The sequence below is a fragment of the Aythya ferina genome (genome assembly GCF_964211825.1).
Source record: "Aythya ferina genome assembly, chromosome: 1".
Taxonomy (NCBI): Eukaryota; Metazoa; Chordata; class Aves; order Anseriformes; family Anatidae; genus Aythya; species Aythya ferina.
This window is the reverse complement of record NC_140296.1, coordinates 72,097,822-72,240,049: the sequence shown is the minus strand read 5'-3', so window position 1 is coordinate 72,240,049 and position 142,228 is coordinate 72,097,822. Positions and strand designations below refer to the sequence as shown.

At 38.0% G+C, this 142,228-nt stretch overlaps 2 long non-coding RNA genes across 3 annotated transcripts; both read right to left on the bottom strand.

Annotated features, from left to right (window-relative positions):
- Positions 1-20,543: 20,543 nt before the first annotated feature.
- On the bottom strand, positions 20,544-52,093 carry LOC311431146. Of its 2 annotated transcripts, none has more exons than XR_014689273.1 (3): positions 51,983-52,093; positions 50,780-50,877; positions 20,544-21,510 (listed from the first exon to the last, which is right to left on the bottom strand). It is a non-coding gene; the product is annotated as an uncharacterized lncRNA (long non-coding RNA). The 2 variants fall into 2 exon arrangements; XR_014689274.1 differs by lacking the exon at positions 20,544-21,510 and adding an exon at positions 49,226-49,660.
- Positions 52,094-70,334: 18,241 nt separating this feature from the next.
- Positions 70,335-74,947, bottom strand: LOC311430301. Its single transcript, XR_014688681.1, has 3 exons — positions 74,839-74,947; positions 71,207-71,330; positions 70,335-70,497 (listed from the first exon to the last, which is right to left on the bottom strand). It is a non-coding gene; the product is annotated as an uncharacterized lncRNA (long non-coding RNA).
- Positions 74,948-142,228: the final 67,281 nt, after the last annotated feature.

Here is a 142,228-nt window from a genome sequence, read left to right as displayed (position 1 = left end):
TCCACCTCTATTCTCACAGCAGATCTTATCAGGGAGCTCTTCTTGAGCAGTGAGCTAAAACTCTGACACAAGTAGCTTGGCAAAGAATGCTTTATTACCTGCCTCTTCAACTTGTCTAAAGAACCAACACTTGTGGGTGAGAGACCTCTGGGCAAGAGCCCTTTCATACCCTTGACACATGCCCCTGGGCTTCACTATGTTTACATGTGCCCTCCCCTACCTGTCCCCAAGCCACAGTCACCACAGCCTGCTGTTCACTTTGCCTTGGGTAGGAAGGATTCACAGCTACTTTGGCCAGAATGTGCCTGCAACTGGTGTTGAGGCAAAGGTGTAACTGCAGATGAGGAGTGCACTCTTTCAGTGATGCCTAGAAATGCTTCTGATAGATTTGACAACTATAGTTGTGTGATAAAGTATTGATGACAAGCAGTGGAAATGCTGGCTTACTCAAGTCTCTGATGGGAACATATGGTTGCAATTAAGTGTTTTCAGAAAGTTTCCTTAGGGTGGAATGGAATTCTGGTAAGAGATGGTGATAAATGGCTTGGGTACTTGAGGTAAGGAAACAGAAGCTGCAAGGCCTCATTCTGCCTTTCTGGGGCAGAACCTGAAACTTCTGCCTAGTAGCCAAGTACCTGGTCTGATCTGATTGCTGCATACTCACTAAAGAGTTTTGCTGTTATATAGCCTGGAAGAAGGCAAGGTTTTCTCCACCTTTAAAACCTGATAAACTCTCTAAGTGAATCTGTACCAACTGATGGCAATATATGTAGGACAGCAGAATCACTCTCTCTGTCCAAGTCTTCTAGCACTTGAACTAGTACTATAATGTACTCTTTCAAGTAATTACTCTTGTAATTGTCATTAATTTATCTTGGATTTCTTTTTAAGGCAATTAAGGCAGAACATTAGAGATATATCTTTCTGTGTCAGTTTGTCTTTTTTTTTTTTTTTTTTTTTTTTTTTTTTTTTAATGCTATGAAAAGTTATTTTGCCTTTGCTCTTTTCTAATTTCTCAGAAAAGACTGTTTTAATCACAGTTTTCACTGTTCTATATAATGCATTGTGCAGAGTAGCTTTTATATGGACTCTTTGCTGAGTGGCCACTGCAGTTCTTCTCAATACCTTCCCCATTACTTATGCTCAGTAAGCCCCAGCAAACCAAAAGGCAGAGGATTATACTAATAGCTAACTCCTAAGCAGCATCTTCCCCACTGGAGGGTCATGTACTGTGTCCAAGTTTAAACACTCTGCTGCAAACATTCATGACAAAGCGGAAGCAAGATCTGGCAGCAGGTGAAGGTGGCTAGGAAACACTGCCTGTTGTTAAACAGGTAAAATATCTAACTCTGAAATCAGCATTGATTTACTGTGCTAATTTCAGTGGATAGGATTTAGTGACATACCTGTGGTCCCTTGCCCACTTCACTTCTCTGATTTATCTGCAAAATTGATTATGCTGAGCTTAACCATTATCAAAGGAAAACAGAGCACAACAGGTTGCAAAATGCCAGCCTCAAGAAGCTGTGTGTAGTGGCATTTTTCTGCATGGCAATATCAACACATATGTTTAAAATGTTTTGTATTACAGCTCGGACATCAAGCTACATCTTATTTTCTGTATTCCAGGATGTCAACCTAGAATAGCCAGAATAGGTGATTTTATCAGAAACTGAAATGGGAGTTGGAAACTCTAGATAACATTTGAGGAAGTTCCAAAATGCATTGATGTTGATAGGTGCCTATCCTTTCATTTAACTGCACAGGCCCTTTGCCTGTTGAACAAGGACTTCTGAGGTCACAGAGAAATGCAGTCCTACTTTATAACTGTATTTTACTTGGTCCAGTATCAGTGTTTTCAGTCCTGCTCCATCAGAGCCCTTTGATGTTCAATGCCATGTTGAAGTAAATATTCTATAGCTATGCCTTGAGCAATTGTGTCTAATGGGCTTTCTGTTGGCTTTTCAAAAACATTATACATATGTAAGGTTTAAGAAGATTCACAGGCAAGAAAGTCAGTATGCACATCCATCCCCTACCAGGCTCAGCATGAGTGCATGAGACAACTTCAAAGCTTCCAAACACAACATTCAAAAGGCTCAAGAAAGCTTTTGCCTGAAAATAAACTTCTGATCAAGTGCATTCCCTGAATCTTCTGAACTAGGGTGATACCTACAAGAAAGCAAAATCAGCACAATAACCCTTGGTCGGTTTTCTCTGGATTTTTTTTTTTTCCTGTGATTTCACATGTCTTGGTGCTTCTTTGCACTTGAAAGCCAAGTCACATTCAAACAAATTATGAATTCAAAGCACAGTTACTACTTCTGAATCACACCATAAGGTAGATGCTGTTTTTCCAGAATAACTGAATTGCTCCTGCTCAGTTGGAAGCTGGACTGAGCCCAGACAGAGTAAGGTACTCTGGAAATATTAGTGCTTTTGTAAGTATAGCCACAGCTGCCATTCTTTGTAAAGGAACAGCCTGGATTGTGCACAGTCAGGCAGAGGAAAAAATGCCGTTTGTTTCAGAAACCAACAAAACAGTGACAGCTTTCTCTTCACCTTTTAGACTTTTTGTTTGTTTGTTTGTTTGTTTTTTCTTAAACAGCCCGTTGGTGTCAGGTCCCATGAGATGATTCTACACAGTAGGCCACAACTGCATGTCTGGGACACAGGGAGATCTGGTGTTCAGGTCCTTCCTGTGAGAACTGCTGGACATCAGACCCTCATGCACCCTCAAAAGTGTTGGGTCTGGAAGCACAGCTTCCATCCAGCTGTAACAACTTAGCCAGGACCTCCAATTGTTTTTTCCCTCTGGGATCCTGAATCCACAGCTGCATGATAGATTGGTTTGTCTGCTGAAGGTCTGAACAGTGTGCTCCCTTGCCCGCTGGGTTGGAGAAATGGCCTTGATATCTCTGGGCAGAGTAAGATCTGGAAAAGTTAGTCAAGGTGAGCTGTGATGCTAATGGCAACCAAAATTACTTACAGTACTGACAGTTTTTAGCATTTTGGCCTTTATTTATTTATTTATTTATTTATTTTTCATGTGCTTTATGTGAAGTTAGGTACGTATTTATCTAAACATAGAGTACAAGAGAATTTATGACAGAAAACTAATAGACTCACCTCTAGAGTAGGCATCAAAGTTTGGTGATGATTATCAACACCAAGAAAATTCTAACATATAAAGAGAAGTATTAACTGTTTTATTATTATTATTATTATTATTATTTTTCCATTAGGCAATCCTGGAGATATTATAACATTTTTTGAAACTCACAAAGTGACACAGGTTGGTTCTATGAAGGCTGTATGGAGGTTGGCAGGATCCTACCAGCATTACTGCATTATACCTTCCAAAATAACCTGTCAAAAAAGAAAAGTGGGAAATATTAGCTTTCACCCATTATATTTCTGTCAAAAACATAATTTCTTGATTTCTTTCAAATTTATTCTGTTATGACATGTGGTGCTTGATCAAACCAGAGCTTTTATGATTTTCAGCCTTCTAGGCTTCATGTTTAGATCTTGTAATAAATTGCAGACTGTACAAACTGGGAAAAGTCTTTTATCCTGTACATAACAGGGAACAAGGTTTTGCATGGAAATTATATAAAAATATAGTTCTGAATGAGTTCTTCCTTTTAACATGTTTTCTGCAAGTTGATTCTGATTTCTTTTAGTTTGGTAACTAAAGCTAAAATCACGGAGTTGAAAAGTCCAGCTGAACAGTGTTTGTAAATTTATAGGTATGAAAATATTCTGCAGTCAAGAGGAGCACATTTGTAACTGGTGGCTGAGCATTTCAATTTACACTTCTGTGCTTTCCTCAAACTATTTCTACTATTTCTACTGAGTAACCAAACCATCACAGTGATATTGATCTCTAACTTCAAAACAAAACAAAACAAAAACTAACAAACAGGAAGACAGTCCTTATATACTTCTTATCTTTTCCTTTGATTTTTATGTTTCCATTCTTAACCCATATCTAGTTTAACATTCTACATTCTCCTAATGTTGCTGAGTTTAAACGCTGACTTACCAGAGCCTTTTGTTTCAGTTCATAAGACATTTTCTCAAAAAATAAACAAGTGCTCATGAAAGATACTGATGTGTCAGAACAACATCACTTCCACTTGTGGAAGCATGCTGATTGTGATGAGCTTTGAGTGGAGCAGAGGCAGTCTGATGGGCAGGCTTTGTTGTATTTGAATTTGCTGCTCTGCATTTGGGGAGGCCAAACTTCCCCCATGACACCAGTGAAACCTTGTCTACAGGTCTCAGCTTGTAGGCTGCAGCTGGAGCTTGACACTGAATTAGGAAAACTGAATATCTTTAAAACAAAAGTCTAAGCCCATTTGCAAAGCTCTTATTTTATGCAGGTGTCAATAATCCAGCCCATTCAGCCAGAAACATGTCTAGGCTCTGAGTTAGCTTGGGTTCCATGACCAATGACTTTGCATTCTCTCTAGAAAATTTTTATTTCAAGCTGTTCTTTACATTCCATATTCTTTACAATCCTGCATTCTGATGAAAGGCACAGAACTGTAACTTTTCTTTCTAATTTGTATTTCTTTTCCTATTTTTTTCTGCCTTAAGATAGAAAAAAGAGTTGAGTAAATGTTAATTGATACTATGCTTCTGTGTGATTAAAAATATATATTTATAAAGACAAAAAGATTTATATGCTTTTAAAAATTTTAAAAGCATAAAGAAAGAAGAATAAAGTAGAACATGATTCTAATGGATCAAAAAACTATGAATTAAATGAAAACAGATCTTACTAAGATTTTTAAAATCTATTGATCATTTTATTTCTATTGTTTTACTATACGTGGAGCAACATAAACAAAAAAAAAAAGGGACAGTGGTAATATTCAAAGCAACATATTTTCTTTCCATAAAGTGATACTAAGCTACCTTTTTTCTTTCATCTTTATTCCAGGGTTCCTCTTACTTCTCATAAACGTGTATTCAATTGGTCTTAATATGATCCTGACATTTTTTTCCCTTCCAAATGTCTCTTGAGTGAGTTGCATGTGCCAAAGTGAAAAATACACATACACATACACACACACAAAAAAGTTATCAATTTTTAACTTGATGAATTTATTGAATATTTTATTTATTAATAAACATTTTGTTGGCCCTGGTTTTAGTCCAAAAATTCCTGTTGCTATGCCTTAAATGAAACACAGTATTTATTTTTTCCAGACTGTTTGTTTTGGAGAAACAAGTATTGTTTGGCCTCCAGAGGTCTGAGTAACATTGCTTTGACTAGGAATAAAATACTGGCATTATATAGTTTCTTTTGTAGCTGTCTGCTGTGAAAAACAAAACACAACTAACTCACAGCTCCAGTGCAAGCCACGTGTGGTTTAGTGAGTACTATGCAGATCTCTCCAGAGCCTGCAAATTCATTCCCAATCCTTTCTAAGCTTCTGGGCCTCTCCCTGTTTTACTAATAAAAGTATTTTGCAAGGCCACATTATTAGGACGACAGACAACAGCATGGATCATATCCATATTTTGAACCAGACGGGTCAAAATGTTCACTCAAATACTTTCCTGCAGTCAAACATAATCTGTTGATTGCAAAAGTTGAGACACCCCACTGCATTGTTCTCTCCTCCACAGCCAGGGCCACAGAGCAAAGTGCCATCAGCTAGCGAAAAATAAAAGCTGTCCACAGAAACAACCAAGCGTCAGGTTCACTCAGTATCATCTGATAACCCCATGGAACAGGTGATCAATATTCATCAGCATCACAGTTCCCCCGCTAGTGACGGTTAATGGGCTGATAATGCCATCCTCCTTGTAGCCAAATCCCATCAGGGACCAGACAGCTGGAGCTAAAGGAGAAAACTTATCAGATCTGGCAGGAGACAGTTTAGGAGGCTAAAATTAACCTTGGACCGTTCACAGAAAGAACTAATTGTTTGTGACTGCTAGATTCCTGCCAGTGGCAAAGGTTTATTGCTGCACAGATCTTAACCTGATACTCGTTTTTCTGCAGCAGGAAATAAAAACAAACTGAAGGAGAAAAAAAAAATCCTGGGGTTATTTTTAACTGCCCCCCTCCAAAAAAAAAAAAAAGAATATACATTAGAGTAAAGAAAATTAAAGCTATAGTTAAAGCTTTATGCATTTGTACTAATAATGTGTCAAGTTACTTCAGGACTCCAGAACATATTCTGAATTCATGATCTTGACAGAGCCTTCAGTCAGAAAAAAAAAAAAGGTCTGTCAGAAAACCCCAAGTCTGCTGAATTACTCTTACTTTACTAAAACCTCCAATAACATCATTTCTTCCCCTTCCTGTGCCAGCAGTACACAAGCTGAAAGCTGGCTCTGGCTGAAGAGTCATTAGCTCATGACTCATGAAAAGGGAAGCAAATAAACAAGAGGCTTAATCAAAGGTGGTGGCAAAATCTATGTCATGATGTGAGTACATTCAAGAGAGGGAAGGTATAATGCTTGGCAATATGCTCCAGTTATGGATATCTCGACTTTCAGGCATATTTGTGTTCAGCATAACAGTACTACAGAGCAAACTCTAGTACAAGATGGTGAACCTGGAAACATGGAAGAGGACTCCAGCTGGGAGAACTGGAGAAAAATTTTGCTTCAGAGAAGAAGAAAAATATTAGTGAGAGCAGAAGATAAATTGACAAGTGAAAAAATGGAACATTTAATTCAACTAAGAGAAAGGAATGGACAGACAAGTAGCCCTTGGCAGCTGCTACAAATAAAAATAAAACTAGTACCAGAAGAGGCTCCCTGTATGACCCTCATAAAGTGAGAATTCCAACATAGGAGCTGGTTCAGAAAATACACAAAACTGATAAATGGGCTTGAAACTAATAGGATCTCAAAAATAGCAGGGAGGACCTTACTTGGTGTTCTTGGCATCAGGACAAACATATATGTTTAACTTACACTGAAGAGGATCAAGGTTTCTATACCTTCTAGGTGTCTAGGATGCACAAAGAGAAGGTTTAAGTTATGTTCGTGGAATTCATTCTATCCCATTCTTAAGGTAGAAAAGTAAAAGCAAAAAGCATAGCAAGAAAAAATGAAAACAAGCAGCAGGAACTGGTTATGATAAGAAAGATTTGAATTCCAGTTACAGGTACACAATCAGGTAAAAACAGTTTTTCTTGAAGGATTGAAACCATACAGGTGTCTGGGATGCTAAGGCAAAACATGGATGGCTTAAAAGTGAGAAATGGAAGAGGAGAGAGGTAAAGTGATCTGGAGACACTTCTGAATCAATGTAGTGTTAAAATGTAGCTGAATTAGGCTTGTGTGAATGATGATCCAGTAGAAGATTAAAGGATGTGAGATGGTCCAGGGGAAAGAATGTTAAAAAAATTATCTTGAGACAATTTGAGGAGTCAGCGATAAACCCTGAGGGTAAAATGTATATATGGATAGAGGATCTCCATAATATGACTGAAGAGATCAATAAATACTGTAAATTATTTCTCCCTTAATGAGAGATTTTAATTCCTAAATATAGATCACCTGAGGCTGAGAAATGTGAGAACTGCCAAAAGTCAAGCTCAGTTACAAGTCACAAAGATGTTCATGAAAGTAGAAAAAGTTCTTCATCCATAAAGACCATGGAAGATGAAGGAAATAAGTGTAATTTTTCTGAACCTAGGAGAACAGATAAGAATATTTTAAGAAAGCAAGTAAACTGCTAAGTGTATTTTCCTGCCTTGTCCAGGGAACATGTCTGATACCTGATTTCTTTTGTGTTTCTCCCACAAGATCTTTGTTAGACGGAAAAAGAATAACCTGATGAGAAAATCACCTATCTTTTGGGGCTAAGTTAAACCACTTCCAAGAATGGTATTGTGTGTCCATCAGAAGTCTGGGCAGGTACACAACAAGGCATCTTTGCAAACAGGTGGCTAAGTTTATATATGAATGGCAGGGGCTGTGTTAAGCAGGTTGACTTCCATTCCTCCTGTGTTTCGCACATGTAATGCACATTTAAAAATAAGTGGAAGAGCAAAACATAAGGATAGTGACTCTTGGGATAATTATGCATTTGAGTCTTTCTCTGCCAGCACAAACTTCTCAACTAAAAGTAATTTGATTGGAATAATTTCTCCTAGGGCCCCAGCAGCTCCAGCAAGATTGCCTGGCAGAGAAAGGTAACCCTACATTTATTTTCCTTGGCATTCCTCTAAGGATCAAATACTTTGGCCCTTTTCAGGGGCCAAATTTACTATTACTTCTTTCCAACCTAAAGTACAAAGACCATAGTAGAAATGTTGCTGTAATAACAGTAATTCCCTGCTCAGAAAAAATAAAATAAAATAAATATTGTTATTATTTTTTAATATTATTCAGTGATAATCAAGGAAACTTAAATAGTGATATTATGGAAACTCCTCAAGCTAACCCTTTAACAGTAGTGTACAAAATGGATGGATAACAAAAATAAGGTGCAGAAATAATTCTAATGTATTCATAAATTGGAAGGTGAGATAGTGTAAATATTACCATACATTCAGGACACAGGTAAGAAACATATTCTTCATAGATAATAATAAACACAAGGAATTATTTATCTAAACAGAAGACAGAGACCAAGCCATACAGAAAGGCCTTCCTGCCTTTTTGATTTTGCTGAGGCGATCGGCTCCGGGGCAGACGTGTTCTGCAGCGGAGCAGGGGACTGAGGCGGGCAAAGCTTTTTGTCCGGCATCGAGGCCACTCGGGGGAGCCGCCGGGACCCGGCAGTCCTCGCGAGGGAGGCTGATGAGGCGCGGGCGGAGCCAGCAGCGCCCCCTCCCAGGCTGTTTAAAAGTTGCCCCTAGGGAGCGCGAGCGACCAGGAGCGCGGCGACCAGGACGGGCAAACAGGGTGTGGCACGTCGAAGGGTGTGGCGCGGCAGTTTGCGCGGCAGTTCGCGCGGGCAGGGCGAGCGGGGGGCCCATCGTCGCTCTGTTGCAGCTGCCTCTCCCTTCGGTGCTTGTAACCTGCTTGCGTAGAACCTGACCATGGTATCAACCAGGCAGAAAACTGTGGCCTCCGCATCTCGTGCAGCATCTCCAGCCACGGTCACCAGTGTGGCTACTCAGACGGAGGGCTCGGGGAAACACGCAGCCGTCCAGGTCCTGGGCTGCAGAGTGTGCCCCAGCCTTCTGTCGGTCTCCGACAGCAGTGGTGGGTATGCCTGTGGGAGGTGTGCCCAGGTTGAAGAACTGCTCAGCCAGGTAGCGGAGCTCCGGGAGGAGGTGAACAGGCTCAGGAGCATCAGGGAATCAGAGATGGAAATTGACTGGTGGAGGTGCGCTCTACCCTCTCTGAGGCAGGCTCACGAGCCTGCCACAGCACAGGTGTCTCCTGTTATGCAGAAGACGGAGGTTCCCTCCTCCTGCCAGGCAGCAGGAGGAGACCTAGATCAAGGGGGGGAATGGAGGCAGGTGCCTATTCGGGGTGGTAGGCGAGCCCTCTCTCTGCCCACCTCACCTTCTCATCTACCCTTAAATAATCGATATGAAGGACTAGAACAAGACAATCTGAATGACAAAGTAGATAAAAACCCGTCCTAGTTGGAGGGGGCGTCTAAGACAAGGCGACCTACACATCGCATTGCCACATCATCCTTCAAAAAAGAAAGAAGGGCTATTGTTATGGGGGGCTTCCATCTGAAAGGGACAGAGGGACCGATATGCCGACCAGACCCAACCCGCAGAGAAGTCTGTTGCCTCCCTGGGGCTCGGGTGAGAGACTTTGCCAAGAAAGTCAAGCGCCTGGTACGGCCCACTGACTACTACCCGCTACTGGTCTTTCAGGCTGGTAGCGATGAAGTAGCAACGAGAAGTCCGAAGGCGATCAAAAGAGACTTTAGGGATTTGGGGCGACTACTTAGAGGATCAGGGGCGCAGGTTGTGTTTGCCTCTGTCCTTCCGATAGGGGGGATCGAAGCTGAAAGGCGTGCTGTTCACATAAACTCGTGGCTTTGAGACTGATGTGACCGGCAGAACTTTGGGTTCTTTGATCACGGGAAGGTCTATGCTACACCGGGCCTGATGGCACCGGATGGGATGCGCCTCTCTCGGAGAGGGGTAAGGATCTTTGGTCAGGAGTTGGCAGGGCTGATAGATAGGGCTTTAAACTAGAGTCGAAGGGGGAAGGGGCTAAAACCAGGCACGCGGGTGAAGACCTAAGGGATGGTACGCTAGAATCAGAGGGGCTGTGTGCCAGTGAGGTCCTTCGGTCAGATCAACAAGGTGCTGAGTGTAAGGAGACGCACCTGAAGTGCTTCTACACGAACGCACGCAGTATGAGGAATAAAATGGATGAGCTAGAAGTCCTGGCCCAGTCCCGCAACTACGACATCATCGGCATAAGCAAAACCTGGTGGGATGAGTCCTGTGACTGGGGTGTTGCGATAGATGGTTACAGGCTCTTCAGGAGGGACAGGCAGGGTAGGCGAGGTGGTGGGGTGGCGATGTATGTGAAGCAGGGGCTGGACTGTGTGGAACGTCAGGTCGGCAATGGCAAAGTTGAGAGCCTCTGGGTAAGGATCAAGGGACGAACGAATAAAGGGGATGTCGTTGTGGGAGTCTATTACAGACCGCCTGGCCAGGACGATAGCGCCGATAAATTATTCTTTACAGAACTAAGAGAGGCCTCGAGATTAACTCCCCTTGTCCTTATGGGGGACTTCAACTTGCCAGACGTTAACTGGGAGTGCCACACGGCTGGCACGAGCAAGTCCAGGAGGTTCATGAAGCACCTAGATGATAACTTCTTGGTGCAGGTGCTAACGGAGCCAACTAGGAAAGGTGCCCTCCTAGACCTGTTGCTAGAAAACAGAGAGGGTCTGGTGGGAGATGTGGTGATTGGTGGCCGCCTTGGTCATAGCGACCATGAAGTGGTTGAGTTCAAAATTTACAGTGACAGAAGGAAAAGTGCCACCAAAACCTCATCCCTAGATATGGGGAAAGCGGACTTCAGGCTGCTCAGGGAACTAGTCAGCAAGGTCCCCTGGTAAACTGCTCTTGAAGGCCTCGATGTCCACCAGTGCTGGTCATTCTTTAAGCGATGCCTCCTAGAAGCACAAGATCAGGCAATTCCTAAATATCGCAAGTCAGGCAGGCGGGGCAGGAGGCCGGCGTGGCTGACCAGGAACATTCTAATGGAGATTAGGCGGAAACAGAGAGTGTTTCGCTACTGGAAGGAGGGCCAGGTGTCATGGAAAGAATACAGGGATGCTGTTCGTGTTTGTAGGGAGAAAGTTCGTGTGGCCAAAGCACACCTAGAGTTGAAGCTGGCTGTGTCTGTGAGAGAAAATAAAAAGGTTTTTTTTAGATATGTGAATGGAAAAAGGAGAACTAAAGAATACATAGGGCCGCTCCTTGATAGGGAAGGTCTCCTCACAGATAATGACACAGGCAAAGCAGAGACGCTTAACGCCTTCTTTGCCTCTGTCTTCAATGCCGATGATGGGCTTCGGGACCCAGGGTGCCCTGAGCTGGAGGACCGGGACGGTGGGGATGACAAACTCCCAACCGACCCTGAACGTGTGCAGGATTTGCTACTCCACCTGGATCCCTACAAGTCCATGGGTCCGGATGGGATTCATCCCCGGGTGCTGAAAGAGCTGGCGGATGTCATCGCAGAACCTCTCTCAATTATTTTTCAACGATCCTGGGAATTTGGAGAGGTCCCGGTAGACTGGAAGCTGGCAAATGTTGTGCCGATTTTCAAGAAGGGTCAGAAAGAAGACCCTAGCAATTACAGGCCTGTCAGTCTCACGTCAGTGCCTGGTAAAATCATGGAGAAGATGGTTCTTGAACTTATTGAGGCACACCTGGGGGACAAAGCAGTCATTGGTCCCAGCCAGTATGGGTTTGTGAAGGGTAGGTCCTGCCTAACTAACCTGATTTCCTTTTATGATAAGATCACCCGTATGGTGGACCAAGGGAAACCAGCTGATGTGATTTTTTTGGGCTTCAGTAAGGCTTTTGACACGGTTTCCCATAGGATCCTACTGGACAAAATGTCCACCATACAGCTAAATAAAAACATCATACGATGGGTGAGCAATTGGCTAACGGGCAGGGCCCAAAGGGTTATGGTAAATGGGGCTGCGTCAGGCTGGCGGGCGGTCACCAATGGGGTCCCTCAAGGCTCCATTTTAGGGCTGGTACTTTTCAATATTTTTATAAACGATCTGGATGTAGGAATAGAAGGTATTTTGAGCAAGTTTGCTGATGACACCAAACTTGGAGGAGTTGTGGACTCGAATGAGGGTGGAAAGGCCTTGCAGAGGGATCTGGATAGGTTGGAGAGCTGGGCGATCACCAACCGCATGAAGTTCAATAAGAGCAAGTGCCGGGTCCTGCACCTGGGACGGGGAAACCCTGGCTGCACGTACAGACTGGGCGATGAGACGCTGGAGAGCAGCCTAGAAGAGAGGGATCTGGGGGTCGTGGTAGACAGCAAGTTGAATATGAGCCAGCAGTGTGCCCTGGCAGCCAGGAGGGCCAACCGTGTCCTGGGGTGCATCAAGCACGGCATCGCTAGTAGGTCAAGGGAGGTGATTGTCCCGCTCTACTCTGCGCTGGTGCGGCCTCACCTCGAGTACTGTGTGCAGTTCTGGGCACCACAGTATAAAAAGGACATGAAACTGTTGGAAAGTGTCCAGAGGAGGGCTACGAAGACGGTGAAAGGCCTGGAGGGGAAGACGTACGAAGAACGGCTGAGGTCACTGGGCCTGTTCAGCCTGGAGAAGAGGAGGCTGAGGGGAGACCTCATCACAGTCTACAACTTCCTCGTAAGGGGGTGTCGAGAGGCAGGAGACCTTTTCTCCATTAACACCAGTGACAGGACCCGCGGGAACGGGGTTAAGCTGAGGCAGGGGAAATTTAGGCTTGACATCAGGAGGGGGTTCTTCACAGAGAGGGTGGTTGCACACTGGAACAGGCTCCCCAGGGAAGTGGTCACTGCACCGAGCCTGTCTGAATTTAAGAAGAGATTGGACTGTGCACTTAGTCACATGGTCTGAACTTTTGGGTAGACCTGTGCGGTGTCAAGAGTTGGACTTGATGATCCTTAAGGGTCCCTTCCAACTCAGGATATTCTATGATTCTATGATTCTATGATTCCTCAGCATTGGCTTGGGACTGAGAATCATAGAAACAAAATGGTTCAAACAAAGCCATAAAAGAACCTTGGTTCCTTGGCTATATTTTTTATGCTCATGTGCTTGTAGCAAACCAAAGAAAATAAACTTTTTGTAAATTCTGGTAAGCAACAAGATATTTAGATGCTATACACTTGGACATGAAATGTCTATTCTAATAAATTTCTTCCTTTCTTCCTTTTTCACTTTCTCTCTTTCTCTCCTTTCCCTCTTTCTTTCCTTCTTTCCTTTCTTCTTTCCTTCTTTTCTTCTTTCCTTTTTTTCCTTCTTTCTTGTGGGAATATGATGGGAATATAAAGAAGTGTTTCATTTTTTAAGAATATTTTATACTTACAACTACAGATATGACCATGACCATCTTTATGTTGCTACTCAAATAATGAGAAAAGATATGTATATTATATATATAATATATATTCATATTGACCTCATACAATTTTGCCAGTATAGTTATCAAACCAAAACAATGTGGGTATGTAAAATATTTAACACAGAACACTTTTAATTAAAACAAAAAATAGTTCTATGGCAGGTACATAACTGAGCATCCTAATTGCTGGACTATATGAGAGTATATGTTAAGGCTTTTTCATTCTCTTCTGCTGAAGCTTTTTTGTTTTTCATGAAACATTTAATTGCAATGGGAATATGAACAGAAACACCAGTCTCTCACTTTGCAGGCAAATATTGTAACACGTTAGAAGACATTTAAATTCTTTCCTTGGCCAAAAATATCTGCTATTTCTTCCTCCATTTCACCTCCAATTTTATCTAATTAGCATTGAAATTCTTTTGGATCTATTTTGGAACCTGCTTTAGCAGGGGGGTTGGACCCATTGATCTTTCGAGGTCCCTTCCAACCCCTACAATTCTGTGATTATGTGATTTTCTGAAATAAATAAATAAACATCTTTCAAGATTTCATTTTTTGAATAATTAAACTGTTTGGAAAATCTGACTAGAGTTTTAAAATAGTTTAGAATCAAACAAAACAGTACTTTTATGTCAAATTTTAAAATTACTTAATTCTGCTTGTGACAACTCACTTTTGCTACTTATATTATCTGAAGTACTGCATCGAAAAATGTAACAGCTGTTCCTGAAGATGAACAGAACTAAAATAACCCTGAGTTCATTTTTGAAGTGCTCCTCCTACAAGTCTATATAGTTAAATAGTCAAAACAGACTATTTAGCTATATAACAGTGTTGGAGGGGTGTGGGGGGGAACCTGCAAAGCAGTGAACAGATGGTTTTCAAAGTATGTAATACATGATGCATTGAAATGATTTTCTCCATTTTTACTGTCTGCTAATTTTTGCTGGTTATACTACACCTTTGCCAAACGACAAGACTAATAGCAAGCAACTTAAGACATTCAAAGGCCAAAGTGCTAAGAACAGGTTGCCTTCATTTTCTTTATCATTCATTATTCAAGTGGCTGCTTGTAATATTTAAATGGTTCAGTCAAGTCATAGCATTCACTGCAGAAACTCATTAGTGCTCATTATTCTGTGACCTCTACCCTACCATGCAGGGCAAGGTACCAAGGAGGATGGGTTAAGTGACAGAGACAGCAAAAAATAGGAGCAAACTAATGCTCAAAGAAAAATGCTCCTTTCTTTCTATCAACATAGGTCTTCTGCTACTAGAATCATCTAAGGCTCTTCCCAAGAGATAAATACTTAAATAATTTGGAAACTTTCTCTGTTTTTGGAGTCCACAACTGGAAAAAAAGTAAGGTCTGCAGTAGCAGTGTCTCGATGAGTGCTTCTATCAATAATTGTCCATCACAGAGTTCTGTGATGTTCATCTTGTCATATTTGTTCACATTTCCAGTCTTTCTGAGCTCTAAGAAGACAAATAAAAAAAAAATAGTAAAATAAAATAAAATAAAATAAAATAAAATAATAATAATAATAATTAAAAACAAAACAAAAAAAAAAAAAACAAACACCTGAACGGAATGCCTTGGTGGCATTTTTTTTTTTTCCTTTTATTCAGTACACACTTCTCCTGTGAGTGAATATAAAGTTTCTGAGCAAGTATTGACAATTCAGACTTCACTGCACCAGACAAATTTTTTACATGATTTTAAGCACTCACTGAACTTTTGGTTTTCTGCCCGACTCCCCCTGCCTTCTGAGTACGCGTGGACTGGCAGAGTAGGGGCTGTCTCAGGCATGCTGCTGATGGTTACAGCTAGGTACAGAGATAATCACAGTTACTGTATGGCACCTGGCACCTTTCCTTTAGCCTCTAATTACAGTTTGGCACTTAAACTTGCAAATATTGATTGGTGAAACGTTTTATGATAATCATGTGGAAATGTTTAGCTGCTCACTCCTTAATGATGTTACTGGAAACATTTTGTAGCTCATTTGGCCATCCTTTCATCTTGGCACTTAGAGGCTTCACCTTCATACAAACAAGCACATGTTCCACAAAGGACTTCATGCCCAGGTTGAAAGCCGCCAGCCTTTTATACAGGTGCCCACTGTTCTGCATGTAGATTAGTTTTGTTCTGGCAAATGAAATAATTTAAGCATGTAAAAAGATAATTGTGTGCTTAAACATGTAGGTGTCGATAACAAGGCTCATATGCTGGGGAAAAGAAAGGGAAGGGAGGGGAAGGCAAGGCAAGGCAAGGCAAAGCAAAGGGGTTTTGAATACACAGAGGAGGAAACAATAATACAACATAAAAAAAAAAAAGTAAATGCGTTATAATTTTGTAGTACTTCACTTTGCCTTAGAATCACACACAACTTTCTTTAAAAAAAAAAAAAAAAAATATTATTTTTATCACCTGGGATAATTGTATACAAAAGCTTACATCGTACTGGAGAGATTAACATACTTCAGTAAAAAGTCTCTGTTACCTCTAGAATAGTCTCATTCACATTGACTTTGAATCCTTCCGAGGTGTTTAGAAGCTCACAACAACATATTGCAGAATTAACAATATTTCTTTGATATTTATACTCTGATAACCACAAGAAAGCACAATAATAAGAAAGAATCTATTGTGCTGGGAGCCCTAGCAACAGCCTCCAAATCTGAAAAAGGTTAATCCTCTGTTTCATCATATCCTGATGCCTTGCTGATAGTCTCCACTGAAAGTGTTCATGTACAGCCTTCTGCCATTTCAAAAAGACAAAATGTATCTGGCTTTGAGGGTGAGAAATTTTTCCTTGATTAAAATGGCAAAAATAAAAAATAAAGTAAAATTGGCTCAGGAAAAGTGAAAAGAATTCTACAGTGCAGAACTTTCATGTGTATGTGTAAAATAGAATTGGCTAGAATAATGCAAAGAACAATAAATATACCCAGCTACTGAGGATAGCTGGGATTAAAGAAAGGTTTGAAGTTGTTCGCATTAAATGATCTAAGCAAAGACTAGTGATCAGTGGATTTTAATGATATGTTAAAGAAGTAGTTGAACTCTCAGATAGACGCTTTATTCCAGTACCTTTATAATATGTTCTCATTTTCCCTCCTCTATTTTATATTACCCATAAAAAGATGATTTGCTGTTGTTGTTGTGCATTAAGCTAATGGGTGTCAGGAAACCATTTCTTGTGCTGCATGTTATTCAGATGTGAAATATGAGGGTTTTTTTTTTGCAGTTTTGTTTTAGTATTAAGCACTTACAGAAGACTTCTTGAATGCTGAGATCCAGGTTCACAGCTTGTAATGACTGTAAAAAGGTGAATTCACTGAAGCTATGGAAAGTGAATTCACAGAAGCTATGGAAGCTGCACAGATCTCCACCACCCTCTCTCTCTTTCAGGGGTATTCACATCCCTTTTTCAGGCATCTAATCCGCCCTTTCCTCTTAACTACAGAAAACAATTTTAGGGAAATTCAGGCCATCAAATTACAATGCTTGCTTTGAATGAAGCCTCTTCTCATTGACTTGGGAGGGAATTTGAACCTAACACTGGATATTTGCAGTAAAATGTTTGTTGTCAGTGTATACTTTAAATCAGTGAATCATGCTTCAATCTGAAAAGTTTTAAGAACAATATGTAAGAGATGCATTTTATATTATTGACTTTGCATCCTACCAACAGTGCAGAGAGGAGTCAGTAGTCAACATCCACCTTTCTAGCACGTGAGCTGCAAAACCTCAGCCACAGAGACCTCTGGCTTCTGCTCCAAATGGGATTTTTGCCAAGGGAGCCCGACAACCTAAGCTTTTTTGCATCCTCATCCTTCAGTTCATTGCTGAATGACAAAACAAGCAGCTCAAAGAATTCACCTTGCCAAACAAAGAACATGCACATTTAACTTGCCATTGTGGAAAAGACATGAAGTTTTCCCATCATCTGTGTCTGTGCAAGTAGTAAACAACAGGCTCTGGCATCTAGTATCCCTGCCCTGACTTCGGTGGCCTGGAAACAAGCAGAGAAATGGCAAATCATGCCAATGTAGACTGCAGGTTCACACCTGCTCTAATATTTTCACAACAATTTCAGCAATGAGAACTAGGGAAGCTGCACAAATATATTTCTAAGGTATGTTTTGATTGCTCTTTAAGCTTTAGAAATTGTAAACATCTCTCATTAAATGATCCGTATGTGTTGAGGGATTTCTTGAAACAGCAAAAATCCCATGGCTTGGTGTAGCTGAGCAAACCAAGCTACCAGGGCAACTATGAGAAGTTCCCATGACAGTGTTCCCACATCGCCCAATTGAGGAATTCAGGTAAATATTGTTACCAGTAGCTGGCCTCAAGGACTAGGTCTATGTGACTGCTAATCACAAGGGGGTTGTTTTCTTGCAGGTGGGGTTGTTTTCTTGTAGTTGTTTGTCTGAGTGCTTTTGACCAATAATCTGGTGTGAGACACTGTCCGCCCCTGTTAAGTTCACTATAAAAGTTAGGCTATTCGGGCAATAAAATGGAGCATGATCTGACTCTACTGGTGTCTGTCGTGCTTTTCGCCGTGCTTCCTGCAACACATATGCAGTAAATATTTAGCATTGTGCAAACACAGATAGCTTTTTGTGTGTCCAGTGAAACTGCCTGTTGCCGTTTAGATGAATATTCAGATACTTTTCTGTAGAGCATGAAGCAAAACTAAAAATCTTGATGTTGTGTTTTAACCAGCAGACAGCTAACCACCACACAGCTGTTCTCTCATTTCTGCACTAACCACAGTGGGATGGGGAGAGAATTTTGGGGAAAAAAAAGGTAACAACTTATAGGCTGAGATAAAATACTGTTTAAGAGGACAGAAAACAAATGGAAAACGATGATGATAATGATGATGACAGAATATACAATGCAAGTGATGCACAACACAATTGTTCACTACCCACTGACCAATGCCCCAGCCAGACCCTGAGAATATAGTAGTCCCCCTGGGTAAGTCCCCAAGTTTTATTGTTAATCATGATGCCAAATGGTATGGGATATCTCTTTGGCTCATTTGGGCCAGCTGTCCTGGCTGTGTCTCTTCACAACTTCTGGTGGACCCCATCCTGCAGCTGGCAAGGCAGCATGAGGAGGTGAAATGTCCTTGGCTTTGTTTTATACGATGACCACCACTAACTAAAACATGGGTGTGTTATCAGCATTATTCTCATCCTAAATCCAAAACACAGAATCATACCAGCTGCTAGGAAGAAAATTAAGTCTATCCCAGCCAAAACTAGGATACTTTATCATAATTGAGTCTTTTTTTTTTTCTTTCTTTTTTTTTTGCATCCTCATCTCCATGAGTCTCCATGAGCTGCAATTAATCACCTAAATTCTGGTATAGACATAACCTTAAAAGTAAGAAGGCTGTCTGTATCTATTCAGTAATTAGTCTCTTTACAAACGAAGCTCAGTTTCTAGCTGCTGCACTTGTGATGTGCCTGAAAACTGGAATGGGAGAAAGAAAATGAAATGCAATTTTCCATTATTAAACATATACTTACCACGCTGCTTTCCTGTCAGTGGACAAGAAAGTCAGGTCTTGGTAAACAGCAAGTAGCATGGGAGCTTACCTAATCCATATAAGTGGAGCAATCAAACAATAAACTGATTTACTCTGTACACTGCAGTCTGAATTTAGACTTGGTTTGTGTGCATATGAAGGGGTGACAGAGGCTGAAAACCTAAAGAAAGCAGGATGAGAGCTTTAGCCTGTTCATTGATAAAGTTCTTGTTCTGCATCTTCAGGTTTTCATCCATTGCTGTCCATACTGAAACATGTATACTGTTGACTAAATTTTGAGGTTCAAGATTTTTATGCTGAATATTTAAATATGTCTTTAGTAGATTAACAGACTAAAGATGCAACATTCAAATATTCCACTTAAAAATTAATAATAGAGCCCTGGGGAGCCTTGTAGATGGTAATCAGATGGAGGTTACAGATCAAGGCTTCTTATATCATTAAATAAAAAAATAAAATAAAAAATAAAAAAAATGTTTTTTAAGTTCCAAAAACAAGTAAAAATATATTTTAAACTAAATATTTACTACATATTTTATGTATTGTACCATTCACTTTCAGAAGAAATTTTTTACCTATGTCTCTTCCAAATTTTTACAGGTTTTAGTAATCCAAAATCTAACATATCGCCACACTGAAAAACAAAATCTTATGTGATGCAATTGATAGCACATTCTTTCTCCTCCTAGGATTTCTAATCACTATATACAATGTGATTTAGGTGTGTGATTTTAGGTAACACAATTTAGGTTTATACATGTTTACTGGGTCTGGCAGGAATGGAGTTAACTTTCTTCTTGGCAGGCTGTATGGGCCTGTATTTTGGAACTGTGACCAAAATAATGTTGATAACACACTATACTTGGAAGGGGGCACAGCCAGGACAGCTGAATCCAGCTGACCAAGGGGATATCCCATGCCAAATAACATCATGCTCAATAGTAACAACATCCTGGGAGTGAGGGGAAGAGGTAGTTTTTGCAAGGCACTACTGCTCAGAGACTTGATGGTCATTTGTATGCTGCTAGAAGGTGGTGAGTGGTTGTCTTTGCATCACTTTCTTTTTCTCTTTTTGTATCTTATTAGACTGTTCTTATCTCACCCTGTAAGTTTTTTTCACTGTTGTACTTCAGATCTTCTCCTCCATCCCTCTGGGGAGGTATGAGTGAACAGCTGATGAGTGCTTTGTTGCCGGCCAGGGTCAACATGCTACAACATGTCTGTTCCTTGCTTTGGAGGAGTAAAAAAAATGGGAGACAAAAGCCTAAATTTAAATCCAGCATTTTGACTGTTAACAGTATCCTGCTTGTTGTGGTATTATATGTCAGCATAATTGCCAAGAGTAAATAACAAGCACATTTAAAAATAAAGGGTTTCTAGTTTTCTTCTAAATCAAAATGGTAAAACTGTACAGTCATAGTGGAACACCAGATTAAAATAGTGAATTTTTATTACAGTTTTTAAAACAATAACCAACACTACCTTATATTAATAGGTCATTTTATAAGAGAATTCATTATATGAAGACCATGTGTACACATCAACTTTACCCACAGCTTCCATTTATATTCCATATAGTGTCACCAAAATAATGAACCCCATACACTCCAACATACTCCTTTGGTGCCTTTTACTCCCTTGGCATTTTTCAGGTTGGGCATCTTCTCAGAGGGATCTCCTTCCTTAAATTGGACAAAGTTGACTATCATATGTCAGTGAACCCAAAACCTTCTGCCAGAGACAGTGAGCAAGGACAGCTGCAAGTCCTTTTTTTCAGAGTACATCTCTTCAGGTTATTCCAAGCATTGGCAACATTATTGCAAGCATGAAGAACAGTCAACAAATACACCACCAATAAATACACCAACCAGTCTCCACATATCTTGCTGTTTTCTAGATTTTCTTATTTCAACTTAAACTTCTCCTCCCACAGCTTTCATGAGAAAAGGGCAAACCTCAGAACAGTCTGATAAATACTCATGTATTTGTAGAGTCATTCTCCTCTGAATGAGGACTCCCCAGTGCCTGGAGGTCTAAAAATATAAAAATATATTCACCTCCCCACAGAGTTATACAACACCAAACAAATTCACAGCACGAAAAATGCAATCTAAATCAAAGACTTTTCACACTTTCTAAAATTTTTGAATCAGTTGATTTGAAGTATAATGAAAAAATTGAGAATAATTATTTTTATTTTATCCAAACCAGTTGACCATCCCTAATTTATACAACAGTTGATGAAGCTGATGGGGAAAGGACAGCTGGGTTGATTACTTTGCTTCATTCATAATGCAGTTTTCTTCCCCTCCTGACATGTGAAACATCTCAGTGATTTTATGTCCTCCCTCCCTTACTCTAAAAGTACGAATGAAAATATCTTCCTCCTGGATGAAGAGACAGTTAATTTTAAATTAAACATCTGTGTCCAGGCACAATGCACATATATCTCTGTTGCATAGCAAACAACTTGTAACTGGAATTACTAAAATTTGTGTTTTTGACCTCCAAACAGTTAACCAACATTTGTCTTAGCTGACTAGTGTGAGACCAATACCTCTAGTGATAAGACAAAAGAGTTTAGCAGTTTGAGTCCTCTTCTCAGTACACAAAGGTGGAAATGCTGACCACTGTATAAATGAGCTGGGAGCTTTGTTGGAGGTCACAGCAGATGGGGAGCTTGGAAAATGTGGGGTAAATAAGTGTAGGCTTTACTTTCACAGTGGACAGAGTATTTAATGTCCTGGATCAGTAATTACAGACAAAGTTTTAAAAAATGAGAGCTAAAATGCTATTTAGTAACTCAAGCAGAATAGGAATTTGAGTATGGAATCCAAACCATGGTAATAAAAACAAAACAAAACAAAACAAAACAAAAAAACTAAAGCATGGTGGGATCCACTGCACAATGTGTAGGTATGTAACAGGGACTGAAATCTTGGGCCCAGGAGAATACAACCTCCTGAAGTGCTGCAGTTCTCTTGGAGTAGCGGAGAAAGAAGTACCTCTGAAGGTTTCATGCAGGTATCAAAGGACTGGAAGAGGCTGCATCACCAGACTGCATGCTGGGAACAAGTTAGATATCTGAGTTGGACAGACAGGTTCCTAACCCTTTTTTTTTTTTTTCTTCCTGCTACTCTGTAGAAATCATTCCTGCAATTATTTTCTTTAAGTTGCTCAAGAGGCCAGTGGATGAAGTATGTCATCCACCCTTCTTCATGCCACATGCAAGTTAAGTTTACCTTTAATTCACCTGTGTTTAGTGTAGAGTTTTACAATGACTGGGAATTGAACAGTACTTATCCATGAAGAACAGCAAATCACAAGAACAATGAATCACTGTTTATGTAAACCACACAATCTAGCTCTGTGCTAAGAATAATTCAATCTGCCTATAAAAAGGATTGTCCACAAATAGCTTGTGCCCTCTAAAATGTTTTTACTTGGCTAGAGTTCTCCAAGGACTTGTTCTTTCCTTTTGACTCTTGAAAGCTCAATTATGAGAGAAAAGTCAAAAGTACTAGCATTTTTCCAAATTATGAGAAAAGCTTTGTTGTGCTTTGTGTGTTGGTTTATTTGTTTTTAGTTATTCATTTACATCCTTTTTTCAAAGAATTTTCCAAAACACCTTATTTCTCTGAAAGGAGTTACAGGAACATGTTAATGCATATGGTTATTCTCTTACCTCATTTCTATGTTTTGAAGGTATCACTTTCATTCTGTTGCAAATACATGAGTGGTACTTGCTTTTACTTTTAAAAGCTGTTTTTTCATTAATTGTCAGATGAGTTAATAAAGAGATAGACCGAAGAACATTATGTTTGTGTAAAGTTTTTCAAGTAAAGTTTTAAAGCTACTGTTGTATTTTATGAATATTTTAAATCAATACTTTTGTATATGACAAGTGCTTTATTTGCCTCCAAAGACCTCCCTTCTTCTGTTCCTTACTCTTGCCTTTCTTCCACTCTTCTTACCTTTCTTCCTTGGCCAGAATATACATTTAAATAACATTTGTGTGTGTGCAATATAGTTAAATCTTACCATCAAAAAATGTTGCAGAATCACAGAATTATGAGATGGCTGATGCTGGGAGACACCTCTAACAACCATCTAGTCCCACTTCCTGATCAGAACAGGGTCAGCTAGAGAGGATTGTTCAGGTCTGTGTCCATTTGGGTTTTGAATATCCTCAGGGACTCCACAACCTCTCTGGACAATCCTCTCTACCCCCCTTCTTTCCTTCCTTCCTTAATGCTCAAATTGAATTTTCTGTGTTTCAGTTTTTGCCCATTGCCTCTTGTGTTGTCATTGAGCACTGCTGAGAAGAGCCTGGTTCTGTCTTCATTTCTCCTCTCAAGGAGTATTTTATATATCTGGATAGGGTTCCCCTGAGCCTTCTCGTCTCCAAGATGAAGAGTTCCCGCTTTCTCAGTCTCCCCTTGTATCAGAGATGCTCCAATCCCTTAACTATCTTTGTGGCCCTTCACTGGATTACCACCAGTATGTCCATGTTTCTCCTGGGAAGCCCAGCAGTGGGCCCAACAGTAGAGGGGTGTCTCACCAGGTCCAAGCAGAGCAGAAGGATCACCTCCCTCAACCTTCTGCCAATGTTCTGCCTAATGCATGCCCAGGAAGTTTTTGGCCTTTGCTGCAAGGGTGCATTGCTGGCTAATGGCCAACTTAACCAACAAGACCTTCAAGGACTTTTCTGTCAAGCTGCTTTCCAGCTTGTGTCCCCCCAGGTTTGTGCCAGTACATGAGTGTATTCCTCTCCAGTTGGAGGGCTTGGCTTTTCACTTTGTTGAACTTAACAAGATTTCAGCTGACCCATTTCTCAAGCCTCTCAAGGCTGCTGTCAACATGAACGCAGGTCTATAGCTTGCTTTTCAGGTCACTTTAATATGTAAAGAAGCAAGTCCATGAACTCAGATTAAGAAAAAAATATCTAACCATATCCATTACAAAGACCAAAACTAAATTCATGTTTGAATTAGAGAATCTCTTTTGTAGAAATATTCAAACATAATTATCATTCTCCAGTTCTAAGGTGGAAGCAAACAAAAATCTTTCTTCCTAGGCTATAACCCTTGACATCTGTGTGCAAACTCCGATCTCATTTTTTGCTAAGAAAGTATCTACCTTTGACTTACAGTTAGCTGAATTTCATCTTTTAGAATGGAGAACTGTGTATTCTCAGACTGAAATTCCCCATACAGAAATTATAGTCTATGGTCAATTTTATTTCCCTTTAAGTCTCATAAAAAATTGGTGAGTTCCCTGTAGATGTCATAATAAGGTGCACTTCAGTCATTTCATGATTCTCAGGTGTCTTTGAGTTGTCTTCATACTCTCTCTTGAGCTGTTGAAAGCAGAACATAATACCATATTCTGACAGTAGTTCCACTGGTACTGAAATGCAGCAGTAAAATAGGTAGGCTTTGATTGCCTAAGTGTAGGTGTCTAGGTGAAAATGTAGATGTAGATGAAAAGTTAGATGCACTAATGTATTTTGCCTAGTTTCCAGCTGTCACTCCAGAAGGGTCTTCATCCCTTATAGGTCCTTTGCAATATCCACAGACCTGCTTGGATGTTTTGGGTACTAAAAAGCATTTCATACGGCACTACACACCCATTCAGGCAGCTGTGTTTCACCCACAGTGTCCCTACATACAGTTCATCAGTTAACATATCCATCCACTCTGTCATGTTAATCTCTTGATCATAATATTGCATAAGAAATTATATTCATCTAAATATATATATATATATATATTTCCCTCCAGAATCATTTCTTCCTAGGCTAGCAGCTGTTATCCTGATTGTCCTACTGTCTTATTCTTTTTCTTGGCTTTGGTTTTGCACTTCAGTTGGTGCTGAAATTTCCAGTTTACCAACCAAATTAGAATACCCCCAAACCATATTCTCATTACGGTTCCAATTCTCTCAGTCTTTGAATATCAAAGCTGTATAATAATACAAGACAATTGTTTTTGTGTTGTCTTCCAAGACCTAGAAAAATCTCATTAAAAAAGTCCCTTGAAAGTGATTTACCCTTTATGATTATAGGTAGAAACATACCAATCAACCTTCTAATGAAAGACATGTTTCTTTCATATCATTCAGTCTCCTAAATGATTTAGTGCAGTATATCATTCCAGATGCCTCGCAGAAATCTAAATATATCAACACCTTGTGTGATCTCAGTCTATTTTATTTTCTGTTCTGTAGTTAGAAGAATTATAGAGCTCCCTGTTTACTGTACGTTTTGTCCTTTGGCTTTGATTTTGAATGTACTTAAAGAAAGGTACATCAACATTAAGATTGTCAGACTGATGCAGTCATACAAATGCAAGAGATTTATTTAAATGAAAGGAAAAGTGGATTTTATCCTTGCTGACGCTAATGGACCAGTACATTTTCATGAATCATAAAAGAACAAAGTGTCCTTGTCTATATAAACATTTAGCTAAAGTCTAGGATGGCACCCTGAGGGTTACTTGAGGACAAGGAGAAAATGGTGACTGAAGGAGAATGAGCAACCAAAGACAGCTCTAGCTGCAGATCCAATTGTTTACTGTCTCAGAGCAGGAAGTGTTAGGACATTTCAGAAACTGTATAAAAATCCACAAAAGATAACTGTGTTTGAGACCAAGCTTCTCCTAGTTTCTGCTAGGAGAAGGTGAGGAATCACAGAATCACAGAATTTCTAGGTTGGAAGAGACCTCAAGATCATCAAGTCCAACCTCTGACCTAACGCTAACAGTCCCCACTAAACCATATCCCTAAGCTCTACATCTAAACGTCTTTTAAAGACTTCCAGGGATGGTGACTCCACCACTTCCCTGGGCAGCCTGTTCCAATGCCTCACAACCCTTTCAGTAAAGAAGTTCTTCCTAACATCTAACCTAAAACTCCCCTGGCGCAACTTTAGCCCATTCCCCCTCGTCCTGTCACCAGGCACGTGGGAGAACAAGCCAACCCCCACCTCACTACAGCCTCCTTTAAGGTACCTGTAGAGAGCGATAAGGTCGCCCCTGAGCCTCCTTTTCTCCAGGCTGAACAAGCCCAGCTCCCTCAGCCGCTCCTCATAGGACTTGTTCTCCAGGCCCCTCACCAGCTTCGTCGCCCTTCTCTGGACCCGCTCAAGCACCTCCATGTCCTTCTTGTAGCGAGGGGCCTAAAACTGAACACAGTACTCGAGGTGCGGCCTCACCAGAGCCTAGTACAGGGGGACGATCACCTCCCTAGCCCTGCTGGTCACACTGTTTCTGATACAAGCCAGGATGCTGTTGGCCTTCTTGGCCACCTGAGCACACTGCTGGCTCATATTCAGCCGACTATCCACCATCACTCCCAGGTCCTTCTCTGCCTGGCAGCTCTCCAACCATTCCTCTCCCAGCCTGTAGCTCTGCTTGAGGTTATTGCGCCCCAGGTGCAGGACCTGGCACTTGGCCTTGTTGAACTTCATGCAGTTGACCTCAGCCCATCGGTGCAGCCTATCCAGATCCTCCTGCAGAGCCTTCCTACCCTCGAGCAGATCGACACACGCACCTAAGTTGGTGTCATCTGCGAAGTTACTGAGGGTGCACTCGATGCCCTCGTCCAGATCATCGGTGAAGATATTAAAGAGGACCGGCCCCAGCACCGAGCCCTGGGGGACGCCACTTGTGACTGGCCTCCAACTGGACTTGACTCCATTTACCACGACTCTTTGGGCCCGGCCATCCAGCCAGTTTCTAACCCAATGAAGCGTGCGCCAGTCCAAGCCAAGAGCAGCCAGTTTCTTGAGGAGAATGCTGTGGGAGACGGTGTCAAAAGCCTTGCTGAAGTCAAGGTAGACCACATCCACAGCCTTTCCCTCGTCCACCCAGCATGTCACTTTGTCATAGAAGGAGATCAGGTTCGTCAAGCAGGATCTGCCTTTCATAAACCCATGCTGACTGGGCCTGATTGCCTGCTTGCCCTGCAAGTGCCACGTGATGACTCTCAAGACAATCTGCTCCATGAGCTTCCCTGGCACTGAGGTCAAACTGACAGGCCTGTAGTTTCCCGGGTCTGCCCTCCGGCCCTTCTTGTAGATGGGCGTCACGTTTGCTAGCCGCCAGTCAACTGGGACCTCCCCCGATCACCAGGACTGCTGATAAATGATGGACAGTGGCTTGGCCAGCTCTTCTGCCAGTTCACTCAGTACCCTTGGGTGGATCCCATCTGGCCCCATCGACTTGTGCACATCCAAGTGCCGTAGCAGGTCACCAATCAGTTCTTCATGGATAGTGAGGGCCACATCCTGCTCCCCATCCCCTTCCACCAGCTCAGGGTACTGAGTATCCAGAGAACAACTGGTATTGCCGCTAAAGACTGAGGCAAAGAAGGCATTGAGCACCTCCGCCTTTTCCTCATCTCTTGTAACTAAGTTTCCCCCCGCATCCAGTAAAGGATGGAGATTCTCCTTAGTCCTCCTTTTTGTGAAGGAGTATCTGTTTCTGCTAAGCAGGGATGACTTCTGATTCCTGCAGGCTCAGTAGAAGGCACAGAATATTTCTGGACTGAGAGACTATTTGCCTGCCTGCTCCTGGTGTGCTCTCTGCAGAATGGTGGGGACACAGCAGTGGAAGGGAATTTGGGCATACTGTCAAGTGGGACTTTGTGCTCCACTCATGTAGGAGATGGTTTATCACTATCTTATTCAAATCCCTCCCAGCTATTTCATTTCTACAAAATATTTAACATTAAATTCTCATATTCATTTTAATATTGTTAGGTCATCATCAATACTCCTCAGAGGTGTCATTCCCTTGCAGGTTAGTGCAGGAATTCGTGAACTGCAAGAAAACAAACAAGCCAAAACCCAAACAAAACAACAACAACAAATGTTAAACCACAAACCATTATAAGCAGAAACAATATTTGTTTTATATACAACCAGAATATGCATTGCAGGTCACATTTTCAGAAATGTAAGGTGCTATATCCTTGCCTAACCAAAAAAGACTATCTAGATGCACCAAAGCAGGCACCTAAAACTGAAGAGTAACAAAGATTATTGTGCTGGAGCTATAAGCAAGTTTATGTGATAAATTTTATGTTTAAAATTTGATGGTAAATTAAAATTTAAAGGTAATTTTACATACAAATATATACCCATCCTTGTACACATATTCATTCAAATGTATCTGTTTCCACATAAAATGTTCCATATGGAACATTTTATTGCATATCTTCCATTTATTTGTTATTCAGAAATTAAACGACACTGTGATTTTACCCTGTTTTCTGGGTACACTATCATCTGGCAGGAGCAGTGAAAGGATCCCTTACAGGATCCCATAAGAAAACAAGCTACAGTTCTGCTAGGTGAGGGAAGCATGAAGAGGACAGATCCTACAACAGCATCCAGCTGTGTTTTTCCTCCTCAATGTTAAAATTGTGGTGGTTCTTATTGCCAATCTATTACTTTAAAAATGTTTCCAGAATAACTTATTCAGCTAAGTAGGTGTTTTTCCTTAGTCCTACTGTACAATCAGCCTGCATGAGTAACCGTCTAAGAATGTTTACAGGACATTTAATCAGCAGGAGATAGTTACATTTACGGAGGTAATAGGAAATCCCCTGTGGCTTTGTACCTAATTTAGTCATCTTTAAAGCTTAGCATATTTACTGTTGCAGCTGGGGACTGGTACTGTCAAAAGATACTCAGCATAGAAAGAAAATCCAGCACCTCATCTGTCTAAAGTGATTCTCCAGGTTTCAGGAAGGTCTGACTATTCTGCTAGATCAGGGAATTAGGGTCCTTGTGCTCAGAATATTTTAAATATAAATTCATCCACAAAGAAAAAAAGATTCCAGAAATCTTGAAGAAAATTTTTCTTTATGGATGGGGTGTAATGACAAAAGTGGGCTTTTATACCTAAGTATTCAAAAGGAAACCCACATTCTCAATACACAGGAAAATAATTTTCCCCCAAACTTAAGAAACAAGCATCACATTTGAAAAAAAAAATAAATTAAAAGTTCCCTTTGCTATATTTTTCAAATCAGAGCTGTCACAGTCAGTTGCCACACATCAGTACCATGTACTCTCACTCTTCTATCTCATATGCTGAAATTCCATCTTTATAGAGGTAGTGTGTACTTGAAAGCATTAATCAATTTGAAAATTTTGAAAAATTTGAAAAATTTTATATTCTCTGGGACTTGCCAGAATATTTTGCCTATTTACTTTCTTATAACTCACGCTGGAATTAGTTCTTTTTGGGGAAAATTAGAGTTAAAATGTTCTCAAATGTTGATTAAAATGTGAGATATCCTATCACGGTTTGTGAGGAATTAATAAAGATGCTGCAGCAATATGTAGTGCCACAGGAACTGATGCGAAGCAGCAAAGCACAGTCTGAACTGTATCATTCCTGACATTTAAGCAGATTTTGTATTATTGTTCTTTTAATTTTTACTAAGCCCAGATGTTTTATACTGAACATTTCCCTGGATGCTCTGCGGCAGCAAGGTAGCTTTCATTGCTAATTTTGCTTGCAGGCAGATTCCATCTCCAATGGTACACCACATTTTGTATGACAGAATGAAGAAGAGACCAGATTGTCTGGCAAAACTAAGAAATGGAGAAAATTTGGATTATAGTACCTATTCTATCAACTTCAAAAAAAGAAAACCACCACCACCAAACAAAAACAAAACAAAACAAAAAAAACAAACAAACAAAAAAAACAACAACAACAAAAAAAAAAAAACAACAACAACAAAACAGCAAAGTACCTAAGTAAATGCTCCAGGACTGCTGGTGTCAGAGAACTTTGACTTCTGAGAAACTTAATGGTAAGTATTCCTTTAAGTCTGTGCTGGATAAAACTACCTGTGTGTATCAGTAATGGCAAAGGAAGAAAAAAAGGAGCAGATGAAGAAACAACATAGTGAAGCGTTTCATGAATTAAAACTCAAATTGCAGGATTATTTAAGTTTAAAAAGGCCATGTAATATTTTCCATACATATCTGAGAAAATAAATATTCATGACTTAGAATTATGAAATGGATGACCAGGAAAAATAAAAGATGATCTTCATTACACAGGGATATGGGGTTCAGCTCCTGAACGTATCTTAACCTAATTTCATCACACACACACACATGCAAAAACAGAAGCTCTGAAAAGTCAGCCAACAAAGCCGCTGATCAGAAAACCAGCTCCGACATATGGCATCTCCATTTCCAGAAAGGACTAGAAAGTTATCCATTGTAAATTAACTCCCTCACAGATGTCTCAAAAGGAACAGTTTTAATGATCATGATGGTTAAAAATAATTAATCCTTTTTACAAGCTCCTGGCTTCTGGATCTAAACTTCCTTTCATATGCCTTGGCCCCGAGGCTGGCTTCTAACCAAGGTCTGGCCAAAATTCAGAGCATCTTAACAGCTGGTCTACATGATGCCATTGCAGAGGGCGGAATTGTTTCACATAACTTTATACATCTGCAATGTGCAGAACATTCACATAGATTAGTTAAATTCTATTTGTTCCAAGACTTCAGTGATTTACCCACCCCACGCAGACTGCTATGCTGTATGTTACATTTTGTGGTTATAGTGCTGTACTACAGGCATCTGCATCACAATGGCTGCTATGGTGGGCACGAACTGATGTTCCCCTCCACGTGCCTGGTCTCTGAGCAGCACTGGCAGCACCACACTGCCCTGATTATCCAGCTCCTGCTGCAGCCTGGGCAGCAGATGCTCAAGGCTGTCTGCAACCCCCCCTGTAAGCCTAGCTCTAGAAGGGCTGCCGTGAGCTGAGCCATGGCAGCAGCTGCAGCAGAGTCAAGGTTGCTTCTTACTTACACAGGGGAAGCAATTAGGGATGAGGTTGTTAGTTCTCCTTTAAAGAGGTGAATGGTGTTTCTTACAAAGCATATACAATCCTATTTACTTGGATGCACAGGAAGAGTGCAGCAGAGCGTAGAGAAGAAACACTAAAAGTCACCCTCCAGACAGCTTTTCATTATGTAATGCTGCAGTGCTTGTGCAGCAAGGGTGGCTGAGTGATCCTAGAGACAAAAATCAGCTGTGAAGAACAAAACACCAACACAATCTTCTGAGGGTTGGCTTTCAGTGCTCCCGCTGTTTGTATTTCTTCTCTTATAAATAATCTATGATTAATCAGCGTTTGATGGGACTTATTGCTAGAGGTGAACATAAGGCCACAGAGGCAGGGAAGGAGTTAATTGCCCTGCTGCTACTGTGCTTGGCTGCCAGTTTCCTAGCCCAGGGTTTTCTTGCATAGATTTAACTGATGTGATAAGACACACCTGTCAAACCTTTGAAAGGTGACTGGTGGCTTTGTGTACCTCTCTGGAAAGGCAGCAATTTAGAGTGATGAGCCCTGAGAAAAGGAGTTCTTTCAAGGTCTCCAACTGTGCATGCAGAAGGAGTGAGGTACCCCCTTTGAATCACTTTGAAAATAAACATAATTAATATTAGAGCTGTGATTTAATCAGTGAATGGCTGATTTCTAGGCACTGTGTAGGTTTGCTTACCTCTGAGCTGCTGTTTTCCTCTTTCCAGGATGTTCCTCTGTAAAATGAGTGTTCTCTGACTTACTTACCTTGGCTTGTACTATATTATCCTGCCTGAGTGCACAGAGAACCACGCTGTGTAAACTCCCAGGGTATAAAATAGCACCAGAAATGAGATTCCAGTGAGTGCAAATATTTTACATGTAGTGGCTGTAGCTATGGCTAAAAACAAGTGAAATTATTGCCCTGCCTGGAATAATTAAGTTTGGGAAAGTTGACTTTTCCTAGGGTTAATATAGGGGTGAAGGACAAGATCTGGATGTGATCCTAAAGCAGATAAAAAACAATATTTTGTATATAAAATGTAGCACTATTATTAAATGTATATTAATTTGCAAAGAATGGAGCACTGCATGTAGTGTTTTACCTTATGCTAGTATCTGCTTGCCATTAGGTATGGTTCATGTCTTCTCTGGGACAAAAGAATAAAAGGCACCAGAGTGCCTTCGTACCCATCCAGATGTGCCCACCAAGAGACAGACAACCTATGGTACTATCTCAGAGATAACAATGACAGTCAACAAATGGTCAGAAAGTTTATAACAATTAGCAGTCAGGAGAGCAGAGAATATGTAAATGGTGTGACTGGAGCTTCAACTAAAGACTGAGGTCTCCAGATGCTCTACCAGAGGAACGATTGTTTAGTGCAGGGAGTGACTGAATCCTGGGGGGTTTGAGCCAGCCAAGTGAGTGATGCTGCAGGCATGGATGTGTGTACATTTTTTTTTTTTTTTTTCTCACTTAAAGGCAAAGGGACATTTAAAAATGAACACTTTGTTTTTAAAGTTTTTCAGACCTGGCTTGCTTCCTGGCTGTACAAGATTTCAGGCTGCTCTGTAGCTGTTGAAGCAGTTGCTGAGACCCAGAATCCTTCTTTAGGAGGAGTCTAGGTTGAACAACAAACAGGCATGGCCTGGGAAATAGCCAGAGGTGACCGTGCTCCACAGACATGGTGACAAACTGAAACATTTTGTTTTCACTTCTCAAAATAAAGTGTCTTTTATCAGTCCCCAGATAACTGAAAAAGTTACAGGGAGTTTCTAGAAGCTTTATTTCTATTCTAGAGAGGGGAAAAAAAAAAAAAACAAAAAAAAAACACCTTGAATTAATGGGAACAAACCTATTTCACCCCATCCTTCATCACTGAAGTATCGTTCTGCATGAGCACCTTGGGTGACCACCTTTCACTTCTCTAAAGAGAGGCATGTAATACAGGCCTTGAGGAGGCTTGCAGACCAGGAAAGATATGATCTGTTAATCACTGTTGCCTAGTTCCATTCTTGTGCCATGTTTGATCCAAACAGTGAGTTGTCAGAAGGGTAAGAATCAATTTTAAGCACTAAAATACATCAAACTCTGTAGTCCACTAAATTGTTCCAATACAGATGAACTTTTTTTTTTTTTTTCTTTTTTTTAAGCAGCTGTCAAGTGCTCAGCAAGGAAGATAAATCTAGTTTTCTGTGTGTTTTGATCAGTACATCTGCAAGACTAACATCTGCTATTACATTTTTATACTTGAATGGTATTTTGCAGTCAGGTCACAGGAATATTTTAAAATAGAAAATAATTCAAAATACATGATAATCAAGGGAAATGTAATATATGTAAAATTTACACTTTTTTCATATTTTGTTTATATTTTGAAAAATGAGAAGGGGGAAGAAATCTTATGTTTGCATTACAAACTTCTTTACCTGCACATAATGGCAGGCATTCCTCCTCCTCCCTCCCCCCCGCCTCCCCCCGCCAGGTTTTCACATAACTCTTAATTTTTTTTTTGTTAAGAAAATCTTTACCAAGTAGGGACATTTAGGAGCAGTTTGGAACAAATTGCAACAGCAGTAAAAAGAAATCTGAAAAGAAATGTTTTCTGAGTAAAACTACTCAGGGTACAGGAAAGAGGGAAAGACACAAAGTCACAGTTGTGCTCTGCCATTTGAGACCACATTCAGTTCAGACTGTTTGCAATGTGCATGGTTGAACACAGAAGCACGAGGAATTGCACCTCAACCTTACTGAGCAAACGTTAGGCACCAAGTCAAGGCACCAAGTCAAAGTTAGTTTCTAGGCTCCCTCTACAGTCGATGGAGAAAAATAGTACTTCTGGTGGGCATGTTCCTCTGCTTTTCTTGGTCATGTACTTTACAGGTTTCCAGGTGACTGGATATGAACTTGTGAACAATGAAGCTGGGGCACAATAACCCCAAGCAGAGCTACAGGCTGGGAGAGGAATGGTTGGAGAGCTGCCAGGCAGAGAAGGACCTGGGAGTGATGGTGGATAGTCGGCTGAATATGAGCCAGCAGTGTGCTCAGGTGGCCAAGAAGGCCAACAGCATCCTGGCTTGTATCAGAAACAGTGTGACCAGCAGGGCTAGGGAGGTGATCGTCCCCCTGTACTAGGCTCTGGTGAGGCCGCACCTCGAGTACTGTGTTCAGTTTTAGGCCCCTCGCTACAAGAAGGACATGGAGGTGCTTGAGCGGGTCCAGAGAAGGGCGACGAAGCTGGTGAGGGGCCTGGAGAACAAGTCCTATGAGGAGCGGCTGAGGGAGCTGGGCTTGTTCAGCCTGGAGAAAAGGAGGCTCAGGGGCGACCTTATCGCTCTCTACAGGTACCTTAAAGGAGGCTGTAGTGAGGTGGGGGTTGGCTTGTTCTCCCACGTGCCTGGTGACAGGACGAGGGGGAATGGGCTAAAGTTGCGCCAGGGGAGTTTTAGGTTAGATGTTAGGAAGAACTTCTTTACTGAAAGGGTTGTGAGGCATTGGAACAGGCTGCCCAGGGAAGTGGTGGAGTCACCATCCCTGGAAGTCTTCAAAAGACGTTTAGATGTAGAGCTTAGGGATATGGTTTAGTGGGGACTGTTAGCATTAGGTCAGAGGTTGGACTCAATGATCTTGAGGTCTCTTCCAACCTAGAAATTCTGTGATTCTGTGAAGTGAATGGTTTGTGTATTTGAGCACTTTAATAAATGTAGGAGCATGAAAATGACCATCCTTGCTTATGCTTTGTCCATTTAGGAATTATTAATGTTTGTTGACTAGGGAAAAAAAAAATAGACATTTCCACAGCCACCTAAAAATATTATTTCCTATGATAAAATGAGACCTTTGGCTGTTTTCAGCAACATATGTTTTTTTTTGTTTGTCGTTTATTTGTTTTTTTCTTGTTTGTTTGTTTTCAAGTAGGGAAACTTTTTTTTTTCCTTACATATTAATTCTAGGATATAAAAAAGATTCATATATAGCTTTTGAATTACTTCATTTTAAAAACACTACATGAAACTAAGTTCCTGGTCATTCCCAACATCAACAGGAGGTCTGTCATTTAAGAACTTGTCCTCAACAATTGTCACTAGCATGGGACATCTTGCATCCTTTATGGTGCTATATTCTCCACTGCAGTAACTGTCATATATCAAGATTATATCAGGCTTCTGTAAATTTTATTTATCATAACCCTCTGTAGATTTATCAAGTCTGATTTGAATCTAGGCTGTGACCTTAGATTTGTTGAATGATGAGGGGTTTTTTTTGTTTGTTTGTTTTTGTTTAAAGGGACACCATTAAAATCATTCTTTCAACTTGTTAAGGAGTATATTGTAGAAGGAGATCTTCAAGGAGATCTGTATTATACAATGAACAAGAACATGTTGTTCGAGTGACAAATACAAAAGATGAATGACAGGATAACCTTTGTGATAAAGACTTCGTGTGAATTTAAATAAGAACTAAAAAAAAGAGTCAGACAAAAGGCAGTGAGATAAATTTTCTCATGTCAAAATGTGCAAAATTACTTCTCCTTTGGTCATATAAACTAATAGGGATATTGCAAATGTTGGTTACTGCAGAAAGAGGGAGGGAGAGGGGCTCTTCCACACAGTGTTAAAGTCAAGGTGCAAACAGCTGTAAGTAAATCTTGAGATATATTAAGTGCTCTAGGTGCTCAGCTCTGACAGCAGACTGATAAAGGCTAACATAAAATGGGCCATATTAACAGTGATGGACAGTCTCAAAATCCATATTAGTCGTGTATTTGCTTAGTAACAGTTATAGTGTGGCAGATTTTTTTTGTATGATAACTTGGCATAGAACTAGTACTCTTGTAGTACACTTTTCCTAGCACTACATACTGAACAGAAGTTAATAAGTAATTGTGAAACAGAGCCTCATTTTCAGAGTGCACTGACTAATGCCTCATTGCATTGTCCCACCACAACTACTGTGATTTAATTAAAAATATCATGCTACAGTGACTTTTGAAAACCTGCAGGTTTAAGCCACTCTGGTTTGTTCCATATGCTTGTCCTTAAATTAAATGAACAATAAAACCCCTCCGTTATCAGGCTGGAAGTACTGATATATTTCTGTACTCAGCTTTGAAAAAGCAATTTTTCATAGCATTATGAACACTGGATCGCCACTTTATTGTTGGTGCCAAAATTTCTGACAGAGCAAAGACAGGAGTTGAGCTCATACGTCAAGAACACTGCGGTTTATTGGTAGATCCTCCAACTGTAAAATATCCAAGAAAGCAGTAACTCCTTTTCTTCTCCTGTTTAAGTTTTTGCTTGAAATCCTTATGGAAAAATGCATTGTATTAATCAGTAAGGACAAAGGGTTAAATGACACAGTAGCATAAAAATGTTGGAGGATCATTTAGGAATATGGAAAACACACTGATTTGTAAATGTCTGCATGAAAACTCTATGATGCCTGGTAGAAGGAGGTTTGATTTTTAGTCAATACCTTCAGCAGCCATCCTCAGCTTTTACAGTGCTATGCACACAAGTTCTAAAGGACTGATAAAATGGGTGGCAATTTCTACAGCTTCCATACACATCCAGACAAACAGGCTTGCTCTTCTCCTTCTGTCCCATGCACAATACTGCAAGGTTGTTTTGCCCTGGAATTGCAGAAAAATCTGTTGGGGGACCACAATGGACTCTGAATCAAAACCAAGCATGTCTCCACAGCCATCCAGGATGAGCTCAGAACCCAAAGCTACTTTAATAATTAAGCACATTATTTTACAAGAAGATGACTGCTGTCAGTGCTGTTTATAACAGCTCTTTTAGGGACTCGTACAGGTGTAACACAGCACAGATGATCTTTGTATAGTTATAAACCTCAAACGAGTAGAGTGTTTAAGCTTATAATAGAAATGCTACGGAGGGATCACCAGAACAATAGATAATACATAACTGTCTCATTCCTTAAAGGTAATAGGAATGGCTTAGATTCTTTGTTCTGTTGCTGGAAGTTTTGTCCATTCTCTTTTCCCCCTTTCCTCTCACATTGTAAAGGTGAGAAAGTCTTTTGTCCCCAAGGTGGCCCTCTCTACTCCATCAAGATGTCTTTACTCAGCCAGTTGAATAAATAATGCTGTCTCCTGCCTGGCTGTGATGAATATCACAGCATTTGCAATCAGAGTGCAAATTGTACTGAGCACAGTGCAGTTTTCTAATAAAATTCAGTACACATAAGCTTTACTTGTATAGATTTCTCCAGATCATTTTACCTACTCTTTGTCTCCTTGACCAACTGGAGAAGAATATGGTGAAAGCTATTCTGAAATAGCTCCTCTGAAGGACCAATACCTTCAGATTGTCCTCTGAACCCCAACACTCTATTCCCATTGATCAGCTGGCATGGCTCAGGTGGATAATAGGCCCACTAATTTGCTTGTGCCCCAGGTTAAGTAGAACATCACCATGCAGGACCAGTACTTCCATGGGATCAGCATGTTCCCTCAGGTCAGAGTTACTCAGTCTGGAGATGGCAGTGAACACTCATGGGGCTCACCCATGGCTACTCAGGTTGTGCCAGCACCACTGCTTGTGGAGCTGGGATGTGAGACCATGTCAGTGAACTGGTCTACATGCATGTACTTCTAGTCAACCCAGATGCTATCAAGTTGGTCCTCAGAGAGTCCCCAGAAAGAAGTGAGGTGAGTACAGCTCAGGGGTTGCCCAAAGAGATGAACAGGTAACTGAAAGGAATGAGGGTAAGAGCTTCTTGAATTAGTCGTGCTGATGAGGCATACCATGAAACCATGTCTGCATGGTGAGCAGGCTGACCTTGGTGGCAGCTTTTCTGGATACTGCACCTTCAGCTCTACCTCAGAAAAGGTTATTTTGCTCTTTGCAAATGCCCATTGCTGTACTGCCCGTGGGCTTATGGAAACACCTAATTTGCATGTATGCAGACATCAGCTGAATGCAAATATATGTGGATAACTTTCTAAATTCCATTCCTACCATCACTCTGGAATGTTGTTAGCTTTCTAAAAAATTATTTCATTTAGATTGTCTACCTGCTTTTAACATAACTATTTTCAGTATAAATCTATGGTAAGGTCACCAGGTGCCCCAGTTCCATGAGCATCCCATTTTCACAATACTAGTCACAGAGGTGGTAAGGTGCCCTACTTTTAAAAACCTTTAGAGAGCCTTCTGCTGCCTTGGGTTCATACTTATTAAACCATTGTGAAAGAGAAACAGACAATTGTCACAGGAAGGAGGGGGATTTTAAAGTGATAGAAAAAATAAAATACTAATTTTTGTTTCATGTTGAAAGTGCATTAAATTCTCCCTGATCATCTACTGTTACTGTTACATTAACTGTTACTGTTATCAGATTTTATTACACCTGATTTATTTATTCTTCCTAATACCACCGTAAAATTGAAACCAGCTTACCAATCAAATGCAAATTTGTTCTGCATCCAAAAATCCTTTGGTATTATTTTCTTTTTCAGATTAGAAGTTAATTTATATCACACTTTTGTGCTAAGCTAAAGTATTGTTTGTTCTTCCCTAATTTTATATAAAAGGAGAGTGAAATCAGAAGTAGCTAGTGATTGCTGCTTAGGCAAATTATTGAGGAGGTCAGCCTTTATTTTCCTTAGCTAGCCCTGGGCCTGACTGCCAAAAGTTCTACCTCCAGGTGTGGGCTTCAGTATACGTTCCTGTCCACAACCCATGTAGGCATGCTGAGGCAGTTGTGCTTCTCTGCAGCAATGAAGATAGAGTTTCTCTGACCTTTTTTTCAGTAAAAGATGCTTGGCTGTGGAAAAAGCTTCTGACAGAAGTCCAGCTATTTCAGAGTACAACTCCTTTTCAGACCTTATGAAATCAAATCTGTCTAAGAAATTGAACCAACCGAGAATAATAAAATAACAACAACAATAATAATAACAACAACAATACTAATTCTAATATTAATAGAAGGGCCCCCTCCCCCCCTCCTGTGCATCTCTAGGGGTGATGCAAAGCACATGCTACTGCTTTGAGGATGTTACTAACATCTCTCTCTAAATTACTAGAAGTCCTAGTGCCAGTTCCAATTAATTTAAAGTTCTGAGCAACTGATGCTATAGGAAAGTTTTAGGTAGAGGCACAGAGAGCTATCAGGCTCTTTTCCCACAAGGTTCTCTTAACATATGTCTACTCCTTTCATATGAATTCTGGAAAGAGACTGGCCACATGAACATATGCTGATGGCTAGTAATACTTGTAGAAGATGCTGCACCCTCATTAAAACCCTTCTTCTTAACTGTTTACATAGTTACAAGTCATCATATGTTTATGCAAGCTCATAAAAATTCAAACTGAATGGATGTCAAGAAGAAAACAAGAATTAAGAATACAAAGAGATGAAAAATATTTACTAGTTTTGGAAAGAGCAACAAGCTCTACTTATGGTCAGATTTAAATACTTCCTTAGGTGGGCAACATGCTTCTGTTCAAATGTCTTCATCAGAGCTATGAAGCAAAACATTTGAGCCAAGTAAGGAAAGTAACATCTGGCATTCAAAAACTCACGTATCCTTGGAATTATATACAACAACATACTTCTTGCACTCTTGCCCTCTTGCCCTTTTATTTGCATATTTTTAATATTTTCCCTGACAGTCAAGTACAATAATTGTTAGTTTTCTGGATACCTCATTGAATTCTTTAAATCAGGCCTCTAAAAATGGTGTGCTTTCACTGACCTCACTTATGCTGATGTAACAGAGCAAAATTTCATCCCCTTCTACTGAAGTTGTGCTTTTTTGTTACTATTGATCAATTCTAAACCCAACAGAGAAAGTAAAATTGACTGAACTATGCCATTCTTTTTTATTTTATTTTAAAGTAGGCTGATGATTATGGGGGTCTCTGTTTAAAATTCCTTATACAATATAAATCCATGTTTAAATAAAACTACATTGTTGTAGTATGTTTCTTTTATGTATCTTATTTCTTAATTTCAGTTCTTGACTGGTCCCACATGTCTCTTCTTCAGGGCCAAACACTTTGAATACTTTTTGAGGGGAAATTGATTAGAGCCTCACGCTGGGAAAAAATAATGATACCTGTGCATATCCAGGAGTCCTGCAAGCAGAGTGTAAGGTCTATAAACGTGTTTCTTTAGATGAAAAAGACAAAAAAACAGATCACTCAGTGCCTCTTGCTCTAAAAGAGAACAATGGCATTCTGCTAGTACCCATTATAGTGCTCTCAGCACAGGCTGTTTCATTAAAACCTTTCATCCTCCTAAAGGGGGTGTGGAAACTGAACCTCAGAGATAAAAAGCCCACAATAACTGCACACAATTTAGCTCCTAAATGGAGCCTAAGATGATTAAAATAATAAGCATCACACTGTGCTCACAACACTTCAACGAATGTAACTAGGGTATAAAACATTAAACATGTCTCCAATGCAAAACATTTCACATTAGAACCGCAGCAGCAAGTCTGGGAGAGCATTACACTGTGGGCTAGGCTGCTCTCAGTCCAAGTGTGCCGGTAAAGATGGGGCAGATTTCCTGACATGGCCAATGACCAGCCAAAAACAGGGTCCAAGCCTTCCTCCATTGAAACCTGTCTGGAGAAAAGCTGATCCTCTCATTGGAAAGCTGCCAGTGTTATCCATGATGCTTAGAACAAGTCCAACACCCAAAATTTTTGATGATGTCACTCAGTAAGTCCTTGCTTAAATACGGAGATGGCCACAACCTCAGGCTGCTCTGGGGCAACTGCTGTCCCTTGGGCTGCAGGGACAGTGGTCTTGTGACGCCAGGTCAGCAGGCAGCAGTAGCCAAAAAGTACGCCTAAGGTTGGGAAATATTAGGAAAAACAACCACTTCATAATGGTACCATGTAAATCTACGGGGTGATTGCATCTTGAACACTTCATAGAGATCTTACGTTTCCATCTCAGAGGAGGTAAAGCAGATGAAGACCTCATTAAGGCAAAGACAATGACCAAAAGAATGGAGCGATTTTAAATGAGACTAAATGGACTAAGGACTCACTGGGAAAAGAGGTAATTGAGGGGGACATGACACAGATAATATGCTGACTGATCTGAGCTTCAACTAGGAATGAATTGTCATGTTTCATGGAAGATCCAAGGGATATCTAATGAGACTAGCAAGTGGCAGCTTTAAACAAACAGGAGGAGACTGTTGTTTAGACATTGCATGTGTAACCCATGAATCTTACAACTGATGCTGTCAATTTATAATTTTGCATGAAGTCAAGAAGCAGTTAGACCAATTAAGGGGGAAAAATGCATTAGTGACTACCAAAGACAATGTCCTTTCTCAGGAAGTCTCTGGGTCACAAGTTGCCAAAGACTGGAAGAGGATTTTTGAGGAAGTATTACTCAGTATGCTAATATTGCTTATTTTTATACTGCATTTATGTAGCCATCCCTCCTGGGCACTGCTGGAGTGCAATTTTGGATACACTTTTCTTAGCCAAATTGTTCTTACAGTTTGATGTTGAATTCATTACAAATGAAAGTGGGAAGACTTAAAAATGAAGTCCATAGTTTAAAATATGGAGAAGATACACCAGGAGATTTTGTTGTTTAAATTATATCCCACTGTGGCACTTTGTGAAACTGATCTTTCACAGTTTCAATCATCCTGGGGGCAGCAAAAACATAGAATTTTTCTTGCAGTCAGTAAGTGCTGTAAATAATTTTCCCTGGATGACTGGCTCCCTGAACATCCACTATTGCCTTTGACGATTCACTGGTCTCTTTGGGAATAGAAATCATTTCTGACGTACTTAGGTTTGCATGATAACAAGGGCTCCCATGGCTTTCTATCGTATGCCATTTTCAACTTCTCTGGCAAACTGAAAATCTGTTGATTAATAGCGAAAACATCCATAATATATGGTATGTACTGTACTATATAACAAGAAATACTTGGTGTATAAAGTCAGCATGAATAATACTATTTCATCAGATGAATCTGGTCTCTCTGGTTACAGAAAAATACCATGTGTCGTGCAGAAAATGCAAATGTGTCCAATGTCGTCAGGTTGTATTAGTGTGATATAATAACGACAGGCACACAGCCTACACAGCAGACAGGAACAAAGAATGAAGGAGTCAGAAAATTCTCTGTAATGACAACCAATCTTTAGCTATCATCTGTTGTCATTTTGAGAATAGAGATATAAATTTTAAAGGTCTGGGTGTTACTTTAACTTAAGCAGAAATCTATTTTCTGTTATAGAATTTCTTCTTTTGATTTATGCCATAGATTCAGGCCTCTGAGCCATTCAAAACAGCTGAATGTACTTCTTTACATTGCACTTCCAACTGTGGAAATACATTGCCTGTAACTACATAAGAATTGGGTAGATTTTTTAAAATTCTATTGCTTTCTGTAACAGCAATATGACAGCTTGATAGTATCTGAAACAGTCTGAGTTACTGCATTTCTGAACTGAAATCATCTATACCCAGCCACAATAAAATCATCTTATAGTCAACAAGTTTTATGACAAGGTCTGTCTATTGAAGAAGCAAAATGCAGTTGGCTGTAATTACCATTGAACACTACATTAAATAGATTGGAATGAATTTTCTGATTCCTATTGTTCCACTGTCAGGATCATCTAAGATCATCTTGATGTGAAAAATTGCTATTAAAAAAAAAAAAAGGCAAAAAATCTATCTTTCTCATTTTTTTATCTTTGTTTTGTGTCACTGAAGTATGATATAGACCAAACAATTTCTACACTGTGCCCATTCTGCAAGGTGAACTGTTTTACATATGAAAACTGATGGAGAAAATTGAACTAAGACAACTCAATCAGCATAAACTTAGATTTCTTTTCTTGGAAAAAATATGTCAATTTCTAGAGAAGACGAAAGTTATTCAGGAAGCAAATGATAGTGAGAAAAAATAAAAAAAAAAAAAAGAAAAAAAAAAGTGGGGGAGGGGGTTGTTTTTTGTTTTCCCAGAGATTAATTCTATATTTTCATTTGTGATTTTTTTTTTCTTTTCTTGACTGCTGTTATGAATAAAATTTTCTGGAAGCAAGAAATAGCTAATTAATTTGTGTCCAGGTTCAAAAAATAATAATAATAACATGAGCAAGTAAATAGCGCTTACAGCTTCTTGATGAATTGCAAAATATATTTTTCTTTTACTAATCCTACATCAGAAAGACACCCTCTCATCTTTGAAGACACAAGAGAGTCAGTATTTTTTTGTTTATTTTTTTTAAGTATACTGATATCAGAAACAAGAAGAAAAAGTGAGGAAGGGATGTTATGATACCATTTTTATAGCCAGATTTTTCAGATTAGAAATATTTGAGGAGATCCATAAAACTACTGACTTCTTCAATCAATATAAGCAGTTAAAGAGAATAATTTTCCCTCTGTAAAAATATAGTGGAGAACAACTATAAAGAAAAAAAAAAGGCCTGAAGTTCTCCTGAAGCGTAAACAACATAGCCGTCTTCAAAAATTAAATCAACGTTTGCTTCGGTGAATTGGAACTCATTGTTAATCTCAGTGGGATCTGGACTGCAAACATGAATCTAACATCATACTTCTTGAAGACAAGGATGCTTAGCATACTTGGTAACTTTTTCTGGCATGCACCTCTTTGTCTGTTTTTTATTTGTCTTCCTCTTGATGGCTGTTACTATTCTTTCTTGTGATTCTTCAGTATGTCCAGTGGTCTCTACTTGTCAACTGCTAGCAAATTATAATGTTTCATGTTTTAATGAAGTAAAATGCTTAGAAAAAGATAAATCAACAAAGAAAGGAAAAAAAGAGAAAAAAAAAAAGAGCATGTTGAGTGTGGATGGGCTAACATCTTCTCTGTAAATGAAGGTGCTCTGGAGCGGATTGTAGAGCCTTTGGGGCTCAGAAGATGAGTGTTTCCCTACTGAATGAGGGAACCATACACCAAGGGGACAATGAACAGCATTCAGCAAATCATTGTCCACTAGAGAGCAGAAACATAGGCTGTGTGGGAAAAATGTACAGCCCATGTCCCCACCTGCTAAGAAAGAATCAGTGGTGTCAGACAATGGAGCCTGGAGAAGACAAAGCTCAGAGAGGATCTCATCAGTGTCTATAAATGCCCAAAGGGAGGATGCAAAGAAGACAGAGCCAGTCTCTTTTCAGTGGCAGCCAGTGCCACGACAAGAGGCAATGGGCACAAGCAGGACCACAGGAGGCTCCCTCTGAGCCTCAGGAGCACTTCTGTGCTGTGTGGGTGAGGAGCCCTGGCACAGGCTGCCCAGAGAGGCTGTGGGGTCTCCTCCTTGGGGATCTCCAAAAGCCGCCTGGAAATGGGCCTGGGCAGCCTGCGCGGGGTGGCCCTGCTGGAGCAGGAAGGTTTGGACCAGATGACCTCCAGAGGCCCCTACCAAGCTCAGCCACTCTGTGATTCTGTTAATTAAAACATGTTAGACAATGTAACTCTTCCCAGGCATCATTATTTGAAGAAAATTACACTAAATGAGGAAATAAATTACACAGGCATGAGGAAATAAAAATTAAAGAAAGGTCTCGCTTAGAATCATATTTATCTAGAGAAAGAAAAGCAGCTTTCAAGTCTGTATAAAATATCCATAAAATCTCTATATATGTGTATATATATGTGTATACAGATGTGTATGCATAGAAAAGTGAAACAATCTATTTGCTTTTCCTTTAAAATATCCAGATTAATATAAGTGCATTGACAAAGTATCAGTAAAGCTATGTCAACAACAGCCTGTCTGCTGAGAACCACCTGTTGAAGTTTTGCAGCCTGTGATGGGAAGAGGCATTAGTAGCACTGTCTGATACCAGCTTCCCTCCCTTGGCTGAAAATGACACTGGTACTTATTAAGCAAGTTCTGTGCAGTGATCATCACAGGGATGTAATGAGGAATTTATGTTTATCATTGCACGGCCCTCTGAAGACAGTCGGGCTGAATTCCTCCTCTCTTATAAAGGAGCTCAAACTCATCATCTGGCCATCTCAGTGGCAAAATCACATGGAATACTGCAGGTACACTACACTTAAAGGTTTTCTCTCATTACATGGATTTTAGTGGACAATTTGAGTTACAACCCAATAGAGATTTTCCAGACTTGGTATTTGTTTTGGTTTCTTGTATGTAAAGTGAGTAGGCAGCTGTCTCAATTCTGTTATACCAGAAGGCTTTATGATTACAATATCTGCCTTATTTGATGAGGATAACTGGAGCGACCCTCTTACTAGCTATCAAACATTTGTCTGTTTGCCCGGTGGGTACTGCACAAAACTAATTGTTTCTTATCTACCCACCTGTCTACCTGCTTATCATATTTCCAAAACCCATGTCATTTCCATGGAGAATGGTTTTCAACATTCAACGGAAAAATATGAGAATTGAAAGAAAATGCATGGAAGGTTGTCATCCTGATGTACTCCAGTGTTCTGTCTTGTGAGGAGAATGCTATAGTCAATGAAAGCACATGGACAACAATAGTATAATTATTGCCTGTTCATTTTAGACACTATTTTCCATCAAATGCTAATTATTGATTCCAGCAACAAAGCAATAGACTTTATGTGATAGGATATATTTTTAACACCGCATGTGGGAGATGGAAATATAAAGACTAGTCTGGTAATAGAGTAAATAAAAATATATTCTGTATATAGAACATACATATATTAATTTATATATTATTTTATTATATGACTAATAGTATATATTCTGTGTATAGAGTATATAAAAATATATCCTAGCTTTCCTTTGTGACTTTATGCTATGGATCAGTGGGAACAGAAAGAACTAGTTGCTATTCTCTTATTTATTTATTTATTTATTTATTTATTTATTTGGTCCTGCTTTTGTTACTATAGTAGCAAAACAATTGCAACCATTGGACAAGTAACTACATTTTAAATATTACAATGCACTTAATAAAGACAATGACGTGGAAGCAATTTCTGGACAAGACGTTTAAATCATGTTAATACCAGGAATTTAAGAATTTTCCATCTTGCTCCCTTTGACAGTTCAGATATGAATTAGATGATGAATTAAAAAGATGCACTGTGAGCCATTGTCCTCATTAAATGTAGTAGAACATAATGCTTAGGACCTAAATGGGCTGATATTTATAGAAAACAGGGAATCCTTTGCCTAACAAAGCCCTTAGCAACAAGATGCAATAAATACAGGGGATGAAGGTTGCCTAAAGGAAACATAACCCAATCCAGTCAGATGCCATAGTCCCCTGCAGATGACTGAGTGGCACAATGAAAGCAGACTCTCAAAAGTGGTTATCAGGGATTCTTTTATCAAAGAGAATTTTCCTCCCATATGTCAACCTTCATGGGTAGAGGATCATGAAAGCAGAGGAGAGAGTATGTTTGGGTCTTGCTGCATTCTAGCCTATATACCTGTACAGATCAGACATCTTCTGCTAATTTATGCCAGAGGATGTTCTAGTATCTAAGGTCAACTTCAAGGGAAGATGAAAGATATTAAAGCTTTTCTTCTCTGAATCTCACAGGCCAGGTGAAGTCAGTCCTTGAGTAGGTTCTTTGAGATGGTGTTAACATGAAATTCTTTTCTCTGTGTCAGTATTAAAGTTATGTTGCAAAGGCTGTATGCTACTTTTTTCTGCCTGAGCTCAGCTGATCTATAAACTACACAAAATAATCAATCTGGGCTTGTGAAGGATCAATAATGCTTCTGTATTCATCATGCTGTTTTGAATTTATCTATGATTAAGGTTAAACTCATTGAGCTGCTCATTGGCATCTGGGGAAAAACAGATCCATTTGAGTACTGTTCATATGTATCTTAGCCTGAGTGAATAAGACATGGGAAATATGTTTGTATTTTTCTGTAGGTACACAGTACTTTAATAGTAATAATATATTTCTGTGCTAAGAATTAACATGTATGCAATGACTTAATTTAGAGCTATAATCCCAGTTAGTGTTTTGAGAGAAAGCTCTTCTGGACATATTGTCACAGTCCTGTTTTCTGCCTTGTGTTTGAGTAGGTTGCTTCCTCTCCTTCCCCCACACCAGGAAATCACCATTTTTGAAGAGAACAGATATCAGAACATATTTTATCGATAGCACTTGGAGTCTGACTCATTACAACCTTAAGTCCTCCATTAGCATGTTGAAGAAGGCTTGGGGTAGGACCCAATGAGAGCTTTCTGATACCCGAGAGGAGCCTTTGGAGATGACAGTCAGGTTCCTCATTGCAGTGCATGGTGGGAGGATAAGAGAAAACAGGCAGAGACTGAAACAAGAGAGGTTCAGACAGGGCATAAAGGGAGACCATGTTTGAACTGGAAACTGAGGTGCTTTGCTGCCTGAATTATGCTACAGGGCTACAGGGAGAGAGGGCAGGGTCACCTCCTTGCTGGAATGCAAACATGGGTGATGGCCTTATACAGGAAAGACAGGGGGACTCTCTGTGCTAGGGTGGGATTGCTTCTGCACAGCTCTGCCTGAGTGCTCTAGGGACTGAGCTGGATTGGATGTCACTGTCCAGAGCTACGGAGTTTATATAGAGATCCATCAGAGGACAGGCAGGTGGGTAATATTACCTGAAAAACTTTCTCTGAATGAGCTGGGTGGGAAAAATCACATGCATAGAAGAAAAAAGAAAAAGGAAAACAAAAAAAAAAAAAAAAGGAAGGAGTAAAAAAGCCCTATATTGAATATATTGAAAACAATGTTTTCCTAATGTGTTGCCTCCATAGCTCCACTTTGCAAAGGAAAATTCTCATTGTGTACACCAACTTTCTGTTCCTTGGGTTTCAAAAAGCAAAGATTAAAAAAAATAATAAATCACTGTTCTTCAGTTCTCTACTTCTGGTAACATTCTTCCATGTACATTGGTTGGCACCCTCTTACTGTGAACGAGTGGAAACATTTCCCCTGATTTCAGCTGCCAGACCAGTACCTTTGAGATCTTACGACCTGGAAGACCAGGACAAAAGTGGACAATAAGGCACATTAGCCACATCCATAGCTCAGGCCACAGAGGGTTTGATACCTTAGGGCAGCGTCCTCAGGTTTTACAGTGGAAGCTACTAATCAGAAAACAGAAAACATCTCTAGAAAGGAAGTTGTATTGGTAGTCTGTTTTCCTTCACCAAATTAAACATACATCTAGAGCAGCTCTGCTTTTTTGCCCAAAACAGGTTTTCATAAAAAGTATGTTATCAATTTCAAATAATATTTTAAATTTTATCTTGCATTGGAAAATATAAAAATTACTTTTTCTAAATTCAATTAAAATTCTATTAAATTATTTTTATTTTGCTACTTCTGATTTCACAGAAGCACTACACAGTGTCAAGGTGTATGAAGTGGTACAAATAAATAGTGGGGCACTAATATATAAGAGTAAATACTACTTTGACTTATGAAGAAAAATAAAATATGCAAAGATTTATAAAGTAGCTGCTACCTGCATTTTAAGATTGCTTTACAATCACTCACAAAGTAATCATGGTTACTTTGACAATTTCTGGCACAAAACTCAGCATTTAAAATGAAAAGAAACAATGCTTACAAATATGTTTCTTACAGGAGCGTTTGAAGTGTCTGAATGGGGAAATAAAAATAAATTTCCAGCACAGCAGAAATCTTGAGGGTCTGTCATTACCGGTCTTGAAAGAATGGCTTAAAAAACCACTATGCCCTCTATGTAAATGGCAGTGACACTGTTGGCATTAATACTACTTCTTTATCCCAGACTAGTGTAGTGGAAGAGAGACCAATAAGCCTTGACAAGAGTATTGACATTGTTTGTAATAAATGCAGAAAATTTGAGGGGAATAGAAGTTCCGTGCTGAGCTTTAATAGCAAAAGTCCGCTTTATCCATAACCTTTTTTTGTTCAGTTAGTAATTAGCAGTTTATTATGCTGAGAATGAATTGCTTCTTTCTGACTTCTAACTAGTCTAATTAATCCCTGTCATTAATGTAAAGACTCTGCATGAAAGGGACGCTTCATACCTGATCAAACAATTATTTTGGAAGGTGCTGATCCTCTTACTACTATTCAGGATATGTTTTGGTTGATTGGAGATGTGGCAATGGCACAGCATATTAACAAAGTAATGGAGATGAATGGCTCTGAAGTTTAAAATGATATTTCTGCTCTGCTGCTTCAATAAAAACTAAGCAAAAAAATGTCTTGCAGAGATGACAGGAAATATTTGTCAAATTAGCAAGTAGTTCTCATTGCTTCCAATTGAACTATCAAGTTTTTAATGAAAAAAGTCGTTTGAAATTTCACAGTACATCAGTAAACATTGCAACACATTTTATCACTGTATACACAGTATCACTCATAATTGCACAACTTCAACTCTTATGTTGTGCTCATTTTCCAGAAAAAAAAAAAAAAGAAAAAAAGAAAAACTAACATATCCTTTCATTTTGCGCATATACCTCTGAACTGATAAAGCTAGATTGTTCATGGAGAGATTTCCTATATATGAAGATTGGCTTGTTGTCTGGAAAGAAGACTACTTAAGTAGTCAAGTGTTTCTCCACGTAAGTGAGGATGCCAGAGTCAGACCTCCAGGACTGCTGAGGTGAGATTTGAATTGGCAGGAACTGATGCTGAATGTGCTCTGAGGCATGTGTAGGAGTTGAACTTAGTAAGGTACAATAATGCACGGGGTGCCTGAAATGGAAAGATTTGATATTTGATGAAATTACATGAAAATAGACTTGTCACAAGAGGGTAACACTGGCCACAGTTTGTGTAGGGGAAAGGATTAACACTGCATACAGTCTTTCTGCACAAGCAGCAAGGGTGACCATGTGCCAGACCCTCCATACATCATGGGGATGTCTCCAGACATCTTCTTGGGTGCATGTTATCAAGAAAGGCAGGAAGCTGGCAGAAAAGAGGCAGGATCATCACCTGAACAGAGAGGTGGCCTAAGGGCAACTGGCCTGAAATAGCTGTTGCATATGTAGTTGGTCCCCAAAGCATGTCTTCAAGTCCCATGGCTCCCAGCTTTCCCATATGCAAGGTTGTGCCAGCTGGAAAAGTCTAGCCTTTTGGGACAAATTATGGTATTTGAGGCATTACATACTATTTCACAAGATTTTCATTTCTCTTCCAAGTTAATAAAAAAACTCACACAAGCAAATAGAGTGATGTATAGATTCAGACACTGTGCTTATCTTTGATAGGGTGAAACAGCTGAATGCCCAAGCACATTATCAACAACCAAAGCAAAAATCTCAAGGATGCAGTCTTTATGCTTCAGGCACTAATCTATTACCAGTCAAGAGGAACTGGGAAAGGACTAACCCTGTGAGCAAATAAAATACCTCTTCTGTAGACCTTTTTATTAAACCTTTATATTAAACATCTGTTACCGGTCACCGTCATATCTGGTAGTATTAGATAGAAAAGACATGAAGACCCTGAAAGGCTACATGTTTATGTTTTCCAGTGAAATAAAAACAAATACTTTGCAAGAAACATAATGAGAAAAAAAAAAAAAAAAAAGATCTCGACTTTGCTTTTGACAACTGATAAGCAATTATAATTCACTAAAGTAATAGCAGTGATCAGAGTTGTTATCTTTTTTTTTAGGCTGTCTGATCCCATTGTCTGCCCATATCAAGGGCAGTACATTTCCCAGCCAGTGATATCTTGTCAGCTGTGCATATGTGTTATTTCCAGGTTCTGAATCCAGTCTAGAATAATCCTCTGAAATGCAGGAAAGGATCAGAATAAGTATTGCTTAGAGAGAGCAAATGAAATATTCAAAAGCTAAGCACTTACCAAAAATAAAAATGACAAATCTGTGTCCTGTTTGAAGCAGCCCGTGACAGGGTGAGCTGGGAGAACACAGAAGCAGAGACTGCAACCTGCTCTGCATCCTGGAAGCACAGAACAAGTGAAATGTGCTGCTGAAACATCGAAGCAGCTAGTAATCTAGGACAGCCACTTATTATATGAGAAGTTCAAATTTGTATCAGCGCCAAACAACTCCCTGTTATCTTGTGAACACAGTTAGTCGGGGATTAGTTGCTCTGTGGTGGTTAGACATGCCTTTGACGGTATTTCTATCCTGAACATGGAAAATCTTAAACTTTCCACAGTTAGAATCACAGAATGGCCTGGGTTGAAAAGGACCTTAAAGATCATCTAGTTTCAACCCCCGTGCTTTGGGCAGGGTTGCCAACCACTAGAGCTGGCTGCCCAGAGCCGCATCCAGCCTGGCCTTGAATGCCTCCAGAGATGGGGCATCCACAGCTTCTCTGGGCAGTCTGTTCCAGTGCTTCACCACCCTCTGAGTGAAAAACTTTCTCCTAATATCTACCTTAAATCTCACCTGTCTTAGGCTAAAACCATCCCCCTTTGTCCTATCACTACCAACACATGTAAACAAGTGTTCCTCCTTCCATACGCTCCCTTCAAGTACTGGAAGGCTGCAATGAGGTCTCCCTGGCGATTTTCCCTTCCCTTCCCTTCCCTTCCCTTCCCTTCCCTTCCCTTCCCTTCCCTTCCCTTCCCTTCCCTTCCCTTCCCTTCCCTTCCCTTCCCTTCCCTTCCCTTCCCTTCCCTTCCCTTCCCTTCCCTTCCCTTCCCTTCCCTTCCCTTCCCCTCTTCTTCCCTCTCCTCCCCTGCTCCTTTCCCTCTTTTCTTTTATTTTCTTTTGCTCCAGCATGTGTCCCCCACGGGTGGGTGGCAGCTCCCCCCAGGCCCCTTGCTCCTGTGTGGGCTCCTCTCCACGGGCTGCAGCTCCGGCCCGGGGCCTGCTCCTGCGGGGGCTCTGCATGGGCCGCAGCCTCCTCCAGGCCACATCCACCTGCTCCACCGGGGGTTCCTCCACCCATGGGGGGGCTGCCGCGTGGAGATCTGCTCCATGTGGGACCCATGGGCTGCAGGGGGACAGCCTGCTCCACCAGGGGCCTCTCCACAGGCTGCAGGGGAACTGCTGCTGTCTGCCTGGAGCACCTCCTGCCCTACTGCTGCACTGACCTTGGGGGCTGCAGGGCCGCTTCTCTCACATGTTCTCTCTCCCCTCTCCCAGCTGCTGTTGCCCAGCAGGTGTTTTTTTTCCCCCTTTCTTAAATATGCTCTCCCAGAGGCCCACCCAGTGTCGCCCCCTGGCTCAGCTCTGGCCAGCAGCAGGTCCCTAGTGGAGCTGGCTGGAGCTGGCTCTGATCTGACATGGGGCATCTGCTGGGCTCTGCTCATTGAGGCCACCCTTGAATCACAGAATCACAGAATTTCTAGGTTGGAAAAGACCTCAAGATCATTGAGTCCAACCTCTGACCTAACGCTAACAGTCCCCACTAACCATATCCCTAAGCTCTACATCTAAACGTCTTTTAAAGACTTCCAGGGATGGTGACTCCACCACTTCCCTGGGCAGCCTGTTCCAATGTCTAACAACCCTTTGAAGCCCCCCCTACTACCAAAACCTTGCCACGTAAACCTGATACAGCAATGCATAGCGATCAGTGTGAATCGTGGTAGCAATACTAGCTACGCCTTGAAAGGCAGGTTTGTGTGAACAAAGGGGTTTATATTAATTTAAATAATTTGTAGTGCTATTCCAATTGTTCTAGCACTCAAGTGTTGTATTTTATTTTATTTCGTTTTTTTTTCTTGTTCTGTGCTTTTCATTATCTGTGGATGAGGTCAGATCCTATGTGTGAGCTGTAGCTTACTGACTTTCATCATTAATGAAATGCAGTTTTCAGGACCCATAAGACTGTGCTACTGAAAGTCATTCACTGGTGACATTACTGATGATGGTTGCTAAAACTTCTATATGTGAACTAGTCACTGCAGGGTTCATCTAGAAAGCTCATCATCTTCTTATACAGATGTCTACAGCAGAGGAGTTTCTTTCTAGAGCTATAATCTCTCCCCACTGGCTAGGACAAGTAGAGAGAATCCATTTCATCTGATTTATATATATGCATTTTAGATGATTACCATCAAGTGAGATGAACCTCACCCCAGCAGTTTCTGGAAGAGATTCCTGAACAGAGTAATCATTTGTTGCATTCAATATGCAGTTTGGTACATGCGGTTTGGCTCCATTGATCATGTGGCATATTTATGTTCATTACTAAGTACAACTCATAGACTTAGATTTCCAGTGTGAATATCGTTAATTAAAATATGATAATCATTTTCATGCGTATTTTGCTATTTATTTCCAATCTGCTTTTTTTTGGCCTGCCTTCAACCATCCTGGGTTTTCGAATATTAATACACAAAACACAAAAGAAGAGTGAGACTGCCAAAGAGAATTCATATGAGAATTAAAGCAGACATTTCTGGATCTCTCTTAAACTAATATTGCCTCATTTCGAGTCATACATTCACTTAGATAATATTGCCTAGAGACAGTCGACCGCACAGATATTATGAGGAAACTGAACTGCATGAGATACTTCCAACAGTGCAGATTCTATTGGAAGTCAAGTATTTATGTCACCGGGCTGTAGAAGAAACTAAGAATGTGTCCCAGAAGACATCCTCAGCAAAAGGAAATCAGAGGAAAATAATTAGAAAGTGACGCTTCTTATGAGCTCAATTAAAAGACTACTTTAATTTTGCAAACTTCACCTCCCTGACCAGACTAGCTGATGGAGAGAAAGAGCTTCCTCCAGAGGGCAATTCAGAACATGTAAATCTAGGTTCTCACTCTGTGGAGTTTACTCAGGCTAAAGGATAGCCAGTAATTTTTAGTAACAAAAATCATGTAGAATAACAGTACTTATGAGAAAAGAGAAATTATTTTGGCATTTGGTTCTATAGTCCCTACTAAACTGAGTAGGACTTACTCCAAAGAACTGTCCCCTGGAACTGAGGGGGATGTCTCAGGAGTAAGCTGAATCACAGTGTTTAAAAATTGGAGAACTGAATGCTAGCATTCAAGTCCCTTATTCTTCTAATCACTTATCATTTCCACCTCTACTGAGTAACGTTGCACATTTTCAGATCCACACTTCTGCTGCAGCTTTCTGTTTTCCAGCAGACAAGACAATGCAGTTCAGATTACAGCAATCAGAAAACTCATTGTAGGTAGATATTTACATTCTGACGTCATTTTTAACATTGCTTTATGCTTAGATTTTGAAACACTCAACTGTTCCTACAGATAACATTTTACATTTGTGTGTGCTGATGAGGGGAATGTCACCTAAAACTCAGTCTTCAGATATATTAGAATCTAGTAGGAATTTTCATCTGTTTATGTAATGCCTTCATGTACAATGTTGTTATTATTATTTATTTTTTCGTGAGATAATTGTAGCAACATTTATGGGTCCCTTCTGGCAGGCTTCTTATCCTCCTTTATTAAGGGAATGATTGCCTTCAAATACCATGCTTTCTAATTTACTAAAGTAATGTTAGATAAAGAGGTTACTATGGGGACATAAACTGTTTTGCAGGGTAAGCCAAGTGAAAGAACCATGATACATCTTAGCATCTACATGCTTGAAAGAACATTCCAAATCCGGTTTCTTCTCTTAGATCTGAAAATCTGTGTTGGCTTAGTCCAGGCAAGCTAACTTTTTTTTTTTTTTTTTTTTTTTTTTTTAAATTGCTCTAATAAATCAATCCCTATTGCTTATAAGTAATCTGTACAGAGAGGAAAAAAAGTAGTGTCAGTAGGTGCTTATGATCCTGTCTGAACTGGACTGCACAGCCAACCTGTATTCCATAAAGAAAATCTTGTTTTTGAAGAAAATCACTTAATTCTATGGGCAAATTTAAAATAACATGCGAATTGCTATAAACTGGAGGTGTAAGTAAACATGTCATAATACAGCATCTGTCAGCACTCAAGTCAATTTGATCAATATTGCGGAATATTAGAATGAAATAAACCAGTGATTTAAGACCAGTGCATTACAATTCATTTTACATGGGAATTCAAACATATTAAAGAACACAACAGCTTTATGATCTATATTTCTGTAAGTAAATTTAACTGAGATAAAGTATACCATTAACAGCCATTTCTCAAGGGCAGGTTTTAAAGGCTTGAACTTGGCTGCACATGCTGCATTTGAAAATGTGTGCTGAATTTGGAGAGGAAAGGATGCAAAATGTGCATCATTTGTCAAAATGTGCATCCATAGTCAAAATCCAGCATTATTATTTCTTCATTACCAAAAAATCCTTGGGTTTAGTGTCACTTTTTAGACAAATTCAGGGAGACATCTCCCTGCCCAAAGCACTTACAGAAAGCCTATGGCCATGATCTTGCCACTGATAGCATGCAGGAGCAATGTTGTCTCTAAATGGAGTGTTCTTGAAGCCAAAGGGTAGTTTGAGGATGAAGTCATTTCAAGTACCATGAGCCTTAGACCTTAGCTTTGCTCCTGCTGATCTCTTACTGTTGCCTTCAAAGACTGCAGGATGAGGACAAAGTCATGTAAAGTACAGAAAAGTAAAAAAAAATAAAATATAAAGGAATAAAAAAAGTATAAAGGAAAAAAAAAAGTATAAAGGAATAGAAATGAGAGGTAGATAAAAACAAATTCGGCCAAAAGAAGCAGAATACAGCATGCCTTTTAAGTTATCACCGCAGCCAGCAATAATGAAGTATTATTTTTCATATTTTATTTTAAAGAAATTGGTGAATAGAGGATCATGGGCTAGAGATGAACAGATGAGAGATACTGCTTTTTCTTATGAGAAATCTGTTTCAAATTCTGTTTTCTTTCTAAATTAAAGCAAAAGTTGAAATTCTGAACTTTTTTAAGAGACAAAGTAAATTCTAGAACATCTCTGTCCAGTAAAACAAGATTTCTGCATTTCAGCAAGATAAAAACCATAATATAGAGTACTAACGCATACGTAAATTACTTTTAACATACATTAAAATGCATCAATTAAATAAAATGAACTAAGCATAATTTAATGTATTTCTTATGTTCTTATGTTCAGGAAAACATCATGAAATGGGATACTGATTCGAATAGATTTGTGTTTCAATGGACAGCTGTAGGAACAGTATTGAAGCAGTAGAGGTTCAATAGTAACAGATTCATAAGGAAGAAGCATGATATCTTGATCTCCTTTGCCTGTGCCAAATTTGAATACAAGAGCTCTCTAATTCTTTACAGATCATCCAAAGGTGAGAACCAGAACAGCCTGGACACCTTTGGGATGTGGCACAATGCACACAGCATCTATCTACCTGCTGTGAACCTGGGACGTACTGTACTCCTTCATGGAGTATGTGACTTTGCAAAATCCTATCTTAAAGACTGTGGTGATGCAACCAAGATCACTTCAGAAAAACAGTTAAATATCAGTTTGATTCTAACTACCCATTATACCTGTATGCCTCAGTGGTATTCTGCAGAAACGTCCACTGCTACATACAGAGGAGACACCATGATTGTTACAGTCAGGAAGAATGCTCAAGACCACTTTTAATTTCTATCGTTTTGTTTGTTGTAGAAGAAGTAGCTGGGGTAGGGGGAGGGAAGAGGTCTGCATAATGTTTAAAGGGTACATATTAGTGTTTCATTTCAAACTGGAATTGAGATTTGGAAGTGAATTTTCTAATTTCTCCACTCACTGAACATTGGTTCTTGTCAAGAAACTATATTCAGTACTTAGATGTGTTCTCAGGTGAAACTGAAATGAAGGAGCTCCCAAAGGAGCCTAAGGCACTCTACAGTAGATATTCAGACTCAATTACAAAACTAGAGTTAATCCAAAGAAAAAACCTCCTCTACAACATAATGGTTAGATATTAGGTCTACAACAGAAACCTTTGCTGTAGAAGTTTTTTGTTTGTTTGTTTGTTTGTTGGGCTACACTACTTGCTACTGTGTTCAGGGCTTTCCTAGCAGAGTTAGCCTGGCATGGAATTTAACCTACTCCCATTAAAAACCTGTTTCATGATTAGTGATGGAGATGCACGCCAAATAATTGCTGTAATAGGAGTTACTAAGCAAGTTTTCTAACAAACTGTTCTCCTCATCAGTAGTTACTACATATTAACGCTAGAACCAAGACACAGGGAACAAAAGCAGATTCCGTAACAACAAAGTCATTCTTTGGAATGAAAATTATAAATTTGCTATTACAAATTATTTATACAAGTATCAACCATTTATTTCTTCCTGATGTCTGGCATTTTATCCTAGTGCATAAAACCTTTTCCAAATGGTATTTTTTCTCCTAAAATTAGGTATTAGGTTAACAGCTTCAGGGTTGAGTTTTCATTATAATTGCAAGATTTATGTCATCCCCTGCTACCAACAGAATATTAATACATATCTGGGAGGTTCAGTACAAGGCAAGTGTTTGCCAAATGTCATGTCTGTATTTATTTGGTAATAAATCTGAAAAATAATTTCTATCTTCCATATTTTTATACAGAAAAAAATGCCTCTCATTATTTGATTTTGAATATATGTGGAAATAACTTCTAATTATTTATCGTTAACAACACTGTCAATAGTGAATCTTGTATGATATCCACTCTATCTGTAAATTTGCCTCTCTGTTCTTAATTGATGAGCCTTTTCTCGACTAATGTACTTGTTCTCTCATGCATCCTCTGTAAATGAAATCAGATCTTATTGTACCTGTGTAACGGTTATCCTCTTTGTAAATCCATTTGCCATCTAAGAAGTTGCAGAGGTTTTGGTGCATGAAATGGAAAAAGCACAGCAAAACTACTGAAATCCAAGATGAGTTTGAGGGTCAAGATGATAAAATCCTTTTTTATTTGTGCACACAGAAAATAGGATATGGAAATTGGTAGTACCTTGAAGGTGGAAAACCAGCATCTCATTTAACAGATCCCAATTTTATGGCAGAAATGTAATTCTGTTGCTGTAATTGTAAAAGCAAATGTGTCCTTGATAATGATTACAGTGTAATTACCAGGATATGTCATCCCAGATAATTTTAACTGTGCAACCTTTAAATTGCAAGACACCATCAGAAAAGACTGAATTGGGGTTCCTAAGGTACTTGACCAAAGGCACTGTGTTCAAGGGAGGGAGATAACATGAAAGTAGATTTCTGCAACAGATCAGGTAAACTGCTCTCTGGAAATCACACCTCAGGTTATCTAATAGCTTATATGTAGATATGTACACAGAAGATGACTGCATCTTGTTGGATGAACCTAGTCTTTACTACCATGATCCCAATTTGGGTTGTGTTGCCTAAGCCGTAGAACTGACTGTTTAGCTTTTGACCTTAATGTACATCTTGGCAACAGTGTTTTTCTATATTAATTTTATTTGCTGTGGAAGTTTGGCCTTTTGGGGCCATTTATCAATTTGTTATTATAAGTTTCAGATGTAATTCAAGCTTTCAATTTAAAAGAAATCATTATTGAGCCTTGGAAAATCACCTACTGCTTGTTCTCTCTAAAAGAAGCTCCAAAGCAAGCAAAACGTACTGTTTGCACTAAATGACTTTTGCTCTGGTACTAAATTAGATGTGTGTCCTGGCAGAATCCAGCTTTATCACATAATCTGGTACAAGCATAAAATGATAAAAAAAAAAAAAAAAAGGAAGCAGGTACCCTTCCTTCTCAAGAAGTAAAGTGTATTTAGGTTGAAAGAAAAGCAGCTTTTTTTCTGAGTGCAGTGAAACCAATGAATGAATTGCTCTGTCAGGCAAAACAAGCTGTCTATATGTGGGACAAAGTGCAAAAAATACCCTTAAGCCCTAGATAAATATCTGAGCAACCTCATAACAAGGGGATCAGGAGTCATGAAAGAAGACTGATCAAACCCCAAAGAATATTTTATTTCTGAATAATAAGATACCAGCTTCATTTTCCCGATTATAATTTATATTTTGCCTGCTATTTACTTGTACAAAACATTTTATATTGAAAACTTCTCTACAGTGCTTGCATCAATTTGCCTCCATGGTCATGTATCCTGGAACAGGTAATCTCCAAACCATTCTGACCTGAGGATAGAGCTGCAAACATGAGTATTGCTAAGCCACTAGAGTACTTGAGAGGTGTGGACATTGGTGTCTTCTGCTCTGGGAGAAGCCCAAGACAAATCCAGTATTTCCAGAAGTCTATGTGAGCACAACAAGCCAAGGTAAAAGCTTTGGGGTATGCACCATCTGTAGGGAGCTTACAGAGCCATAGAGAGCTTAAAAGTTCCACAGAATAGGAAAACTTAGACAGCTTTGTCAAACTTTTTGAAAGAAATAGCAAATTAATCAAATAACAAAAACAGATTATAAGGAGTCTTTGAGAATGGGTATCCCTGTGTTCATATGTTATAGACTCCAGGCTTTCCAGCTTGCAAGGTACCCAGGAGCAACTGCCTATGCACAACAGGCTTGAAAGCTAACTTGCTTTATGGATGCTTTGCACTTTCCAGTGGTTAAAGCATCCCTGCCTCCCAGCTTCCATCCAGCTGATCAACCTTGCAACTGGTCACTCCCCATTTCTAATCAGTCCTGTTTAGGCACAAGAAAAGTTTCTTATGCCAAAGAAGTACTAGTGATGCCCAGAAAGATTTTTAACAACAGAAAAAGAAAAGTGGGTGCACAAGAGAGAGAAAATACACTTGACAAATATCACCTTATATAATGATTACCTGCAGTTTTTCACATGCCTATGAGAAAGTGAACAAACACACAGTGGAATAAAGCATATATGGACATTTGATAGTTTACTTTAATGGAAAACCCCATAGGTTCATCATAAATAAGCCTTTCTAATGACAAATCCTATTCTGAAATACACACAAGGGTTAATATCACTTTGGGAATTGCCTGTAATCCCATGCAAGACTTTTTGCTTCAGCAGTGCTCTGTGCTGGTGTTTTCTCCAAGTGAGCACTCACTTAAAGTCCATGCCTCACAGGAGCAAGGGCTGTGATGGTGTCTGTAGCTGCTGCAGCAGAGCTGCTCCCTGCCAGCTCCCCTTCCGCTCCCAGACTGAAAAATGCCCAGCAAAGGAAGAAAGGAAGGAGCAGTAAACAAAGAAACAAAGTCCTAACAACCTCCTTGCTTCCAGACAGCCCCCTGCTAAGTACTTTCTCAAAACACGTATACACTGCTTTAATTAGTACTATATTGCTAACAGACTGGCTCCATTTCTTTGTCGGGTCAATACCCCACCGCTTTGCGCCTGGCAAGGCAAACCATTTATTAATTAGAGCTGCCCTGCAGTCTGTCGCTCTTATTCCAGTACACTTTGTTTGTGCCATTCTCCAGCTGGTAGAGCCATGACATCACTTACTTTCAAAGATGACTTTAAAATGAGAAGATAAAATGAAAAAAAAAAAAAGAAAAAGAAAAAAAAAAAAAAAGAGTTACTTCAGTGCTGAAAAGAATATTTTAGGTATACTTCTGAAGCATTGTCAAATCCTACTTCTGCAAGCAAGGGCTTGGGAGACCTGTTAGGAGATCTTTTTGCCTTTAGAAGTTGCAATCATTCTAAATTTCCTCATTCAAAAAGTTGTAATGCGTTAGTTTGCCAAATAATGTTCCTAATATATTACTACACTTAGCTTTCATGTGGTGCCTTTATCTGTCAATGTGAAAACACTTTGAAAAGGAAGTCATCATCATTATCTTCATTTATACTGTCCTGCTTCCTCCTAATCATTTCTTTTTCATAAGATCACCTGTGGACAGTTAGAAGATAGGGGTGGTCGTGCCTCAGTCTCTGCTTCAGCCCTATATTTGATCGCTCAAGGGAAGCAACCTATTGCCTGCAGCACATCACGTAGCCCCATCTGCCTTCACTGGTGGGGAATCAGATGTGTGAGGTCGTCCTGTGGCACTGACAGCTTTCAGCAGAACTGCTCTGTGCAGTCTGTTTTCTGAAGAGATTTCATTTCACTATCTCCCCAGCTACCGATGCCAGCTTGCCACTGCAATCTGTCATTTTAATGTGGCTGTAGTATCTCATTGAAGCTGCATCTTACCAGCCTGTAGTCTGTAATACCTGTGGAAGGAGCATCTTCAAGTGACCCCCAAAGAGAGATCACAAGAAGTCTAATGGCCATTGATGGGTCAGTGCTGCATTTTTTAAGGAAAAGGAAGATTAAAGGACATATTTTTACTCTTTATCCAGTTCTGATGCTGTTGCTATCCAGCTGTTGCTGGTATTCTCCAGCAGAAGAAAACCTTAAAAGTATGAAGATGCTGTTGAGAGTAGAGGTCCCCTACCCTATGTCCCTGTCAGCTCTTGCTAAACACCACATTTAGACCTACAGAAGATACAGGGTCAGCTCTTGTGCCATTGGTAGAGGCATGGATCTTCTCATAAAACTTGCCTGCATCTTTGTTAGCTTCCCCCTCTTGCATGAACATGGATATGTGTGTAGGGAGTAGAGATCTAGGGTTGCTATTGTGGGTTAAAAGTAAAGAATTCAAGCCTCAGGCAGGTTTATCAAAGATATGGTTTTCTGAAATTTGGACCTCCACCAAGGGCTGCAGATATTATATTTGGAGCCACTGTTTTTAGGAAGTGCTGAAACTTTTAACTGAGCTCATAGTATTCAACACTATTGATGTCTAATCCACCCGGGCTGTGCCACTCCCAGTTTGGGCTTGAATATTTCATTCCAGAGTTTGGTCCAGTTTGATCTGGCCTCAGCTCAGACTTATGTGTAAGCAGAACAGATGGTACTAATGTCTGAACTCAACCATGGCTTTCCATAACATGGATCAGGCCTGTGGCCAGCCAGTGGGCGAGTGGAAAGGTGCACTCAGTGAGAAACTGGAAGGGTGTTTCTCAGCCTGTCACATCAGGACCTGGAAAAGAAATCCTTCCCCAATCCTAAAGCAAATCAATAGGCATACAGAGGTAAACTTCCAGTAGTTTACTTAGCAGTGGATTAGTATGGCCCTGAAAACAACTGGCAAAGGGTGGCCTGCTGAAGTCTCTCTCTCCAAAAGGGATACACAGATACACCTGGGGACTGTCTGAAATAACACCTTTCAACAGCTTCAGTTTCAGGGAATATCCCCTAGCACTATTTAATCTACTAACACAGACATAAACTCAACGACTATACTATGCTTTGGGCACGTCTCCCATATCACTCACAAGTGGCCTGATTTTCAGAAGTTTTCATTAAAAAATGCTCCAAAAGATGTGTTAGTCTGAAAATATGGTTGATTGCAATATTATTTGTCCAGTTAAGAGCTTTGTAGAAAGATTGGCTTGTAAATATGACAAAACAACCTACATCAAAGTGCACATCAAAGAGAAAGCAGAGTATCTCTTTCATCAGTAGCACCTTCCAGCATGAAGATCTTTACTGTCCCATCTTCCAGGGGACAAACTATCTCCTCACTTACACCATGCACCCATCTAACAGAGGATGGAGGTTTGTGGAAATGGGCCTTCAGAGTCACAGAACAAGAATTTTAGTACACTAGAGAACATGAGAAAACATTGAAAGTAATCTCATTTAATACAAGCATAGGTTTAGATGTATTTGGGTAGAAGAGCCATAGGCACTGTGTAATAAAATATGATATAAGGGGAAAGGGTCAGATGGAGAGCTCTGCTGGGATTCTGTTAGCAAGGCAAAGCCAGTTTCAACTGTAAACAGTAAAATAGCAATATAACATTAGTTTATGTCATAGATAATCACATTATTAGTGATAATAAAAGAAGAGTCCTGAGGCAGTTTTCACTTGCGGTTGCCTGAAACCTTTGAAAATTGACCATTGAACCCAAGATAACCTAGAAAAGATTTTAACCTTAATGGACTGGTAACAAGTTAGTGATTTTTAAAAGTAAAAGTTAAATCTCTGAAGAGATAGGCAACCTGATTTGCATAATTGTTATCAGTGAAGGTAGTCTGCCTCACCTCTGTACTGCGTTTATCCATTATTTCTTGTATTTCTTTATTGTATTGTTTTTCACCTACTTATTGTATTGCACAATAATGCAAAATATTCATGTGAAAAAGCTATTTCTCTAAGGAAGAACAATGTATCACAGCTTTGTGTGGGAGTTGGCATTGCTCTGAACTTGCAAAAATACCGTTTCCTAAAAATGACCCTAAATAAAATTAAAGCTTGAATTAGCAGATAATGTACCAACATATTTGAAAGTGAAGAAGTAAAAACAGAAGCCAAGATGGACATTTGAAATGAATATCAGCTACAGAAAACATAAACACAGAAACTCCTGAGATGAACGTTTCCCATTCTACACTGCAACAGGTGGAGGTATTTTTGGACGGATCAAAACAGAGACTGTGGTTACAAGTATTAGAAGTGCTTTCCCTTTAAGTTTACTGAGCAAAGAGGTAATTGCAGAGAGTTGGGCCATTAGTTATTACAGTGTAAAATCAGATGTGAGAGGTCATTCCCTGGCACTAACAGCTCTGGGCACACTTGCTCAATGAACTCTGTTTTCCTGCTGGGTAAATTAATTATATGATTGTCTCTGCTTGAAATTAATAGTGTCCTACCCTTCTTCACATGAAGAGATCAAACGCTCCCACGTGACTTGCAAAGTACTCCTCTAAATGAGGGTCCCTGTAGAAATAATTAGTTTGCTTTAGTGTGAGATATTAATATTACCCATTTTCAGTGAAAATGCTGGGAAAGTTGTCTTATGTTTTTTCTTTCTTTTATTTTTTATTTCTTAAACTGAGTTTCATTAAACTTAATGGTAAGGGAGGCATAGCTTAGTGCAGAAGATGCATCATAAGTGTAAATAATAAATGTTAAAAACACAGAGGTCTGAATGCTGCATGTACATGGAAACCACGCACACACACAGAGCAGGTGTGGGGGTCCTGGCACAGGTGAGGCCCTTTGCCTTGAGGGGCTGAGCCCTGATGGAGCACCCTATGCAACATGGATACAGACCCTGCCTGGACCTTGGAGTGAGCACCCTACTGGGGGATATTCAGCAGCAGCCAGCTGAGTATCACGGCAGCTTGGCCCTATGAATGGCAGGAAGGAATTGACCAAAGGATGAGACTGATGGGAGGCATGAAGGTCAAAAAGAAAGGACAATCCAAGGCAGTGCTGGAGTCTGAAGCCTGATTATGTAAAAAACAATTATAAGGATAGCAAATAATAAAACCATTAAAATTAAATTGCAACCACTGGTGCTGTTACCTCATTTTCAGGTTGTTTTCTCCTTTATTTAGCCCCCATTCTGTGATCTGAATTATTAGCAAGCAGTAACATCCTATGTGAGAGAATATGTTTTATATTAAATGTATGCTTCGCTGGCTCTCCAAGCTGGGCTGGACTCAGCTGTAAACAACCTGACCTGGATACATAATCATTCCCCAACTTCCCTGGGCTGCATTTTGGTGAAGAAATTTTATTTAAACATTTATTACAGTAGACGATAGTAAAACAGCATTTGTCTGTGTACACAAGATTGTTCCCTTACACAAGCGCATATGAGAAAGGGAGAATAATAATAATAAAAAAGTTTACATTGCCTACATATACTTGCTTTCTTTCGCTTATTTTTCTCAGGCAGCTCTTTAACTCATAGAGACATGAATTTCAGGAAAGCCATGGCACTCTCTGCAGTCTCACTCATCCCTGGCTGAAGTATCAAGAAGTAGGACAAAGAGGCAAATGAGGCTTGCTCCTTCAGATTTTACCACAGAAGGCAGATTATTAAAAGAAAACTCAGATGAACATGCTGCTGTTAGAATAATGAAGCAGAATTTCTTCGGGTCAAAATTATCATAAACTCATTGAAACCTTTGGAATTATGACAGCAAACAAAAGTGAACTCTCTCAGTTCGTGTAAGTGGTTTAGTAACTGTTTCCCTACACTTGCTCAAAACCCAGTCTATTCACATTTATTTTATTTTCTGTGAAGAATTACAGGTACAGTGCTTTTATAATACATTTTTACAATGCATTTTTTGTTCTACTGGGATAGTTCAGTGCATGTAGTAAAGAAAGTCTTCTAAGGAAGAAAGTGAGTACTAACATTCATAATGATATGCTGCAAATTAATACTTTTTTTTTTTTTTTTTTTTTTTTTTCTGTTTAATCGCTACATTACAGGGAATCACAGTTTTTGCCACGTTCTTGTAACCCATAATTATCTTCTGATTTTCCCTTTCAGACCTTGAAATGTCTAACAGTGACTGAATATTTTGCCACTTGATGTTAATTTACTTGCAGGAATGCACACTAAAATTGCACATATAGTTCTGAAGATGACATATAGGACAGAAAGTTGAATTTCCTGCATCGAATAAAACCCAGTAGTATTAGGCAGACAAAAACTACAAACACTGGGCCTTGGCAATAATAGCACTTTCTGTTCACTGGAATGGTGCAAATACCCTTCTAGCAATAAGCAGGAGTGAGATAACATTTTTGTATTTCTTGAAATTGGACAGTGTCGAAACCTGTCAAGCAATGTAAAAGAGACATAAAAAATTTACCACCTATTCTATTGTATCACGAAAGGAGATGGAAATGTGTGATTAAAGAATAAGTGCAGATATACATTACTTAACTCTCAAGTAGAACAGACAGTGTTCTACTTAATAACTATGTAGATCCATGGAACAGGCCTCTCGCAAAAAACATCCTTCTTGCATATCTGAGAAAGGAAAATAACAGCAGTATTTTCACACAGAGAAGAAAATCTTGCACAAACTCCAAAGACCAAAGGCCAGACGTTATTTCTGTCTAAGCTGATGAGGCACCTGGATGACATGAGCATCCCTGCAGAACCTCTGGCAGACACAGACAGCAGGACAGACAGTGTGGTGACAGACATCCAGACAAAGAGTCAGCGGTGGCCTGTGCTTTGTCGTAGGAGCACTGCTGGCACCGCTGCCAAGAGAAGAAAGATGAGGAGGCAAGGGAAGGTGAGCTGTTGTTGCTTTCTTGGTACAACCTCAGACTTCTATGTGCAAACAAAATCCCTGCTGAAGCCAGTGACAGCTAATTTGCATCAGGAAAGGAGGAAATCTGGAGGTTGTGCTGCATTTCTTTTGGGGACTGGCTTAATGGAGTAAGATACACAATAGAGCCATACTGACATGCTGCAAGACAGAAACCTCTGTGTGTTTGCAAGCACAAATCTGAGAAAGTCTTCCAGACACATCTTGCATCTTGCTCTGAACCAGCTCAAACTGTGTCCACAGGGAATCACAGCAGTCCTTGTTGCTTTAACCTAGGAAGCTGGAACCATGGTGTTGTTTAAATATTGACATATTCTTTGGACACTTCTTTCTTCCGTCATATACAGCTGTGACAAAGTCTTAAAAAGTATTCAAGGACATATAGACCAACACACCTACTCCGGAAAGACAGTAAGAGAACAAGCCTTGTCTCATGTCAGTGCAGTCACAAGTGTGTGGTATCCATTCTCAGGTGGTGATAGGGACCTGGCTGATGTTCAAACAAGGGAATTTTTTCTGTACACTTGTCCCTGACAAACTATTTCTTTCTATACTTTAGAGGCTGCTGGTTTGTTTGTTTAGCTGCCACCAACAAGAGTAAGTATATGGAATAAACACTGGTACAAAGGAAATGGTATGTCACAAATCAGGGCTAACTGCCAAAACAAAATTGTAAATACGCAAATATTTTGGTATGTGAGCTGTTAGAAATACTCCCACCTGCTAACTAAAGGACATGATTTAATGATGGGACTTGGTAGGTCAGGCTGATGGTTGGACTTGATGACCATGAAGATCTTTTCCAAGCTAGATGATTCTGTGATTCTATGATCAGTAATTGCCATTTACCAAGATTTATCAAGCTTGGAAGCTTTTTACTGAATCTGATTTTAAGTCTTTATTGAGATGCTGAACAGCTGGAGTTGGGCTGAGCCATGTGCTGCACTGAGGGCCATTTGGAGAAGGCTCCTGCTGAACAGGGAGAGGCTCATGCAGAGAGGCGTGGGTTGGTGTGTCAGAGCACCACACGGATGAGGCAATGAGAGGGTAAGCACAGCATTGTGATCCTGGGCAGCTGAGGGACTGTGGTTCATCAGCGCAAACCACTGCATGGGGAAACTTGGTCGAGCCATCCATGTACGTACAACAGCTGCTTCTGAATTTTATTGTCATTAAACTGTGACATCCCTTACACTGAGACATGGCATTAAACTGTGACATCCCTTACACAGTTAGAGCTGCAAACGTGCATGCACTCTGCATGTGGCGGGAAGGTATCTCCTGAGGGCTCCCCACATGCCTTTTCTCTCTTTCCAGTCTTTTCAGCACTAAACAAAGGTATGAACTGATCTTCAGTCTGTTGCCACCTCAGGCATCTGATGAGATAGCAGAGGTTCTGGTTGTTGCATGCTGGTACTTGGCAATATCCAAGGGTGAACATAAGGCTGGATATTCTCTTGCAGCCTTTGGACTACCATAACCATGTAAGGGCCAATGAGAATAGGTATAATTATAGTTGTAATTCCTATAATCTGTTTGCTTTAAAGAGGTCCTTATATTAATGAGAACTGGATCCATATGCATTTACGCATTGCAGAACTGACCAGACTGAGGAAAGCAAATCATACAGAAATGGCTTTTTTTTTTTTTTTTTTTTTTTGTGCTGGAATATTCTGTGTTTCAGCAGATACTTTATTCTTGAAGGTGTCAGGAAGAATAAACTTGTCAGGCAGCATCATAACAAGAAAAGCTGCCAGAACAGCAGAAGCAGTAGATCTAAACAGCACTTTTGTTGGCCAATGAATATCCATAAAGATGAGTGCTGAGAAGGCAGATGCAGTAAGATGTGTACATCTAATCTCTTGTCTGCCAGGTAACCTCCTAGCATTTCCTAAATTACTAAAGAGTAGCTAATATATTTTGCTCTGTGACAAGTCTTTTCAAGCCAATACAATGCAACATCATTTTCTACTTTGAATCATACTGACCTACAAATAAACCAAATCCAATAACTAGAGACTTTTAGATAAGGGTATTCATTTCACTGTCACCATGGAAATAAAGCAACATTTTTCTTATATATAATGTGAACATTAAATTGAATCTATACATTGAATATCTACACAACCTATATATATCATTCTGTTATATACAGTATGAAATTCCCTGCAACTAAAATTCTCAGTTACTCGTGTTTTAGAAATAATATTTATATTATAACAACAAACTTTCAATTCTGAGTACCAAAATTCTAGATTAGTACTTTTCAAAATACAACATAAACAACATTAGAAAGTTTATAATCAGTAGCAGCAAACATATACAAATATTCTTTTCTCCAGCTGGAAACACTTGAAAAATAAATAAATAAATGAATGCAGTGAGTCTTGACACAGTTGTTCAGCGATATCATAAGACATTAAAGTTGACTTGGGATGTAGGCTGTCAGCTCCCATGGCATATCTTGACACAATAGAATGCACTTTTCAAATATTATTAGAGATTGAAAATGATCTCCTTTTTTTTTACAGATGAGAGAGACAGTAATGTGAAAAATCTGAAATCTTATTATTTTTAAATTGACTCTGGAAAATATTTCTCTAACATATATGTCTACACATTTTATAAACAAAAACATTCTATATATACAGTGGAAACATCAAAAAAATGTGCAGAGCAAGATAAAGTTACACACTCAGTGGTTCCATGGTTTTCTTACAAATAATAACCTACAGAAAATAAAATATAATATAATAAAATAAAATCTCATCTAAAAGAACAATAGTCTTGTTCACCAAGAATTCAGAGGGTATGAAATGACAGTATTAAAACTGATATTTTTATGTGTGCATGATAATAACTGTGCTTGGCATTGGAGTGAAAATCAGTGATGTTAAGAGAGAAACCAATTATTTTTACATCCTAGTCCAGACTCCTGAAACAAGACTCTATTTTTCTCCTGCCACCTCTTGTCTCATTTGCAGTCCTTACTTCACAATGAATGGGGTATGCTTCTGGGTTAACGGAGTTTCTTCTCAGTTTACTAAGACACACATCTTAAATTGAAATTACAAAAAAGATTACCCGAAACATAATTCTATAAGTATTATATTTGTGAATGAGTGCTCCAATTTTTATTTTAAAAATACTGGAAAGCACTTTGCTACATGAGAAAGGTCAGAAAGTAAAACGACCACCAAGGCTTGGTCTTACAGCTGTACGATCAGTATTCACCATATCGCCTAAGAGAATGGCTATTAGCAGAAATAGGCTATGCTCACTCACAAACCATCCTTAGAAGATGTCATTCATTTTTGTCAATGGCTTGACCATCTATTTGCTAGTGGAAGAGCAATAACCCTCAGTCTCTGGAGAGGGAGACTGGCTAGGGCTGACACAGAGAATGATGGAAGACTAGCCCAGGTTCATTGTCAAAGTCTGAGATTTCATCTGCAGTTAGAAGATTTTGTTTTAAAGCAATGCAGTGGCAATGCAGCAGACAATTTCCTCTGTTACTTCACAATTTAAACAAACAAAGAATGAAGTTTAGGTGTGAGTTTTTTTTTTGTTTGTTTGTTTGTTTTTTTAATGGTGTTTTAGTTCTTCTTACAATAAGACCTTTGCTGATACAAACACATCCAGTAGGCAATTATTTCCACACTGGTAACCAGTATGATTTATCAGTAGCAGTTTTAATGTGCACAGCCTAAGTTGATAAAACATGGGTTCTGCTGCCATGGCTGCTAGAAGTGCTCATGTGTGTGCTGTCAGGTACCAGGCACCAGAAATAATTGTATGGAAACTCATAGCTCCTAATAGTTCTACCAGTGGACCAAAACCAGTATGAAAAATTATCATACAGACTCCTTCTAAGGAGCTAGAAGAAAACATGGGTAAGAGTAATACCCAGAGGAAATTCCATAAAAGCAAATTGTATGAAATCAAACCAGTTTCTTTCTACCACCAAGTAACAAAAAATCAAATATGTGCCATATACTTTGATTTATGCAAGACTTTCAACACTATGACACGTAGAGTTCCCATAACCAGACTAAGGAATATTTAGGTGAAAATGCAATGGTTGTCAAACTCATTGGAAAACTCTACTTGGGATTTTATTATCAGTGGTTCAGGTACATCCTGAAAATGATGGAGAAATGCTCAAAGGATTACTTGAGCATTTTCATATGCTCAAAGGAGAGATATTATCAGATATTTAATTATCTAGGTGATTGAATAGAAAATGTACTTATTACATTTAAAGACACCAGCAAGCTGTCCATGTTCATTGGGAAACAGGATCAGAGTTCAATGGGATCCTGATTGAGAGGGAGATGTTATAAAAAGAGAAAGGGTGCTATTTAATAAATGCAAATGTCAGACCATAAACTCAGGGAACAAAAGACTCTACAGGAGTATATTTAGAATTGTTGTGATTCATGGCTGGAACAGGAATCAAAAGTATTGCGTAAAGGCAAACCCCATATGATTAATCACCGACAGTGATTAATAAACTGTCATAGCTAACAAGACATTTGAAGTAATCCCGTTCCTTTCAGCACTAACCTCTGCCGAAGCACACCAGTGTTGAGCAATGAAAGTCAAAAAAGCTAGGAGCCACTTGGAAAACTTCCTAAGGAAAAAGTCCTAGAAAGACAAGTGAGAATTAAGAGAGGTCTACAAAACAGGAATATTTGAGTGAGCTGGATATTATTACTTGTTGCTTCATTAATTACAGAATGAGAATTAAGGCTTTAGGTTCTGAACTTGGAAAGCTGAATCCTCCTGAAGGAAAATAAAACTACTCATATGCCCACAGATCTTTCTTGTGGATATAAAGGATTTTCTCTTTTCTTAGAACCACTGCAATTGACAGTGAAACAGCTAACAATGTGACCAGGCTGCCAATCCTTTTATTATTATTATTATTATTATTATTATTATTATTATTATTATTATTATTATTATTTTATTTTATTTTAATCTAATCCCCTTCTTCATACTCTGCCAAAAAATCAACAACTTTTTTTTACTTCGCTTTCTAGTTTTAGAGTCTTTAGGAAACTTACTTCATATCTTCAAGCTTCTCATAACTTCCACAACAAGTGGAAATGTCTTTTTAATGTACTTTCATGAAAAGAACTTTGGTTAAGAAAATGTGCCAGATACTGATAGTATTGGCAGCAGTGATGGTTGATGGCTTCTGACCCAGCACACATTTAACTGCTCAAAGGGATTGTTTCAAGCTGCCCCTGAGCTCAAGCAGTTATTTCTGCAGCCCTGCATTCATTTCCCACAACAGCCAGAGATGGATTTGTTGTCTTAAAAGAAACACGAGAACAACTGAAAATCTTACCTTCAATTCCTTCTGCATGCTAGTTGCCTTCGTTTCGTAAATTATATTCAATATCTTGTGAAATCTCCACAACAGTGAGATAGTAATTGAGTTCACAGAACATATGAAGCACAGTCCCATCTACCTGGTGGGAGAAAGAGAGGACACATCCTGATCCCTTGTCTGTAATCTGAAAGCTACTCATCAGAAGTCTTTTGTAGCAGGGGTGGTTTCTATGCCATGGACACACACCTGGGAAGCATAGTATTTATTTCCTAACAAACAAGACTGGTAGTGGGCATCACAATTTTTAGTGTCTAGTGCTGTACAAAAGACACTGTTCTGTTTTTCTGGCACCTTCATTGTCCAGAGTAGGGAGCTAGCAGGAGGTGTTCATTGCCCAAGTTTCCTCCTCCAGATAAGCAAGGTGTGGGCTGAGAAGGTATAGGGTTACATTGATCTTGTCCTGACATAGCCTTGGCTTCTGGCCAGCTCTCGCACCTGGGCCCAGGAGCTGGAAGTGTTCCTAGCTTCTACAGTATAGACACAAACACTAAGACCTGATTTTACCTAGAAATAAGTCATTAGATTGGCAGGAAAATCTGGGTATGTAAATGTGACTCTGGGCATCCAACTCCAAAATGCTCTACCAAAATTCATGAAATTGCTGTCCAGTTGCAATACAGTCTGGAAAAAGCCTTAAGACCCTCAACAACCAAACGCTAATGAATACTATCCTTTACTGCTAGCCTTTTATTCCTTGGGATGGATAAGATCTGATATACATGTACCAGGGGCAGGGAAAGGGAAGAGAGAAGGAATTCTATGTAGTTGCACACTGGCATTCACAGTGTGATGCACTTTCATAGTTGCTTTATAGGAGAAAGGGCTTATGCTTGTTTCATTCATGTCTGTGTGTTCCAAACACATTTTAAGCACCTGTATACCTTGATATTCTTCTGTCACTCCATTTCTAACTCTTCAAGAATGCTAAAATACATATTAACCCTTCCTATCTCACACAGCTTCATCCTCGGAGTTTCATTTTCTTTCTTTCTTTCTTTCTTTCTTCCGTACTGGACCATTTTACCACTGTGACTCTTAACGGACTCAGCTTCCTCCTTTCAGCCAGTTGTTAACATAACCATTATTCATCTACACATAAGTAAGAAGTCACAATAAATCCCATCATCTTTGACTAGTCACCATGTTGTAAATCATGTTTTCCTATGAAAACACTCTTTCTACAGTGCTTGCCTTTTCATGGTCTTTAGGGGGACCCAAGCTATCTTCCAAAACATGTTTTTTCCACATTTTCACAGTAATTTATTGACCCAGGGTTTTCAAGAAACTCAGAATCTAACACGGATTTGCATTCTCTTTTTGCTATTTGCAGCAAAATGTTCTACACTGTAAAGAAAGTGCAATAGATCCAGTACTTGGCATCTATTAAGCATCTGTATTCCAACTCACAATTAATTAGGACTAAGGGTTCTTGAAAGTATATCTTATAGCTGAAGAAAATAATTACAAATGATTAATCATGTACTTTTTTCAGATACTTAAAAACTAATTATATGTATTTTCCAAATGATCTGAGGAGACTTGTGAAATATTTAAATTACATCATACCCTAGGATCAATTGAGAAATGTCCAAATTTCTTATATAAAAACTAATGCATTATTGCAACCCTTCTGTTTCTCTACTCATGCTAGTCTTTAAAACAACCTTTCCCTTGCAACACCCCAAAATTCAGTTTACTACTGGAAAGTGAAGCAAGCAAGCTGTATCAGCAGGATATTATTGTGCCTTGTAGAACTAGATCCCCATGTCAGTGAACAGAAAAGAACACAAGTGTGGGATGGCACTGGTATTATGTGCCTGATGCTGTCATGCTGGTGAGATAGGATGGATCAAGAAAGCACTCCATCCCCATCACATTCATTCAGAAAAATTCTTTTGCACACTGGCCATTTATATATTTCAAGTGACCTAGATGGGAATTTCCCTCTAGCTTCATATCAAAAGATCAATCATAATGTTTCTGGGAAGTCAGTGATGAAGATCAGTCTCTCTAGTTAGGCCTCTAGGTATAGGAACACACTGTATTTCAAAATTCAATGTAATGAACTTAAGCATTAACATTTTATAACTCATAATAATCCATTCTAAATCCAAAGGCTAATTAAACTAAACATACCAAACTTACCTGCAACTAGAACTGGTTGTATGTAATTTGAATAGAAAAATTACATAAGGGTATTTGCATATCCAGAAAAATTAACACCCACGAAAATATTCAGTGATAAATAAAGTAAGTCTTAGTTTTTGAGTACTGCAAATCATATACCAGAATAAAAATAATTAAAAAAAAAAAATCTAAATAATAATTATGCAGACTTATTTTAACTCTGGAAGAAAATGTATTAAAAACTGAATCTGAAATATCAGAAAAAGAACAACATGCCTCTGGGTCTAGTGTGTGTGTTTTGTTGGTTGCCAATATGAAAAGCATATATAGTGGTACAGTTTCTGATTCTTTAGTTACAATGTGTTGTACTCAGAACATTGATTCATATTATTATTATTATTATTATTATTATTGTTCTTGTTGTTGTTGTTGTTGTTATTATTAGTATTTCATCATGTGTAAAACACTTTTTGTCTTTTCCCCTAAGCAAGTGTTTTCTATGTATAGAATTATTTTACTAGTCACTTAGATTGCTGACTCAATCATAGATGAAAATTAGTCCTTTAAGGGAACTAGTACCTGATTCAGTCTTTAATTCTCCATATGAAATTTAGAATGAAGAGATTTTAACAACAGATTTTTAACAGCCAAGTGATTTCAACTTTTGTAAATGAAATAATTTGCCTTGATTCTAAGCTATGTTTGAAGTAATTTTATCAATATTAGTAGTATTAAATTGTTAGAAATAAGTATACTTCAAACAAAGTCAAGACAAATACAGAATAAAATAGATATATACCAAATGGGACCAGTGTGACCACCATTTATGTGAATGCAAGTCCTGTCCTTAGAGATAATTTATATGCAGAATCTATAGAAGGAAATGGAACACCACTTGAGAATATTCTCTGGCATATTATGTGCCACAGTTGTCACTATTCTTGAATGGTTTTGTGGTTACTTACTGGAACAGATATTTGTGCTTTAGAAGTGTTTGTAAGACTTGTTAACTGCCTATTGTTGGGGGGCTTTGATTGGAGTCACTGAGAAAAGCTAGATATAATGAGTCTTGGGCAAGGGTCCCCTGTCTCCTTTGTAAACAGAGACCTCTAAAGCAATAGGCATCCAAAGAAGTCATGAGGTCAGAAATATTGTATCCCACTGTTTTACAAAACTTCTTTCTCACAGGACTGACATACCAGGAAAAAATAACAAACAAACAAAAACAAACAAAACAACACAACAAAACAAAACAGAGTTTTATGTCTTGCAAGCCCCATAATATGTGTTATGGGGCTTGCAAGGGCACATGAATAACTAAACAAGATTTTTTAAAGCTAGTCCCACACCAAATCAATATACAAAACAAACATACTTTAATAAAGGTTTTGAATGTCATACTGTGTTGTGGGTTAAACATAATAGGCAACTAAACCCCATACAGCTTTTTACTCACTCACCACGTGGAATGATGAGGGTTGTCAGGGACCTCTGGAGTTCATCTGGTCTAGCCTCCATGCCCCAGCAGGGCCACCCAGTGCAGGCTGCCCAGGCCCATCTCCAGGTGGCTTTTGGAGATCCCCAAGGAGGAGACCCCACAGCCTCTCTGGGCAGCCTGTGCCAGGGCTTCTCACCCGCACAGCACAGAAGTGCTCCTGGGGCTCAGGGGGGAGCCTCCTATGGGCCAGTTTGTGCCCAGGGCCTCTGGTCTTGGTACTGGGCACCACTGAGAAAAGCCTGGCTCTGTATTCTTTGTAGCCTCCCTTCCAGTATTTTACAGGCATCAATGAGATCCCTTCTTAGCCTCTTCTCCTCCAGGCCAAACAGTCCCAATTTCCTCAGTCTGTCCTCATAGGAGAGGTGCCTCAGTCTCCAGATCATCTTTGTGATCCTCTGTTGGACTCTTTCCAGTATGTCCTTGTCTCTCTTGTACTGGGATGGAGAAGGTGTGTGTGTGTGTGGGGGGGGGGGGGGGGGGACAGTACTGGATACAGTTCCAGTTCTGAGTCTCACCAATGCTCCGTAATACAGTGGGATGTGGGAGAGAATCAGAGGGATAAAAGTGACAAAGCTCATGACATGAGATAAGGACAGTTTAATATGTAAATTCAGGCTGTTCACATAAACAAAGCAAAACAAGGAATTCATTCACTGCTTCCCATCACAGGCATACAGATATTCAGCCATTTCCAGGAAAGTAGGGTTATATCACACATAACAATTACTTGTGAAAATGAATGTCACCACTTTGAGCAACCTCCTCTTCCTTTCCCCCAGTTTTATTGCTGAGCATGGTGTCATACTTATGGGATTTTCCTTTGGTCAGTTTGGGTCAGTTGTCCTGGCTGTGTCCCCTCCCAGTTTCTTGTGCGCCCCCAGCCTCCTCACAGGCAGGGCAGCATGAGAAGCTTAAAAGTTCTTGTAAGCACAGTTCAGCAATAACTAAAACACCACTGTGTTATCAACATTGTTTTGGTCACAGATCTAAAACGTAGTACCATGTGAGATATTCTGAAGAAAATTAGCTCCATCCTGGCCAGAACCATTACAGTGATATCTAAACACAAACATTGGGATTTAATTGAAACAGATTATTCATTGTTCTTTCAAACACACACACGTGTTACATATGTTATGCACAGTCTGGGTATGACAAGTATGGATGGTAAACATAATTAAAACAGATATCTAGGGCATTAATTAATAACAAAACATAATTAATAAAGAAGAAGTAATCAAAGTCAAATTATTCATTATGAATTATAAATAATTTTATTTAACTTTTCTGTATTTTCTTTAATAAGGATGAGCTGAGACTTCTGTCAGATGTTCTAAAAATTCCTGTTACTCAGAAATGAAGGTCTGATCTAAATACTGAACAGAAATCTCCTTAAATATAAATGACAAATGAGGTTAAATCTAATCTGTATGACTGTGCCATTAAGCTGACACCTAGCTAGGTTTTCTTTATACCCTGCATTTTAGAAAGAAATGTTCCAGGCTATTCTATTTAAGGCTGTTGTGCACTGTATATTTTGGGCAGAACAGACATTGTGATGACCAGTGAGTGCTACTGACGCCTGACACATCTCTGACAATCATGAATTTAGGCAGACTGAACCATTTTGTACTCTGTGATGTTGACTGTGAGCTGATTCGCCAAATGAGCAGGTAACAAGAAGTTATCTGAAGCTTTTCATAGATGGTAGAAATGCAAAGCAGATGAAGGACAGGCTTGCCCTTGGCAATTAAAGTGAGGGACTGGACCAGCACTGTGCAGCCAGGCTGGGCAGGCAGCCTCCAAGGGATGGGAGACACAGACAGGGACAGCTCAACCTGCAACTCTTCTTAGGACTGAGTGGAAAGTGAGAGCCACTACAAGGGCCGATGGGTGCTGCAGGTGAGTGACACTTGGAAAGGACAGCTCTAAAGGGAGCAAAGCTCCATACAGTGCCCGCCAAGGTGATGTCAAAATGGTTTTATGTGAAACACTGAAGAGTTTTCTGAGGCTGACAAAATTGTTGCTCCCTGTATCAGTGACATGAACCCCAGCATCTCCTGCAGTCAGGCAAAAAGAAAAAGTCAGAGTGAATGGTAAGTGGGCAAAAACTCAGACACTTTGTTCTTTCAAATTATGAGCAAGGATGTACTACATGCTCTCATGGACGCTGAGGGAATAGATGATGTCAAAGCACCATCTTACTCTGTCTGCCCTTTTCTGTCTATTAAAGATGATAAAGCTACAGGCCTAAAACCCTCCCTAATGAGAGTGACAAGGAAAATCTGGTTATTAGGAAAAAAAAAAATGCTTTGTTAATTAATCCATTGTTGCTCAGAGATTGCTGTGGTGTTCCTTACAGTAACTCCTGCAGGGATGCTGTATTTGGCTGGTAAAACTAATAGGGATTTCATTAAGCTAACTGCTTTTAATGCTTATTATTAAATCTGTTAAGTCTTTATGGATATATTTGTCCTTGCCTTACTTTTTCAGATTTCCATTTGTTGCAGATACACTTCATGGTCTCTTGTGACTCAGATTAGTGTTCTGTATGATCATTGCTGAGTCTTACTGTGACTTTTTACACTTTGATATATCTGCCTTACGCTGTCCTCAGAGACTTCAGTAAGAGCAGAAGTAGTCTTTATCTTAGATCAAAATATACGAGATACATTTACCTAATAAATATTTTATTTATGAAGATGTTTAGCCTTAGAACTCATTAAAGAATTTTAAAAGATATAGTGAAATAGAAGTGAAATTGCCAGTGATTTGCCAAGGTCTTTCCAAACAAAAGCATTACCTTCCACCTTCTGATCATCCTTTTCAGAGGCAGACTGAAAACAGAGCTTTTGGCCAAAATTCACTCCCTTTCCAACTTTAATCACCTGCTCCACTCTGCAAAATACTGTGCACTGCAATGCAGCTAGTAATGCTGTACTAACTGCTGTAGCAGCATTTTTATGTATGTGGTACGTGAGGTCTGACAATTAAGATCCTAGAGGAACACTTATCAAGAACAACTGACACAGTCTGGTTGTGAAAAGAGAGGGGAGGCAGCCAAAAGTACCTGTGGCCAGCTGATGGTGATGCTTCTGTGATACTAACAACACAGCTTCGGGAAGCTGAGGCAAAGAGAGGGAAACTAAAGGACTAAAGTCAGACAAAAAATATTAATTTTCATCTTAAAAGGAAAATGATTAACACTAGCATAAATTCATGCAAGTCTCAGGACTAGAATTAACCACTTGCATAGAATGATATGTGTTCCAGCAAGTAAAAAAAAAAAAAAAAAAAAAGGGGTACTCTGCAGTCATTATCAAAAATGAATATATTAAAAAGTACCTCTTCTTAGACAGATGTTTTTCAATGTGAACTGGCAAAGAACCTGATATTTATTTATTTTTTTCCAACTTTTAGGCCTGCCAAGGTGTGGGGAAAAGAGCTGGATCTCTATTGAACTTTACCCAACTCATTACAAGTAATGGTTCCCCTAGTTTTATGCTGCTTTTTTTCTTATTTCATTCACACATATCCAAACATCTGTCTGACAAGAGAGGTCTGGACTCAATAGTTTTGCTGTTACATATTCAGTAGCTTGTGTATAAATGGTTGGTGGGCTCCGTCCAAGTCCTAGTGCATAGACAGACAATACCCTTCTTACTGAGCACTGCAACAACAGACATCTTAGAATATTAGAATCATAGAATCATTTAGGTTGGAAGAGACTTTCAAGATCATCTGGTTCAAACATCACCCTACCACGAATGTCACCCACTAAACCATGTCCCTAAGTGCCATGTCCAACCTTTCCTTAAACACCCCCGGGGATGGCGACCCCACCACCTGTTCCAATGCCTGACTGCTCTTTCTGAGAAGAAATGTAAGATAATTTCCAACCTAAACCTCCCCTGGTGCAACTTGAGGCCATTCCCTCTAGTCCTTTCACAAGTTATCTACAAGAAGAGGCCAGCACCCAGCTCCCCAAACCTTCCTTTCAGGTAGTTGTAGAGAACAATAAAGTCTCCCCTGAGACTTCTCTTCTAAACAACCCCAGTTCCCTCAGCCCCTCTTCACAGGACTTGTGTTCCAGGCCCTTCACCATCTTCATAGCCCTTCAAAGTTTGCTTCACCAAAGAAACTTGAATGTCAGGGTGCCCAGTCATTCCTGGGTGTGAGTTTCCATCTACAAGAAAGGCTGACTAATATTGGAATAGGTTGAGCTGCCACAAGGACACTTTGCTTAATCTCTGATTATGGAGTCATTGTTCTCCATAGCTGAATATTTCACAAACACTACATTTTATATATCTGTACAAAATGAGCTTTTCCTTACTACCGCAGTATCACTTTGCAATTGAGTTATTTCTTAATTTACTTTTGATGGAGAAAGATAAAATAGTCTGGAGCAATTATTTGCTCCCTCAGGAACTGCTGTTGAAAAACATTTGTATATATTTTCTTTCCCTGTGAAAATGGAACTTTCTGATTTTTGGTGAGGGCATCTGAGTGAGTCATATGTTAGGTGTGGGGAGCATTTCTGAAGACTGATACAGTGACTTTTTCTTCCCAGCAGTGGATTTGATAATGAAAATGCTAAACTTAAAGTGAATGTTTATAATGCAAAAAGTCTTCCTAGTCTTTCTAGTCTTCCTGCCTAGATGGAATTGATTAGATTCTCATCAGAGATGCTGCAGTGGTTTAGCACTACAGAGATTCTAATCACGTGTGTTGGGGAAAAAAAAAAAAAAAAAAAAAAAAAGAGGTATTTTGTGTTATTTAAGAATGTACTTGTCAAGGTGTTAGTAATAGGTTTCAAATAATAAATTGCCAATGCATTGGAATACTTTGTCCGAACAACTTTGCTGCAGATTAGATTTCACAGACATACACAGCATTTCTATTTGCTGGCTCTATATTAGATTTGGCAAGAACTACTGCTCTGAAAAAAAAAAATCTTCAGGCAAAATTGTGATGTAAAGATATAACAGATTCATATCTAAACAGGATGATGATGGGACTAAGAGGTCTAGTGGCTGAGTGGAGCCATCCTATGCAAGTACGTTTGAATTTTAAATATAACTATATATATGATTTAATTTAAATATTTTTATTTTTTTGAAGCTACCATGCGCAAAATAAACTGATCAAAGGCAGGCAAGGTATGTTTTAGATCTAGTTCTGGAAATAATATAGAGAGAAACAGCCAAAACAAATTCACAGGTTCATATGATAACTCTGTCAAAGAACATAATTTCTCCACAAGAAAGCATTAGCATTCAGGCAAAGTAATAATCTTTTGTGAAGCCTAGAGAGTCAAGGCAAGACTGGAGCAGAGACTTGAGGCAAAGCTCAGAAAAGAGGTGAAGCAGAAACTAGGAGCTAATGGCTAGATACGGATATAAAAAAATATAAATGTAAAGAGAAAAACCTTGACTGGGAGTAGGGTTGGACCAAGAAGCAGAGGTAATGCAAATCTGGAAGAAAGATGGGCAGGAGCAAAAGTGGGAAGAGTCACCAGTTATCTTGCTGCAGAAAGCTAACATGTCTTTGCGATGGCCATTGTCCCTTCACCTGCAAATGGACCACCTTTTGGGGTCACAATGGCTCATGGAGAATTATAAATCCAAAGGGATTATGAGTACCTGTGGCCACACAAACCATATTTACAATACTCATCACAAGAACATCTTGAGCATTGAAAGAGGTCATTATTTAGGAACAAACCCTAGGCTCTAAGGATGGGAATGTGGAAGGGATGGGCCTAAGTGATCTGGTGGTGGGAAAACATCTTTTTGGCATTCTGCATTCAGGCTTATATTGCTGGTAAAGATAAAGATGTTGAAAAAACAACAACATTTTTAATAAAAAGCAAATTATTACACTGGCTTAAGGAGAAAAAAAAAAAAAAAAACAGATTTCACAATGTATCCACAATGTATTAAAATTAAAGAAAGAAACAACAGAATAGAGTGAAAACAAAAAGATACGCGATCAGTCATAATAGTATTCTATTAAAAAAAGAGATCATTTCAGATTAAACCAAAACCACTACTCCTTGTATTCAGTGGATGAATGGCATTTTCACTGTCAAAGAAAGATATGTAAATACAAAAACATCAGTTAACACCTTTTTATATGAAATACAATAAAACTAATTTCCACAGTGCACTCCTGCCAAAGAATTTTCCTTAGAAAGAAATGGAAAAAAAATGGTGAGCATTTCACTTTCTAGGAAGTCTAGAGTCTAGAAAAATGACAGTCTAGAAAGTGCTTTTTTTTTTTTTTCCAGTCTATTCAGTTCAGATTAACTGTTTACTTTTGGATTGCATAGCTTGTATTTTATGGATCACCTTTATAGATATATCAGATACTTTGGTGAGGTGTATCAAAAATTAAAATACATGTATTTGTGTCCATTTGGGTATTGTTTTAAGCACATTAAATGAACCAAATATCATCTGAATGTAAAAGTTCCATGAAAATAAAATAGTGTTCCAAGTATTTAATCAGAACTCCCCAATATGGCTGCATTTTTCAGTGTCAAATCTTTTTTTTGAGCATTAGAAGTATTTTCTTTCTGCCTTGACCTCTAATTATTATTTCTCTTTGGACAATATTGTTCTAAAACTGTTCTGAAATCCCTGAAAGGATGAATTGCCGGAGTTAATGGTCTGTGGTGGTTAATGGTGGTTAATGGTCTGTGTTTCATGACTAATATTTATTTCCAAATTAAATTAACAACGTTCACAATATCTCCAGTTCTAGCACCCCTAATTTTCTACTGGAAATATAATGTCAAGAACTGTTGTCTCATATGTCTCAAAAAGCAATGTTAATACAGAAATGAAAGAAAAGTATTGCAGAATCAAATATACTCCCCCTGAAAAAATTACTAACCTCCACCCCCCAAAAAAACACGTGTTTGTAACTGCCATTTTGAAGATGTTGATTTTTTCTATCTGACGGAAGAATTTATCTGCTGTAGCTTGTTTCAAGCCTTAAGATATATCTGATGTGGTCATATGGTAATGTGTCTGTCAAACAAAATTGCCAGTAGTCTGTTTTTATTGTAACTGAAATGGTCAAGAGTTTTTCACTGCCTTTTGAGGTGAAAATGATCAAGACAATCTTGCAAAGAGACCATTCTGGTAAAAGTACACTTTTCACAAAATGTAAGTTGGTGTTTGGGTTGGCTAAAGTTTGATCAGGACACCTGCTGCCACCTTCCTTATTAGGTAAAAAGCCTGAACTGGAATGTCCTGGCCTAGAATGATGATAAGCTGGTTGAGAAAATACTTGTCTTGTTACAAAAATGTATATAGTAAAGCTATTAATTCTAGATTTAAAAGACTCTTTTAGAGTTTATGAAGGTTTAAAGGTTTGGAAAGCAATATAAGCTGAATAAATTATGCTGTGAATCTAAAATGAATGTGTGACATGAAAATACATGTAAACTTGATATTCAAAACCTTGGATTTGATGCTACTTTGCTTAGTACCAAAACCCTCCTAATGTCTGGACTTTCACATAGTGTAAATAAATAGAATTCATATGAATCTGTCAGTTAGGATTTTTCAAGAGATTTGTTGTTGACATTTTAGGAATCCCAAATTTTATCAGTACAAATTTTAACAAACCCATATGGCAACAGGCGAAACATACTGGTTAAAAAGAGCAACTCAGTGAAATAGTCAATACTTTCTGTTTGTAGGCATCTTCAACAGACTGCTTCAGTAGATCTTGCCTGGTCTACTTTCTCTCCATGTCAAAATGCAATTTCAAGTTTGATGTTTATTTAGAGTCCATATTTACTTAGATCTTAACCCTATAGTAGTCATCAGTATTTCATTTCAGACCTCCTGGGGTCAGTTCAGATCACTGTGGTATGTCTTTCTCTTAAGATTAAGGCTAGTAATACAGGCTATGATCTATTTTGTCAACAACTGGAAGTTAAAATTAATAATGCCTGGAAAGACCAGTCATCATTATGTTGGATTATACTAATAGGTGTGTAGAAAATGATTAGGGCATCCATCCAGTTACACTGGAGAAACCTGATGTGAAGAAGAGCAGATATAGACAGCAGTTATTGGGATTTTTATTTCCCAGTGATATAATGATGATTGACTTGTTATTCTATTACACCAAGTTTGATCAACAGAATTGGTACCAATGTGAACAGTTGCATTTGGATTGTTGTTGGTCATTAAAGGTCCTTGGTGATTGACAGGCATTAATTTATGAATGAATAGAAAAAATGGTGTTGACAACAATTTTCTGCTGGTAAAAATGTTTGACCAGTCTTGACATTCTGGTGGATAAAGTTAAAGAATTTAATGAAGAGTTCATGTTACTGTCAAGCCATCAGGTAGCTGTGTGTTTTCTGGCATTCCCAGATTATCAGTTTTCAGTTTATTTTGATTTTTTTTTTAAACAATATTATTTCAAACCACTTGTTCCGATGACTGTCTAGTTGATCCATCAAACATCACACGTGAGGTAATTTTTGCAGCAGCTATTGTGAATAAGAATCTGCCATACAGTAAGAGTCATAAGGGGAGTTTATTAAGAAAAAATAAAAGGTCATCTGGTTTCAACTTTAGAGTACTGTCAACTAATTGTACAGAAAACATTGTGTTGACCTTGGAAAGAAATCTGGGAGAGATACATGATTTCTGCATCATTTATTAAACTAAATATCATCTGCAAAAGGCAGAGTGGCAGGCTGAGAGATCTACAGGATCAAGGGAAAGATCACTTTGAAGCAATTTCTTCATGCTATCACGCCTCTTATGTGAGCACAAAGCTTCCCTCAGCAAGAATGAAACCGAGATCACAGACTGCTCCCAGAAATGTGGTAAGGTATCAGACCTTGTAAGATCACTGCTGGTGACAGGTGAGGGTAGCTTTGTGGTTCATCTGCACAGACTCTTAATTTTTGATGGGGAGTTGGGGGGTGGGAGGGGTAAGTTATCACAGTGTCCACAGAAGCATTTTTCCTTTATCAGCTACAGTGAGTGTCTTTGTTTCTTTATTCATTTCTCAGTCAGCAGTGCACCTTGAGTCAAAGCTGGAGTATTTGGTGCAGATTTAGGGATTTAGACGAAATGTTTTACCTTTGACTATGTTCCTACATTACAGATGTTTTCTGAGGAGATGGCTGAGTTTAGTGAGCCATATCCAGTTATCTTTATTTCTCCCTGTTAGTCACTTGATTCAGCACATCAGGCAAGTCTAGAGGACCTGAGAAAGTGACTCAAAATCCCAAGGAAGAAGTAATACTGATGAAAGAACTCCCAAGAGGAATGGAAAACTCTCTTTGGATGAATGATAGATAAATGGCATTTTTCTTCAATTTCTATGGATGTGTAGCACAGCTGAGTCCTGCCCATTCTGTCTGTTTACTGTTAACACTGTGCAGCTGATAGACAGGTTGGAAAAAAACAGCTGTCTGTGGTATTGTGTTGTACACATTTCTTAAAGAAGACCTTAGATACACTGATGGCATTTGCCTTGTTCTCTCAACTTGGTGAATGTCTGCAGCTGACAGTCAACCTAGTCAAGCAAAAAGCAATGTGTAGTGGAGGAGAAATTATGAATCAGAGTGTGGACATTTTCTATTTATAACTTTACTGCAAGAGATAAATGTTCCAGGAACAGAGACAAGCAAATGCTACTTATAAGCCCTTTCTTAGTATCTCTGGTGGTCCTTTGTCAATATTCAAGTATCTGGCAGAAGAATTAGGGGTTATCAGGGAATGAACTGCTGCTTGTTCAGCTTCTTTTTAGAAACTGCTCTTGGGTATTTTTCATAATATAACATAAAACCAAAAATGGATAGCAACTTCTAGCTTGGCTACCCAAGATTCATTCTCATAAAGAAAAAGAAATTAGACACCAATATGTAACAGTGCCACCTGGTGTTATAAACAATGACAATAATATTAAAGTTTGTATTTTTATCTATTCAAGGATTTTTAACTTCTATTTTCTCACTAATTAAAAGACAGTGCATTGACCCTCAGATATATAACTGAAATGCTCTGATATTTTAGATATTGCCAGTTTCAAGCTGGTGATACTATTGGTTGGACAAAATTTAGATCTTTGGGAAGAAATTAAATTTCTTGTTAGTTTCCACTTTAATGTGATCATTATTTAATATTTTATAATAACTTATTCCCTTTCTTTGAAAGCAGTAGGCAAATATATACATACATAACACTTTTCCTTAATTATCCTGAATGTTGTAGTGCATCATTAAAAAATATAGGTAGTGTCCTGGTGTGTAGAAAACAGCTGTACAAATTTACTAGCCAATTAAATAGAGGCAAAAAGGTTGTATGCATGTGATGGAAACAAAGAAGGCACAAAAGCTGATGACATATTGAACCTGATTCCTTCTTTAAATTAGCAATAAAATCACTGGCAGTGTTACACTTTCAATCACCCATGGAAGAGGGAATGAACTAGGAAAAAGTTTCGCTATATTTTTGCTAAAAAAACATTTGTCCATAATAAGAAATTTTCACTGTCAATGGAAGTAAATTTTTTTTATACCAGCGAATACTGCATTTCTCTTATGATATTTGAAACAAGGAATTCAAAATCTTTTTCCTGGTGAATTTGTAGCTGTGAGAACATTAATTATTTGAATTATTGTAATGAGATTGTCTTTTATGTATAATTCCTGAAGGGCAAAGATCAAACATGGACAGAAAGCAACTAAGGAGGATGACTACTTCCTTCACAAAAGGTATGATTTTGAATAGTAAATGTAAAATTGCAATAAGCTTATCTGTAAGTATTACTTCTTGAGATATGAGCCAGTGCAATGGTTGTGTAAATCTGTGCAATTACATCGAAAAACCCAAAGGTAAAATAGATTTCCTTAGAAAAAGTTTTTTGTTGAGCCAATTATTCTTTTATTCTTTTTTATTATTCTTTTATTCTTTTTTATTATTCTTTTTACTTTGGGTCTATGCCCTTTCCTTCGACTGACGACAGAAGTGGCTGATGGATATTGGTAATGCTAACAATGCATATTCCCTAAAGGATTTGAAGGAGCTGCCATGAAACCAAGAGTTTGAACTAAACCTTTAAATAAAGCTGTGAATAACTGCTTTTCTTTTAAAATAATTATCATGGACAAATGAACTGGCCAAACCAAACTTTAGACAGTTAGCTAGCCAACAGCAATCCTGAAGAAAACAACAACAACAACAACAGGTTAATAGAAAGCTATGTCAGGATTTGGCATTATTTTACTAAGTCTTTCAGCTACCAGAATTTGGGCAGGTGAAGCCTTTTCTAAAACACACTAATGACCCTGACCACACAGACACTTTGTATCCTTGCAAAAAAATCATGCTGCTGTATTCTCTTGAGTTAATCAAGACAGCAGCAAGATATTATCAGCCCTAGTTCTCTCTTGTTAGTGTCTGTCAGTCCTATCCATGAACCCCAGCCAGTATTAGGGCACCAGCACTTGTTGGCAATGGCAGTGGAGTCAGTACGTAGCTTTGTTTGGGCTTTCCCAGCTAGGAATTCAGGGAAAGAGGACATGCACCAACTTGGTTTTGTGCTTCCTACCCTGAACAGACTCTCAGTTAACACCCTTCTCCTGTCAAGACAGCTCCTGACAGTGCATTTAGAGCCAATCTGCAGTCATGCAGCACCAAATCCAGTATCAGCTTCAGTGCAGCTGAATATATCCTGCACAAGGTGCAGTGAAAGGTGTAGCTATCACCCTCGGGATCAACAGGTACTTTCTGAACATTGTACCTTCCTTTATGTGTTCATCCAACTGACTAAACTGTGTTTGAATCTCTAATGAGATCATGGAGTGTAATACTTATTCTCAGCTACAGTCATAAAACCAACTGAACAGAAGTAGCTGGAGTAATTTACAAAAAGGAAATATTCTAGACCAATAATTCTGGGTTTGCTTGTACTATATTGATTATCTTCTGTTCAAAACAATAAATATAACTTTCTACTGCAGACAGAAAGAATTCTGGTAGAACTGTTGTGTGTTTTGTAAAATCAATATTAATCATTTTCAAACTGTTTGCTTGTTGACTTTCCTAGGACAGCAAGAGATCCTTAGGGCAACTTAGTCTCAGCACAAACAAAATGTTCGACAAGAAAATATGTTTGGCATTTTTTGCCTCTTACATTTCATGTTTGACCTTTAGAATACTGTTGTCATTTACTCCCATAAAGAGCCATAAAGTGTATTGAATAACCAATATCTAATCCATAGTCATTATTGTGGTTTTGAATTCTGAAATTACTTACAAATCACAGTGAATGACTGACATGCTGGCTTAACTTTTTTTTTTTTTTTTTTTAACCTTATTTTGTGATTTCTTGGCTACTGCTAGTGAGCTGTGAACTATACAAACATGAAGAAAAAAAGATACTATTTGTCGCCAAGTATATGCCAGTAACAGAAAATGAATTCCAGACATGTAAGTCAGGATGAATTATTATTTTTTTTCCACAGATAAGCTGTTTTTATTTTACTGAGGATCTTCTAAGTGTTTTTATTTTATTTAGACTCACTCATGTTGCTTTTACAGTGATTGGATATTCATAGCAGTGATTAGATCCAAGGGAGAGGATTACTTTGGTCCTGTTTTATGAAGATTTCAGATGACTGTTTTTAAATGAGAATGTTATTAGTTTAAAAAAAAATAATAAAATAAAATCATAAGCAGTCTGAGATTTAATCAAATTATTGATTTGATTCATACATGAATCAAATCATTGTTAATATAAAGCATGTTAATTACATCACTATTAATTCTACCCTTCTCTCTGTTCCTGGGGCAAATCTTGGTTGTTGTCTACCTTATTTATTTATTTATTTATTTATTTATTTGGCAATATGCTCCTTTAGCAGTAACAGCTTAGCCATCAGAAACTAGAACTTCAGTTGCCTTCTGTACAACCCTCTGAAGGCTGATTTTTCCTCAAGGGCAGTTTGTACGAACTGCAATTTCATTGAGATAAGAAGGTTTACTGGGAGTAAGAAAATAGAATAACCCAAAAATGTTTTGTTTAATATGCCTACATTTATATTTTTGCAGAAATTAAATGAGACAGGAAGATCTTGAATAATGTTAAAGAAAGAGAACACATACATATATTTTCCCCAGAGCAGCCAGTGGCTCTGATGTCAGAATCAGAATTCTAACCTCCACATTGTACCCAAATATACAGGGAAAGTGCCTCTGCTGTTTTTACCGCCTCCCACTTGATTTTCCAGCTTTTGAGAGATCAAGGCATCTAATATTTTTTATTCAGACATGCTCTACTCATCTGTACTGTGGTAAGTGAGCACACATGAGAATAAATACATGCATGATCACAAAGAGAATTTTGATTTTTTTTTGTAAGTCTATTTATCAAAGATATTAGAATTTATAATTGTTTTTGATGGTTTATCAAATTACTTAGGAAGCCCCAAGAGCCCTTTGTATCAGGTACAGTAATTATAACTATTATGCATTGATGAAGTATTTAACTTTTATCTTTTTTTCCATTGGTCAGGGTGTTTTTAGAACTGCTTCTCACCAATTCACCTCACAGATTTCTTAGATTATATTTCAGTGACAAATCAGTGTTGTCTGACATATCTGTGCAGGGGTGTTTTCATGGGTAGAGATTTCAACAAGGTAATTGAAAAATGACATGGGTAGGTACTGGGCTCTTGTTTTTAAAGTTTTGGCCAAATCCTTTCTTTCTGCCCTTTAATTATTTCAGAGAGCACCTTTAACATACACTGAGACAGAGAGATATGTTCTTTTCAAAGCTTGGAATTACAGGCTGCAGTTTTATAGCTCTCAGCAAGCAACCTAGAGGACTCATTAATACTTGATGAATCCCTCTCAAAGTCTCAGCAGTGAGGAGAAGACAAACAACTTGCTGGATGATTGATGTTGTGCCTGCCAAGGAGGAACTTTAAAGCTTGATTCTCTCCTACAAGATCTGGAAAAAAAAAAAAAAAAAAACCAGGGCTGTTATCCTGAAGTAGCAGTAGTGTGGGCTGAGTGGAGACGCCATCTCTGCCCTGCTGCACAATGACCAGTGCATTAACACACAGGGTAATTCTGGTAGCAAAGTTTCAGCCTTTCTTTTCTGTCTTCTCCCTACCCACAATGCTCCCTAGACATCTATGACTGTTCTCTGGCAAACTGTGTTTGTATATATCCTGTGACGTTCCTCAAGCTGCAGCCCAAGGTGGTAGAGGTGGCCTCCCTTGGGCTCCCCTGACCAAAGGCAGGCGCACTGCTTGGTAGAGGAACAGAGCTGGCAAGGGGAACAGCAGTCACTAAAGTCCTGTGAGTAGTCAGCTTGGGGCATTCAGGGCAGGTGTGGGCTGCCCTGATGACTGAAAATACCTTTTCTGAGGTCTTGAAGACATTATGGGAGGTTTGTGTCTGAATTCCCCTTTTCAGACACACTTCGTAACTTAACTAACAAGTACCAAGAATATATATAGATGCAAAACCCAAATCACTATTGAGCTACAGAATGTACAGAAAAAAACTAACGTTATCATCACTCTTAAATGCTTTTTGCTCTCTGAAACTTATAATTAATTCCATAAAGACTGCTATCCCCATTTTTCATTGCTTTTCTCCTCCAAATTGTGGACTCTGTCTCCTGTGTTCCTTTTTCTCCTTGCTCTCCTCAGATGCCCTGAAATACATATCCTTTGTCAGATGAGACACATGTGCACACCTATTACACAATCTGCTGTGTTCCTACCTGACCCCTAGAAATCAGACTGGTAAGATCCATGACTAAGCATGATACTATATGGGCAGAGGATGATGCACCTTTTCTGGAATGTGATTATTCACACCAAGTTGCTGTGGTTTGCAATCTAATACTAGGATAGAGCTATCAGTGAGTGAAGCAAATAGAGTTACATTTTCTTGGAAATGAATTTTAAGTTGCATGGACATAACATAGTGTTCCTCATACCAAACAAAATTCCTAAACTGCCCATTTGATCCACAGACCACAGGAGCCAAATTGCAATGCTGCTTTGCAGTTCATATGCACCAAGTCTACCTCAAAAGGGATGTTAATAATATATATTTTAAATGTATGGCCATTTAAATTGTCATGGGAATATTCAACTTCAAATAGGAACAGTTTCAATAAAATTCAATTTAATTTCAATTAACACAGCTTGGCCCATGAATTTGCTTTTTGTTTATTTCATTTTGTTTTCATAATCACAACATATTGGAGCCAAAAATAAAAATAAAAATTCCACTCCAGGGCATAATGAATTATTGATTAAGGAAGCTAGATCAATATGAATCCATATAGGAAGCCAAAAATTAATTGGTAAATGAAAGGCTTTTAAATATATACTTAGAAAAAGGGATTTTGGCAAATGCTGAAATGAATATTGGACAGAAAAATATATAATGGCCTGAAACAGGTTCCCTAACTGCCAGGTCAGTCCCTTATTGAAACAAGTTGCAATTTGGATTCTGAATTATGTAGGCAAATGAATCCAATAAAGAAATCAGCTTGTAGAGAAGATGACATTGAAAATCTGATAGCATTTAAATCCTGATCATGTTAAAACATTTGTTATACAGACCAAAGGATTTGTGAATAGAAAGACTGAAATGCTTTCCCTCAAAAATGGCATAAAATGAATGCCCACTGATATCAATGTTTGTACACGGATAGATCACAAACAGAAAAATATTAAGCTCCCCCAATAAATACTTTTCTCAAGGCTGAAAAGCATTATATTTGGATAAAGGTAATATTTTTTCATGTCCTGCATTGGCCTTATATTGTAGTGAGGGACCAACTTCATCCCTAACTTAAGTGCAAATTCTTTTGCATGCAATGCTGACACTAATTCACACATTCCTTAAGACTTTGATTTAAAAGTTTGTAAAAAATGGGGTTATTTCATTTCTGAGAATATGTGATGTATTAAATGTTGTCCCATATTCCCCTGATTACACTGACCTCTGCTGCTCTTCTGTATCTCTTGTAGTTTTAATAGATGAAAGCAATGTGTAAGCTCATAAGGTTTTCAGTGACAGTAAACCAGCAAAATCAAAGAAAAACAAAACAAAACAAAACAAAACAAAACAAAACAAAACAAAACAAACAACAACAAAAAAAAAAAACACAACAACAAAACATCCAGGCCACCTATCTCACAGCCAGACTGTAAAGCTAAATTTTCTCAGAAACTGTGAGGGACAATTTAAAAATATGTGTGTGTATTTTTTTCCCTTACATACACCAAAACCCTTCTGGTTAGAAAATATCAGATATGTAAATCTGTGCATGGAGGAATCAAGGAAATACCAGCCAGTTCCAGCCAGGTGTAATATTCAGCAAACATCAACCTGAAATTTTGAAAACTGTAGATCGAACAAGGAAAACATGTTTCCACATTTGCTATATATATATATATATTATTTATTTATTTATTTTTTACAGCTGGTCATACTGCATTAGAAAGATATGCTTGAAATAACTGCAATAGCACTGAAGGATTGCTAAGAGATCCACAAAGGTATTTCTACATGGCAGGGCAGGGGTGTTCAGCAGAGAGCTCGCAGGCCTTGCTGCCCATCATCCAGGGCAGATGGCATGCTGGAGTGCACCAGGCCTCCCTCCCCAACTTGCTGCCATGGTTTAAAGGAGTCAGTTTTATCCTAAATGATATCCAGAAAAGAGATCTGTTTAGTTGTTAAGGCTGTGGTACTCCTGAGGAAATCAAGTGAAATTCAGCTATGGGCTGGTTTTCCTTCCGATTTTAATGATGTAATTTGTGTGTGGAGCATTTCAGAATTAGTTTTTGCTTGAGCAGTATCCATGAATTAAAATGTTTCTCAGTCACAGGAGTTAAGAAACTGACAGTCTCTGGGAAGTCATATAGGTACTAATGAAAATTAACAGCTACTTGAGGACTTGTGTGAAGCCTGATAAGGATATCAGCACCAATCTTTAAGTAAATAATAAACTTGTCAGGATATCTTTAGCTATTAAGGTGTGTTTCTATTCTAAAAATGGATTCTGTCAAATTCTGTCCAAGTACATACAGGATTACGTGCATTCTGTAACTCACTGTTCTAGGTGTATTCATAGACACATTAAAAGGAGTATATGTTTCTTCTAACTGCAAGCAGAAATTCTTCAGTATGATATAAAACGCAATTTGATTTCTTTCACCTTTAGAAAACTACAGGAAATATAAGAGAACAGCAGAGGACACTGTAATCAGAGAAAATGGGATGACAAGCAGTCAAAATAAGATGAAGTGAAATGCAAACAAAAGAAAATCACTTTGAGAAGCTTATATTGAAAGAGAGACAGTGGAGGTTTTTAAGGACAGAATATTTTACCTTCAAACTTGTGAAAAATTCCTCTTATTTTAAGAAGAATTTGGACCTGAATCTTAGACAGAAAATGTAGAGAGTTTTTATCTTCACAATTGTCAGTCTGAAACCCAAGCTTCTCATATCATTACACTTAGAGAAATGCTTGTCCGTGTGTGTGCTTTATTGTAAGCTCCTATCTGCCTTCCCCTAATATTGCCAAATTAACAAGCTGTGTCCTCTTTATTCTGCTTGCAATTTCTGTTGTTGAGTGAAGAGTTCTTTGAGAACCATATTTTTCTAGCAATGAGAAGCAGACTTATGCACAGAGTTAGTAAGTTTTGGTTTTATCTTCTAAGCTTTAATTAAATTATTATGGCCTTTATGAAAACACAACATAGTTAGAATTCACTTTGCATAGATGAGAGTGAAAAAAGTATCCCTAGGGGTCATGAAGCAATTAATACAAGCAAAACAACAAATAAGCATTGCTGTGTTTTGGAATGAAGTGAATTTCATTTAGCATAGATAAGCAAAGAGCAAAAGGAAATTTAATGATATAAAAGAAATCTTATCTTCGACAAGTTATGCAATTATGCAAATAAAGAAACAATATTTTAAAAAGTAACTCAAAACATGAAAATAAATTTCTGCCTTACATTTTTATATATCAAGCAATAATGATGATTCATAGTAGTAAAACCAATGCTAATGATGATGGATAAGATACAGTGCATGTTAGAGAATCACACTATAAATCCTTTCAGGCAAATTAAATTCTGAGAATTAAATCAATAAAAGGCAAGAAGATATTAATATAAATCAGAAAATAAAAATAAAATAAATAAAATAAAATAAAATAAAATAAAATAAAATAAAATAAAATAAAATAAAATAAAATAAAATAAAATAAAATAAAATAAAATAAAATAAATCTACTCACCACAAATGTAAGAGGAATAAAATTAAGAATATACCTTTTATATTTGTGTAATATATATCTTGTTATGGAGAGTCATATATCTGAAATACTCCCCAGTTATTTTTGAGAGCTTCCAGAAAAGGTTATCAGAAATACTTTACCATTGAAATAGTGCTGATATTCTTAATTTGAATATAATTTTTATTTTTCTCTCCAGAAAATTCTCTTTTTAACAGTAGCTGCTTATACTGGTTGGCATGCAGTAGGTTTATTTATATCCCGAATTCTGAGACTTTTGACTTTTTCTGAGCTTTTTGGTGAAAAGTGTTTACACTTACAGTAGGGTTAGGGTTGGATTTTTAGGACCTTACTGTTCTCTCCATTTATGCTTTGCATTCTGGGAAGTAACAATGTTTGCTCTTTCTGAGATGCTCCACAACCTAGTCTTTTTGTCATCTTAGACATAAACCATTTCTTCTTTAACTGGTTATCTGCATAACACATGTATGCAGGGAAGCTGAAGATTGCCTTAGGAATCAAGGGAGCATGCAAGCCTCAGGAGCATCTTCATTTTTTCAGACCAAGGCAGAAGTTCCTACTCATACTGGATAGTTAGATTTGACCAATTAGATCACTAAAGCAGGACAGTTTTAGGACTTCACTATCAATTGCCTTTTACTTGATACTACTGGCAAACATCTCTGTCAAGCTCTGCTTGTCTGAAACAACATCTGTGTCCAGCAAGTGCATAGCCATTATACAAGTGTTGAGTACAAAAGACATATTTATCAGTCTTTTTCCTTCCAAAGGATAACTTTACCGCCCATATACAAGATCAAGAAGTAGTAAGGAAGAAATTCATATATGTTTAGGAACTGTCGGTAAAACCTTCTTGCAATCAGCTCTGTCTTTTTTGAACGGGTTGTTTCTTCAGGTCAAAGTCAACAATCCCTGTAACACATTTTTTTTTCCTCAGAGTTTCATTACAATGGATGGCTGTAAGTGCCTTTGTAGCTCTGCTTTCCTGTTTATCAGACAAGTTACTTCACAGCAGTCTTATGGGGAATATTCACTTTTTGTTAACACCAATTTTTAAAGCCAAGATTTATACCATAAGGGTTGTCTGTTTTTATGAGTAAGTTGTTATCCTGAAGTTATTAGAACTGGAAAGTGTTACTGTCTCCTCTGCTATCAGTGGAAGAAAACTCTGACAAGTTTTCCAACTACCATTGCTGGGTGTTACAGAAATGCTTCTCACTTGGCTGTAGATAATTGCTGCCAGTTAGACAAGCAAGGAGAAAGCAATCATTCCCCCTTGTCAAAAAATTCTGAACCACAAACCACAAATAAGAACTGAAAGAGCAGCTTCTAGCTTATGATATCATATTTCCTGGGAAAATAAACAAATAATGTGGTCTCTGTGCCGTTTTTTGTTATTGTTGCCTGTATCTGCCTGTCTCAAAGCCTGCTGCCTTGAGTGCTCTGCTATGTCACTTCCATCTCTTTGTGTGACCCTTGATTCCTCGCATTCCAGTCTTGGGTCTGTCACCGGTAATTATCCATCATTTGAGCAGTGACATGTAACTACAAGCAAAGGACACCTGATGTGTCATTGCACTTGCTGATGAAACATAGCAGTGGTGTATATATATCATAAAAATGACACATAAAGCCCAGACAGCTTTTTCTGTGATAGAGAAGTTAGCAAGATAAATGTGAACTAGAGAAGAAGAGAATACGTTTTAAAAGGCATAGCTAATTATTCAAGATTTTTTTAATAACTAAAAAAAAAGAAAAAAGTAAAAAGTGAATTTGGTTTCATATTATGGAAGTAATAAGAGAAAACACATTTTCTGTTACTGAATTCAAATGTATTCTTCAGAAGTTTTGGGAAGCTACTTAGCCAGTCAATGAATAGGAATCATAACACATATCTTCTCTGATCCATTACATCTAAGCAATACATAAATCAAGCTCAGAACAAATAAGGCAAGGCAAGCACTATAAATTGAATAATTAATATTGCTGATGCCATATCTGTCTTTTTTTTTTTTTTGTGGTTACTCTACAAAAGATATTTAAATTATTGAATATATTGCTCCATTAATCATTTGGTTCCAATTGTAATTATAAGCTCCAAAATACTAAGTAAAATGGTGAATATATATTCATTTTACTCTTTTTCCATTTATGTTTAAGCTCTCAAATGCAGCTAATATTTCTTTCTTTTTGCTGATAAGATCGTGGAATGCCTTATTGATTGTGACTTGCCATCACTTTCATGAAAGCATAATCCTACTGATGTCATAACTTATTCCTGAGGTTGTTAGACATCATGTCACGGATTAAAAGGGTCTTTAATTTAAATACCAAGAACACAAAAAGCCATAAAAATCTCAAAACAGTAAATCTAACTTAATTTGTTGTGACAGTAAGCAAAGATGAAGGAATTAAAACTGCAGTGACTCTAATTTGAACTGTTGTAAATGTTCAGGCTTATGTGGGTTGAACTGGAATTACAGAAAATGAAATTAATTTTGTTCATTTTTTTTTTTTTTTTTTTTAAGAATTGTACTTTCACTCTGTATATTCCAGGTATGTGGTAAAAACACTGGGGTGATAGCAACCGCCTAGCACCAGCATATTTGAGAAATCAAACCAGAAAAAAAAAAAAAAAAAAAAAAAAAAAAAAAAGATATATTTTAAGGCACATGTAAAGTCTTTGTAGATGAAGTTATCAGCAAATACAACTGACAGTGTGCTTCAGCCACCCAGTCCTGTGCTAACTCCAGGAACGCTAAATGTTTCCTTCTGGTGCTCTAAAGCTGGAGGTCTGCTTGTTTAATACCACAGCATTGGTGATGCACATCTCCAACACTGGCAGGTATTTCACATTGCATGTCTGCCATAACAATCACAACCTCAGTACTCTGTAAAGCTTCTATGTGAAGTAATTTCAAATTGAGTTTTGGAGCACACCAGACATTATTGTTAAGCAAAAATTGTTAAAATCTTCTTTATATCCAAAAGAGTGAGGCATTGTGAGTAATAGAAACAGGAAAATAGTGTATTTCTTTTAAGTAAAAACTTTATGGCTCATTTCTGCATTTGGAGAAGTGCAGCATGAGATGATAAATCTTCTGGAGTGTTTATGTATATGTGTATCATTTGCTGCAGGGGAAGAAGGTATTGGCAAGAGTGCTATGGATCCCATTTGTTTCCACACAGTGACAGCTGACTGCCTTAGAGAGAGCTCTTTCTCTTTGACTTTAGTTAGCTGCTCACATTAATCAGGTGAATATAGGGTTCTGATGATTTATGTTATGTTGAGTTGGTGCTTGATGATTCACATGAGTGGATAACCACAGACAAAAAGAAAGCTATTTTTTAGTAGGTGAGAGATAGTGCTGTTTAATAAAGAAAACATTTATTTCCTCTCATCCTATCATCTTTGTTTTCTACAGCAGTGAAGGTGTAACGATGAAGACTACTTAACAGAACAGAACGAATACACTGTAGATGTAAATATTATAAGTAATAATAATAAAAAAAAATGTAACGCAATGGAAAATAGGGGAATAGTAAAGAGGTAGACTAGAGAGGACTCAGTCAATAAACCCTGCAGATCTGCTAAATCCAGGTAGATGTCTGCAACACAGGTATCTCCTTCCGGCCTAGCCACCTCAGTCCTTCCTACAATCAAAAGGTTAGTTAAAGTCTACTTCTCTCCATTGATTATAAGGGGGAAGTCATCTTAATTATGAAAACTGAATTATTACATATGACAGTTTCTGCATTTTATCTCCTTAATACTGTCTACATTTAAATAAAGAAATCCTGCTCACAGTGATGGCTGGTAATTTGGCTACCTCTTTACTTAACAGCATACTTATGAAAATATCATTCTCTGCTATCACAGAATTAAGTCACTTCTAACAGTCCAGCAACTATGAATTCACTTAGCTTTCAGCATAATGATAATGGCCATAACAAACTCTTTTGGCACGAACCTCCATTCCCAAAGGTACTCTGCATTCAGCAGAAGACAAAACCTACCTAACAGATAAAAATAAAGTAAGATGGGCCCATCTAAGTCTGTACTGAATTATAAAATGTAATGTACAAGATCACAAGGCAATTCAATTTTCACACTTTCAAGGAGAAGGGAACAACCTGATTTCTTAATTCCTGATATACTGCTAGTCTCAGACTGACTGATCTACTTATTTTTATAACTACTACTTTTTCTTTATCTTTACTGGTCAAAAGCTTCATAAGACTGTGATCTTGACAGAAACCAACTAACTGTGCAGCCACCTTACTGTAGTACTCTATCTTTCCCCAGCTTTTTTCCTTTTCCTTTCACTTCTACATAAGTTTCAAAACTTTTCCTACTCTTTGTTGTTCATCAGAAGGGATAATTAACACCAGTAGAAGGCTGCCTAGCATTTACTAACTGGCAGACAAGGTAACTGTTTCAGCTTGGGATTCTTTGCCCAGTATTGCCTTGTGCTGCAGGAATAGCCCTTCCCAGTCTGCTAACCCATTAGGTGTGTCTTATCACCAAGCAAACAAAAAAACAACCAACCAACCAAAAAAAAAAATATGTATATATATAAAAAATAATAATAATAAAAAACAAACAAACAAACAACAAAAAAAAACAGCAGTTCCTGTTGCAAATGCAGATTTTTGTCAATTTTATAAGAATCATTCAGTGAGGGTATGAAGCAGAAACTTACCCCATGTCACAACATCTGAGGGATGACCCTGCAGCATCCCGGTGAACTCAAGATGCAATTCAAAGCACTACTGGCAACTACACACATCTTGAATCCTCTGCAATTTTATTCCAGATTGTTTCACAATAAGCAGAACCTACAGGTACTCATCTTCAGTATTTTAGATGCAACTCTGTCTTTGGCAGAAGTATGACTTTAATTAAGAGCACCTGCCTTTTGTTCTTGCTGTCATGGTGACAATACAGTTAAAGCTGTTACAGAAATTAGTAAAAAGTGATCATTTCCTTCTTTCCTACAGATTCATTTGACTTGTCCCACTTACTCCATGAAATGACTGTTCTTCCACACTGATTATTTATTTATTTTTTTCCCCACACTTGATTGTAACGGGGAATGTACTCAGCAGCTCCCACTTCCTATTGAATTTTATTGGATAATTGTTTCATGTTCTCCATTGACTGAATTACAGGAAAATATACTACTGAATCTTTATTTTTCTTTTGCAGTTACTTGACTAGAAAAATCAGTTGCCTATAGTATTTCTCACAAATATCTATACAAGTTTCACTAGAATAAAACATTCACAAGCAAACCTCTCTTCAAAGGAACCTTTTCATGCAGGCTGAAACTGACTTTTTCCTTGTACCTGTCTGAAATATGAGCTAGTCTGATTCAGTTTGCCTTTTAAAATATGTATAATGTTTTTTAGCATATTTTAGAGAGGGTGTGGCATGAAACCTAAAGCAGACACTCAGCTCCTTTTTACTCTGTTTCACTCCATTTGCAGGTATCAGCTTACAAAAATTTATAATTCAGTTGTTGTCTCATTAAAATACTGCTTCTGAGAAAGATTTTAAAATCCATTTTATACTGTATGAAAATTGCATTCTGATGTTTCTACCACTCCCACAATGATTTACTGTTTCTGATTTACTTTTTCATTGCAGAGCTATAGCAACTGTGGAGGGAAAAAAAAAAAAAAAAAAAAGGAGTAGGGATAATTAACCTATGTATATGATACTGAGAAAATTAAAAGTAGCACTTCTCTTTTCCATGTTTTGCTCTTGCTAGCCAATTTTTAGTAATCTGGTCTTAGAACAAATTATAAATTCTTCTCAATATAGTCCTAAGGCTACTGGTTTTCAATTAATACTGTTCATTGCAATCCTTGATCTGCACAACCTCAGCAGAGAGGCTGCTGAGCCTCTCTGGCAATGTTACCTTCCATGTAATTTAAAACAAACAAGTATCACTTACGCAGGTTCTGAGCTGTATAAGAAGAGTGCATTAGCAAGGGACGTTGGCTGAAGATGGGATAGACTGGAAAAAATCAAACAACAATAATGATATAAAAGAGATGACAAATGTGAATGAAAAGCTAAGTTTAACTTTTAAAAAAATTAACTACAGCAAAATACAAGAGTTACATAAACTGGAAAAAATCTGGGTCCTAAACAAGCAGCTGGCTCCAGAAATTAAAAGCATTATTGATGAAAAAGTAGATCTGTGATGAATTCTCAGTTCTGTCACCATTTTCTGAAGGGAGTTGTTCAGAGTCAAAGAAGACATAGACAACAATTTCAGGATTTAGTCAGATTTTAGTACCTAGCATTTAAAAGATATAAAAATCCTAGTGCTTTGGGGTTATACACATTTGGTGGTACTTTCATCTGTGTCATGCTCCATATGCTCCATGTCAGAATTATATGGGCAAGGAAAGATTCACATACACACACACACAAAAAAAAAAAAAAAAAGCTTTTTTCTTTTTTTTTTTTTTCTTTTTAATTAATTTATTTGTGCTAGTGCAGGTAGGAGTACAAGATCCTTGGTGTTGGAAGGATGGAGTGCAAGAGTGTGTGTGACTCCAAATTATTGGTTATGTGATTAAGACCCTCACAAGGAGAATCTTCCATACCTTGTCCATCTGTACTGCCCAGTGAATGTTTAAATATAGCAAGAGATGATATCAGAAGCAGGAAGTACAGATGGTGTCTAAGTTCTAGCTTTACCAGCTGAAATGCTTAGATATCACCTTTTAGAATGTTATTCCCTCTTTAAACAGCTCCATTGCTTTTACAGTCTCTTCTGCCCAGGAGCAGAGTTTCTACAGAAGTGATGGCAATTCTCTTTCAACTTCTCACTGACTTCCAAAGATTACTCAACTTAAAATTATCACCTACTGCCTGATAGCAATGTGTAATTTTATGTTTCTACTGTGGATTTATCTACATAGACCCATATTTATATTTTGTGGTCTCAATACTGAAAATCTGTATTATTACTGCCAGATAATTCCAGAACTGTGGCCACCTGAAAACTTAGTGCTTTGATTGATCAGTTGGATGCCATGTGATGGTCTGCCTCTAAGGTAGTAGTTGCAGTTTCACAACTCAGGAGCATCTGGTACTGCAGCACTGAAAGAGATATGAAGGTCCTCCTCACTGTTGGCTCACCTGTAATCACAGCAATGAAGTGATGAAGAGACCAACTCAAAGAATTATTAGATGTAAAGCTGCAGGGTTTAAAAAAAAATACAGAAAAATAAAAGAATGCCTCTCTGCAGCACAGTAAACTGCATCTTCTGCCATTTTAGGTGACTGATGGTGCACTACACATGTGGAAATGAACATTTCAGTACATAGATATTTATATCTATATATATTCAGAAATATATGTAAATTCAGAAATATTGTTTCAGAAAATAGATGCCAGTGGGAAAGCTATTAAAACTTTCTAGTTAAGACATGGCATTAAATTTTGTATTAACTTCATCTCACTACTTCTGCACAACATTTTTTCCTGACAAACCTACTTCAGCAAAGCATTTCTCCTTTATTATTTAGAGAGAGGAGGACTGTAAAATGGATGAGTGGCTCAACTATGGAAATAAGCCAAAAACTCTTAAATAATGTGGAGCTATAAATGCTGCATCTCATAGGATTTATATCACTTTGTAAGACATGTCACTGTTTCTCCATAAAATTTGAAAGACTTGGGTAATTACAGATCTATTTACAACAGCAACTCCACAACGTGACCTGAAACATTCTGTCTGTGATCCACTGGACCCCAAACAGCATTTCAAGAAAATCACTGGCAAAGGGAGAGAATTGTCAGTGGAAACCTTTGGGTTAAATCATAAACCAAGGAAGCAGCAGGTGGCTTACAGCTTTCTTATTTCACTGTTTCTGTCTTTTACTTAGCATTTTTATTATAATTACTTTTATTACCATTATTACTGTGGCATAGAGTATTGATGATATTGTAAATACATTTGTTTAATGACTACTCTGAAGTTCATTATGTGTATCCTTTCCACAATGCTACATCAACAAACCATGTTGTATCAAATGAGAACTACCAGCTATTTAAGTGTGGGCAGATCTGGACTTCTCTGTATGTTTAACGAGTGACAGAACCTACATTTTTAACCAGTCAGACACTATCTCAGCTAATTTCTAAACACCTGTCTACTTGAAAATCTCTGTAATTTCTGTCATTATCTGTACAACATTAAGTTAGGCTTAAAAAAAAATGATTTATGAGTGACATCTTTAATGTTCATACATTTTACATTCTCTCCTATAGTGCTCATGCCATATTATAGGGTACTTTACTTTTTAGTGAGGGAGGTAAGCTGAATGGATGGATTTTGGAGATTAGCTGTTTGGATTAACTGAAACCCTTGTTCTCCGTTTAATGTGATAGATTCTTTCCTAAAGAAATATGAAAATGACAGCACCTGCCCTTGCTATTTGTTGTTAAGCTCATCTGCATTTTTTCAATTATGAAATAACTCATCCTAGAAACCCAAGGGAATGTGAATTATTAACTAAGCTAAGACACACTTGTACTAAAATCTAATGGGAAATCACAAGATTAATATCAACTATGCAGTGAATATATCTTTTGAGTTTTACTCAGAAAAGGCAGATTACTGCCTATAGATGAATGCACAATATACTTATAATATTCTTTTTAATATATTAGATGTTATATACACATCAACTGCATTTCTTCAAGCAATTTTGATGGTGTTTATTATTATTATTATTATTAATAATAATGTAAAGTATAATACATTAATAATAATAATAATACATGGTAAAGTATTGCTTATTATTATTATTATTATTATTATTATTAATAATAATAATAATAATAATAAAACAGCAATACTTTAATATATATGGAAGGCTGATGGTTGTTTCTCAGACAGATGAAATTATATCTATAAATTTGAAGCAAACAAGACTTTAAGACTATTAGGATTGAGATTGTTCATCTGATGGCTGCTGATGTAATTCATAGATTACAAAAATGTCTTTCTTTTAACAATTAGTCTTGGAGGAAAAGCATATGACCTTGTCAGGAAGCTGAGGCTAAGATCCATTCAAAGAATTAAAAAATTCTACTACATAACTGCTTCTTGTATTCATTTTTTAAGACAAGCTGAGTGCTGGAAGTATGAACGGGTTGAAAGCAAAAATGTTTATTTGTTTCATACTCTTTTTAATTCCTATAAACATTTATAAATTATAATCACAGTCACAATGGACCAGCTGGCTTTGTGATCTAATGTAATATTTTCTTCTCCTTGGAACCTGTTCCTCACAATCTTGATTAAAGTTAAATCCAGTTTTCACTGATTTTAATCAACTCACATCACCAGTGAAGATGTGTGTGGAGTACCACTGGACTGCCTTTACATACTAAGTAACTAATCACTCTCAGTAAGATGAAATCAAGAAAGGCAAAATAAAAATAAACCTATTTCTAATTCATTATTTTATTATTATATTCTTCTTATCCATTCTTACTCAGGACTATACCACACTACTACATCATGGTTAACATTTCGGCTGCTGAGCCGAGTATGTATGCATGGTTGCACACCTAATTAGGTAAACATGCATATACATCTACTTAAAATAAGAAAAATATATTTACATAAAGAATTCATAATTTGAAGAGATGTTTTAATGTTAGTCTTGTTATCTAGGTGAGATCAGAAAGTCTGAAGTTATGAAAGGTTACATTCGCTAAAGAAATGCCTTAAAATGCTTACAGATCAGATACCTTTAGAGATGCCATTTGCATACCATGACCTGGAATGCGAATGAAATACATGGAAATATTGGGGTGGCTGAGAGCAGGACCTAGAGTAGCTCGCACAGAGAACAAGGAACAACCCCAAAACATCTGAAGATAGACAATAATAGGCTGTTACACTGATCTGTTCCTCTCTAGATGTCTCAGTGCATAAAGTGGACATATAAGATTAGTGTTAAAAAGAATTATACTACTTTCTTTGCTGTCACAGGGTGCAAATTGTTGATTGTCCTGCCTAAATTGAAAATGAAAATTCATATATATGCAAGGTAATTCTAACTGAGATAAATGTAAGAATATGCTGGGACTTCACTAAGTGTACGATGGGAAGGGGGAGGGAGGTGGTGATATGGTATATGATCTAATACTTGTGAAGATAGAATAGCATGTGCAATATGATTGATAAGGCATAAGCTTCAGGTAGTTTTACTCTACATTGCCCAGTATCATGTTTTCTTAGTGGTTCGAGATGCAAAATCACTGCTGTACTTTATCTCAGTCTTTCTCATCTTCCTTGGGAATCTCTTCACTCCAATCTCTGTTTTTTTGTTTTGGTTTGGTTTGGTTTTTTACATAGATGGCCTATAATATTGAAAATGTAAGTAATAAAAAACAAAAAGTCATAGCAAAAATACTATTCAGTAGAGGAATTGTTTAATAAAAGGAAGAGACTAAGTTCACAAAATTTGAATATACAGAACTAACATTCCATAAAATCATTGAAGCAGAGATAATCCTGCCTCCAGGATTAGACTATTTAATTCATTTTATTAAAAAAATGTCACTGCTATACCTTGGCAAATTGGTAGAGGAGCTGATCACCTGAGTTTCCTTTGTAATTCAGTATCTAAGCAAGACTGCAGGAATCTGAATGTCAGTACCTATATTGTGTATACATGCAAAAAATAAAATATATTTCTAAAAGTTTTCAAGTTTTCTTTGTAGTACAAAATTATATTCGGTGGAATTGATTTTGTTCAGCTGAGATTTTCCTCTTTAAATTTTTAAGATATTGATCAATTTATTTCACCAAATCCAAAATATGTGCAAAATAATTTGTGGACATGTATTTCTAGGTACAATTTTAACAAGTGTTTTCAAGAATGGTTTATCATAACAATTGTTCAATTAATTGGATTCTTTATTTCCAAAAATGTGTATTACAAGTAAATAGAAAACAACTGACAGATGATGGTATTTTGCAGTCCCACATTTGGACAAAACCAACCTTCCACAATCTCAATTTTCCTCTCTTCTTAAAAAAAAAATAAAAAAAAAAATCTAGGGAAATGTGTTTTGCAGGAATTTTGATTCATTTAGTAAGCCTCCCAGTTAGCAGTACTGGAAAATAATCACTCCCACACAAAATGTCTCATTATCATTTCTTCAATATTGCATGCTAATCACTGATTCTGTATCTTGTTAGCTTGAGCAGAGTTTTTACCACTTATTTTTTACGTGATGGACACCTCCAAAAGGCTTCTTGAGAAAGACTGTACCATTGGCAGAACTAGCAATTCTTCTTTTTAATAAAGATTTCCAGACACTTAATACTAGAAAGCCCTGTTTACAGCAACTTCGTCTAGATCTGAAGGGCCCGTAGTCAGGCTCAGTGCTGACATGGGAAATGAGCTCTCTATGGCTCTCCATACCTCGAGTACTGCATTCAGATGTGGGGCCCACAATATAAGAAGGATGTAGACCTACTAGAACAAGTCCAGAGTAGGGCCACAAGGATGATCAAAGGGTTGGAACACCTCTTCTATGAAGACAGGCTGAGGGAGTTGGGGTTGTTCAACCTGGAGAAGAGAAAATTCTGGGAGACCTTACAGCTGCCTTCCAGTACCTGAAGGGGGCCTACAGGAAAGCTGGGAAGGGACTTTTTTTCAGGGGTTGTGGTTACAGGATAAGGGGTAATGGTTTTAAACTGAAAGAGGGTAGATTTAGATTAGACACTAGAAAGAAGTTCTTTACTCAGACAGTGGTGAGGCACAGGAACAAGTTGCCCAGAGAGATTGCGGAGTCTCCTTCTCTGGAGATATTCAAAACCCTCCTGGATGCCATCCTGTGCAATATTCTCTAGGTGATCCTGCTTGGCAGAGGGGGTTGACCTAGATGATCTTCAGAGGTTCCTTCCAACCTTGGCCATTCTGTGATTCTGTCATTCTGTCATTCTATTGTAGACGGTGGTAAATCATCCACTGAAGTTTCTGGAATTAGGATTTCAATGCAGAGAAATAGAAATATAAAAATTTGCTGAGCTAATATCAGGTATTTTTTTAAAAATATGAATCAAAATGTCAGTAAGAATTACTGGATGCTGTAGTTAGTGAATGTCAGGTTACTGACTGAATCAAATATTTTCAACGCATGGTGCAAACAAGGAATGCATGAACACTGATTTCTCTTGGTTTGTGCCAAATAGTTCTAGAGAGGAACAAGTTTTATGGTACCCTACCATTATACATTTCCCTTACTTGAAATATATGTAGTATCGACCTCCTGTCACTACCTTCTAGGTCTTCCTCTATTCCACTTCAAAGCTTGTTCTTCCAACAACTAGTTATTTTTCTGTCCAAAAAAACAAACAAGCAACAACAAATACTTAAGCAGGGCTATCAAAATAACACGAAGCAGTGCTTTTGCTGATGACCTGTTATGATTTTTATTGCAGAAAGTCAAGTTTCCAATCCAGCCCCCAGCTGAAGAAGTGAATTGAACCTTGTAAACTTTTTGCTTGTCACTGCTGCATGTGTCATATGTAATAGGATGTGGCTTTCCATGTTTTTGGCTTGTATGACACTCCAATTCAATTCCACTGTGAGCCCAGGACTGAAAACTGTACTGATACACTGCAGCAGTTGTGTAAGTTGCAGCAGACCAATGTGTAACTCTCTGTTCTGATTATACTTGTGAGAAAAATCTCAGTTTTCTTCAAATAGGATCTTCTGTGAAGCTATTTTATTCGTGATTGCAATGGTAGGCATCCTGTCAATCAGGAGCACATTTTAGTAAACAAATCGTAACCTTTTATTCCCTTTTACCCGATGCCTGATCACCTCCCCTGTTTCCTCATTGGCTGAGTACTACAGGTTGACAAGCTACTCGACACTCCTCTATATATGTACAATTTATTTTTTTTTTTCAACCCTTTAATTTCTCTTTTCTTATGTTTTGAGAACTTGTGATCTTTGTTTTACTGTTCTCACACTGCTCATCCTGTTTTTCTAAAGCTTCTACCTTATTTTGGAACAGTGAGACCTTCTACTGTCCACTTATCTACTTAGCATTTCTCCTTATTATGACTACACAACTGCCTTGGAATACAGAAAATTAGTTCTCTACTGCAAAAACACAACTTTGTTTCTCACATACTCTAAATTTAAAAGGTAAAAATATAGAAATGATTTAAAAGATGAGTATAATTTAAAAGAGAGTATAATCACACCAAGTGGGATGATTATACTGTCTGCCATATCCCCTATTTCACCCATGTGAGGTACATGATCTCTAAACCCTTACCAAAAAACAACTTGCCTAATTAGTAAAAATTCATCTTCATCCCTATTGTTTCAATTAAAGAGGTTATTTTTTCATTTCCTCTTCTGAAACCATCTTGCATAAAATGATTGGAGTAGAATGCCAGCTGCATTGCCCTCCTGAGAAGATCCATGGAGATTTTACCAGCATGAGACGAAATAATTCTTCTGCGGGTGCTATGCCTACTGAAAACCATCATTAATATTTCTAAAGTGTTCCAATTATACAGTGTCACTTCCAGTTATTAAAACTTCTCCTAGTTTCATCTTTTCAATAAGGTGTTTTATTTTGCTTTGTGTGTGTGCAAGTGTGTGTGCATGTGTATGTGTTTCCAGGCAGGGATTGGGTTGTAGAGAATGAAGAAAATTAGTTTATTTGTTAAATAGGTGGAGATGGTTGTTATTTTTAATGAGATTGTAAGCAAAGTCTATATAAGCTGTTTATTCTCATGGCAGAGTGCCTTCTCTGTTATTTAGGCTCTACCTCATGCCTCACCTCTTCTCCTTCCAGACTTAGAAGTGTTTTTGCAGCTTGACCAGGCTCCAGTGGGAGAGCTGGAAGATGTTTTCCTGCCCTAAACTTTGGGATAAGGACAGCCCTACTAGCTGGGGATGTGTCCACAGTTAAGAAGCTAAGTACCTCAAATATTGGGGCAGAGGTCTGCACAGTAGGCAGGGCACAGGAAATCTGCACATGGGAAATATACATCCTCTTCTCAAGAGGTGACTTTGAGATAGCAGCATGCATTTTGAATGATGAGTGTACCTTAAAAAGTGGAGACTTAGTCACAGAACCAAACATCCACCTGCGAGTGCCACCATGTACTTGCATAGACTATGCCAGATTTATTCTGGCATAATTATATATTAAAGAGTGCTCTATGGACCTTGTTTCAGCTGCTTCACACAGCCCAGAAATAAAATTCGGTGAAATTATTTATTATAAATTATTTACCAACTTTGGCTTTAGGAAATGCCACTGATCCTAAACCACAGTAGGGGAGGTACACTATAAAGAAGGAGATTTTCAGTAAAATGGCAGTTTTACAAATTATACTCTTAAGAAGCTGCAGGCTTTTATATGAACTGTCATGTTTAATGCTTACCTTGGCCCTTGCTCTTCAAGCAGTATTTCACCAATTTTTTCTGGACAGTCATTTCTGCACTTTTCTCATATGTTTAGCCATCTGGGTCCCATGGTGACATATACACAGTGTATCGTTAAAAAGCAGTGCTTGACCAATACTCTGGGCTGTGACATGCAGGGGAGGCAGCAGGGGGAAGGAGTGCTGTGATGGAAAGGTTTGTAAGACTACTGGGCAGCATTGCTTTGCTGCAGCTGGAGGGGAGAAATAGCTTCTTTTGGAAGAGAAGAGGAAGAAGCTGGCATTTAATCAACATGCAAGACATGTGGCCTCTTTGGCCACAACCCGAGGGTGCTGCTGGCATGAACTGGTATGGGAAAAGATGTCGTGTGGGAACACTGAGAAGCTCTGTGATAAGACTGACCTTGTGAAGGCCGACTGCTATGAGTGTAATATCTGTGACTGCCCCCCAGGCAGGGCACCAGGTGACATCTTGCTTCCATGGTCTCTTGAGAGCCTTACAGAGGCAATGGTTGGGGATGTTTAACTGCAGACAGCCTTGGCTCCTTTTTGGTGACTGATTTTCCTTCTCTTAGCAAACAGCCTGTGGGAGATAACTAGCGTGCCAGGCAGTAACTGGCTCCTAAGCAGTGACTGCCACAGGCTCCCATGTTCCCTGTGGGGAATAGATCTCCTATCACAGCACCACCTGAAAATACAGACAGCTGCACATCATACTTTACGTATACACAGACTTCAATACTTTTCCGTTTACAGGTCCTAGATCTGGTAAGTTAGTGTATCTGAGTTTCTTCTTGGTGAACTCAAACCTACTGTCACCAGGCTATTTTTAATCTGCTGTTTGATAAATAATTTAAATCAGTATGTCCATTTTTATAACTGTTTAGTGATCTAGTCCAGAGTACCAATCTGGCTGAAGAGCAACCTGCCTAGAGCAACTCAGTTAGGGCTTCTCCTCGTTCTGGCTTTCCAAGTAACCACATAAACATTCTTGCCAGAACAACACAAAAGGTAATTTTGGGACATAAATATTTTGGGACATAAACGAGTGTCTGGTTTTTTTTGTTTGTTTGTTTGTTTGTTTGTTTCCCAGAAGTACTTGCTCGTGATGATCTAAAGCATGTGCTGAGCCTTTGCTGCCTGTTGTGCACTGCCTTCAACACAGATCTCAGACTCTTGGGATGTTTTTTAACCACAGCATGAAAACTACTGCCCTAAGCTTAAAGGAAAGCAATGACATGTGCTGACTCCCTGAGGTTTGGAAAAAATCCTCCTCTGAGGATGTTTCTGGTAGGTAGGGCATTTTGCAAGTGTTACCTGTGGTATACTTAATGGGCACAGTCTGTTTAGAAACTGGTAAACACAGTGCAGCCAGAGAATTCTCTCAAGACCATGATCTAATGCTGTCTGTTCCTCAAGGTGTTGCTTTGAGCTCTTCTGTGAAGGATCAGCTGGGGACATATGAAGTTCATAAAATAGTCTTTTATTTTCAATTATATTGCAGAAAAGACAGAAGGCTCTATGCCAAAAAATATGATATCTCCTCAGTATTGTGCAGCTACAGCAAGAGACACTGTGGTGGTAACACAGCCATAGAGCAGACCCAGCCTTTCACAACTAGTTACACTCACCATCTCCAGAAATTCATCTTTTTTCAATTTCTGAAAAGCAAAAATTATGAAAAATACTTAGCAAGAAGTAAAAGGGTCCATAGAAATAACCATATAGGGTTCTTAGCTTTGCTAAATTCAATCCAGAATAAATATAATCTACTGTCAGCTCCAAACCATCACATTTTATATATTACTAAATGACCATATGCCTCCTAAACAGTCTCTTGTGCAAAGTGTTTATGGCCTAATTCTGCCACCCTTGGCGTGATGACTACTGCTTTGGTCCACCTCTAAACCTACCCCACATATTCAGGGACTGCTCGCAGTCAGAAGCTCCTGCTTTCCTAGCAGTCTAAGTTCATAGAATCAGGTTTTTAACAGAGAACAAGGTGATATAATGTTTCCTCATTTCTGATGCATTCTTCAGTTTGAGTGTGTAGAGATGGAGTGGGGATTAGTAGCTATAAAATAATGTGGCCTCTGATATTATGTAAAAAAGCAGTCTTGTCATGCTGGGGATTTTCTGACAGCTTATTAAACGCACTCATGCAAACTAAAGGATGCTTACAGTGTAAGTTAAATGCTTATCTTCAGTGAGTGTTTGCATTTGGTAGATAATGTCAGAGTGATGTATATGTATTTAGAGAAACATGCAGTGAAATGTTGGCAGAGAAATTAAAATCTGTTATTTGCTCTATATACGCTAGCTATTCTAGCTGTTGATGTGCAGCAGGAGTTACCACTGCTCACTACATGCTTCACATCCCACTGAGGCTGTCTACATGGTCTTTTACAGACTGACATATGTTCCTTCTGCCTTTGCTCTGAAGCAGCAGCTGTGTGGCAGTGGCTGGTGTGCTATGTATGCAGTGCAGTGCTCTGCTCCAACAGCACAGCAGGCTGTGAGGCACAAGACACAGGTTGCTGTGACTTGGGGCAGATTTGGCTCTGTGGCTTGGAGTCACAGGGTGCTGCTTGTCAGGCTGTGTTAGAACAGGGACCAAGCTCGTGTCATTATACAGGCCAATAGCCTCAACCTCTGAGGATACAGGTCTAATATCAGATTTATATACTTTCTTTTACTATTATAGTAATATAATGGTAAGGACCCAAATTCATGGGCAATATTTAGCTTTAGACATTCATACCATACAAACTGTGTTGTTCCTCTCCCTTCTTCTCCAGCCCTCTAGGGAGGGGGCTGCCTTCTGTTTTGCCAGCAGAGCTCTTTGGGACTCCTTAGGAACCAAAACCAAGCATTGATATGGTTGGAAAACATCTAGGGAAAGGCAGGATTTTTCTGTATTTCAGCAAGATCATTTCTGTGATGCAGTTCACAGGGACAAACACTTTTTATCTCCTTCTGTAAAGAAGTAAGTCCTTATTCTTAAGACACAGCAACTCCCAATGCTTCTTGCTCTTAACCAAGACAGAAGCACACTTATCAAATGCTGCCTGCTCTGATCAGTGACACCATTTCCTAGCTAGTCTTCCACTGGAAAACTGACTGCTGTACAGAAACGCTATTAGTGGCCTGCTAAGCAGACAAACACACACTGACAGGGTCCTACCAGATGATGGTACCAAGCTGCATTTCCTTGGTCAGAGTTGTTCTGTGCTTCAAAAAGTATTGTGAAGTTGAGAGCCCTGTACACCTATATAGCAGAAACTTTCATACATGAAGCATCTGCTGCAGGGCTAGGAGCTGGGTAAGTCAAGTCCTGCTAGCTAGAAGTACAGCACAATATAGCTGCACAAGCACTCCAATCAGTCTGAGTTTGTGACAGTGTCTGGGAAAATATTTCCCAATAGAAATCTTCTGAGGTTTAACACAGCACCAATACTTTGGCTTGATACGTTAACTTGTATTCACAGGCTGTCACTCATTATTCTTAGGAGTGACAGAAAAGCTTTAGTATTTAAGAATAATGGAGGGATATCAATAGAGTCTTCAGATTCATAAAACCCATTGTTAAGTCTTTTTCTCCCTTGCACATGCTGATTGAACTCAGTAAGTTCTCTAATTATTCTTTTAAATAACAGCACTTGACATTTTCCCTGAGGGCTATGTAACAAGTGTGTCTTTACAATAAGAATGGTGTCGTTAATAGATTAATAGCTGCAATAATGCATATAGAAGCACTAATGGGATGGGTGAACTCATTTAGGTAAAATAGACGGGGTCTTTGCTTTTGTTCACCCACTGCTTGTAACTCAGATATTTAAACAGTTAGACATAAAACCGTGAAAACAATTCCTGCCCGTATTCTCTCTGTATTTTCTCCTTTTCCCTGACTTTTTCATTTTCAGCACTACTCTGTTTTTTCCTATTTCCTCTCCTCTTCCACTTAACACTTATTTCTCCCCTGGAAAGAGGATCAATGGCCTGGTAGTTACTGTGCAAAAGGCATAGCTCTACTAATGCTAGTATTTACTTATCACTTTCCCTGTGATATGCTATAAAACAAGTAAGTGTATAATCTGTTTGTGTTTTGTTGTTGTTGTTATTTTTTGTCTTAGTTTTACAATTTTGTTATCCACTTTTTGTAGAAATAATGGGAAGGGAGAAGAGAACATCCTGTTTTAAAGTAATGCATTGAACATTAACTGATGTTAACTTCTGAAGGACTGCGGGTGTGAAGCAAGCCTCCTTCTTGCAAGCAAAACTATGTTTCTTATGTGTCAGATGTAAGCAGGGAGGATTAAAAGCTGATGTGACACAGTTCAGCCTCCCATGCTGCGCAGAGACAGAAGAGGAGACTTGATTGGCATCTGTGATGGTAAGTCCCAAATGTAGCATTTACTCACAGAATTTTAGTAGTGCAGTGGATCATTTACAGATGACTGGTTTACTAGATGACTGTTTTGTTCTACACTCTGTGAATCAGCCAACACACTCATGAGTACAATCAAATAATTATACTGACTTTTACAACTTTGATAGGTTGCATTCTGCCTCTCACTTTCCAGAGATCCTGTGCAACAAAGATGCTAAACCTCAGAGTTGTTTTGCAAACTCCCTGCATTACATCTCCTGTATTCCTTGATTTACATGTAATCTGTAGATGGATATTTTATAACTTTGCCAGAGACCCAGCAGAATAGATAAAAAAGTTTCTGGATCTTACTGATTTGGGTAACACTTAGTACAATACAAGAAAATATTTGATGGATTCAGTTTGTATGAGCCAGCTCCTTTCCCCTTCCCCCCCCCCCCCCCCAAAAAAAAAAAAAAAAAAAAAAAAAGGTGTAAACAGCATTTTTTTATGAATCTTTACCAAATGCCAACATTGGTGATTGTCTTTACAGAGTCTCAGCTGGAGATTAACAACAGATAAAGAACAAGCCTGTAAGAAAGTAGGGTGAAATTGCAATTAAAGGAAGAACTGTAATTTGATGTGGGAGAAACAATGTTTTGGATAGAAAATAGAAGGTAGGAACAGAACTAAAATGTAATAAGGGAAAAGAAATCTGTAAGATTAGAGAAGGATGTTCCAAAAGTTTATTGTTTTGGTTTGTTTTGGTTTGTGAACAAATCTTTTAAGAGCAAATTTAAGGAAAAAAAAAAATCTCTTTTTTGAATTGGACCCCTAAATCTTTTGAAAACTTGCTTACTTTTCAATGAATTAGATCACTGCTGCTTGCTACCTTTAATCTTGAAGCTGATTTTTATTTCCTGATTAGAATTCCAGGTAAGACTTTTCCTTGCATGATCTTTTTGTTTAAAAGAAAATAAGCTGCTTTTGTCAGTTAGTTTGTCAACTGTTTAATGTTTACGCTGTGACCCTAAAAAACTGTGTTTGATACTCCATTTGAGTCTGGCTTAGTAAATATAATGTTTTTACTCTATTTCTCTGTGAATTCTGTGCGAATCCCATGTCACACTCTGTCCTTGTATGGTGTTTTCACTTGTTATTGCTTTTTATTAAATGTATGTTACAGAGCATACAGCAAAAAGTAGAGACAGACTTATAAACTGTAAGCATTCTTCCTGCACCATATTATTACCCAGCTAAAAAAGCATTCTTAGGTATTAGAAATCTTTGTACATGTGTCAAGATTTAGTGATGAGTTATGCCTGTATCTCACAACGAATAGGATATGATCATCTCTAAACAGACAACTGAAATTTTAAGTCATTGCAGAAAGAGAATTTGAGGCTGGGATCTTTATTATGTCTCAATAATACATGTGCTGTCAAACTCTCCTCTTTATAGCCACAGTGGCATATGTACATGCTACAGAGCTGAGAAAGTTAATTGGGTACTTCAACAGTGTAATGTAACAGCCCCAGTTTACAGCGCTCAATAAATGGTCTCCTGGATGTGTTGTTGAGCTTTCGTCTGCCTGTCTGTTACTGTGTGCACACTACTATTAAAAGTATCTTGTACTTGGAGCAAATTGCATTACTAACCAGAAGGACACTGGGAACTGCACATGACTGGGTGCTGTAGGAGTGAATTCAGAGGAGAGTGAGCTCAGAAACATATTACATCTCCATGTTTTTGTTTGTTTGTTTGTTCGTTTGTTGTTTTGTTTTGGTTTTGGTTTTGGTTTTTGGTTGGTTGGTTGTTTTGTCTGTTTGTTTTTGTGTTGTTTAGTTTTGTTTTTTACCCAGATGCCTTGTTATGTGTATTGCTGAAAGGTATTTTTTTAATATCAAATTTCTTCATGAGGAGTTTTGTCATTATATAAACCCGTTTCAGTGATGCACTCAATTTCACAAACAGCTGCCATTTATTTACGCCTACTGCATATCCCTCAGAAGGTATTTATGGTGCCATCAGGGCCCTGGAGGCACCACCAGGCCTTCCTGGCATTGCCAGGAGCCTCCCTCTACCCAGTGGGGCCTCGGCACTGGGGTAAACCTTGACCAGGAGCCCAGCTTCTACCCTGATCTGGAGCCCAGTTTCAGCTCAGCCCAGGGCTGTCAGTCCCTGCCTGAGCTTCATAATCATCTGGTGACTTCTGGACTGTCAACAGGACCCATGCCATCACCCACCTGCCCTGTCTGCCATGCTGGGGTGCTGCAGGAGGCAAGGGCCTCACAAGCCCCTGGCCTGCAATCCCAGCCCCAGCTGTGTTCAGTACTGCCTGGCACGAGCACAGGGGGCGTGGAGTCCTGGACCAGAAAAATCATCAGAAACATAGTTTAGAGAGGAGACACAAGAGGCTGCAATTAACAATTAATTAACATGTTAATTAATGCAATGACTGTTCCTGAATGTCTCCAGAAGAAAAATGCTCCAGGCATTAGAAATAAGGATGTTTTTCCATAGCTTGTGGTGGAGTATGATCTCCTCTGTAGCTTTTGCTGTGGTTATGTGTATGTGTGTATGCAGGCACATTTATGCCAGAGGGACTCACATGTATAGCAGAGTTTGCGTGGGGATGCTCTCCTGTCAGTCACTTGTAGACACCTTCTCTATTCAGCAGCCTGTTTTCCTGAAACCTATGCAAGCCTTCCTCCCCACCCCACTCCCCACCCTTCTTTTTCTAACTCCCATGCCACCAAGAATGACTCCTTTGCCAAATTTGGCTGAAATTCTCCAAACTGCTGAAAAGCCACAGCACAAGTGCACGTTTTCATAGGCAGTTGGGTAGTCCAGGTTTCCTCTCCCCACATGCTCTTGACCCACATGCCAAGACCACTTCAGCAATACTTACAGGGTTAAAAATCAGTTCCCTCCAGAACTGAATAAAACTGACCTCAAATTGTCAGCAGCAGAGATCTGTAAGGCGCTGTGTGCTTTCCATGAAGAAGGAGGGACAGCCCTCACTTCCCAGTCCTGTTGCAGGTGTTGAACACACCAATAATCCTAATGCCTTCATGGGACCACTGCCATTGCCAAAACCATACACCTAAGTACTGTTTGCATGGTGATGGTCTGAAGCAGTGTCTTAAGTCCTTAGCTTGTCCAAATCTCAAAAAAGCTTCCTTTCTTCCAGGGTTTCTTTGAATTTGTTTAGTTAGACTGCAAAACTTTTGAGATGTAGATTAACTCTAAGTATTTCTTCAAAATGGCTCTTCCTGACTTTCTGACTTTGACATATTGGCCAATTATAACTGAGAATATTCTTTGTAATATAATACTAAATTTCCTAATCTTTTAATAAAATAAATTCAAATAGACTTTAATTAATTTACCAACTTTACTTGCAATTTATTATTATCTTTAAACTATCTCCAGGTTTAAACTATCTTCATGTGATTAAATTTCACATTATTATTGATCTTCCAGACCTAGGTACCAGGAGATATTTTCAGATACTTTTTATTATGGTTATGTCTACATAATATATGAAAGAGGCATGAGAAGTTAAATATGGAAAATAAGTATGAATAGATGTAGTTAAAACCCTACTGTGATTTTTCCCTAGATGAAGAGGATAAAATTGTAATAGTGTCTGGATCCTTCATTCTTACAAAGAGATCTTTATTCCCAGGATGACCAGTGGGTAGACTGTGCAGCATGAGATTTCTGCATTGTGAAGAGACTGAAAAGCTCAGGTTAAACGTAGAGCTGAATCCCTCAGGGTAAAACTGCAATCTTCTTCAGAATTCCTTCAGTTCAAACACAAAAAAATCTGCATCATTAAGGAAAAGGGAAAGCTTCATGACTTTTCTCAGGAAAATCTGAAGACAAGATCTTTTGTCATATTGCAAATGTATGCACAATAATGCATAGGCATTAAAATCCATTCTGATTGTTGGTATAGGGAAACATATGGTCTTGAACAACTAGCAAAACAAATGAACTGAGAGAAGCTGAAAAGAAAAGAAAAAAAATCAACCAGCCAAACAAAACCAATAAAACAATAACACAAAAAAAGCATCAACAACAACAAAATATTTATAGAATAAAAAGGAAAATGGCAAACAATAATTTGACCCCCCCTCATCCATGAATATTTTTAATATGGTAGAATAAACATTGGCTATATTCTTTTTCCCTACTGTCTTCTTATTTGTAAGTCCTGGCTTCTTCTGGCAGAGAGAGATAACATATTGTAATAACAAGGGAGGAAAGAAAACACAACAAAACAAATCTGAAAGGTTTAAATTGATTTGAAAGGTTCTTCAACAGGGCAACATATAGCATTTTGATGTCTTTATTGAAATTTTTCATAGTCAAGACAAAGCCCAGACATTCATTCTGATTACATTTTACATCAGGAATTAGGATAGACATTATTTTGTTTATATATTGTTTGTCTCTTAGCCATGTTTTCAAAATAAGAAAGATTATTTTGATAAGGAATGTTTTTTCTTTTAAAAATTTGAATATATGCTCTAGAAATACCTGTGCTAAAGGTAAACGACTGAGTCCTGGAGCAGCCTTGAAAGAAAATTACAGATAAGAAAGTAAAAGGGAATTTTTGATGTACCTGAGAAATGGCAGAGCTGAAAAAATTAATGTCTGTTATCAGCATCTGACTTACTGCACAGTGGAGCAAGGTGCAGATATACATAATCTGAAAATATCCAAGCCAGCTCTGGAATTAGAGACAGCATTGGCATACCAAAATAATGCTGTACTTGAGATGCTTAACCTTATCTTGTAGATTAATAGGAGTATTGTTAGTTTATGCACAACACTCCATCAACTGATAGCTTTTGCACAGCACTACATTGACTCAGGTATATTGCTTCTGGTCTAGCCTGGCTCATAGGACAGCTGTGCTGAGAAGTCCAGGAGACCTGACATGTAGTGAGAGTTAAAAGGCCAGGATAAAATCCTGTAATGACAGGGGCTAAGAAATCTTGACACCATTAAGCCCTGAAACTGGTGGAAAGGGATGGCGATGGCAGGTTACAAAGTGCTACAAAATAAATTATGGAGGTAAAGCAAGGCAGCATTTCCAAAGGAGAATGTGCAGTGTGATAATAGTCATTTCAGCAATGGACATATCTTTCTGACAGGAATTTCTCAAACTGAGTGAGAGAAGGCAGCAAAGACAAGAGAGAACTTCTTCAATGCCAGATTTCAATCAGAAACCATGATGAATTGTGACCTTATCAAACTGTGGGAAGCTATGTTCCAGAAAGACTTTTTTTTTTTTTTTTTTTTTTTTTTTTTTTTTAAGAGCAGTGAACATTTCTACAGTGGATTAATAATTAGAGAACAGTGTGTAATATCTACCATTAGGTGGTTATTAAAATAATTTATTACTTTTTGAATGCATCAGCCTTTCAGTTAAATTACTCTTCTCTCCTCCAAATGTGAAATTTCTTCTCTGTTCCTAAAGATTCATCCCTGATAACACAAGATTTATACGTATCAGATATTGCAGTTTTAAATACCAAATCTTCCCTAGCTGCAGGGTTCTTGACTGTGTTTTACAGAGACAGGCCAATTATACCTGTTTTATAAGGAGGTTCATTTTTCTAAAACAGTGGTAAGAAAGTTATTAAAATTATAGGAAATATAGTATGTATGTATTAAGCACAGCAAAATATGTAATTAAAAATCTTTATTACTAACATTATGTAAGCTTTTTAATAAAGTGAAACCCAGGCAACTTTTATACAGACCACACTCATTTGGTAAGAATAAGATAAATGAAGATGTCAGCATTCTTTGCTAACCACTCTCTGTAAAACCACCTCATCTGCATATTCTTTGTAACATCTTGATCTGTATTATTCTGCTGTTTAATGCTACATACAAGTCATCCAATCACCTACATTACTAGAGTCACAGAGTTCTAAATGTTTATTTTAAAAGTAGGAAAAAACGGAGATGGATTTCATTGATGTGAAAGTCTCCTCACATGAAAACATCTTTTCCCTTCCCTTCCCTTCCCTTCCCTTCCCTTCCCTTCCCTTCCCTTCCCTTCCCTTCCCTTCCCTTCCCTTCCCTTCCCTTCCCTTCCCTTCCCTTCCCTTCCCTTCCCTTCCCTTCCCTTCCCTTCCCTTCCCTTCCCTTCCCTTCCCTTCCCTTCCCTTCCCTTCCCTTCCCTTCCCTTCCCTTCCCTTCCCTTCCCTTCCCTTCCCTTCCCTTCCCTTCCCTTCCCTTCCCTTCCCTTCCCTTCCCGCTGAACTAACACCCTCCATCACCTTTCCCCCTTTGGCTTTGTTTTGATGTGTTTTTGTTATGTTTTGTTCTGAACTACACCATTAACAGACATTACACAAACTTTTTACCTGAAAAACAAACCATTACACACTTTACAGCCAAGGTTCTACCTTGGTTCTTTTTTATGTCAAATAACCTGATGTCTATTACAGGAACAAACTTTCAGATAGATTTCTCAAAAATTAACCATTGCTTATACTTTCATAATGATTACAAGTGTAACACACATAAAAAAATGCATAAAGTGAAAGCAATTAGATTTAGGAAAAGGAGTTTCTCAAGAGAAGAGAGTTGTTTTGTGAAAATAGTACTGTGAGATTCCAGTTAAAGCTGAGACAAACTCATATATCAAAAGCCTATTTGGATAATTTTGGAGGGCTTTTATATTTATTCTTTTAATTTTCCTCTCCCTTAGAAGTCTTGTTAATTGCTTTCATGGTAACTAATGCTGTCTTTTCCCTAGGCAAAGAGATCAGAAAATAATTAAAGATAGTTTCCACTAATGTTTATAAAACCTTTAAAATATTTCTTTAAAATAAGTGTTGCTGTTCTTGAAGCACCTGCTCTGAGACAAATCTGATCAGAGTCAAATACCTGAGTGTTCTTTAATATGGTGATCATGTTAAACATGGACTTCAATAGAACATATAGCCACATGAGAAGATTAGAATTGTTTGCGCAACATCTAAGTTGGGTAAAGCTGTGGGGAGCCAAGGATGGATTGTCTTGGCAGAGAAGCTAGACTAAAAGGCTCTTGCCAGTATTGTTACTCAAATATCAGTTTTGAGCTTGAATTTATTTAGAATTATTCATGAAATGGAGCAAAAGAACAGGATTATATTAGCAGAAACTTCTACTAATACAAGGTTGGGAGATAATGCACAGAAGAATCAGAAGGTAGTACAGGAAGTTTTGTACAACCCTGGGAATTCTAGGAATGGCATAGAAAGTCAGTCATTTGGGAAGTAATAATGAGAAGTTTGGTTATAAACCCAGGAGGTCATTATTTGGAAGGCTGTAGAGGTAGAGGAAATAAAATATTTGGATATATTACTTGTTCATGCCAATGGCCGTGAACAGCTAACGAACCATAACTGTGAAAACATCAAATGTGAGCAGGTAGAATTTTTTTAGGAGAGACAAAGAAGCACCTATGCCTCTGTACTAGGGAAACATAACATATAATTTTATGTACTTTCTTGAAAAGTAGAATAGAGAATTAAAAATTCATCTAGTCCCAAGCTGTTGTCAATACAATTTTCTAATTGAGGTAAAGAGTAAAACAATGGAAATATTTTATATGATCCTAACTTTGGCAGTACAGAAGCTAGGTTTAGACAAAGGCATCTGTCCTATCTACTTGCTCTTAAAACTGTAAAACATCTGGCCAGGTGTTTACAGATTGTTGCAGGTGGCTGGAAAATAGATATCCACACCTATTCAATGTAATAGTACATGTGGTGTAGCATTCCTGTTTAGTCTTGGCTTGATACTTGATTTAGTTAATTTCTTTCTAGTGGTGATTGTTTTGGGGTTAGTAATTAGGGCACTTTCCTTGCTTGCAAAGGCATGTATATACACTGTAATTTGTGATGTAAAGATCTGAGCTCTCAGAGATCAAAGTGGTAAAGCCACATGAGACAGCACAGCATTGCTCAGATCCTAGCGCAAACGGTTTGGCTGTCTCTATACTGGCCCTCCTGCCCATCTAGCTCTGATCCATGCATACACAGGCACTTTAGCTATTTCTGTGCCTATTTTGGGGCACTTACCAATTAAGATTTTCAAACAACACAATCCCTCTGCAAGTTAGCCCAGAATAGCTGTACATTTCTTATTCTGTGAATACTTCGCTTTAGGAACCAGGCTATCTTTGGGTTATCATTGGTTCTGGTGGAAGAGTTAGGCTGAGGAATAGCATAAATTCTGTGTTATGAAAGACTGTTAAGAATGGAAGATACAGACTTAAACAAAGATGTTCACTGGATCCCATCAAGTCCCAGAGACTGACTGGTCAAGTCATGTAATGAAACTTTTTTTTCTTTTTATTATTATTATTATTATTAATAATAGTAATTTAATACTATTTTATATTAATAATTTAATATTAATAGTAATAATAATAATAATAATAAACCTACTGTTTTGTGACTGCCTCACCATCTTTGATGAAAAATCTAACTTTCCTCCACTGGAGAGGTCCATGTTCACCATGGACCAGAAGGTTCTGGTATTGTTACCCCTTCTGGTGAGTGTTTTCTACTCAAAATGACATTGAAAAATCAAAGTCAGGAGGATACTTGCTCCAGATGAGAAGTTGAGATGGACAGATGTCAACACACTTTTTCAGAACCTGAATTACACTTCTAGGATGGCAGATCCAGCTGGGGTGAAATCTCTACTAAGATATCCTCAAACTGGTCAGGAATTGGTCCGTTATATTCTGTTTTCTATGTATATAAAATTCAATCTCATGGAGCAATATAATCTTAATTCTGTATATAATGTTTAGCTTTTGTACATCAAAACAAATAAAGTCAAAATGAATTATCTTTTAAAATTAGGAATAAAAAAAATTACAAATCTTTGTTGTAAGCAAGGCAGGTGAAGGTAACAGTTTTTTTCTTCCCACTGAAAATAAGCCATTGTGCCTGCAATTCATATCTCAGAATTATATATTCCCTTGGTTAAATACATATTTTAAAATACATTTTTCCACACATTGATTTCCAATTCCCTTCCTTTTTGTCTAAATCAGTAAAGAAAAATATTATCTAGAACAACCTTGATTTGATTTATAAGTCTTTTAGGCATACTGCTTTGGACACATAAAGAAATATTTCCCTTTTCTTTCATCTCATTTTCCCTCCTGTCACAGAAAGTGTCTTTTAAATCTGCTTGACTCATGTGCTGCTCCAAGAAGTGGGGTCCTGTCTTCCTCAAACCTGCTGCACCATTCAGACTCAAATGAAGTCTAACAAAGACATAGATGTCTTTGCCAACAAACCCAGTGAACTTTCAAACATGACATTTCCATGGGACAAATTGGAATTAGCAGAGTTAGACTGCTTACATTTAAAAGTCCTCTGGAGGGAGTCTGGAGGGCTTTTCTCATCTCACTGTGCAAGGATGAGTCAGTGCATTACACTAAAGGCAGTCTATTCACATCCACTGAAGATGTTTTTAGGATACAGGAAAAAGCAGGTGGAAAGAGGCAGATAGCGATTTGAAAAAAATGCAGTGAGAATTCTGGTACTCTGCAGGGATATTAATTTTCTTTGAAGACATTTGGTTAGCAAAATCAAATTAATTAATACTTGAGGAAATCAATTTAATACAGTTTGCTTCATCATGTGTTGTGAAAATAAAATGTTCCTTTCGATGGTACTTGGTACATCTGTCTATAAAATCATGTATATTATAACCCTATTTACTTTCACAGAAAAAGGATCAAACCTTGAATGTTTCTACAAAAGATGATTATTTTATCCATGCTATGATCAGAGAGGTTTCTCATTTCCAGAAACCTTAGTGGGCAAAGCTATAACTACCCTTAGGAGATACAAAGATCAGAGCTGTCACTAGAAGTGGGACAGGGTATTATATATCGTATGCCAAAATAATAAGATTTTAAGATTTTAACTTTTAACTTTTTTTTAAACTGTAGCAGTCAATAACATGTAAAAATATTATTGTTAATATTAGACTTTAACTTTTCACAGGTATTGTGTCTTGTTTGTATATGTCTCTGCCTAGTGCCGTACTGTTAAAAGTCTTGGGAAATACATTAGTGGGCAAAAGATAGAGATGGAGATCAAGAGCTAGGATGTATTCCTTTATCTTATAGTTCAATAATTTGGTAAGTGTGCATCAATAATGACCAGGTTGTTCATGCTTTCACCAGTAAAGTAGTCAAAATGTGTTGGTAGGCCTATATGCCTTGATATATACCTACAAGAAAAGATGATTTTTTCCTCATTGAACTACAGCTGTCAGAATGCTTTAGCCACGCAACAGCACTTTGTCATTTTCTAATGTTAATGAAAGCTGTAGAGAGGGAAAGACAGAACAATGTGAAGCATCACAGGAAATTTCATGTATGCAAATATAATTATTTAGATTGGAAACTGGCCAGAATACATAAGCCCATATACAAAACACACACACAACTCTTGTCCAAAGAACAATAACTGGATGTCGAAAAAGTGATAGCTACAGATGAGTTTTTGAAGTTATGAGTAACCATCCAGGCTTTATTCTCACACTTTGTAATTTTTTTTTTCTAAAGCTCTGACTTGATTTATAACCTGATTATCTATTCATACCCTTTCATTAACTGATGTGCAATTTGCCATTACATTCATAAACCTCTTCCGACATTGATTTACTATTCAGCAAAGTACTGATTGAACAAAGCTACACTAAGCTAAAGTTGAATAATGTTTGACAAATGCCACCCAAATGAATTTTGGAAACAAATTGCTGAAACTTTACAGGAATATTTTGTAGTGCATGAGGGTTTACTCCTTCAGAGTTGTGCCAAAATACCATGGCTGAGAATCTATCCTTTGGTATCTCAAAACAGGTAAAAAGTAAAAAATATGAAACATAATATTATAATAGTTTGAATTCATAAGAATTCATAAGAGCAGAGCTTCCTTAATAAGAAAAACATAAAAGACAATAATTTCTGGATCCTTGAACTGATCTGGCTATTGTTGCAGAGACAGGCTAAATTGAGTTTATCTTTTAGATGCCAAAATAGGTTTATAGTACCCACCTCTGCAAACTTGGTGCTTAAGATAAGCACCACATGTATCTCCAAATGACATACATAAGAGTAACACAATCCAGAAAGCAGATGTTTCAGATCATCTGTCAACTGAAGGGCCTACGGCACAGACATTCACACACCAAACATACTTCATCAGAATCATAACACCAGCAGAACAGATTTTTTTTTCAAAGCAGAGATGGTGTTGTGGTATCTCCTTTATTAATTACAAAAGAATAGTCTGAGCACTTATCAGGGAAGTGAAAAACTCGGGCCTATCACCATCCTCAACTTGAGCAACTCCATGTCCATCTCTTTCTCTTCCTACCAGAGGTCTCTGTGAATAAGACTATAGGCTAGTCAGAATAAAGGCACTTTTCAAAGCAGTTGAAACAAAGGCCATTGTCTGAAGAAATCAACTAAAAGGATGACTGGAAAATGACATTAAGAGTGGTATTCAGATTAGGAGTCAGTGATGTGGGTATCTCCATGTGCATGAGGTAGCTTTATCAATGGAGCCCAGGGAATTCTCCAGCTGTCCATGTATATGTGGCTGCTTTGGCACGTCCTGAATAAATCCCAGTAGCAACTGTATCACCTGTGAGTTTAATGAGATTCAAGAGTCCAAGATTTCACATTTCCCTGAAGATTTTTAGTTTCAGACTTTCTCCTGCAATTAACGCATGACTAGTCAAAACTTCATATGTATACTAATTCTCATAGATGGCAGTGGAGCTCCACAGATATAGAGGAGAAGAGTGGAAAGGACTATGAAGACAACAGGAAAATCAGAGAACAGGTACACAAGAACAGTTACAAGAGTATATGACTTCTCAGAGAGGACAGATGGCACAGAGTAGCCCTCCTACACAGTGCTCTGTAGAGAAAATTTTAGTGGATGTCTTTGACTCACTACTCTACAATTTCACTGAGGAATGGTTCTTCAGCAGAAATAGAGAGTACTTGTCATGCAGAAAGGATATTTTATATGAAAAATTGTATGAAAAAACCTGAAGGGTATGCAAGGCAGAAGTCTTGATTGTCAGGGTAATACTACCAGTAGTAGTATTTAACAGAACAGCATTTCTTCCTCCACTGCAATGAACATCCAAACCTAACAACTTCTTCAGTTTTAAGAAAAAAAAAAAAAAAAAAAAAAAAAAAAAAATAATAATAATAATAATATATATATATATATATATATATATATAAGTAGTGGAGGTTAAGTACATTCAAAGAGACAGAAGTTACAGGGAATATTAGATTCTCTGACCACTTAAAAATTCACTGTCACTCACGCTCACCTTTCCGTTTAATACCAGGTGAAGCACATGTGAAATAATTTCTGTCTGCTAGTACTGAGCTGTTCTGTGAATAAACACAGCAGGAAAAGTAGCCTGGTTCATCAAGAACATGATCATAACATAATTAGTCAGGGAGTTAGAGCGCAGTGCATGAATTCAGACCACAGGGAAGGAAATAGTGTCTGATGGCAGGGTAATGTGCTAACTCTAAAGAACTGTCCAAGATGTTAATGGGTTCATTGATTCTAAGACTAGAAGACCATTAGATCCTCTAGTCTCACTTTCCACCAAACAGCCTATAAAAACTGTACCCAATTACTTGTTCATTGATCCTCAAGAGTACATCTTCTAGAAGACATCAAGTCTTACTTTGAATGCATCATGTGAGGTAACTAACCACTGTCCCAAGAGTTTGTTTCAGTTGTTAATTTTGCTAGTGCACTTTTAAAAACAAGCAAGCCACTTCTCAAGAGTTGATGCATCTTTAAATACTTTTCATTTCTAAACGAAGAGTTCTTACTTCCTGCCTTATGTTTTGCCTTATAAAATATTGATTTAATATAACCAATTCTACTTTCAGTCTTCTTTTTAATACCTGATATGTGACCATCTCTGTAGGGCATCATTTACACCTTTATTATGGCTTTCTGCAGTTGTGCAAATCCCTTTTAAAATTATGATACTACACCTATATGTAGTATTCCATTTTCAGTCTTGCAAGCAAAGAGGTAGGATCTCAGAAATATTCTTACTTTTTTTTTTTTTTTCTCTTCAAACATTAGAAAAGACATATTTGTTGCAATAACAACGCACCTGGCTGTGCTTATGCTGAATTCTTCTGTGCGAGCCTGGTCCCCTGGTCATCCAGAAGACTGAATTTTTATGAAACATACCTTGGTTCTTGCACTGGGGGCAAGTTACTTCTAAAAGAAATCATAACATGCAGGGGAATTAAACATAGCCTACTATAATGATCTTACAATCAAGACATGTTCAAGGCAAGTTTCCAAGGACAATGACTACAAATACAGTAAAACCAAGACAATAGGTTCATACCATTCCATAAAACTAAAGCAATTTTGGTTACCTCTTTTAATCTGGAGTTTAGTTTCAGAGTGTGAGCTTTTCTTAAAAGAAATGGAAAAGACAGACACAACAGCCTTTCAGAGTGACCTTTTGGATAAGGGTTGTTGCTTTAAATGCAATGGAGAAAAGAAAGACATTGTCTGTTGGTGGTCGAGCAAGAAAGGAAGCATCTAGAGTGGGACTCATCTTCCTAATTACATCTGCATCTGAGATAGGATCCCTTCCAAATCAGTAGAGAGAAAGTGGCCCTTTTTGGGTGCAATTCATCTATTCTGTTTTAAATATCTCCTTTATGATGAGATTATTAATTATTTAATTAAAAGACTTTCATGTGAATTCTGACTCTGTGTGCTTATTGGCATGGTGCCCTGGGCCTCTACTCTTGAAAATCTTCCTCTATTTACTGTAAAGAGAACTAAGGTTAGGTAACTCAAATATAGACATAAGATTTTAGACAATTGAGTCCTACTGCAGGCAATTGTCCATGACCAACTGTGTTTGCCTATTTGTTTTCAGCACCTTGAGGGCATGTAATTATATTCTGAGAGGAAAGGAAAATGAAAGATCACTGTAGGAGGTATTAAATTTTGGCACCAAGAATTGTGTCTTTAAAATTTATTTTTCTTATTTTAGCTTGAGAAATAGAAGATGTGGTACATGGTAAACCTCTAAAAAGTGTCAAGCATATAATTAGATTTTTCTACATTATCATTTGGGGCGAAAAAGAAGGGTTGGAAAGATGCCAATATCCTTCCCTGAAAGTTGTTTGATTATAAATTTTATGTGTCCTGTACCCTGTGACTCAGTCTTAATTCATCTTAAGCTCCTAGAAACAATTGTTAAATCATATGTGGTCAGCAGAAGGTGAAAAGAGGGTTGTCAATTTATTTTGTCCACAATACAAGATGCATGTTGAGTCCTCCACTTACATAAGGGTGTCCCTAATTTCTTTTGGGCTTTATCCATTACAGGCAGAAGGAAATTAAACCTTTCTGAAGAAAGATTTTTACACTTTGTACGCATGTTAAAATTCTCTTGAACTTAAACTCTGACTAGCCAGTTAACCACGTGTCTTGAAAGTTTACCTAGCACAAATATTCTCATGTTTGATCAGAGTTCAGCCACCATTCTCACACTACAAAGGACACATTCAGTGATTTCACTTAAATATGTTCCATAGCACCTTGAATATTTTTTTGCCCACAGCATACTATATGGCAGATGAAAATAATGTGTAAGCAGATGTTGGTTATTTTTTGGTATTTATCAGTCATTAGTAACTCATTTCCAGAGGGTTAGAACAAATATATAGAACACATTTTTTTGTAATGTGGTACTTTCATTTTAGGCTAACATTCACTTGTTATAAACAATGTATTGATTCCTATACACATAATTGCACAAATACAGCAGTCAGAACATTCAGCTCTGTAAACTGGATCTAAATATGGACTACTAAAAAATCTATGCACTTTTTAGTTAAAAATATATATAATCCTTTTTTTTTTTTTCTTCTGACATTTACAAGTATCATTGTTTAATGTGAACCTTTTCTCCAGGCGTAGGTAGCCTAGATTTCTGTCTCAGAATTTCTTAGCCTGCAGTCTGGTAATCTCAAATAAAATGCTATTTCCACTTTCTATGGTTATGAAGCAGAAAATTGTTCCTCAGTTTTCACTGAGGAACTCATTGAGTGCCCAGAATTTGGTAAACTCTTGTATAGGACGGTTTAATTAAATGTACTCTATACAATCCCATTTTCAGGTGACATGACTCACAAGACAATCTTGTGTCTCTCTAAACATATTACATCTCAAAGTCATTGAGAAGACCATTTTATAAAGGCATTCCTCTCCATGTACCTAAATATTCCTGAGAATCAAAGGAAAATCCTTCTGGAAGGGAGTTCGTGGGATAATGTAGTCTATTCTGCAGCTCAAGGGAAAAGTTACTATATTTAAGTCAGTCCTAACATATGCTTGCAATAAAGCAAACACAATATTGCTAAGCAAATTCAATGCTTAGGGGCTGTCATGCAGGCAGGTGTTACATCTCTGTGATTGTTTTCTACTTGTCGACATATTAGAAAGGAGCCCTACTGTGTAATCATCTATTTTGATCTATACTCTTGCAGCAAAAGCCAGCCCTCTATTTCTCCTGCACTGTTCAAACATGCCTTTTCAGAACAGTTTTAAATCTCACACATTTCAAGATGCTTTGTTAAGCAATCTAGAGAATATTTGCTATGAAATTTTGATGTGTAATATTTTTGATAGCATGCTGTCTCAGGAGTGACTCTGGTTGTTTGATTGCACATCCTAAGGCTACCTGGTAGCAGAAAGTGGCTTCTCCATTGGAACCAAATTGAAAAATAAGATGTCTTTATTTTTGTATATACTCATGATTCAGAGCAGAGAGCAAATTGCTTTACATATTTATGTCTCTTAAGATGTTGTGCTCTCTAAAGAAAATTATTCTCTATTTTCTGTCAGTGGTGATAGTTTGTTTAAAACTTGTTCACAGACACTTGCTCTTCTGTGCTGTACAAAGTGTTTTCTTACACAGAAATGTGTATCCTTGATGGTTGATCAGAACCTACCTCCAAAACATGTTTGATCTTGGTCAAACTTCCCTGCTTTACATAAGATGAGGAGAAGTCTGGTCAAAATGACTTTTTGGATATGCATCTTCCTGTCATGTTAATAAGGACAGAGTCTGAATCTGTTGCCATTACAGAAACCTTCAAATTTTCAAAGTTTCCAATAAATAAAGCATTTTGAATCCATGAGTGTTTTCTGATGCAAAATAAGCCATTTATTTGGATTTCCTCCGTTCTCATTCCCCACAGCTGTGGCAGTTCACCAGGCCCTTGCAGCACACACTATCAGTTGGAGAGAGCCTCTCAGAGCAGAAAATACATCTCTGCTTCCATCAGCCTGATGAAATGTATCTGAGACAAACTGTTTGACAGCATACAGCTCTGTTTGGGAACTTCAGAAATCTCCAGCTCCATTAGCTCTTGGAGCACCAGCTCTGCAATGTGTGAAAGCTGGAGCTGGCACACAACAGCAAACCACATGCTGCTGAACCAATGCTTCAGCCCCCATTTTGGAAGATATAAAGAATGGCTAAGCCAAATGTGACTGCCACCTGTAATAGCTGGAAGCTCCCTGAAGGTATGGGTCATCTTGCAGGGATGATCCTGCATAGTGACAAAAATTTCTCCCAGAGTCGTGCTGCTCTTGTGCTGACTCTCACAGCACTATGGAAAGCAGCTCCTGTGTTTACCATACACTTTGTGGTTGCAGGCTTCCAAAAGACTGGCCTCTGTATTTCATTTTGTTTGCATTTATTCTCTTTGTGGAAGTAAGAACAGAGTTGTATTATTTAAATTAGTCTGGACTTACTTGAAAAATTAGGCCACCTTAAAAAAAACAACATGTTTAATCTTGCAAAGCAAAGGGGGGAGTCTTAATTAACAGATTAGAAACCCAATGGGAAGACTGAGCAGTTAAATCTAATAAATTATAAAATTAAACCATAACTAAGAACAACATTCCTAAATAGTAGTTCTATCACTTCAGTCATGTAAAGACATTTCTTAGGGTGGAAATTAATACTAAATGTCTCTTACCTTTACCATAGGGATCTTTCACAGAGTTACTTTCTGAACATATTCCTTTTTCCCTGTTTTGCTTAAAATACAATCCATTTCTCCCCTTCTCTTTAAAACATCTCTCTTAGTTATTTTAGCCAGCACAAGTTCAGTTTGTGTGGTGAGATCACATAGATCTGCAGTAATATTTATTTTCTGTACCATTTTTCTGGATAGCAATTATGCAATGACATCATTCGTGTCTCTGGTATTCTCTCAAAATAAATATGATTTGTGTACCTTAAACACAACAGTCCCTCTAGATGATAAAACCTCTTCCTAGATATAACATATTCAGGTCTGTTATAGCTCTTTACATATCATAAGGAGTATCCTGTGTAATTTCTTTACATCTCAGAAATATTTCATATTATCAAACTCAAACGACATCACCACCTTGCCTCCAGCTTCTCACAGAGACTGGACATGCCATGCTAAGAGTACATATGACAGATTGTGTAGAAGAGGTTATGCCTCCCCACTTTTCATCCATTTAAGGATCCAGCATCAAATGATACAGTTATAAAAACTGTGCACCTGTTAACAGGTTAGGAATAGGCATGAAAAATTCCCTGATATGGATACCTCACTTCCAGGCTGACACAAAAGTTCACCTATGAACTAATGAGGATGGTGATGGTTATGCAAACAGTGAGATGGAGAAAAACAAACAAACAAACAAACAAAAGCACTTGTCTTTCTTATGGTACAGTCACTCTAGAATTTCCATATGGTGTTCAGGAGACCTCAAGAAGATGTAGTCAAATAATGGAAAAATACTTTACTAGGTTTCAGTCATGGCTGTGGGACTCCTGGTATTTTTTGTCTCATTGTTTTGATTGTTCTCAAGGACGTAGACAATTGCTTGTGAGAATACTAGAAAGCCTATTGTTTACAAAAGCTTCCACTGCATGAATGAAGAAATAGTATGCAACTAGGTAGTGGGCAGTCAGATATTCCTAATGTTGTGGTTTAACCCAGTTGGCAGCTAAATACTACACAGCCATTCGCTCACCCTCCCCCCTCCATCTCTGGGATGGGGGAGAGAAACGGGAAAGTGAAACCTGTGAGATGAGATAAAGACCATTTATTTAAGACAGGAAAATAATAACAATTATAATTTTAATAATTAAAAATAATTTTAAAATATTTTAATAACAATAATAATGATGATAATAGTACTATTAATAATAATGTGTATGAAACAAGTGATGCACGATGCAATTGCTCACCACCTGATGACCGATGCCCAGCCTATCCCCAAGCAGCCGGCCCCCCCAGCCCGGCTAGCCACCCCTATCTATTGTTCAGCATGATGCCATATGATATAGAATAACCATTTGGGCAGTTTTGGTCTGCTGTCCTGGGTCTGTCCCCTCCCAGCTCCTGCTACACCCCCAGCCTGCCCGTTGGTAGGACAGTGAGAAGATGAAAAGTCCTTGGCTAGGTGTAAGCACTGCTCTGCAACAATTAAAACATCAGCGTGTTATCAGCACTCTTCTCATCCTAATCCAAAACATAGCACCCTGCCAGCTACTAGGAGGAAAATTAACTCTGTCCTAACTGAAACCAGGACACCTGGTTAAAGAATTGTTAAAGAGATCATTGCAAGTGATACAGAGGGTATATGTGAATTGTTGTTAATGTATACTTGGAACAGTTTTGCAGTAAATCTGTTGGGTTTACTTTTTTGTTTTTCAATACATTTTAAATTATTTGGCTTTTAATACTATGTATATCTTTTGTTTGTACTGTTGGAAAGGAAAACAGAAATTTCATTGTCTAGGATGCAGAAAAGAGTCCAGATCTATCTGATACTAATTCAACCAGATTATTTTTCTGCTATACTAGTTTTCTGTTGAGAACTGAATCAAATTCAGTTTGACATTTAAAATCTTGACATGGAACCCGACCTTCATGTATTCACCCAAAGTTACAGTTAAACTCAGTATGTTTTATGGAATCATCCACAATAATTGAGACAATTAGCACAAGACTGTTTCTCTCTGTTATGTTTCTCTCTTTGTGATTCTTGCACTAGAAATAAGAACTACTTGCAAGCAAAGTGAAAAATCTCTTCTGTTACGGATGTTCAAGAACAACTTCAAAATAACTCCATGAACATAGCAATATAGAACACACAGAAAGGAAAAGGAAAGGAGCAATCTAAATGACATTAAATTGATTAATTATATATTATGAATAGAATAGGTTCCTTTGTAACATTGCAGACAATTATAAATACATTAGGATTAGGAGAGAATAAATATATGGTGATATAATAAATCTTTTAATCATATGACACACCTTTCGGCTCTATGTTTATAAATAATAAATATTCAGTGGGATGTAAAGAAAAGATAAGCATGTATCCTGCATTCTATTTACACAATACAATACATACACTTGCAATCATCAATTACACTTACATTTTCCTTATCTTGCACCTACCTGGTGTTAACGGTGGTTCATACAAGGTTGACTCCCATGGGAAGGATATAAGATGATATGAAGAATGAGTGGGAAATTGAATCATGCTGTGCTCACTGAAACATTTACTTGGTAATTGGTCTGACTGAGCTTGAAGATTATTCTGTAAAGCTATACCACTTGTCACCTCCTGGCAAAGTCCCTATCTACCTACCTACTTCTTTTCTAAGTACTTAGTTGGTCTTCAGTAAAGGAGCAAGATTATCCTCTTTTACAATATGAGACAGGATAATTTGTCCATGAGAAAGGAGAAATGTTCAAACTAAGAATTTAATTAAGTACTCAGTTGTCCCAGGCAAAGACCTTATACAATGTATGCTCTGCTTGCAGCTCTACTGGAATCAGACTCATCCTAGTACCATTAGCAGTCACATAGACAAAAGTTGCCTTCTTCATTGTGCATATCTTGAAATACATTATTTTTCATAACATTTCAAAATTTTTCTCAGCGTGTTTTCAGTGCATAGCATGACATAGAAATATTTGAATTTTTTCATGGATGGAAACAGGACAGGTGAAGCTTTACTCCAAAGCTTGTCTCCCATGGCTTCTGAGCTGATGCTGTGTGGACTTTCTGAGGACACATGACCCTGTATTTCCAGGAAGGCCCATGTCCATGCTGCCTGCTTGCTCTTGAAATGGCAGGCAAATAGCAGGATGAGCTGCCTGGCCTGAGGCTTTAGTGTTCCAGGCATAACCTGAGGAAAATTTTCAGTGTAATGGTGTGTGGCAGGGACCCAGAAAGCCCTGGCTTTCCATCAGTGCTCTAGGCAAGTTTCCATGGGAGCCTATGCTCTGTTTGACCACCACTGCCTTGTTTGCAAGTTATTGTGCAAAAGGAAGGCTATGTCTCACAGAATGCGTTGCTATTCTTTGTCAGATAAATTGCCCTCGTTTCAGCTTATTCATAACCTTTAATAATGTAGACGTTTCTCAGCAGGCATTTTTCATACTAATATATTAACCCTGACAATCAGACCAATGGATGAATGAGGCTTGCTTAATACAGAGACACAAAGGAAATTCAGTGAATGTTCTTATAGGTCCTGCAAACTATTGATGCCCCTGCCAAGGAAAAAGGGGAACAATTTTAAGAATTTTGTAATTCTTAACTTTCAAAATGAAATGAAATAAAAAGAAAGCAGTAGTAAGCAGGATGGTGATAGTCAAACTTTAAAAAATACTCCATAGGTAAACAGTACAGTAACTGAGATTAAAAAATAAATAAATAAATAAATAAAATTGAATAAATAATTTAAAAAACAGTTTGGGAGAATAAGCCACAGCTGCTGGTGTCATTCTGTGTCATACAACGGCTTATTGCACAAATTGCTAGAGCATAGCCGAATGGAGCAGATGTACTGGTAAGCCTTGATGTGCAGTGCAAGGAGACTGGAAGTAAGCACTGGCACAGAGCTGTGGAGAAGCATTCTCACATGTAAGAAGACTGAAAGCATTTGCAGAAGAAACGTCTTGATAGACCTACTTAGACATTAGACCTACTTTTCCTGCAGAGCCTGAGCTTACTGTCCCTTCCCATGGGAGGTACAGCTAGAGCTGGCACCTCTTATTTTTGATAGCTACTGGATGCATGCTTATGTCCTGCAAACAGGAGGCCTCGAGGGAATAACAGAAAGCCAGGAGTGCATCAGTGTGGTTAAAACACTGATCATGCTCATTAGGGACCAAGTAAGATTCGCCTACAGTTTCAGCATTCTGTGCTTGGGTAGCTCTTTGGCTCCAAGAAATATTTGTGCAAGCCACGTGTCTGACAGATCTGTGGAAGCTCACACAGACAGGCAGAGAAATTATCAAATACCCTAAGAATGGTGATTAACATAAATTTAAATTAATAAACAACACTTCAGTAGAAACGTTTCTCATTTTCTCTCTTCTCCCACATCATCTTGAAGCAACAAATAAAAGAAGCCAAATCAGTTGTCAAAAGGATATTTATTCCTACCTTCAAGTACATCTCTCCAACTAATATAAAACAGTACATAAGCCTTTGATTTTGTAAGACTTATCCCAAGCAGGAACACAGGGAATTTGTACATAAATCATAAACTTTAATCTCTGAAACCTGTTTCCCATTCTGAAAGGCCATTATTAAGGCTGGAAATCTAGCATGGAAATATCAAATGATTTAGGTGTAAAGAAGTTGTATATGAGTATAAATGGTGGTTTCTGTTATGAAGCTGCAGGTGCTGGTAAGGATCAGTAATAACACAAGACAGACCAGCTCTGCCTATGCTCTACTGCCAACTATTTGCATTTCTGTGTACAGCTTCCCTTTCCTTAGGCAGTGTAAGTGCTCCAGGCAAAAGATCCATTTCTTGTCTCATTGGAACCATAGGCAATAAAAATGAAAATAATAAATAACAGAACTCTACTATTTGTCTTCCTAAAGGTATGCTTCTGGAAAAGAAACAACTGTTAGTAATTCTATGGTCGCCTTTATTGTTAATTTATTGTATCTTCTGCTAAGGGCTATGCTAAATTCTCTTTCAGTCAACATACAGTTCCTGTAATCTTACAACCAGGACTTTCTATTCCCCAAGTTAGATGGGGCTTGTCTACAATTCACTTTTCCTATTAACAGAGAATAAATCAGAATGAGGACTTACGACATATTAGTAACTCAGCACCAAGTCCCCACATGGACTGTTGCCTAATGATGTATGTAAAATATATAAAGCTACAGTAAGATCAAAATATCTTTTCCTACTATCAAGTGAGAAACATATTCCCCCAATGCTGAAGCAATGATGCTATAAATTGATAATGAACCTTAGTAACCCTAGGATTACTCTGAGTATTAATTACAGAACAAATAGGATATGGTTTATTAAAATATTTCTATAAGCTATGGTTGTTGGGAGAATCTCATACCTTTGCTGACAGCCAAGGACACTGATTGTGTTCTTTGGGTATACAACATTTAACAAGCATGGTAGAAAATGTCCATCATGTATAAATGATACAGTCCTTTATACAAACATTTGTCTTCACTAAGACTATTACAGTTCCACAGCTCAACAAAAATCTTTCTTGTTTTTAATTATGGTCTTAACTGTAATGAACAAAATGACCTTGGCACATTCAGTCTTTTAGACTTCTATTCCTGTCAGGAATAATAGCCAATAGGACACTCTGAGCACTGACCTTTTCAAGGTTTTCTACAAGATACCCTAATAACAATGTTTTACAAGGTATTTTGTTCCTATAGAGACAGGATAATGCTTCCCTGCACTTGATGTTCAGTTATTGTCCACATAATGAATCAGCAAAGAGCAGCTGTGGATCTGTAAATTAACACTGTAGATTGTGCACTAAATTCTCCACACTGGCAAACCTCAAGATCCCAGATGAGGTACACAGAAGAACTGGAGCATAGCAGTATAATGCACAGAAATCCCTTTAATCTGCCCAATCTCAATGGCATGGTATGAAAGACGTCTGTATATAGTGAAGAGGTGAAAACTTGTTCATGTGTCAGATAAATTTAGTTTGCTTTCAGGTGAATCATTCACCAAGGGGAATATCTGAAAGATAGGACACCACTTACAGAGAGAAGAATTCCTTAATGAAAGTGCTTACTTGAAGTATATTCTGCTAAGAGGTATATATATCGTTTCCTTTACTGCCTTCCAGAATACTTTATCTTATGAAGTTCAATTATCTTTTCAGAACAAACCCATTCAGGAAGAGGAAACAAGCTAGCTAGGCAGTGGGTTATTTTGCCTTTGTATAGCTGACAACACAAAAGTGTCTTTTGATGCTTAGACTGATTCTGTTTTAAAAAGAAAAATCATGTTTACCACCCACACAGTTTTTGGAGTTAAGGGTGGGGGAAGGGAGGTAACACAACATGTAATAAGGACAAAATGGTAAGAGTTCACTGCAGAAGATACCATATGCAGGAAAGTCTTGCGACGAAATATGTTAGAGTGCTCAGGATGCCAGAGAAATATTATCACTAATTCCGTGTTATAATTCTTTCCATTGCAGAAATATAGCTAGCCATTTACTAACCTCCTCAATCCTGCACACTTCGTCTAGTCTTGGCTTTGTCGGTCAAAATATCAATCCATTTTATGGCTTTGTGATACAGGGTTTTTTCTTTCAATACTTGATGTTAGAAGAGAAATCATTCATTGCATATAAGGAAATGCACAGTAAAACATTACTCACACAATACAGCCATAAGCAAGGTCAGCTCAATGTCAACAGCTCAGAATGAAATAAAAATTGCTTAGAATTACAAGTAAATAACTGCAGAGTAAATACTACACCACTATCACAAAAATTATTTATAGTCTCTTCAAAGATGAGAGGATATGACATTACACTTATTCCAAAGCTGCTGTTTTGCAACATGTACAACCTCAATTTTTGGAGGGAAATGGGCAACTGAATGTAAAGGCCTTCATCATGCCTGAAGTTTTCGTGTGTTATAGTAGACATTCAGCAAGGAAAAGTTAAATACAATTCTTACTTTAAAATCATCAGTGAAGAAATGTCTGATATCTTGTCTTACAGAGTTAATGAAAGAATTATGAATTGGATCATATAAATACATGAGTCACAGAATCACAGAATTGCAGAATCGGTAGCCTAGCCAACTATGGTTGGAGGGTGGGCAGCAATATCAAATGCTGATATATCCATTCAGCAATGTAGATATAATTCATTTTTTTCTCAGTTCTGTAATAGAAAAAATACAGTACATAATTTCAAGTGCTCTGGAAAGCTTAATAAATATTTATGGTCAGTTTCACATAACACTTTGGTTTAAATTTTACAGGAAAGATTAAATTGCATCACAACCATTTCTCAATTTTCTTGCACCCAACAGCATTAAAAAAATAAATAAAAAAATCCTGGAAATGATTCTGGAACAGATAAATTTCATAAACTTTTATAAGATGCATATGCTTATACGTATATTTAAAATGATCTAGGATTAAATCTATAGGCAGCCTATAAAATAAAAGGGGAAAAATGTAGACATTAAGTACAATAGACTATTCTTGCCAAGCATATACTCTCAATAGTTTCATAGACAGTTGCTACTAACTTCAAAGGACATTGGATATGCCATGAAAGGGAAAACAAATATTTTGCCTTAGAAATTCAAAGAAGTAGGATGTATAAAATATTTCTTGTGAATATTTCTTTCCACTCTTTCTTTTCATCATAAAGGCATGTAAAAAAAGACCTGAAATAGTGTAAAATATACAACTACATGCCAAATTTTTTTATATTTGCATTGCCTAAGTAATGCTGTAACAAATGACTATAAAGTGGAAGGGTTCATAGAAAAATGCTGTATGATGTAGAAAGGATGAGAAAGAGCTTGGTTTCCCTTTGAAATGGAAAAAGTGTTTATTCAAATTAATTCATCATCGGAGGTCAACAGTAGAAAAGAAATACATCACTTGCACAATACAACTGCAGTAAGAAGAAAGCAACACTCAAAAACACCTTTCATTTCTAGCAAAGAGCAGGTGGATTAGAGTATTTCCTTGCTGCCATGTGCATTTCTTCATACCCTAACAATCCCTTCTGCCTAGACACCATGGTATTTGATCAGTCTCTTGCTTAAAACCAGTGTTACTAGTCCAGACATGGGAGAAGAGAATAAGGGTCACTCAGCCTCAAAAATGCAGCCCCAGAAAGAGGGAGATGGAGGTGAAGCGCAGGACAGCACCAGGTGCACAGGTATCAGAGCATGATCCTCCCATCACTGGGTTATTTTTTTGCCCTTAGCCATCTGCTTCTACAGCAACCATCTACTCTGCCTAAAACTGATTTCTCTTGACTGGGACACACACACATAGAAACCAGCCAACCTCCACCACCACCACACACACACAAACAACCTCCCTCCCACCCCCATCCCCCCCCAAAAAAAAAAAACTCTGACCCACAAGGAACAAGGAGTGATCTTCTCATCAAGGACAAATTGTTTAGGGCTTTCCTACTCTTTGCTCTCCATTTAGTGACCCTTCTGGTCACTATGTCTTCTTTTTAATATCCACAATAACTATAGCATTATTCATCTTACCAATGGATCTTCCCATGACGTCTAACACTACTTACATATTCCACAAAAGAGCTATGGCATAAACTTAATCCAAGCATTCCTGTAACTACCACTGTGTATAAATCATACCTGCTACTGGCAACACAGTTTTTCTTTCCCCTCTTAGCAGTATAATCTTTTTATTAGAGAATGCGTATCTAAATGACAAAGGGCCTTGATCTCCCATCCTACTGGTATTCTTATGGCATTCTTATACCATTAGTGCTCTTACTTTTATTGGATATGTCAGAGGTCTTCTTTAGTATTCTTTTTTATTGAGGTTGATTCAGTATTCACTGGGCAGGAGACAGACTGATTTTACAGCATGTTCCCAGGGCAGCTAGACCTTTTGAACCTATGCCACATACTCAAACCTAACAGTCAACTGTATAGACATCTTCTATTCTGCTTTCCCATATCTTCTTCCTAAATGAGTATACCAATCATTCTTCTCTTGACTTTTTGTTATCTACCACCCCCTCAAAAACCTGAGATTTCACATTTCCAAATTTTTGGCAGCTCCTTTTAAGGGAAGCACAGATCCTGCTGACAAGTGTGTTTGTGTATTTAATCATGCAGCCAAGATGTCCCTCACAAAACAAAGTTGCTACACTTCAACCAGAGTACAGTAGTTCATTTCTACCTTAGACAGAAACTTCCAGCTCCTAAATCATCCACGTTGTTGATATAATGGTAACATTAAGTAATTTCTTTGCTTAACACACACAATAAAATAAAATAAAATAAAATAAAATAAAATAAAATAAAATAAAATAAAATAAAATTAAGTTAAATTAAATTAAATTAAATAAAAATCCACCTTCTCACATTTCTTTAACTTCTGTTTAGCAGGAATCATAGCTATGTTGCAATACTAGCGCAGTGACTATAAAAAAAATACAAATTAAAATAATAAAAATACAAATTAAAATTAAAAAAAAAAATACAACTCCACTACCAGGCAGCACTTTTAGAAAAGATCTTATTGCATTCTAACAACATAAGCAGCAACTTAGCACCTGCCAAGTCATAGCATCAGCCTCTGTGTGATTAGCATCACCTGTTTTAAACAGTCATTAGGGGGCCCCATACAATTTTGCACACAATTTTCTGCTGAATTACTCTGAAGCACAGCTCCAACCAATGGTGAGAGCAAGTGTGAAAATGTATTTATATTGTTTTATGGAGTCAGATATCCTTCTCCCTAACTTCTCTTTGAAATCTGCATTTAATTCAAATTTCCTCGTGAGTGTTGTGTAACTTTTTGCACACTGTAACAACCCTAGCAACCTCGGTGCATGACAAATGTCATTCTGGAGGATGCTGTGACAGTCCAAGCTTCGGGGCTGTTGGAAGGAGGGAGTCCTAGTTATGTTGAATATATTGCTATTTCTTGGTGTTTTCTGGATAGAGTCTTTCCTTTGCTGATGCAAAAGGAAGGCATATTTTCCAATACATTGGTTAGCAAGGCGTCAGTTCATTGAACAGGGGATCTGCCTAAGTCAAAGGACAATTTAATCTCCTCTGCAAAGTTGTGAGCTCCCCCTGACACACAGAAAGAAATGATTTTTAAGGTAGCAGAGACCATACCCTTCTTGGGGCTATCCCTTCACTGTAGGGCTTTGGTGACAGGCCAAGGGTACCTTGTATAGGGCAGGAATAAAAAATCACTGATCTGGTGCCCCACAACACTAGGAGATCATGCTAGTGTTTTGCCAATGCAGAGTTAAATTCATGTGGTAGAAATAAGTAGAACTGCAGAAATCTAAAAACAATTCCTAGATTTTCATGTGCCTACTGTTGCAAGGAAATCCCAGTTTTGTAAGACTACACTACCCGATAAAGTTCTCAATAGAGAGGTCATAGTATTTTTTATTAATGTGAAAGACAGGAATGTGTGGTAAGGTGAATACTCAGAATAAACAACATGTTATAAGTGGCATTCATTTCAACTGCACTTATTTTCTCCCAGAAGGAAAGAATTGGTACCTGCTGTGTATTTATGTCACTTACTAACTATGCAGTTATTGAGATTGTGTTAACCTTGATTGTTTCTGTTTCCAAGGGGAACTGAATGTCAAACACTTTCATGTTCATCTCATCTTCTACATCCAAATGTTTCCATAAAATGCCCAGTTCTATCTCTAACAAAATCCTCACTGCTTCTGACTTATAATGATTTATCTTTTAACTGGAGAATTTGCCAAAGTGAATCATTTTTGTAAGCTATTTGAAATAATTGATCCAGGTTTGTAACAAGAAGAGAAATGTCACCTGAATATAAAACAAGGTGCATTGCCTGCTGAATTTCTTTTTTTTTATCTATTCAATGTTTTGGTGATGACTGAATGGAATAGGCTTTCTTTTCTAGTTTTCCAAATGGAAAAGGAAAGTATTTTGATATGTGTTAGGATATAAAAACTGTGATTTGAATGAAATATCTTTTCTATTAGTGAAAGCAATTAAAAAAAAAAAAAATCTCAGCCCAGATTTACATGAACTAGAACTAATGTAGCTTGTTAATGTCAAATGCATTTATTTATTTATTTATTTATTTATATTTTCAAGAGAACTGACTGCATCTGGATTTGCAGAAAGAAGATGAAATTCTGCAACATTCATCAATGTATGGTCTAGACCAGATTTGTTTTGTTGAATAAATCTGACTAGGGTTAAAACAAGTTTTTTTTTTTCTTAATCTTAATGCTTTGCAAATATATTCATACCGATTAAACAGTTGTGTGTCCAAGTTTGATGCTGTTTATTTGCATTTATTTGCATTTATTTTCAGGCTTATGAATAGAAAAAATAAGATTCCTTCAGGCCAGGATGAGAAATCCATCTTCATTCCCACATTATACTGTAAAGACCTGGGATTCTATAAAAAAAAAAAAATAATAATAACAATAAAAAATCTATAAATAAGTCAACAAAAAAAAAGATAGGGCTTGCTCTGCCTTATTTCCTCATAATGTTGCTTACAGAACCTGTTTCTCTTCAAAGCTTTATGGAAAATTTTGTTTGTTCATTTATTTCTTTGTTTCTTGTCCAATGGTGATTCATCACTGCACAGGTTGGTAGGATTTCAGAAATTTCTCAGGAAATAAATACATTCCTTTTAAATTGAAAATTCAGAACCTTTACTTTCTTACTTCTAGCCTGTATATAGGAACTCTGTTTCCTTGTTCCATGAGGATTTGGTTCGATCGATGCTGGGGAATGCTTCTTACCAATGGGGAAGACACTGATAGGGCAGCAGACTCTGCCTTCTGCTATGTGCAGAATTCACCAAGCTTTAATGAAGTAAAGAAAGGTATAAACATTAAAAATCCCAGTGGACTTCTCTTTTTGGACAAAAACATAATATTATTTTTTACTTCTTGCTGTTTTTTCTTCCTGTTCCAAAATCCAATAAAATCTGTCATGCATTGTTTTAGTAGCTCATCTTTACTGCTTGGAGTTTGTTTCTGTCTTCTTGGCAGGATGATAGTTTTTGAATGATTTCTGTTTTGGTTATCAGATCTTTCAATCTAGTCATTTCTCTTTTTTTTTTTTTTATGAGTTAATAGCCTTTAAAAAAAAATCTGTTGTTGGGTATTTTCTCAAAGCTTATCTTTTCCTGATGTTTAACATGACTATGATTTTATCTCCATGAGAGATGCAAAGTCTCTGTGCCTAGATATCTTATATACATAAGAGCTGACTGACAGCATTGTCTCCTTGAATTTTTGTGAAGGATTCAAGAGAGGAGGCGATATGATAATTAAATTCCTGAATTTCCCATTTCCCATTTTTCTTTGTGAATAATATAACTTGAAAAAGACAGACAAAGATAGACAAAGACAGAAGGATGCATCCATTGATCACTTGGGTTCTTCAGCTGCGGGGAAGGGAGTATTAATATTTCATTGCTGACAAATCTGTGGTTCCTAAAAGTCTTGAGGACATAAAAAAAAAAAAAAAAAAAAAAAAAAGAGAGTTGATCAACCATCTCTAGCCAGCCCTGCTGGGGAAAACAAAACAAAACAAAACAAAAAAACATAATTCATGCCCTATTTATGATTTTCAGTATGGTATAAATTCATAACTTGAATCGGTGGGGTAATTCATACTTTCATAGAGTTGCTCAGGTATATATGAGCAGGGGAGAGAGGAGTTTCCAAATACAGGCCCAAACTCTGTACTCTGTTACTGCTTTTGCAGTAACTCTGTTACTGCTTTGAGGTTGAAATCTCAATCCATTCTGGTTTTGCTTTGAGAATTAAATCTCTATCTTTTTGCAATGAACACAGAGCAAAATCTGCACTGATTCCAGCAGGAGAAAGAATTCACACCATGATCACCAGGTGTTTTGCAAATAATAATTAAGACTCACCCCTGTGAAATAAATGAGTGCTATCACTCTCATTTTACTGATGGGAAAACTAAATCAGGAGACACTGTAGGATTTGCTTAGT